Genomic DNA, 135540 nt, shown 5'->3' with positions numbered 1-135540 from the left:
CATGTAATTTCCTGCCGCTAATACCGAGTCTGTGAAATCCGATGGAGTACGCCACTCTTCTGCAGTGAAACCACCTACCTGGCGGAAACCGTTCCTGTTGGTCCCACAGTCCTGGACCACAGTGGGGAAGGATGACAGCTCCAGTGATTTACCTTAGAAAGAGGGAAAGTGGGTTCTCTGTCGGGACTGGCGAGTGTGTGCATCGCCGAAGGCCGGCAACAGAGGCACTGTGAGCCAGACCTTCAAAGTATGTGATGGCTGCAACTGCTGCCACACAGCTGCTATAAATGCCGGTAACCCTCCTGCACTCACCTTAGTTTTCTTTACATTTAATTATTCATTTAGCTTACCTTTTTGACCTCATGACATCCACATTGCACATACAGACAGCAAAGAAACATTAAAGATTACACATTCCTTTTGGTTTCATACCACACATACATATTTATTTAGCATAAGTTGACAGTACAGTGGTTTCTATTTGTAGCGCGCACATTTAGTTAGCTTCTTACAGTCACATTGCACTTTGTCTATTTAGTTTGTCTTAAGTTCTAGTGGTTTATTCTTTTGAGTTACCAGTGTTGAGGGTCTCGCTGCTGCCGGAGGGACATCGGGCCAGACCTGAGCAAAAGGCACGACTGCGAGCAGACCTGTTAAATGCAGGAAGTGGCCAATTGGGCTACACCAAGTGCCTGCGGTATCCGGGTGTGATTTTTGAATGTTTAGTGTCGGATTTTCTTTGTTTCTTCAAATCATAGTAGAGCCTTTGGTGTTTTTGTTTAGATTCATTATCAAAATAGCCTTACTGACAGACAAGTTGTCCTGTTGTGTTTTATTTGTAGTCTAGATGGTAATGTTTGTTTCTTGTTATCCCCTTCGTTTCACAATGGTCTGACCAGCCACTATATATATGTTCCCCTTTGTGTGCAGTTCGGGAGGTCTATTGTGTGTGTTAGGTCTGTTCTTGTGTTGGTTAGGTCAGTTAGGTCTATTTTGTCTTTATTATGTTAGGTCTGTTCAGTTATATTCAGTTATGTTCAGTTGACCTCTTTTATGGGCCCAGAACTTCATATATTGACTTAATTTTCTTGTAAATAAATCAATTTTTCTTGGAAATCCACCTATGTCTCCTCATGCTTGCCTGCTTGTTCCCTCACAGCGGACCAATCAACATCAAGGGATCACTTAGTTATCAGCTGAAGACTGAGATCAGCTGATTAATTGATTCCAGCCTGGTGTGCTCCTCCTTGGTTGGAACGAAAACCTGCAGCCACACGGCCCTTTATGGAATCAGTCTGACATGCCTGGGCTAGTGTTTTTGAGTGACAGTTCAGTGACCCGGATGTTGTGAGTTTTGCTTGTCCCGGACTCACTGAAGTTTCCTTCCTTCCTTTACCATGAAAGTTAGCTTCTAACTAAGTAACATTAGCTAAATTGCGATCCATAATGATTGCTAGACACATGCAGATGTTTTATTTTAATGGAATATTCATCATTACAACGAGCAGGAGCCATCATAGGGATCTTGGATGCAGAAAAGGCATCTGCACTTATTTAAATTGTGTATAGCTACATCTCATTTTGCAAGGGCTCTGTGTGTCTTGGCAAAGAAGAAAGTATTTTTTTATTTTTTTTACTCTTTCTTGAACTATTTAAACAACATCGGGAGATCCATTCACAACACAAAGGTACTCCCAGTAGAAAGACTGGAGATCCCCAAGGAAATAAGGGGAAGGAAGAGGGGATGCAGAGCTGGAGCGAAATGCTGTGAATGGTAAACCATCCATACCGTCTCTTATTATGGGCAATGTGAGATCTCTCCCTAATAAAATGGGAGAGTTTACGGTGGTAACCAAAATGCAGAGGCAGGCAATGTAGCATGATGTGCTTCAGAGACGTGGCTGGGTTAACTAATTCTAGAAGGTCATGTTCCCCTCCCTGAACCGCCAGCTTATTGTGGTGGAGGGGTTTGCGTTCTCAAATGATCCTCGGAGCTATGTTGTCCGGGGCTTATTGCCCCTGGTAGGGTCTCCCAAGGCAAACAGGTTCTAGGTGATCGGTCAGACTAAGAGAGGTTCCACAGCTCCCAATGAAAGACACAACAACAAGAACACCCAGACTGGCGTTACCACCCTGACTTCTTCCAAAGTGCCCTTCCATTGGTCACCGCCAGCTGCAGCAGCCTTTCAGACCCTCAAGGATCGGTTCACCTCATCACCCATCCTCCTGGTACCTGACACTGAACGACAGTTTGTGGTGGAGGTGGATGCCTCTGATGTTGGGGTGGGGGCTGTCTTGTCTCAGCACTCTGGCACGGACCAAAAGCTCCATCCTCGTGCCTTCTTCTCCCGACGCCTGTCCTCTGCTGAGAAGAACTATGACATTGGCTATAAAGAACTGTTGGCGGTTAAGATGGCCCTAGAGGAATGGCGTCATTGGTTGGAGGGCACCAAGGAGCCATTTCTGGTATGGACCAATCACAAGAATTTGGAGTATATACGCTCTGCTAAAAGACTGAACTCCCGCCAGGCCCGCTGGTCTCTATTCTTTGCCCGCTTCAACTTCATCCTCTCTTACCGTCCAGGGTCCCGCAATGCCAAGCCCGACGCCCTTTCCCGTCAGTTCCTGAGGACCGAGGAGGCTGTTGATAGTCCTGAGCCCATCCTCCCTACATCCTGCCTGGTTGCCACACTGACCTGGGACATTGAGGAGAGGGTGAGGGCAGCCACAGAAGGACAGCCGGGTCCCAGCTCCTGCCCACCAAACTGCCTTTTTGTCCCCCCAGTCTTGAGGTCGGATGTGCTACTATGGGCCCACTCAGGGGCGTCACTAGGTTTTAAGAACAAGGGGGGCTTAGCCCCCAAGAGATGTACAGGATGTGAGTGAATGTAGTGCACAAGTACAAAACTTCACAAACAACCAACAAAGACTGAGAAATTATTCATTATTATTGTTTCAGTCTGTGTTTAATACAGTACAACAACAAACAGAGGTTTGCACAGTAACAGTGTGTTTACATCACTGACGAAAAAATGGCTACACTTGCGAGTTACTTGGTGGATGGAAGCATCAAAGAAGGCCGTCTGTTTTTAAGGGTGGCAAATCGGTCTATTACTCTGTTGTGACTCAGATGCTGAAGCTCGTCTTTTTCATTAGACATGACTGCAAGACTGTGAAGTCTTTTCTGACCCATTGTTTGACGCAGCTAGGAATGAGGCCGACGCAGTGCACTAAAGGACCTTTCACACAAGCAGCTGCTTACAGGCACTGTTAGGGCAACTTGGATGGTTGCCTTCAGAGAGGGAAACATGTCTGAGTCAAGGAGGTTGTACACAGACAATATATCTTCTGGTGGACATCCAGCCTCTGTTTTCCGGGCAAGAAAGTTTCTGGCCTCCAGAACCTCCTCTGTTTTCAAGTCAATGCTGTAGTGCTTTGCAAGTTAATTCAAGTGTGATTCACTCAAGAAGTTCTCACATTTAGGACTGCATGCCTGGATGCCTTTTAGTAGCCCTGCATCTACACTGCAAAATCTTTGCTCAAGCTCGCCAACCATCCTATCCAAATAAGGGAAAAGTAACTCTCTTTTCAATGTGTCTGAGTGGTTCAATTCAGTGTCTGAGTTGTTCAATTCTAATAATTTCTCTCCTACTCACCTTTCCAGTAGAGGTCTCTCCCCTCTCACTCCCTGTGCTCCTCTGCCCTGACTCCTACACGTCAATAGAGGTGGTGGAGTGATTATTGTTAGTGTATTTATTATCAACTGATGGTAATCATATGTGAATAAGCCCAGCTCCATGCGTGAAGTGTGAAACACGGCTGATGGCTGATGCTCCAGAAGGAGGTCACCCCAACGATAGTGGTAAAAAAAGAGTGCATACTTAACTCTATAAACAACCAGGACCTTCACAATGCATTTCAGACTAACTAGCTAGCAGCAGCTAAGTAGCAGGGTTCAGAGCTGGGATGTAACTTTTTACCGCAAAACAACAAAGATAAGACGTGCGCAGATTGTCTGTAGTGTGTGCGCAAGCCAGGTTTTTGTTTGTCAAACACGGAGCATTTGGTTTATTAACTACACGGGACTTTCTGCTGTCAGCTGGGGGCTTGAGCTAACTAACTGTTGCTACCATCCTTCACCCATCCGTTCACGCTCTGCTCCTGCCGCTGTGCACTTCAGAGGGACACACACAGGCTGCAGTTACCACTGCGAGCAAGGTCACAGGGAAAACGTGGACTGGATTTTTAGTGATGGGGGCGTTCTCTATATGAAAAAGTGGAATGGATTGGATAACGACGCACTGAAGGGGCTCTCTCTACCTTACGCTATGAAATGAGATTTATGATCATATTTAAGTGAATAATGACAGGTTATATGATTATTGATTTAAACTCATATTCTAGCCACTTTGTATTGAATACGTGGGCATTTTTGGTTAAAATTATTTATTATTATTACTATTTTTAATAAAACAACCCAAAATTATTTAGGGGGGCTTAAGAATATTTTAGGGGGGCTGAAGCCCCCCTAAAATAGGCCTAACGACGCCACTGGGCCCACTCCTCTAAGCTCTCCTGCCACCCTGGTGTTCAACGGACTAAAGTGGACCGTTTTAGCAAGACGGTCCACTTTGTGCCCCTGCCCAAGCTCCCCACTGCAAAAGAGACTGCTCAGTTGGTGCTGCACCATGTTTTGCGCCTACACGGTCTTCCTGTGGATGTTGTTTCGGACCGTGGTCCCCAATTCTCTTCGGTGTTCTGGAGGGAGTTCTGCAGTTTGCTGGGTGCTACTGCAAGCCATTCCTCTGGATTCCACCCCCAGACGAATGGACAAACAGAGCGCATAAACCAGGAACTGGAAACAGCCCTGCGGTGCATGGCCTCACAAAATCCCTCCTCCTGGTCTTCACAACTATTATGGTGGAATATGCTTTAGGGCATTCAATCGTTCGCAACTGGACCTCGTCAGTTTGACGTTTCGCCTCTCATCCGAGCAGGCTTCATCAGTTCGTACGCAACCAGACTAGATAGGACAGCTCTAGTCCAATGCAATGGTGTTAGGTTCAAGTATTTATCCCCTGAGTGAGACCAACCCACAAAAAACAAGGATGGTATCACTTTATTGTGAGGCAAACGATCCCCCCATTAAGGTGGGGTGGGGTGCAACCCTTTGGTGTCAACGACAGTCGTTAGCCTCGTTAGTGTCCCATTGTTGTCATTGGGAGGCTCCTGGAGCCATGTGTGAATGGCTTTGTTGTTTGTTTTCAGAGGCTAAATCTTTGAATCTCTTAGGGAGAGATGAAAGGACAGCATTGTATGTGGGAGATAGGTGGTGTCTTAGACCTCCCCCTCTGTTCAGAGATGGTTTTTCAACCTTGACATAGATAGCTTCTCTTACTCCTCTTTCAAACCATCTGTCTTCTCTGTCCAGAATATGCACATTTTATCCTCAAAGGAGTGTGCTTCCTCCTTGAGATGCAGGTAAACAGCTGAGTCCAGCCCTGAAGAGTTAGCCCTTCTGTGTTGTGCCATGCGTCTGCTCAGTGGCTGTTTGGTTTCCCCAATACACAAGTCTGTGCATTCCTCACTGCACTGGACTGCATACACCAGATTGTTTTTCTGAGTGTGAGGTGTCCGGTCTTTGGGGTGCACCAGCCTTTGTCTGAGAGTGTTCCCAGGTTTGAAATGTACCTGAAATCTCAGGCGTATCTTTAACAAACACAACATCCCGGTACATTTCAAACCTGGGAACACTGTCAGACAAAGGCTGGTGCACCCCAAAGACCGGACACCTCACACTCAGAAAAACAATCTGAGCTGCAGGAGCCAGTGACTCGGAGCGTGCCCCGTGTCCCTAATAACTAGAAAATTCCCTCTGGGAAATTTTGAAAGGGACACGGGGGGCTACTGCCGGGGGAAACCATCTCTGTCAATATACAAATGATCATCTTTCACTGAGCAATGATTGAGGAGCTGTAATCACATTAAGTCTTCTGTGTGTGTGTGTATGTCTGTTATCAAGTTACCTGTATGTGCGTGCATGTGTGTGTGTAATCACATAAAATTGCCTTTGTTATGTGTGGGGGAAGGAATGTGCACACTGGTGTGTGTGTGTGTGTGTATCTGTAACTGTATGTGTGTATCTATAACACACACTAAGTGTGTGTGGACATGGAATAATAACACCATTTCTGCCCCATCACCCTCAGATGTTTCAAGTCCAAAAAATAAAAATAAAAATGGAACAAAACTTTGAAGGAGCAACAGAATAATAATAACTAGAAAATTCCCTCTGGGAAATTTTGAAAGGGACACAGGGTGTGTTCGAGCCGACAAAATTATCTACGTTTTAAAGTTTGAATGAAGTCTCTAGGAGAAACTATGGCGAAGCAGCGGACAATTGAAAAAGGCTAAAATTTGAGGAAAGAGCAGATCTCAGAGGCAGTCAGTCCCTGATTAATGAATTGCTCTCAGCTGTGCCTGTGGGTTCAGCTCAGACAACTTGGGGGCGGTTAGAAGCAGGCAGTATGCAGAGATCAGGCAGTATGCAGTGAGATTTGGGTTCTGCGCACCTCCTAAACAACCCCCCCTCGGGAGAGAACCGTACCTCCTATCAGAGTGTACTATAGATCATCGGACTCCCGAGACCTTCCTGAGTCCGACCATCATTTTATTCCTGAGACAACAACTTTACTTTTTATGGCGATGTAAAGACAGGAGGCATTTCAGCTTTTTTCCCAAAACAGCTCTGAATTTTTACATTGGAGTCAATGGAGAGATGGAGGGAGCTGGCTGCACAAAAAGCCTCACTATTTAAATTCAGTAAGTCTCTCGGCTTTTTTGAGGACATCACAAGAAAGAGGACAAGTTTGTCTACAAAATGATCCCAAAATTATGCGTGTAGAGTGTAATTTGTGGCCGTAGCGACGAGAAAAAGAGAGGATTTTCAGATCATTTTTAGACTCTGTGCCACTCTAGCACGCACTCTAGCGCGAACATTCCGCGCAATACACACCCATTATAATCTCAAAATTTCCCTCAAAACGATCACTGTCATTGAACAGTGACTGATCAAAAACTATACGACCAATCAAAATGTGGATGAACACACCAATAGACCAGACTTGAGTCTACATTTTAAAGTTTAAATGAAGTCTCTCGGTGAACGTATGCCTGAGCTACAGACGTTTGAAAAACTCCAATTTCAATCTTTATTTTTTCGCCCGTCCCATTCATTCTTATGGGAAATTTATCGCTTCATGTCTCTGTTAACATGAATTAATGAACTGAACCAATAAGCATGAATGGAGCTAATGCTAACAGAGCTAACAGAGCTAACACTAACGGAGCTAACAGCTAATGGTGCTAATAAAGCAAACGGCGCTAACGCTAACAGAGCTAACGGTGTTAACAGAGCTAGCGGTGCAAAAAGAGCTAACTGTGCTAACAGAGCTAATAGAGCTAACGGCGTTAACAAGGGGGCAGGGGGATGGGGTTTTCATTATGCATTTGTCTGTGTGTGTGTGTGTTTATGTATCTGTCGTTGTGTGTGACTGCGCATGTGTGTGTCTTCGTCTGTTTGTGTGTGTGTGTCTGCTTGAACTACACAAGCAGCCCAACCAGCTCCTCCATGGAGATGTGTCTGGTATATGTGTGTCTGAATGTGTATGTGTGTGTGCGTGTGTAACTTCTGCCCCACCTGCTGATAATTACCTCTCTACCTCTCCCACTTTTTACCTGTTCCTTTTCAGTTTTGACGTGCTTGTTTTTAATCACTTTTTAGCTGTTGGTTAGCCCTGCTTGTGTGTGCGTTTGTGTGACTACTGTCTCAACCTTTTTGGTAAAACGCTTTGTGAAGCTGAGTTTAACTGTTTGTTGGACGGAGATTGTTTTCAAACAATGCCCTTGAGTTCACTGAGCTCGTTAAGATAATCATTCTCAGGCTGGTTGTCCTGCAGATGTGTGTGCGTGGGTTATTGACCGGTATGTGTGTAAATGACAGTTGCACCTGTTAAACTCTTCAGTTGAAAAGCAGTTTTTTTGCTGTCGGTTTCTTCCGAACAACTTGCCATTGTGTCAAAACCGTAGCTGCTATCAAAAAACCGATTACACTGTGAGATGCGGACAAGTCTGGGCCAGATGTACGTGTGTTTTATGTCCAGATATTCTTTAGAAAAATGACAAAATGGTCGACTTAAAAAGACTCTGCGACTCAGAGAACAGGAGTTTGTATTGTATGCAGTGAGATTTGGGTTTGGCGAACCTCCTGAACTAAATCCTCTGGTGAGAGAACCGTACCTCCTATCAGAGTGTACTATAGATCACTGGACTCCCGAGACCTTCCTGAGTCCGAATATCATCTCGTTTTATTCCTGAGACAACAACTTTTGTTTTTATGGCGATCTAAAGACAAGAGGCATTTCTGCTTTTCTCACAAAACAGCTCTGAATTTTTACATTGGAGTCAATGGGAGAGCAGGAGGGAGTTGGCTGCACACAGAGTCTCACTATTTAAATTCAGTACATCTCTCGGCTTTTTCGAGGACATCACATGAAAGAGGACAAGTTTGTCTACAAAAGATCCCAAAATTATGTGTCTCCTATTCACCGTTTGGATTTTACGGCAATTTTAGAAACACATTTCAGGCGATTTCTCACCGGCTGTCTCACTCTAACTTATGACATCACCCACTGTAGAGGGAGAAATTCTGAGCATTTTTGTGAGAAACTTGATGGTCTTCAGATGGTCATAGCTCGAAAACCGTAAGAGATATCAAAAAATGTGGCGGTGTTCATTTTGAGCTGACAAATTTATCTACGTTTTAAACTTTGAATGAAGTCTCTAGGAGAAAGTATGGCCGAGCTGCGGACAATTGAAAAAGGCTGAAATTTGAGGAAATTTCCCCATTCATTTCTTATGGGAAATTTATCGCAGTTGTTCACGTCTTACGTCGGCCTTCGATGGTCATAGCTCGAAAACCGTAAGAGATATCAAAATGTGCCAAAGGACATTTCGAGCCGACAAAATTATCTACGTTTTAAAGTTTGAACGAAGTCTCTAGGAGAAAGTATGGCGAAGCAGCGGACAATTGAAAAAGGCTGAAATTTGAGGACGTCCCCATTCATTTCTTATGGGAAATTTATCCCAGTTTTTCACGTCGTAATTTGAGAAAAGTAATAGCACACCGATCCCGATCAAACCGCACGTTTTGATATATAATTTGCGAGGGTTTTCTCAAAGCTGCGGGGCGAGTTAAGGGACGAAAACTTGGAGGAGGATGAAAAATAACTAGAAAATTCCCCCTGGGAAATTTTGAAAGGGACACGGGGTGTGTTCGAGCCGACAAAATTATCTACGTTTTAAAGTTTGAATGAAGTCTCTAGGAGAAACTATGGCGAAGCAGCGGACAATTGAAAAAGGCTGCAATTTGAGAAAACAGCAGATATCAGAGGTAGTCAGTCCCTGATTAATGAACTGGTCCCAGCTGTGTTTCTGTGGCTTTCTCCTTGTCTGTCTCTGTTGATCACCTCAGCTGTCTGTGTCTGCTTCTCTCCTCTGCTTCATGTCTCTGTTAACATGAATTAATGAACTGAATCAATAAACATGAATGGAGCTAATGCTAACGGAGCTAACAGAGCTAACACTAACGGAGCGAACAGCTAACGGTGCGAATAGAGCTAACAGCGCTAACGCTAACAGAGCTAACTGTGCTAACAGAGCTAATAGAGCTAACGGCGTTAACAAGGGGGCGGGGGGATGGGGTTTTCATTATGCATTTGTCTGTGTGTGTGTGTTTATGTATCTGTCATTGTGTGTGACTGCGTATGTGTGTGTCTTCGTCTGTTTGTGTGTGTGTGTCTGCTTGAACTACACAAGCAGCCCAACCAGCTCCTACATGGAGATGTGTATAGTATATATGTGTCTGAATGTGTGTGTGTGTGTGTGTGCGTGTGTAACTTCTGCCCCACCTGCTGATAATTACCTCTCTACCTCTCCCACTTTTTACCTGTTCCTGTTCAGTTTTGACGTGCTGTTTTTAATCACTTTTTAGCTGTTGGTTAGCCCTTTTTGTGTGTGCATTTGTGTGACTACTGTCTCAACCTCTTTGGCAAAGAGCTTTCCGAAGCTGAGTTTAACTGCTTGTTGGACGGAGATTGTTTTCAAACAATGCCCTTGTTTTGACTGAGCTCGTTAAGATAATCATTCTCAGGCTGGTTGTCCTGCAGATGTGTGTGCGTGGGTTATTGACCGGTGTGTGTGTAAATGACAGTTGCACCTGTTAAACTCTTCCCTTGAAAAGCGGCTTTTTCGCTGTCGGTTTCTTCCGAACAACTTGCGATTGTGACAAAACCGTAGCTGCTATCAAAAAACCGATTACACTGTGAGATGCAGACAAGTCTGGGCCAGATGTACGTGTGTTTTATGTCCAGATATTCTTTAAAAAAATGACAAAATGGTCGATTTAAAAAGACACTGTCCGGCAGGCTGCGACTCAGAGAACAGGAGTTTGTATTGTATGCAGTGAGATTTGGGTTTGGCGAACCTCCTGAACTAAATCCTCTGGTGAGAGAACCGTACCTCCTATCAGAGTGTACTATAGATCATCGGACTCCCGAGAACTTCCTGAGTCCATCATTTTATTCCTGAGACAACAACTTTTCTTTTTATGGCGATGTAAAGACAGGAGGCATTTCAGCTTTTCTTCCAAAACAGCTCTGAATTTTTACATTGGAGTCAATGGGAGAGCAGGAGGGAGTTGGCTGCACACAAAGTCTCACTATTTAAATTCAGTACGTCTCTCTGCTTTTTCGAGGACATCACATGAAAGAGGACAAGTTTGTCTACAAAAGATCCCAAAATTATGTGTCTCCTATTCACCGTTTGGATTTTACGGCAATTTTAGAAACACATTTCAGGCGATTTCTCACCGGCTGTCTCACTCTAACTTTTGAAATTACCCACTCCAGGGGGAGAAATTCTGAGCATTTTTGTGAGAAACTTGATGGTCTTCAGATGGTCATAGCTCGAAAACCGTAAGAGATATCAAAAAATGTGGCGGTGTTCATTTTGAGCTGACAAATTTATCTACGTTTTAAACTTTGAATGAAGTCTCTAGGAGAAAGTATGGCCGAGCTGCGGACAATTGAAAAAGGCTGAAATTTGAGGAAATTTCCCCATTCATTTCTTATGGAAAATTTATCGCAGTTTTTCGCGTCTTACGTCGGACTTCGATGGTCATAGCTCGAAAACCGTAAGATTTATCAAAATGTGCCAAGGGACATTTGGAGCCAACAAAATTATCTACGTTTTAAAGTTTGAATGAAGTCTCTAGGAGAAAGTATGGCCGAGCAGTGGACAATTGAAAAAGGCTGAAATTTGAGGACGTCCCCATTCATTTCTTATGGGAAATTTATTGCAGTTTTTCGCGTCTTACGATGCAAAAAACTGCGATAAATTTGAGAAAAAGTAATAGCACACCAATCCCGAACTCGGGGCGTGCCCCGTGTCCCTATTAAGAAGAAACGCGCGGGATAGTAATAAGTGACTCGGAGCGTGCCCCGTGTCCCTAATAAGAAGAGGAAGAAGAAACGCGCGGGATGGTTATAAGTGACTCGGAGCGTGCCCCGTGTCCCTAATAATAAGAAGAAGAAACGCGCAGGATAGTAATAAGTGCCTCGGAGCGTGCCCCGTGTCCCTAATAATAATCATCATCATAAGTACAATAATGATATTAAGAAGAACTGCAAGAGAACATGCTTTAACATTATAACGTTACTGTAAGAACAATGAGGGTAATAAAACATTAAGTTTATGCATTGTTCTTTGAGGAAAACCAGCATAAAGTCTAAATTTAACTTGACTGAAATTGCACGCTAAAAAGAGGGTTATAATTACGCGTCGCTCTCTGTGATTTTATCTGAATCTACACAGACAGGGACAGTAATTAACGGCGACATACAAGACAGTAACGTTATGCAATGACGTCAAAATCAAATAAGCAAGGTGTCACCTTGTAAGCTTGTGTGTGTGTGTGTGTGTGTAGATGTGGGGCTTTCTCAAACTGGCAGGCCACAAGCCAAATCGATAGGGAGCCGTGGCAATCTTCCAAACATGAGTTCATAAGGCGTGAACCCAGTCACCTCATTGCGTGTGCGGTTGTAGGCGTCCGAACCACCACAATAGGCGAAGAAAAAGGATTCCCTAATTACACCTGGTTCCAAAAGGTCACGAAGATGGTTGCAGAGTCTGCAACAATAACAGCAGTTCTGCGAAAGACGGGGGATTAACCTTCTTTTGTTTCAGTTGCAGTTCTGAAACAAGGGTATTATCCCAGCAGCCGCAACAAAAATGGTTGAGCAAATGTCTATTCATCTCTGCTTCCAAGACACCTCCTCTTTTAACAGCCAAATTGAGTGCACATTGAAGACGTTGTAATTAATCTGATGGCCGTTCCCCTAAGTCTTGAAAAGTGTCCATGAATTTTGCGAACAACTCTTCACCATCCTGCACTGTCCCATATGCGTATATGAGTCTAAGATTTGCAAATAAACCGATGGTAATGTATCTGGACTCAGATGTCTGACCAGATCCACAGCTGGTGGTAGTAGGCTGTCCACAATTCGCCTTGAGCGGTGTAGATCTGATATAGATGGATCTGTGAGCAATAAATCGACCCCAGTCCGCCAAGTGTCATAGTCAGCTTCATGTGTGGGTCTGGGAGCCCGTCCAGAAAAAGGCCTGAGCCGCTGCGTGGAGAGATGGTGACTGGGAATGTCGTCACTCTTAACGATATGCTCCACAACCAGCCGCTGGACCTCAGGAGGGTTGTAATCCTGAGGCCGTAAGTGAGCAGTGCATCAGCCATTACGTTCTCTGACCCTTTCTTGTACCGGATCTCAATATCAAAGTCCTGAAGCAGCAGGGACCAACGCATCAGATGCTGGTTGTTGTTCTGCATCTGAGACAAAAAGGTGAGAGGGTTATGATCAGTATGTACAACTATTGGCACAGAACTGGCTCCCACATACACCATACATCAGTGTTGCAGCGCTAGTAGCAGTGCTAAAGCCTCCTTTTCAATTGTGCTGTAGTGCAGCTGGTGCTTCCTGAACTTACGAGAGAAATAACAAATCGGATGGTCGATGCCCCATTTATCCTCCTGTAGCAACACTGCCCCTGTGCCAAGAGCGCTGGCATCCACATCCAACTTAAACGGACGCTCGAATCGCAGCGAGGACAGGGGCACTACAGAGGAGAGCTTTGGCAGCCTCAAATGCAGCCTGACATTCCTCTGACCAGTAAAAGGAGGTTTTTGGACTCATCAGAGATGTCAATGGAGCAACGATATCGGAGAAGTTCTTACAGAACGCACAATAATATCCGGTCATCCCCAAAAAGTGGCAGAGGTCACGGCGCATTTGAGGAGCTGGAAAATCTACAATGGCCTGCACCTTGGCATCCACGGGGAGGACACTTCCCTGCCCCACTTGTTTGCCTAAATAGGTTACCATAGCCTTCCCAAACTCGCATTTGGCCAAGTGCACAGGAAACAGGGCTGTGCCGGTCATTCAGCCCGTCAGCACTGGGATTATACGAGGGCTGGATGGAGAACACAGAGGCAACAGGAGAAACTAAAAAAGGCTTATCACCATTCTCACGATCAACATACCTTTTCATCATGTTAATGTGACACACACAAGTTTGTCTTTCTTCGATCAGGTGTCAGGATTACCTAATCCGTTTCACTGAGTTTTCTGTCCACTATATATGGGCCCGAAACCTTTGCCGGCAGACCAGAACCAACAACAGACAATAGAATCAGGACTTTGTCACCCGACTGGAAGGTGCGCACAACAGACTTCTTGTCATAGTGATGCTTCATTTTGGATTGGGCGTCTGCGAGTGACTCAGATCACAGGCCCAATGCAGGCGATCTCTAAAGGAATTTACATGATCCAAAATGTTTACCTTCACAGTGGCCTTCTCGGACAGCCACTTTTCTTTCAGCAGCCTCAATGGACCGCGCACAGTGTGACCAAAAACTAACTCAGCTGGACTGAACCCTAAGGACTCCTGAACTGTTTCCCTCACCGCAAACAACAACAGTGGCAACCCTTCATCCCACTCACGATTAGACTCAGCGCAGAACTTTCGCAGCATACTTTTTAGCGTTTGATGGAACCTTTCCAGTGCACCTTGGCTCTGGAGGTGCGCTGGAGGTCCGATGCAGGACACCGAGCTGTGACGTGACCTGGGAAAAGATTTTGGACATAAAGTTAGATCCCTGGTCACTTTGGACATATCTGGGGAGGCCAAATGTGGAGAAAAACTTAACGAGGGCTTTCACAATAGCACAGGTCCCTGTGCGCAGGGGGACTGCCTCAGGATAGTGAGTTGCAGTAGACATGACAGTGAGGATGTACTGGCTACCAGTTTTGGATTTTGGCAACGGGCCAACACAGTCAACTATCACATGCTCAAATGGTTCACCAGCAACAGGAATCGGTTTTAGGGGAGCAGAAGGGATCACCTGATTGGGTTTACCAGATACTTGACATGTATGGCAAGAACGGCAGAATGCAACCACATCTGACTTAAGTCCAGGCCAAAAAAATACTGGAGTATACGGTTATATGTTTTTGTGACTCTTAAATGACCAGAAAAGATGTGATCATGGGCCAAACTAAGGACCTGAAGACGGAATGGCTGTGGCACTACAACTTGGATTACAGCATCAGGTTTTAAACCAGATCTTGGAGACCAGCGGCGCATCAACACACCATCATCAACCAGGTAAGACACAGCATTTTCACCTGCCGAGTTTTTCACAAGAGACCAGCAAGATGATAATGTTGCATCAGTTTTCTGAGCTGTAATCAGCTGTTCCTTATCCACAGACAGGGGGAGACTTTTATCATCAGAACAAAGTTCTATTGGCCACAGATGCACTTTCTTTAGTCTCTGAAGATGGACTTGTTGGATCAAAGTTATTCATAAAAGAGTCACTAAGATCCACCACATCTCTGAGTTTGCGTGCCTGAGCACGGGTTACTGCACACACAGGGAACAGAGACTAACACGTCATGATTTTCTACTACCTCGGGAGACGGGAAAACTTTTTCACCAGCCAAATCATTCCCGAAAATAAGGTCAATGCCAGGAATGGGCAACTGAGGGCGCACAGCGATCTGGATTCTACCTGACACAAATATAGACGATAACTGTACAACATGCAAGGGCGTGCGGATGGCACTCATTTTTACTCCCCACACCAAAACATCTGCACCACAGTACGACCGATCAGAAAACTGTAGAACATCACCACGCATCAAAGACTGCTTTGCACCAGTATCCCGTAAGGTAGTAATGGGAACGGGTTTGTCCTCACCAACCAGAGAGACAGAACCCTGCGAAACAAAAGGTCTGAAATCTGAATCAATTTGGATTTGTTCAGTTTTTGTGGTAAGTACCTTTTTTGGAGTGGGTGATTTGGTTTGAATGCAACCAATTGGGGATGGTGTTTCACCATTTTTGTCAAAGTCAAAGTCAAAGTCAAAGTCAGCTTTATTGTCAATTCTGCAGTATGTACAGGACAAACAGAGAATCGAAATTGCGTTACTCTTCAACCCTTTGTGACAGGACATATATTAGAAAAGGGATAAATAAAAAACTGTACAATCTAAATAAAAACTGTACAAACTAAGTAAGTAAAAACTGTACAATCTAAATAAGAACTGTACAAATTAAGTAAGTAAAAACTGTACAATCTAGATAAAAACTGTACAAACTAAGTAAAAATTGTACAAACTAAACAATGAAACATTGAGAATGTAATAACATTGAGAATGTAATATAATTGGACTGCTCTTTTAAGAGTAGGACAGTTGGCGATGAAGTGTCCCAGCTCATGGCAGTAAAAACACTCTTGTGTACTGGCGGCAGCAGTGGGGTTGCGACGGAAGCTTTTTGGGGATCAGTTCTTTCTCTCACTGGAAACTGGCTGTCGGCTGGGCCAATCCGGTAGCTGCAATTTCCTCCCGATCCACCAATCCACGGACTCCACCTCTTTCGGATCATCTCCTGCTCCTCACACACATAGGCCGAGGTGGAGAGAGACACACCTGACATCTTTACACATTTATCTACAAATGACCTAAGGTCATAACAAGTGGAAGACCTCACTCTGGACTGAGATGCAGCTTGTTGTTGGAGTGGCTCAGGGTTCGATGGGTGTATGGCCGTTGAAAATTGGGTGGCCGCAGCACTGGACAGGGCGGTTTGATCTGCTGGTGGGGCTGCAGAAGTCACTTGAGGATCAGCTGGCTCCTCTCCTTGGATGTAAATAGGTTTCAGTTTTACTCTGACTAATGTGCTTGGAATACATGGCAGATAATTCAGATATGAAGTACCAGTATTTTTACTTGATACATGAGTGTAAGGTAGAGTTGGCTTTAAAGTAGTGACTGTGGCAGCAGATTCATATTCTACAACTACTGTTTGATCAAATTCAGAATCAGAGTCATTTATTGTTTTAATACGATTAATTTTTCCATACCGCTTGAGAAAGTCAACCACTTCCTCATCATCCGATGACTGAGTTGTGCCCTCAACCAGTACTGCATTTGGTAAGTTTATGTTCAGGTCTTCAAACACATCCATTTTTATTGTTAGCACCACACACTTTAATTAAGCACAACTAAAACTTCCTCTCCTGGCTAGCTCGCCACTTAATTGTAACACTTGTTATTGTTATTGAGCAATATATTAATTGCTATGCCAAATTACTAATTGTCAGAAGACTAATAATTCGTCTCTCAGGAGAGGAAGTTTGCTTAATCAAGGACAACAGAAGTATGCGGTGCTACCAAATAAAGTTTAGTGAAATTAGTTGATATACAGTATATACACAATAAGTACAACTTTACACAGAAGTGCCCTAAGAAACAAGAGGGTTGACACATGTGGCCGCTATGAGCGGGAGTTCATTGGGTTGTAAATTTCAGTCCACTCGTCCAGTCCATACCAGTCTTACAGCCCAATTTAGGATTTTCCCAAACACACAATGGGATTCACGTGTCCCACAGAGTCCACAAGAGTGTTTATGTTGAAGAAAGGGGAGAACGTGTGTGTAATGGGATGCAAGTGGCTGCAAAGCCTCCTACCGCACACCACAGAAGTGCCTGGGAGTCAACCGAAGGATGTTCATGACGTGGAGGAATCACGAACAATTCACAGGCTTTTCAACCTTGCAGGTTGCCCTAGCAAATCTGGCCTGTTTAAGAACATGCATGCATAAGGATTTCATGTGTACACAATAAATTAATGCCTAATAAGCAATAGTAGGTAAATAGATCATGATGATACTAATCACATTAGTGTGATTACACTAAATCACTTCACTCTCCTAATAAAGTGCTGACGAGATATCAGTACATTCACGGATACATATTAATTACAAAATACAACAGCAAAATGAAAATTCATTGTTTAAATAGACAATGTGTAGCCCAGGTTACCATATGGACCCAGGTTACCATATGGACTTACTTAACAGTCCAGTCCACCAGTTAATTAATTAGAATAATAAATTCATATTATTTTCATGTGACAGATAAATTACAGATAAAACAATCTTTCATAAAATGAATTAATAGGATTTATGGTTAAAAATCATAAATATGTTAATAAATAGATTTAAAAAATCAACACACACAGGTTAATTTATCTATTTTAAAAGGGTGTTTTATTTCATTTCCAATGTGGTGAAATGCCTTTCTCAAGTGTAAAAGATTCGGGTGACATGAGGAGTTCCTGTGAGGTGTAACCAATCAGACGCCACCAGGGCGTGCGTGCCTGGATGCGTTCGTTTTTTTCTCTCTCTCTCTGCCGTAATCGTCTCTGAGGCAGCTGCGTGCTAACCGACTGCTGCAGACTATGCTGTTTTTTTTTTGTTTTTTTTTTGTCTGAGAGAGCAGATTATTCAAAGTTAAAGGATAACTTTGGTTTTTTACAACCTGGACTTTATTTGTAGCATTAAATACGACCATTTAGACACCCAGACAACTTTGGTGGCATTTGGAGTCGTTTTGAAGAAATTAGCCCCAGAGGAGCGGTGCGTATATCCGTATAATGCGAGTAATCGGGGCACCCGTGCGTAGCCTCTATAAACGCATAATCTGCGGTGAAACTCGTTCATATTCCAATATTTTGTGATGATATGCTGGTGCTATTCCCCTCTGAGCCCGTGGTGGCATGTTATCAACATCCAGCGTCTCTAGAGAAACTACCTCTGACGTGGATGACGTCATTTTCGAGTGCTGCGCGCTGCAACCAGCCACAGCACGGCTAACTCTGCGGCAGTCGGCTAGTTTAGCTGTAGTTTGCGACTGTTATTTTTTACAAAATGGATGAATATTTTTCCGACTCTGAGGTGGTGGACGATGACTTTGTTTACGATGGACGTCCTTACCGTTTTGAGCCAGAGTACACGGACGAGAAGCTCGTTGAAAGGAGGACGCAGAGAGTAGACGGTAACTGGTGGTGTTCTTGTGGACAATGTTCATCGATGACAACAGATGAGGATATGTTCATCGATGACAACAGAGGAGGATGTGTCAATAAACGTCTGTATCACAACACTGGAGGATTTCCGCGCAATGATAAACCGGGCTGTGGTGGAGACGTTTTTTCTTGTCCCTACTGGGTGAACTGGAAGACCCAGCCAAAGCCTGCAGGACCAAATGGGCAACTTTCGATTGAGTAAGTAGCTTACACACATGTATAGATTGTTTATTTGCCTTGGTTTTGTTTGCCAGAAGTTTATCATTGTGCGGAAATCCTCCAGTGTTGTGATACAGACATTTATTGACACATCCAGACGCGTATTTCCTGGCCGCAAGTCCCACTCTGAGCAACAGAGGCATTCCTCCTCTGTTGTCATCGATGAACATTGTCCACAAGAACACCACCAGTTGCCGTCTACTCGTGGACGCGCAGCCGTTGTATAAAAGCATTGTATAAAAGTTCTTAGACAATGCTGCAGACTTTGCAGCTGAATCTGCTCTGGTATAAATGGTCACAGACTTGTCTTTCGCAGTGTTGCATGCTTCAGTTAAGGCTATCAATTCAGCTACTTGTGCAGAGTAGTTACTCAGAAGTTTGCCTAAACAGACAACACTATGTGTATCAACCACAGCAAATCCGACATTGTTTTTTCCCGGTGCATCTCTGGACGCCGAACCATCTACAAAAAGAATCAAATCAGGGTTAGTCAGAGGTGTGTCTTTCAGGTCAGGTCTCAGGCTGCACACTTGTGACAACACTATGTTGCAGTCATGGTCCTCCTCCTCGTCGTTTTCTCCTGGAACAGGTAGGATTGTTGCAGGGTTAAGGATAGTACATCGTTTTACTGTGACATTAGGCATTTCTAACAGAACAACATTACACCGTAGCCATCTTGCTGTGGACAAGTGTAATGTTTTCTGCTCTAGGAGAATCATAGAGACAGAATGTGGTACAAGAAGTGTGAGATCTGAATACCCCACTATGTCACGTGATGCAACCACCGCTTTCTCTGTAGCTGCAACTGCATGTAAACATTTAGGGAGACCTGCTGCTACAGGATCAAGTTTGGCTGAAAAATTAGCAACAGGTCTTAGTTTATCTCCATGATGCTGCAAGAGAACAGATGTCGTACAACTTCCCTTTTCGTCCACAGTTTGGATGAACGGTTTGTTTGGATCAGGTATGCCTAAAGTAGGTGGTGACATTAAGGCTTTTTTTAAGTCATTAAATGCTTGTACTGCTTCTGATGTCCAAGTAACCTCACTGTGTGGATGAAGGCCTTTTTGGTGTGTAATGTTCAATAATGGTGCTGCGATAACAGAGTAGTGAGGAATGAATGCACGGCAATAGGAACACAATCCTAAAAATGACATAATTTCTTTTTTAGTTTTAGGCTTAGGGATCTTCTGCATGGCTTGAATGCGTTTTGGCATCAGTTGCTTACCCTCTGGTGTGATAAGATGACCTAAGAAGGTGGCCTTTTGTTGCACCAATTGTAACTTTACGGTGCTCTGGGTTGCACAGCATTATTTACAGCCTGCAGGTCCTGTACAAATCTCCGGTAGGATTAGTGTACTTTGACTCAGTACTATAACGCCTGCTTCTCTTAAGGCCTCAAACACTGGTGTGATGCCATCTATGGCATCTTGTGGTGAAGTGGGTAGTGTTTATGGCATGGTCTGTAGTCAGACTTAGGGACTATGACCACTGGTTCTGCAGTTCTCACCAGACCTACACCATACTTTCCTTTGGCCCATAATTTATCCGATACTTTGCCTAATAGGGGGTGCACTTGTGCATCTGCAATAGAAAAACATGGAAACATGCTGGTTAAGTTCTTTTCCTCATTTGACAAAAGTGTTACACTGTGCGTGCTGTGTACATCAGCAGAAAAATGTTTTTTATAGGAGTTCAAGCGTACACAGTATTGGACTCCCTCAGTAGAAGTGTCTGTCCAGTCAGTCGCTTGGGAGCAGTTAGGAACAAATGGTCCCATGTCGTCCCACTCACAATTTGTTTTTGCTAATGCTACATGTGGGACTGAATTGGGAACATCAAAGAACGTCGTCAAGTCTTTTGGCAAGCTTATAGTTGCTGCACACTTATCTGATCCCAGCAGATTTTATCAACAGTCAGTATGTCAAAGTCATCAGGTGATTTACACTGGTACCAGTGTAAATAGGTCAGTTTCATATGTCATGTCATTACCCTCAGATATATGTGAAATACAGTGCAGGTCATGCATACGTGTAACATTAGGAGCTGTCATGATTGTCTCTGCCTCTTCAATTAGAGCGCTGCTTGTCTCTGCGTGGTTCAAACGCCACTGATATGCAAACATCAATGGAGAATAATTATATTCACCATTTGATTGACCATTGCTTCAGTTTTTATTATTTTCAGTCCCTCTATGGTTGACAAAATTAACATTCCCAGTCCTATCATTAAGTCTCTTCCCAGAAGATTAATTGGGCAGTGGTCAGACAATAGAAATGTTAATCTAAACACAAGATACTTGTGCTCAAAAAGAGGATTCATTCTCAGTGAAGAACCTTGGACACCTAATCTGCCTCTATACATGCCAAAGAGCAGTGATACCTAACACGTCTCTGGGGGTCATCAGGTGGATACCTCCCTTCAACAGTGTTTCGCCTACTTAGTCCCACGACAGGAGGCATCCCAGAGTCACCCCCCTTGTGCCAATTCACACTGCTCCTACACAATCCAAACAGCACTGCCACATTCAACTGACCCAGGCCTGTTTAGGAGATGCTCCAGGTAGTGACCAGTACCGATGCTACCATTTAGCTAATGCTAATGCTAACTGCTAAGAAGAACAGAAGAAGACAATACAGTTCCGAAGCTACCATTTAGCTAATGCTAATGCTAATGCTAACCGCTACCTGCTAAGAAGAACAGAAGAAGACAATACAGCTAGATTCACCTATACTGTTAATGTTAGCTGCTAGATGCCAATACTTTCTGCTAAGATACTATCATACTACCACAGCTTTAGCTATTGTTAGCTGCTACAATGCTACCACAGGCCTAGATGACACATGTAACTGCGAATTGCCACACTACCATCATCTACCCCTGCCTCTCACCAACCAATAAAGGCGGGGTGTGTGGATTAGGGCTGCAACTAATGATTATTTTGTTGTAGACTAATCTATTGATTATTTTTTCGATTAGTCACGATTAGTCACATTTATCTTCTTTGTTTACAAACACCTATTTTGGGCTTCTGTTTAACCTAACTTGCTTAATAAACCTTCACACCTATGAAATTACCCTGTTATACTCTAACAGCATACGTTTTTAAACACATATATTAAAATAATGACACATAAAACATGTATCTGTAACAGCTGATATATTTTTGAACATATAATATCACTGTGACCACAACAAAAAAATAATTAATTAAATAATACAAACTTGCAAGTGGTAGTAAACAAAAAATCTTTGTAAACAACTAACTCAAAAAAGCTGCAGTTAACCAGCCTTGCAGGTTGAAGAGACAATAATGTTTAAACCAACTAAGGAGTTGCTTTTACTTAAAGCAATTAAGTCCATAAAAGTAAAAAAAATAAAATAAAACAACATCCATTTTGACAGTTGGCAGTTAAAATACCTGAAACAAATTATCACTGATTTTTTACATCTTAAATATGGAATTAATATGCTCCACATCACAGTTGATAAGTGAAAGATGTTTACAATTCAGTATAAACGCTAGTATCGACAGGGGCTGAAATTAAGTATGTCAAAGCAGCTTTGCCTGTGATTTATTGATTTGTGCCGTAAAATACGCATTAACGTAAGTGAACTGGCGTTCCCTCAGCAAGCTTCTTCAATGATTTTCCGACTGATAGACGTACGACACAAACCTATTATGTACGTGCATCATAGGCGGACGGTTAATTAACCAGTTAGCATTGTCTAGTTGCTTTATGATTTAAATAAATTTGCTAACCTCTACTACAAACCTGTCTCACCATTTTTTTGTCATGGCCTACGAGCCAGGTCGTGATAATGTAATTTAATAATAAAAAACATGTACTCGGCATCACCGCTATTTGTGAACTCTGATCCAGTGGCTCCGGGGTGTCGGTGTTTAAGGTGTTCGTGCATCGCCGTTCTGCTGCTATGAAATGATAATTGAGCTTCACAGAATTTACATTTCACGTGTTTGGCTGGATTATTTTCTGTGAAATGCTCAAACTTTGGAAAGTTTAGGTCGGAGTTTTCGAGCCTCTCCTGTTTGTTCCGCCATAATTCATTCATTCATTCTTCTTCTCTGTTTCCTTGCGCAATGTAAACGGCGAGCAATACTGGTCCCAGCACTTCCTGTAGTGCACTGCAGTTACAGATGAGCACGAAGCGGACTGTCTGTTTTTATCATACATGACTAGTCGATGCTTAGATTTTCGCGTCGACAAATTTTTATTGTCGACGTAATCGATTATGTCGACTACTCGTTGCAGCCCTAGTGTGGATACAAACCCTTGTTCGGGTAGGGGTAGAAAGCTTAGAGGGTGCTGAAGGTGGAGGCCTAATCCACAGACAAGATTTAACTTCTAACATTTCCTTCAAGAAGCAAACAAAACAGGAAGACAACCAAAAAAGAAAAAAAAAACAAGCCAACTCTGTATCTTACAACACAAACTCACCTAAACAGGCCACATGGTCCCAAAGAGTGACTCTAGCTGGCCACACCCCCACCTTATCTACACTTCCTCTTCCTGGATCTCTTCCTACTGGGAGAGAGAGGATGGGGTGGGGAAAGCAGAGCAGAGGAGAGATTCGGGGAAACTAGAGCAGATGCATGTTTAGTTGTAACATTATCAGTGTCTTTACAGGGAAGAGGAACAGTAAAATGTTCTTTTACTTACTTTTGGAGAGGGAGAGAGATCACACACTTTTATAACGGAGTTTGTTGCCCCCGAATCAACAAGAAATGTCAATTTCTTTTCCCTTACACTTAACGTATATTCTGGCAATCGCTGATACGCCCCTGTGTGTTAATGAACATATGTGCCTCTGTTTATATCTGCTCTTCTGTTATCAGTGTTATCACCGGTGTTTGTAGTATGTGTGTGTGCAGTACCTCCTTTATACAACACAGTGGGTTGCGGCTGGGGCCCATCCCTCTCCTCCTCCTGCTCTCCCCGTCAGTCCGACCTGTGTTTGTAACAGTCCCGTGCCCAGTGTCCTTTCTTCCCACATGTGTAACACACATCATCTGCAATGAATGCTCTGGTTGGCCCTCTTTCTCTTCTGTGCCCTCGTCCTCTTTCACGCCCTCTTCTCCAGTCGCTTAGCTGTCTGTCACCTGGGGTGTTAATCTGGACAGTTTTCAGCATGGTGAGGGCCGCGTTGTGCAGATCTGCTGTTTTCCTGCCCTCGCTATGCTTCTTCTTCTGTTGCATGCGCTCATGGATGTGCACCGCATGTCTGCGGAGCTCTGCAAGACGAGCATCCTGAAAACCCACACAGGACGCTTTCACCACAGTTGCTAGTTCTGGTGTTAGTCCATTTAAGAAACAGTTAATGAGGTGAATATCCCATATGTTCGCAACATTGCCCAGATCAGCTGGTTGATCAAGGCTGCTGTGGACGTTAAACACTTCAGTAAGGCGACACATATACTCATCTGGTGATTCATTGTCTCTTTGTTTACGTGCGTTGATTTTACTCATATCAATCGTGTGGGGGAAGGCTGTAGTGAACGCTGTGGCCAGTGTCTGCACAGCGTTTCTGTTGTCATTGTTTTCGTTGATCCCAGTCAATATTGTTGCACCGGACATCAGCAGCAGGAAACTTTCCTGTTATCTTTTGCCAGTCCAGAGGTTTCATTTTAGTGATTAACAGTCTTTTCAGTTCGGACATCGTTGGTCTGAATTCACGGCAGAAGACCACAAACTGTTCTGCAAACTTAGTACCTGATGCTGCTGGCTGGATGCCTGGCTGCTTCCATGACATCAGTGGTGGTCCAGGAGTGGAATACAAGCATCGGCCCCTGTGGCCCTGCTACTTCCACCATGGGCATCATCAGGGCAGGCGGGTACAGGATCGGTGGTTCTGCTAGGCAGCGGGTCCCCTGCTGCGGGCTGTTGCTTAGGGACCAACACCTGCGCTGGTGGCAGCTGCGCGGCTGCTGCTGCTGGTGGTGGTGCTGCTGCTGCTGCTGTGGCTTGTGGCTGTTGAGCTTGTGGAGGTGGGACATATGGCAGTGGAAGGGGAGCAGCTGGGTAGGAGTCGAGGTCCAGGCCAACCTTCACCAACTGTGAGAGAGGTGGATACAGGGCAGAGCACTGAGAGGCATTGTCTGTTCTTTCTGTGGCAGATTCCTCTATACACACATTAGGCAGCATTTTACTTGTCTGTTTTCTGTCTCTACGTTCGGCTTCCCTTTTCAATGCATTAAATGCCGCTCTTTGCTGCTCCATCTCTTTTAAATCTTTAACCAACACCTTCTTCCCTTTCCTAAGTTTTTTTTCTTTTTTTATTTAATTGTTCTTCCAGTGAGGCTATTGCTTTTAACCCAAAAGAACCCCCCTTTGGAAACTCCATTTCTTCACACCACTGTCGCATAAACTTCATTTTTTCTTCCCCATATTTATCATGCATGCACTTCTCGTTTGGCGACCTAGAGGCATATTCTTGGCTGCTGTTAGACCCCATCTCTACGTGAGCGTCCTCACAGATTACTACGTGTCACTATTATGCAAAGTTCGGTACTTTACACTGTCTCCCGGAGACAATAGGCCTCTAACTTATGCGTGGCCCCCAGCAGCGGCGCTGTCCACGAATATGACTGGAATCCTTGGACACTAACTGAAAGAGAAGGCATGCAATGATAACCCAACCTTTTTTTTTTTTTTTTTTCTTCTTGTGACAGAAAGTAAGTGTCAGATGTTGCCGGTAGTGAACCCACAGGGGAACGCACAGAACAGGCACAGGCAGATCAGAGTTTAAGTGAGTTTATTGGAAAACTTAACTCTCCGTGTGGCAGGCGGAATGCTGGAGAGGAATGAGCGTTCAGTTCACTGAGGAATCCGCCGGGCAGCTGTAAGTCCACAGCGGCTGCTTGTGGAGCAGCGGAGAGACGGAGCTGTCCAAGGTCCAAGGCTGGATGCGCCGGAGCGCACAGACAGATGGGGAAGGTATCGGCAAGTGGCCGAGCAGAGGGAAGGACTGCAGACAGAGAGGAAAAAACAACGTTAAACAATGTTCAGAAAAACTTGACACTAAAACGTGCAAGCGGCTCAATCACTAACAGTCGGAAACTGAGTTTACGATCTCGCAGGGAGTGGAGTGTTGAGCCCGGTTATATGGAGGTGGTGATAATCAGTGAGATGACGCGCAGCCGTCGGGAACCCTATGGCGCTGATTGCAGATGGGAACCGCTGCTTGAGAGCTGCAATGACAGGAGCTGAGACAGGTGAGTGAGAGAATGTGGAAGGAATGACACAGGATCAGAGAGGGCCTAAGCAGACACAGGGTGAGCCCTGACAGTAAGAGTTGTTTGTTGGCTCACCCGACAACGTGGTCGTTGTTTGCTTTGATTTCAGCGCTGATGGTCCTCCTGCCTTAAGCCCAGTCAGTTCTCACTTTCTCTTAATGCGACAAGGTTTGAGACTGAACCCTTTTTCTGGTTCAGGTTGATCAGCCCCTGGCTGTCTTCAGGCGGTCGGACGAATCACTCGCGAGATCCCACTTCTGACATCAACTTGTTGTGGAAAATTTTCCCGGTCTGCCGATAGAAAGCCAAACAAACAACTCTGGAAAGCAAGTAACGTGCACAGTGTTTAATCTCTATAGAGAGGAGACACAGACACAGAACCACACGGCAGTAAGCAGTTCAGAGTTGTGCTCACTGATCAGATGTTTTCACCCCATTCTTATACTCTGACATGCCTCTGGCCTTTGGTTGAACTTAGCAGAACTTGTTTAAAAGATGGCAACAGAAAAACAGTTGTGTGCAATAAAACTTGATGGTATCCTGATCTCAGGAATTTACAGTCAGGTATAATTTCCTCATGCCATTTGCTCTGTACCCAGGGGTTAATTGCAGTGGTTACAACAACTAATCCACCAGGACATCCTCTGGTCAATACAACAGTAAAACAGCTAAGACTACAGATCAACTACATAAAATATGAAAACAAAATAGAAAAGTATAGAAACATGTAAAAATTCCATCACACAAGTCAATCTACGTTCCTACCCTCACCTATGGTCATGAACTTTGGGTCATGATCTCTCACTGCACTTTGTCCACCTTCACCTCCACCTGCACCTTCTGTGTACTTAGCATTTAAGTACACACACGCTTATAAATAATAAATAAATGGACAGCCATTTGCATTCAGTATATACACTTTAGTATATTGGTACACTTCATTGGTATATTTTATTGTTTATTGTTTATATACGTTTTAGTATATTTTAGCTGCTGTTGGTACATTTCACTGGTACATTTTATTCTGTTGGTACATTTCACTGGTATATATTTTATTGTTCATTGTTTAGTACATTTTTATTGTCTCAGTTTATTTACATTTTTGGTATATTTTTAATTGCATTTACGAATATTTTTACTGCATGTTGGTTTATTTTATTCTAGTTTCTTAATTTTTTAATCTTTCTTATCTTATTATCTTGTTTCTAACATGGGGGTTGCAATGCAAATTTCATTGACATGTCATGCTCAATGACAATAAAAGTATCTTGAATCTTGAATCTTGAAATTGTCTTGTGTACCCTGTCAAGCGTCCAGGTCAAGTCTAGCTCTGTTGAGAAAACTTTGTCTACTGATCAAGTGCCTTGTTCAGTCTAGCCTCCTTAGTTTTGTACATTTTTGGAAACCTTGCGCTTTTGTTCTTTGCCTTTTGTCAAGCAAGTTTTTTTGTTGTTAATTTGGATAACCGAGCGTCTTTTGTTTGTACTTTGTTAACTACAGCCTTGTTTTGCCTGATCATTGAACTTTGAGTTTTGTTAATAAATACCACCTTGAGCGTGAACATTTCCTTGGTGATTCAGTGACTGCATTTGAGTCCTAAAACCCCTCGAGCCCAACAGGCTCTGATACAATACTGTAAACCACAGGCAGAGTACCTGGGGAGAATGATTTCTCATGGAGCAATTGCAATGTCAGGTGTTGGTAAAGGTCCACGCCCACGAACTGTTGGACCCATGATGACATTCCTGAAAATGACAGGATTTATTCCTGACTGGATTGAAGATTATGGTGAAAAAGCTGCTCCACTCAGAGATCTTGTGAAGGAGGCTGAAGGTCAATCTTTGAAAGCTCCTCTGAACTGAGGTATCCTGAGTATTAATGTCATGAAAAGTGTGTCAGGCTGACACTGAACTGAGGACAGATGCAGAGTTTCAGCAATACACAGAGATTTATTAATCAGTGAACGAAGATCTCTTCGTAGAGTAAAACCAAACAGGCTATGAAATTACCCTAGGTAATCCTAACAAGACTTGTCTCGAACAAAACAGGAGGAGGATAAGTAAAGACTTACTATGAATGAACAAAATGAACAGAAAACAAACTACTATAAATGACAAAAATAATTAACAGAAAACGCTCCTGAAGGAGGCAGAAACAAACAGCTATGAATGCTCAAAAAGTAACAAAACAACAGAACAAAAGATCTCTCCTAACACACGGAGGCAAAAGAAAATCAAACAAAACTAGACTATGGAAATTACAACGAAAAACACTCACGAAGAGAATCAAACAAAACTTAAGCAATAACTCTGAGACTGTGGCTGTGATCAAGCCATTCGCACATGGCTCAAGGAGCCTCCCAATGAGAAGAATAGGACACTAACGAGGCAGGCGACTGTCGTTGACACCCAAGGGTTCCTTAATGGGGAATTGTTGCACCCTACCCCGCCTTAATGGGGGATTGTTTGCCTCACAATAGAGTGATACCATCCTTGGTTTTGGGGGTTGGCCTCACTCAGAGGATAAATACTTGAACCTAACACCATTGCATTGGACTAGAGCTGTCCTATCTAGTCTGGTGCGCATGAACTGATGAAGCCTGCTCGGATGAGAGGCGAAACGTCTTCTAAGACAAACTGACGAGGTCCAGTTGTGAACCGCATGTGGCGCCAGCTTCTTAGATGTGAAGATGTAGGTACTTGGCTGAAAGCCACACCTTCTGGCCCATTTGGTACTGAGGTGCCGGTCGCTTCTTTCGGTCTGCCGTCTTCTTAACCCGATCCCCCTGGCGGATGAGAACTTGGCGAGCCGCGGCCCAGATGCGCTGGCAGCGGAAACCGGAGACTTCCGGTTCGAGATCTGCGAATACTGGAGGGTCATAACCATAAACACACTTAAATGGGGAGAAACCAGAAACCAACATGTAGGAAGTCAATTATGTGCGTACTCAACCCAGACCAGGTGTTTGCTCCATGTAGAGGGGTTCTGTGACACCAGGCACCGGAGGCCGGTTTCCAACTGCTGGTTAAGGCGGCCATTAGCCTCCGGGTGGTAACCCGAAGTGAGGCTTGTTGTAGCCCCGATGAGCCGGCAGAACTCCCTCCAGAACCGTGACACGAACTGGGGCCCCCGGTGATAGATATTTGGGTCATATTCCTGTACTTTGATAAGTTTGATTACACACATATATTCTGCTAATAGTTAGATTGCATGCATATGCTTACATTAATGATAGTTGGATCCTGATATGTTGATCTTATTCATATTTTCTGCTGATGGATTGTGTGACTGAATAATCAACAGAAATTCTACTTCTCCCGGTTAAGTTTTTCCTTTATTTTTAATAGAAGTGATTTAGACGAGGAGTGATTCTTTGTGTGCAAAATATATCTAAGGCCAGTGTGACCAAGAACAGGAGGTTTTGAGATAGAGGCCTGGCATGGGAGACATCTTGGGGCCTTCGACTTAAGATAGAACAGGTTGGCGTCAGGGATAAGGGTGTCTCTAGATTTGTCCTTGCAAACAGATTGCTGGTGACGTTGGATTCTCGAAGATGACCAAGCAGAGGAGAGAGCACCCGACGGCAACGAGGAGGAGCCAACAACTATTTCAGCATTTCCTCATGTTCTGTCTATAAAATACTGGGTCAGGGAGAGATAGGATGTCAGACTTCGTGAACTGACCCAACTCTGTTGTGGATAAGGGAAAGGTTAAGTCAAGACCCAGAGCTCTGTAACCTTGCACATTCTATTGATGTTAGAATAAAACTGATTTTTTGGACTCAACATCTTCTCCTATTGCTTCATTAAAAGAACCCAGAGGACCAGAGAGATTTTTGAGACACGTCCTCGACACCGGTCTGAAACAATGTCTTTGGGGAATCCATGAATCTTAAAAACATGGTCTATTATGATTTCAGCAGTTTCCTTGGCTGAGGGTAATTTGGGCAAAGCGATGAATCAGGTCATTTTAGAGAATCTATCCACTACAGTAAGAACCGTGGTGTTACCTTGAGAGACCGGGAGTCCCATGACGAAGTCCATGGAGATGTTGGACCACTGTCTGGAGAGAATGGGTAGAGGTTGCAACAACCCACTGCGTGAGCCCGAGGACGGTTTATTTCTGGTGCAGACTGAACATGCCTCAATGTATTCCCGGACCTCCGGCTTCATGGATGGCCACCAGAACCTCCAGGAGATGGTGAACATAGTTTGCCGAACCCCCGAATGACAGGAAAGCAGCGAGGAATGAGCCCAGTGGATCACCTGTGGGCGCAGATTGACAGGTACAAACAAACGATTTTCTGGGCACCCACTAGGTGGCGGGGTCTCCCCATTAGCCTGGTTAACCTCATTTTCTATCTGCCAATCACCGATCCTACCACACAGGTCCGTGGAAGGATAGGCTCTGGTTCCTTGGCAACAGGCTCTGGGTCGTAGAGATGTGACAGCGCATCTGGCTTGACGATTTGGGACCCCAGCCTGTAAGAGATAGTAAATGAAAAGTGATTAAAAAACAGCGCCCACCTGGCCTGTCGAGAGTTCAGTCTTTTAGCTTTGCGAATATACTCTAGGTTCTTGTGATCAGTTAATACTACGAACGGATGCTCAGCCCCCTCCAGCCAATGCCTCCATTCCTCTAAGGCCACTTTTACCGCCAGTAACTCTCGATTGCCCACATCGTAACTTCTTTCTGCCTTGGACAACCGCCTCAATGTAGCCTCTTGGCTACAAAGAAACCTGGCCCTGGCCGGAGATGAGGATGGTCAGATAAGCCACGCTTTGAGCGAGGTCTGGATGTACTCAGTCATGGCTTTCTTTTCAGGACCGGAGACTGAGTACAGGCAACCCTTCGGGATAGTGGACTCAGGAATCAGGTCGATGGACCTGATTCCTAGAGTGGACTCAGGAATCAGGTCGATGGCGAAGTCGTAGGATCGGTGTGGAGGTAATGACGGGGCTTTGGCTTTACTAAATACTTCGCAAAGGTGGTGGTAGCAGGAGGGCACGGAACTCAGGTCCTCCTCTATGTCTGTGGTGACATGAAGAGACACATGGTTAAATACAGGTTCAACATTCTCTTGAGTCGGCTTGGACTTCTTGATAGGGCACGAGGCAATAAGATGATCAGACTCCCCGCAGCCAAAGCACCTGTCCTCCCGCAGTCAGCGCAGACGCTCATTCAGAGTCAGTCGTGCTCGGCCGAGCTGCATAGGCTCGGACCCTCCGCTCGAAGGAGCGGATGGAAGTGGATCCGGGGGCACGGGTAACCCGCCGAATGGTGGAGTGCGCAGGAGTCTCTCCTCGGTGGTACGGGTTCTGTGAAGTTGCTTGAGTTTGTTCAGCCGGTTGTTCATTCGGGTGGCCAGGGTGTGAATCCAGGTCTGGAGGCAGGTCCAACGGGATCAGCATTTCCTGGATGGCGGTTGCAAGACCCTTCAGGAACACATCATAGAGCGCCGTGGAATTCCACCCACTCTCTGCCACCAGAGTGCAGAAGTGAATGGCGTAGTCGCAGACGGATTGGCTTCCCTGTTTCCCTGCTCTCAAGCCTTCTCTCTGCTGGTCGTCACTGGATCGAAAGTTCTTACCAGAGTCTCTTTAAAGTCTTTTAGAGAGTGGCACAGAAGAAAGTCCCGTTCCCACTCTGCCCTTGCCCATGCCCTCGCCCGCCCGGTCAGATGGGAGATCATGAAAGCGATCTTAGAGCAATCTGTTGGAAAGGCATTAGGAGCATGTTCAAAATGAATTGAGCAGTCAATTATAAATGCCTTACACAGTCCTGGTTCCCCAGAATATCTCTCCGGTGGTGCGAGCCTGGAGCCTGCTCTGAGGAGTGGAATACTCTGAACTGGGGAGGTTGCAACGATGGGCGGCTGTGGCGCAGGGACAGGTCTGGTGGTTAGGCTGAGATGTCCGACCAGATCCCGCACTTGAGATGAGAGCTGGCACAGTTGAGAAGCCATGGCGGTTTGGAACTCCTCCTGGCGAGAGAGTCGGGCTTCCTGAGCGTGTACTGTGGCTGAGAGCTGACCGGTCTCATTGAGTCCATTCTGGCCAGTGTGTACTGTCAGGCCGACACTGAATTGAGGACTCAGATGCAACAAGATCCTAACAAGACTTGTCTAGAAAAAAACAATAAAGTAACAAAAAACGCTCCGCAAGGAGGATAAGTAAAGACTAACTATGAATGAACAAAATGAACATAAAACGCTCCCGAAGGAGGAAGAACAAACTACTATAAATGACAAAAATAATGAACAGAAAACACTCCCGAAGGAGGCAGAAACAAACGGCTATGAATGCTCAAAAGACTGAATAACAAAACAACAGAACAAAAAATCTCTCCTAACACACAGAGGCAAAAGAACACTTCTATGAACTATAAATGAAACAAAAGCTCAATCTAATAAAGAACAGAAATTCGGCTAAACTAGCGAGAAAATCAAACAAACCTAGACTATGGAAATTACAACGAAAAACACCCACGAAGAGAATCAAACGACACTTAAGCAATAACTCAGAGACTGTGGCTGTGATCAAGGGAAGCACGGGTGAAGTCGGCCAAGGGACAAAGACACACTGGCACAAGACAAGGGAGACACCGACTATTTAACAGGGAGGGTAATCAGGAACAGGTTGAGACAACAGATGATCGGGGCGGCCACACTGGACACATGAGGAAGGGCAAGTGCTCTGAAATGAGAGGAGAGTTAGACCTTCAAAATAAAACAGGAAATGACAAGACAACAAACCCAAAACGAGACAACCTCACCACAGTGTGACAAAGTGTGCAGAATTTAGGATTTTTACATCACAAAATGAGCCATAGACAAATTACAAAGTAGATCACCTGGCAGATCATGTGTGTTTTGCTAGTGGAGGTTTTTCAACAGATCAGAAAGGAGTTTCTGGAGGTAACACTACTGCTAACTGCAAAACAACTTGGGTAATTTCTTGGTTTCCCCATGCCAATTTGACTCCTATATTTATAAAGTGGCATTAAATCAAAGTTGTGAAAATACAACTATGACCATTCCCACTCTGAATCCACTTTGTTTACTGCCACTGTCCACATCAGGAAGAAATGAAACAGAATTGAAGTTACAAAGGTATCTATGGTTCTGTGAATTCTTGGATGACTGCCAGTCATGTCAGCCACTAGGAAAATTTTCAGGGCAAAATTACCATACTATTGTCCTTTTAAATTATCTCCACTTCATCCTTCAACATCTTGTTAATGTCCAAGATGCAATAAAAATAATGCAGATTTGTTTCATATGGTTAGAAGTTGTGAGTGGTTGGAGGGCCATCATTACATCTGCAGCTGGCTGGATCCAAGTGTGGTGCTTGTGGGGGGATTGTAATGCACTGTCCCACTGAGATGTCTTGGAGTAAATTAGTCTTACTTGCCATGAGACCAGCTATTAAATGTGTTCTTTGAGAATGGATGAAGGCCCTACGCAACTGTTGATGAAATCATAATTCATACTTATTATGGTGTTGTAAAATAGCCAATAAGCTGCTATGTGAGCGGGTGTAGGCGGGGCGCGGGTGGTGAGTGAGAGAGAGAGTTAGCGGAAGATGGGGGGTCTGTGACAGACAGGGCGTGCGACCGGAGCCGGTGATGTCGTTCCTGCAAATAAATAGTACAAACAAAGTTTATTGAAGCTGCTCCTTGTTTCCCAGTATAACGGGAGGGAAGTTAACCCCGAGGTAGAAGTATTACTTCGGCCCTGGAAATTTCTGCAAGGAGGAAAAAGACGATTTCCCCTGATCTCCTGACCACGGTCAGGATAACATCAGGAAAGGTTAACACTGGCGACCACAAAGGGACTGTTACTACACACGCAACACGGGTGAGCATAATACAATTTAGCTCAGGAAGCCGGAGGTGTTTGCATAGTATTAACTTTACCTGGTGCTTAATTAACATCAAAGACAAGATGGCGACCTCCGGTCAGCTACACCTGTGGGAAAGGAAACATAAACGCAGCGACGTAACCAGTCATTCCAATCCAGCTATGTCGATGAGTACAGCAAATGAAGGTGGAATAATAATAAATGTAAGCAAAGAATATGTCCCCAAGACACAGAGTAACCCTTTCTTATGTGATGGCGAAATGGCACATGCAAGTGCAACAAGTTACATGCCCATCCAGTCACTGAAATTATCAGATACTAATCCGTTTAAGACTGATGTGGAGAGAGAGGAAAAGGCGGATGTGCGATGTAAACAAACCTGCACTCATGTACATAATACGGATGGTTTCGGGCAGGTAGACATGTCATTGGCAACCACTATTGCAGCCCCCAGCACAAACCCCTTCGCCACTGCTTATCCAGGGAGTTTCATCCATAGTACTCCTATTTCCAGTCATGTCCCACAGTCAAAGCCATTGCCCCACTCTGTATATGTTAATACATCTAAAGACACTGACCATGCACATTTATCACGAGATGACAATCCAGCCATAGAACTGTCACCTTCCCCAAAATGTGAACGCCAACCCAGCAAGCATAACCGCCGCACTCGCTCTGTGCGCTACCAATCTTCATCAGAGAGTGAGAATGATAATGATGCTAGGGAAAGAATCCCCACCCTCCGTCCTGGCCAGTATGATGGCACCACGCCATGGAAAGAGTTCCTGCACAGATTTGAGAGCTGTGCCAAAGCAAATCACTGGACTGAAAAGACTAAAGCCATCCAGTTAAAGTTTTGCCTGGTTGGAGTAGCAGGGGCAATTGTGCATAAGAACCCCAGGTCCACTCAATGGAACTATAGCCGCCTAGTGGAGGAAGTTGAAAATGCGTATGGCCCTTCGTCAGAGCATGCCGCTGCAGTCGCTATTGAATTGAGGCAACGCGTTCGCATGTTGGGTGAAGCTCTCCACTCTCTGAGGGATGATATATATGGCAAAGTGTCGGTGGCATATAGTGATAGGACTGAGAAAGAGCAAGACGCGATAGGCGTTGAAGTTTTCACTCATGCCATAGGAGATGCTGAGATTGTACAAAGGCTGTTAGAAAAGCGGCCCCAGACCCTAGCTCAGGCCTATGACATTGCTCATCAATATGAAACCACTAAGCGAGCCGCATCACATGTCACCACCCTTGTGCACTCAGGGGCACGGGGTCCTCCTGACCGAAAACCCCGCACTGCAGCTATGGTTAGGGAAAGCGGGGAAACTGATATCCTCACGGCCACCCCAGGGGCCAACAATAAACCTGTCAGCCACGAATCCCACCAAACAACCCCCCGGAGCACATTTAAAAACACTAAGTGGGAGGACATTCGCTGCCACAACTGCTCAGGTATTGGGCATATTAAGAGAAATTGCCCCTCTCCTAGGAAAATGGCCAGGGCAACTAATCAGTACACCAACACCTTTCGCCAGAGCTCTGAACCCACCGTCCTCCATTTCAAAACCCATGGCCAAGAAATGAGCATCCATCTGAGGGCTTATGAGTTGGACATTTGCGCTGTCCTGGACAGTGGGGCACGGAGGAGTGTGCTTCCCCTGCGTTGTTGCAATGCCATTCACCCGGATGTTAGGCCCGCGCTCCAGCCATCCACTGTTAAGACGCTGTTGGGGGTCGGCCAGGTGATGCTCCAGTGATCGGAGAGGCCCAACTCCTTGTCCAGATTAACAACCGGCAGGTGGGCGTGAATTTCTTGGTGGCCGACATTGCAGGTGAAGAGGCCCTCCTTGGCCATCCATTCCTCACTCAAGCCCAGGCGTGCCTTGATTTTGGCACCAACCGCATCGTACTGTGAGGAAGTGCCGTATTCTAACACCATGAGCCAGCCAAAGATGCAGGCCGTAAGAGTTTCCCGGACGGTGGTGGTGGAGGCCGGGGTCGAGTATGTCATAAGGGGCAAAATCCCTGCCAAAAGGTATGTGGAAGGTGAGGTAATGCTCACTCCTACCAGGGGTTTCATTGGAAGACACAAAGTGCTAGTTGCCCATGTGCTGCTTGAAGCCCAGCGTGCTAAGGGTGTGCCGCTCCGTATCTTTAATCCCGGTAATACTTCTGTCACCATCAAGAAGGGCGCTGTCATTGGCGTCCTCCAGGCTGCACAAGCTCTGCCGCTCAATAGCACCACAGCCATGGCCGAACTGCCAGAGCACTGCGAAATCCTGCAGCACTTGCAGGAGCTGTACAAACAGAGTGCCGCTGAGCTTGAAGTGGAGCAACGACCCCAGCTTGCCCAGCTTCTATGCAAGTACAGCACAGTGTTTTCAACAGGGCCTAATGATCTCGGCCGCACAAGCCTTGTGCAACATGACATCATGGTCCAACCAGGCGCTGCTGTGAAGCAGCAGCCACGTCGCATGGCATTGGAGAAGCAACGAGATGCTGATCAGCAGATAGAACAGGGCCTGGAGTCTGGCGTGGCCCGTCGCAGCAACAGCAGCTGGGCTTCACCCCTCATAATGGTACGTAAGAAAGATGGAACTTACCGTCTCTGCGTTGACTATCGGGCGCTGAATGACTACACTATTAAGGACGCTTACCCACTTCCATGCATCCAGGACACATTGGACACCCTCTCTACTGCCAGGTGGTTTAGCACGCTAGACCTTGCATCTGGATACTGGCAGGTGGAGTTGACACCACGAGCCCGTCGAGCAGCCGCTTTCAGCACCAGGAACGGACTGTTTGAATGGAATGTCATGCCGTTCGGGTTATGTAACGCCCCGGCGACATTTCAACGTTTAATGGACCGGGTATTAGCTGGCATGCAGTGGGAGACGTGCCTTGTCTATTTAGATGATATAATAGTTCTAGGCCGTGACGCGCCTGAGATGTTGCACCGCCTCAGTCAAGTTTTCGACAGGCTACTACAAGCCAACTTGAAGCTGAAGCCAGTGAAATGTTGCCTCTTCCGGCGGCAGGTAGCTTACCTGGGACATGTTGTCTCCGAAGAAGGGGTGGCTTCGGACCCCTCGAAGATACAGCAGGTACAGGACTGGCCTACGCCCACTTCGGTTCAAGAGGTTCGTCAGTTCATTGGGTTGGCGTCGTACTACTGAAGATTTGTCAAGGATTTCGCCACAGTGGCTGGACCCTTTCATGCATTGACCAAGAAGTATGCTCGGTTCCAGTGGACCGTGGAATGTCAACGAGCATTTGACCAACTCAAACGCCTGCTAACCACTGCGCCCATCTTGGGCTATCCATTAGACCAAGGGAACATGGTACTGGACACTGACGCGAGTGATGTCGGCATTGGTGCTGTACTTTCTCAAGTGCAACTTGGCCGAGAACGTGTGCTGGCCTATGGGAGTCGCCGACTGTCCAAGACTGAACAGAATTATTGCACCACCCGTCGAGAGTTGCTAGCAGTGGTTGAATTCACGTCACACTTTCGCCAGTACCTCCTGGGACGGTCATTTACCGTCCATACTGACCACAGCAGTCTCCGTTGGCTGACAAAGATGAGAGAGCCTGAGGGTCAACTGGCCAGGTGGCTGGAGAGACTCGGCGAGTATAACTTTAATATCGTCCATCGTCCAGGCCGACTACACGCTAATGCAGACAGCCTTTCCCGACAGCCATGTAGGCAGTCGTGCCCATGTCAACTGCCAGTGCCAACTCCTTATCCAAGGAATGTCTGCCATCAGGCTGTGCAGTGCGACATGGTTCCCCTCCAAAACCTGGTACTGCCAACTTCAGTGGGGGTGGACGGGCCTTTGACCATGATAAGAGCAAGTTCAGTGGGGGTAGACACCCCATTCCACGACCCCCCACCATTCTGTGGTTGGTCCGCCCAAGAGTTACAACAGGCGCAGCAGGCCGACCCAGACATTTCACCCATCAAAGCATGGCTAGAAGTTGGCGGCCTCCATGGACCACTATCTCACCACATGGGCCAGCCACAAAGGCCTACTGGAGCCAGTGGAAGCGCCTCTTCGTCCGAGATGGCATTCTGTTCAGGCGGTTTTACTGCCTGGATGGTGCCCAGTTTTACCCTCAAGTGATATTACCACGAGTTTTCCGTACAAACGTCATGGGACAGATGCATGAAGGGCCTGTGGGCGGGCACTTTGGAACAGAACGCATGGTGTCAAGACTCCAGACACGATACTACTGGTATCGGATGCGGGAAGATGTTAGCCTCTGGTGTCAGACCTGCACCCGCTGTGCATCCAAAGCGAGGCCCCGAAAAACACCCCAGGCTCCAATGGGAACTGTCAGAGTTGGAGCCCCGATGGAGCGGGTGGCTTTGGACATTATGGGACCGCTGAACCAGACTGAGTGCCGAAACTGCTATGTGCTCGTGATCCAAGACAATTTCACGAAATGGGTGGAGGCTTTTCCTCTGCCCAATGAAAAAGCTGAAACAGTGGCTGAAGTACTTGCCTCCGAGTGGGTGTGCCGTTTTGGTGCCCCACATACCATTCACAGTGACCAAGGCAGAAATTTTGAATCGGAAGTGTTCCAGAAGATGTGCACTCTGCTTGGTGTAGAGAAGACACGTACCACCCCATTCCGACCACAGTCGGATGGCCAGGTGGAATGCCTCAACTCCACCCTGCAAAAGATTCTGGCCACGACTGCGGAGCGTTGCCACTGGGATTGGGACCTTATGATTCCTTACGCAGTCATGGCCTACAGAGCCACCAGGCACAGTGCAACCGGACTTACCCCTCATTTCATGATGTTTGGCCGGGAGGTGTGCGAGCCGGTAGACTTGGTTACCGGCCTCCCTCCCGACTCAGGAGATGCTCCTACTGCTCCCGAGTATGTCCAGCACCTCCGAGAACGTCTGGAGGTGGCACACCAGATTGCAAGGGATGTGCTTGGAGAGTCCGTGGAGCGTGCAAAGAGACAATATGACAAAAACTGCTGCCGCACCCAATACTGCGTTGGGGATGCCGTGTGGTACCTCGTCAAGGGTACACGGAGAGTCAAGAACAAGGTCAAAAAGTTTCTTCCATCTTATGAGGGACCGTTCTTTGTCTTGGGGCAGCTTGATGACCTGGTGTATCGCATTCAGAAAAGTCCAAAGACCAAAGTGAAGGTGGTTCATCACGACCAGTTAAAGCCCTATTGGAGTCGTGACCCACTGGATAACGGCTGGGTCCTGGAGCAGGCCCAGGCATGGACACCAACGGAGGTGCCCCCTCCAGCCTTGGCCACAGACTGTGTGGTACCGGACCTCGCCAGCCTATTCTCCAGGGCAGACCAGGAGTCAACCCTGGATACAGCTGGAGACAGTTCTGCGATAGCCGGTTCACTCCCCTCTACCGGCCCAGCAGAGGACGACTCTGATAATAGTGGGGGTGAGCCAATGGCGCCGCTGTCTGATCAGTGCTCTCAAAGGCCGGGGCGCCAACGAAGATCTCCAGTCAGGTTTGGGTAGACTAGATAGGAAGCTGTGGTTTCCCAGGGCAGAATAAACCCTGCACGGCTTGGGGACCCGGGTAGTCCACCCCGACCCCTAGATTAGAAAAATTATAAGAAGAAAAGAAAAGAGACTTGAGAAAACTACTGTTCACAATCTTCATTGTTCATTTTATATTAAGTTTAAATGTTCTGTGCTCCGGTCGCCAAGGTAGTATGAGGACTGTACATTTTTGCTTTAAGCTAACACTCATGCACTTGAATACCTTAATGTAAAGTAACCGCAATGCCCTGTTCAGTTATATATGCCTGCCATCTCTTTGCCCCTATTGTGGAATTTGCCAGGAATTGTTGTGCTACATTTGTAGATATTTTTATTTAATGAAAAGCAATGTTAATGAAGTAAGAAAATGTTATGTTACTGTACTGGATTAGAATTAGATGTAATTGCTATCCAGAGTGGGGATAGTGTTGTAAAATAGACTAGAGTAATAAACTGCTATGTGAGCGGGTGTAGGCGGGGCGCGGGTGGTGAGTGAGAGAGAGAGTTAGCGGAAGATGGGGGGTCTGTGACAGACAGGGCGTGCGACTGGAGCCGGTGATGTCGTTCCTGCAAATAAATAGTACAAGCAAACTTTATTGAAGCTGCTCCTTGTTTCCCAGTATAACGGGAGGGAAGTTAACCCCGAGATAGAAGTATTACTTCGGCCCTGGAAATTTCTGCAAGGAGGAAAAAGACGATTTCCCCTGATCTCCTGACCACGGTCAGGATAACATCAGGAAAGGTTAACAATGGGAAGGTGAATATGTTCTGGAAACAAGAGCAACACTAAAAAAAGTACATACAGAAAAGTATGGCATTAATCCTAACCAAGTGTAAGCTTTGCCTGTGGTGGGGATCACAGTAGGCTACTGTATGTAGAGACAAATACTGAAATTACAATAATTATATTCTTCATTAAATTGGGTGAAATTGATAGATATGTTTAAATACCTAAACAGTCTAAAATAAACTCAACAACCCATTTACATATCTTAGCACTGTGGGGAGGACCAAACCTGGTTGGTGAGTGGTGAAAAAAACACAAAAAATCTTCTTCTTTCAGGAAAGCCACGTTTTTTTATTAACCAAAAGTGAACAAAAAAAATCCTAAAAGAGATACAGAGTCTAATAAAGTCTAATAAATAGTATATATAATAGAATAATAGAATGATAAGTACTCAATAAAAATCAAAAAAGCAAAGTTACAACATGCAGACAAGGCTAAGTAAAGTAAGTAAAGTACAGAGTTGCCTGAGACACCCAAAGCAGTGACCCCAAAAAGAGCCTCGCTTCTGATCTGTCTGTCCTTTATATACTCTTTACAGGTCATCTGTACATGACATCCTGCTGAACTGTTCTGGAAAGGACCTGACCCACACATGAACATATTCATGCCCCCCCCTTCTTACACAGTGGAAAGTGCAAAAAAACATTACATAGAGCATGACTTAACTTAAGTACATATAACCCTAAGGAAAAATGTAACTTGACGATGTAAGAATAAGACAATTATAAACATGAATCATGAATGAAAGAATATGTAGGACAGAAAAATATTAAAAGTGAAAAGTAAAATATGAGTTTAAACTCAACCAATTGTGAAAAGGTGACTTTGGAGATTAGCTGAGATGATGAGGAGAGCTGAAAGCTAAACATCCCATTCTAACTATCAATAAAATTGTGTACAAGGCGTTTTGGATGTGACCGTGGGCAAACACACTTTGAAACACATTTTCTTTTTATTGCACACATTTGATTCCAAAAATACATACATACATTTAGATGGATAGATATTTAAAGGCACGCAAATAGAGATTTGCACTTTTCTGTTAATTACACACACACATCTGACTAAAAGTACATTGTCAAAAGCGTAAATTAAGAAAGAAAAACATGGGTACATGAGCAACACCTATAATAGTCACAACACAAACCAAAAACAAATTCCTTCTTTTCTTACAGAGTTTATTTTTTCTTTGGAGGCCTGAGATTCAGAAATGCTTGTGCATGTTCACCACCTATAGCAGGTGTTTATTTCATTCAGGTAAACACCAGTTAAACAGTTTGTCATCACATAACAGTCATTGTAGAATTTCTTTGGTGATTCATGCTTGCATATGGTACACCTACAAGAGAAAAACAGATGGATATTAGAGCTGCACAAATATTCACCATCTGGGATAATTGTACAGTTATCAGCTATGATGCCGATATACACAAGTGGAAACTAAAGGTGACTTTCAAGGAAATTACTCTCAAACTAAATAACTGATTACAAATTTTAAAAAAGTAATTAAAGTCAAGCTGTGTCTGAACTGAACTTTGTATTTTCTCTAAGTTCTTACCCGGAAACTTTCAAGGAATTAGGAATAAGGAGATTAACAGATTCTTAAAATTTTTTTTAATTGTATCTAGTTTTAAGTCACTAATTTCATGGGTATTTTTAAATAAAGTTTTAATTAATGTTTAACTACATACAAGGAAAACAAATACTGATAGTTCACTCTGCCAAACTTGGTCAAATCCTGTATGATGACAACGTAGCTGTGGAAAAGAGGTAACAGTGACTAAATGCGCACTGTTGTAGACATTTTGTTATCTATTTTCAAATTTAGCCTTGTTTCTGAGATGTGAGTTGTAGTCATGTTTAGTCAGGTAAACGTATTTCTCCGTATTTACAATAATGACAGTGCTTACTTGCTGATTTCATGCTGAGTTTGTTCTCTTCACTCTTCTTTTTACTGCAAAAGGAAAAAGAAGAAAGGTGAGAAACTTGAACATGGACATGATTAACAACACATTTCTGCCTGCAGGTTTAGTTGTTTTTACAAGAAAGGGAGAGTGAAGGGATTCAGTGAATCAGACCCTTCCCTTCCCAGTGCTGATACAGTATGCTCCTCGAAATAGTTGTGGTTTGTATTTCCGGTGCACTTATTTTGCAAGGTCCACTTCCTTTGTTGTTGTGTTTGTTGCTAACTTTATTTGTTTCCGGAGGCACCCTTCTCCCCGCTGCGTCGAGGATGGATTGGATACACCTGATATCACTTCTGCAATCAAGACGCCTATTTCTAGGCTGCTGAGACGCTCCTCGACGCCAGAGTATACACCGTCATATCGTATTACCAGTCGGCTCTAACCTGCTTGTGGTAATTTCTTGTAATATCAGTGTTGTGAATTTCATTTGGAGTAATTTTGTTCTCCTCTTTTTATTTTCCAGTGCCTCTTGTGCCCACACAGCCCAGCACTCTCTGGACCGCCTTCTTGAGTTTTTTTTTGGTTTGTGGATCTCGTGCCTCGTGTCTCACTATTGACTGTTTGTTGTGAAAATAAACACTGCTAACCTTCTCCGTTTCCGCTCCTGGGTCTCTCTGCACCCTACACGCCACAGAATACTCTGGCCACAATGGACCCAGCGGAACCGGACCCCATTCGAGCTGCCCTCGCCCACCAAGGACAACGACTCGGTCAGCATGAGGACATGCTCCGAGGAGTCATGGAGGCGATTCAAAATCGGCTCAGCTCAGGCGCTCAGACACTCCCGGCTCTCCCTCCCCCGTGATTCCTGCACCGCCCACACCCCCACCAGCGCCTACCTCAGCCCTGCCATCCCCTCCGTCTGTTTCTCACAAAGAGCCCCATGTGCCGGCCCCCGAACCATTTTCAGGTGAGATTGGAAGCGCCGGGGGGTTTGTGTTACGTTGTTCTCTAGTTTTCGACCAACAGCCCTTTAGCTACCCTTCAGATCCAGCAAAGATAGCCTATACGGTAAATTTGTTACGGGGAAGAGCAGTGCAGTGGGCTACTGCCCTTTGGGAACAGCATTCTCCCATTCTTTCGTCATTTGATAACTTCTCTAGAGAACTATGTAGGATCTTTGATCATTCTCGACAGGGACAGGAGGTAGCTAAACGTTTGTTTTCCCTCACTCAGGGCTCTAGATCGGTGGCAGATTTCTCCATCGACTTTAGGATTGCAGCGTCACAGAGCGGGTCGGGGGAGCTAGAACTACGGGGAGTGTTTTTACGAAGCCTCTCTAGTGAACTAAAAGATGAACTAGCTTCCAGGGATGAACCAGATTCACTAGAGTCATTAATTTCTCTCGCTATACGTATAGATAACCGCCTGAGGGAGAAACAGAGAGAGAAATCACATACTCGCTCCTTTCGAGTTCACAAGCCAACCTTCCCCGCACTCCCTTCCGCCAGCCTCGGACCCTCCTGCCACCCTGCGGCCCCGACCGCTTCCCCCTCGTCCCCAGCGGAGCCCATGCAACTGGGTCGGACCCGCCTACACCCCAGCGAAAGGCAGCGGCGTTTCAGCCAAAGGCTCTGCATTTACTGTGGCCAGGGAGGGCATTATCTGGCAAACTGCCCTCAGACGCCAAAAGGGCAGGCTCACCCGTGACGGAGAGCGCACTGGTGAGTCAGACATCCCCCACTCCGAGCTCTCCTTCCCGCATAACTGTTTCCTCCTGCCTACTTTGGGGCCGAGATTCCATCCCCCTAAAGGTCCTGATAGACTCCGGTGCAGACGAGAGTTTCATTCATGACGAGTTAGCTTACCAGCTTAATCTGCCTCTTGAACCCCTTCCAGCCCCTAGGAATGTCACCGCTTTAGATGGCCGACGTATAGCTCAAGTTAAGCAGCGTACAGTCCCAGTTACTCTCCTAATTTCTGGTAATCATCATGAAGATATACAGTTTGTAGTCATCCCTTCCCCTCAGATCCCCCTTGTTTTGGGCCTCCCCTGGCTGCTCAAACATAACCCCCAAATAGACTGGAAAACTGCCAGCATTACCACCTGGAGCCCCTTCTGTCACGCTCATTGTCTCCGCTCGGCCAACCCTCTCGCCCCTCGCGCCCAGTCTTCTCCTCCCACTACTCCTGTGCTCACTAACGTGCCCCCTGAGTATCATGACCTCGCCCCAGTGTTTAGCAAAGAATTAGCCCTGACTCTGCCTCCCCATCGCCCCTATGACTGCTCCATTGACCTCCTCCCCGGCGCTCCACTGCCCTCTAGTCGTCTATATAACCTGTCACGCCCTGAGAAGGAGGCCATGGAGACTTACATTCAGGATTCGCTTGCCTCTGGTCTCATCTGCCCTTCCTCCTCACCTGTGGGGGCAGGCTTCTTTTTTGTTAAGAAGAAAGACGCCTCCCTTCGTCCCTGCATCGACTTTCGAGTTCTCAACGAAATCACGGTAAAGAACAAGTATTCTCTCCCTCTCATCGATCCTTCCTTCGAACCCTTCTGCTCAGCCACCGTCTTGTCCAAGCTGAATCTTCGCAACGCATATCACCTTGTTCGGTTTGTTGTGGTTTGTATTTCCGGTGCACTTATTTTGCAAGGTCCACTTCCTTTGTTGTTGTGTTTGTTGCTAGCTTTATTTGTTTCTGGAGGCACCCTTCTCCCCGCGGCATCGAGGAGTGATTTGATACACCTGGAATCACTTCCGCAATCAAGACGGCTATTTCTAGGCTGCTGAGACGCTCCTCGACGCCAGAGTATACACCGTCATATCGTGGTACCAGTCGGCTCTAACCTGCTTGTGGTAATTTCTGTAATCAGTGTTGTGAATTTCATGTGGAGTAATTTTGTTCTCCTCTTTTTATTTTCCAGTGCCTCTCGTGCCCGCACAGCCCAGCACTCTCTGGACCGCCTTCTTGAGTTTTTTTTGGTTTGTGGATCTCGTGCCTCGTGCCTCACTATTGACTGTTTGTTGTGAAAATAAACACTGCTAACCATCTCCGTTTCCGCTCCTGGGTCTCTCTGCACCCTACACGCCACAGAAATTCCCAATAACATTTTCCATCTGTACATTTTTTTAATGAGATGACTATTGCTTCTGAATTACATAAATTTGTGACCTTGAATGAAAAGGAAGCTTGTCTCTTATCTGGCCACCTCCCTGTTTTCCTGTTATTTATTTGTGCCATGTATAAAATATATGGACATTGATAAAAGTGTTTTTGTCTGTGTTTAGTAGAGGACAGCAGCAGCAGCAGTGTCCTCAGCCAGATTCTTCAAATGTCATTCAGCAGGTGTGACATATACATCTTTCTATACAAATGCTTTGATATTAGTTCAGAGACTCACTTGGCTTTGCGTGTGAAAACACAAACAACGGTGGTCACAATTATGACAACAGTGACTGAGACCAGGACCACGATCAGGATAATCCACTTGGTTTCTGTAACAAACAACAAATAAAATGAAAAAAACAAAAGTGACTCTTAATTAATTTTAAAAGTATTGCACTATTAGGTTAACAACAACATGTCGTGGGTGACAGACATGTGGACTCGAATCATTTAGCCTGTTGACTCGAAAATACTTGACACCTTGCCCAAGTCCTCGTACTGCTGCACACCTGATGCACCAGATTATACCCTCTGGGCATCAATAAAAGCTTACCTTATCACAATTTTATCTTGTCTTATATTTTACTTTGTAACTTCCATCAGTAGAGGAAATGTGCAAGCTTCTTGCTCCCTAAAGAGTGAAACAGATGTCTGACCAGGCCGTACCCAATACTTGATGCTCACAGTTCGTGCCCTCGAAGCCTTCTGCACACTGACAGGTGTATTTGTTGTTGCTGGCCTGCTTACATGTTCCTCCATTTTGACATGGGCTACTGAGGCAGGGCTTTTCTGCAACACAAAATTAAACATTATTGACATATACTTTCTTTCTCTCTCATTTTACGACACGGGACTTCACTTGTGATGTGTTACTTAAAGGATAACTTTCTTTAAGTTATAAGTAGTAGTTTAAGAGGGGAATAACACCAGCATATCATAACAAAATATTGGAATATGAACGAATTTCGCCGCAGATTATGCCTTATATAGAGGCTGGGCATGGATGCCCTGAGTACTCGCATTATACGGATATACGCGCCGCTCCTCTGGGGCTAATTTCTTCAAAACGACTCCAAATGCCACCAAAGTTGTCTGGGTGTTTAAATGGTCGTATTTAATGCTACAACTAAGGTCCAGGTTGTAAAAAATGAAAGTTATCCTTTAAGCGTGACTTGCAAAACACTGACTTGGTCCCACCTCTGGTGGATACTGTACTTCTATACATATGTGTATATATATGTATATATGCATATAAATATATACTGCTTGCCTGTTATCTCTTCACAGTTTGTGCCCTCGAAGCCTTCTGCACACTGACAGGTGTAATTGTTGTTGCCGGCCTGCTTACATGTTCCTCCATTTTGACATGGGCTACTGAGGCAGGGATTTTCTGCAACACAAAATTAAACATTATTGACATATACTTTCTTTCTCTCACAATCTCACATCATTGTGTCACTTTGCTTGAGACATTATTTCACTATTTAAAACTACTCAAAACTAACATTTTACGACACGGGACTTCACTTGTGATGTGTTACTTAAAGGATAACTTTCTTTAAGTTATAAGTAGTAGTTTAAGAGGGGAATAACACCAGCATATCATAACAAAATATTGGAATATGAACGAATTTCGCCGCAGATTATGCCTTATATAGAGGCTGGGCATGGATGCCCTGAGTACTCGCATTATACGGATATACGCGCCGCTCCTCTGGGGCTAATTTCTTCAAAACGACTCCAAATGCCACCAAAGTTGTCTGGGTGTCTAAATGGTCGTATTTAATGCTACAACTAAGGTCCAGGTTGTAAAAAATGAAAGTTATCCTTTAAGCGTGACTTGCAAAACACTGACTTGGTCCCACCTCTGGTGGATACTGTACTTCTATACATATGTGTATATATATGTATATATGCATATAAATATATACTGCTTGCCTGTTTTCTCTTCACAGTTTGTGCCCTCGAAGCCTTCTGCACACTGACAGGTGTAATTGTTGTTGCCGGCCTGCTTACATGTTCCTCCATTTTGACATGGGCTACTGAGGCAGGGATTTTCTGCAACACAAAATTAAACATTATTGACATATACTTTCTTTCTCTCACAATCTCACATCATTGTGTCACTTTGCTTGAGACATTATTTCACTATTTAAAACTACTCAAAACTAACATTTTACGACACGGGACTTCACTTGTGATGTGTTACTTAAAGGATAACTTTCTTTAAGTTATAAGTAGTAGTTTAAGAGGGGAATAACACCAGCATATCATAACAAAATATTGGAATATGAACGAATTTCGCCGCAGATTATGCCTTATATAGAGGCTGGGCATGGATGCCCTGAGTACTCGCATTATACGGATATACGCGCCGCTCCTCTGGGGCTAATTTCTTCAAAACGACTCCAAATGCCACCAAAGTTGTCTGGGTGTCTAAATGGTCGTATTTAATGCTACAACTAAGGTCCAGGTTGTAAAAAATGAAAGTTATCCTTTAAGCGTGACTTGCAAAACACTGACTTGGTCCCACCTCTGGTGGATACTGTACTTCTATACATATGTGTATATATATGTATATATGCATATAAATATATACTGCTTGCCTGTTATCTCTTCACAGTTTGTGCCCTCGAAGCCTTCTGCACACTGACAGGTGTAATTGTTGTTGCCGGCCTGCTTACATGTTCCTCCATTTTGACATGGGCTACTGAGGCAGGGATTTTCTGCAACACAAAATTAAACATTATTGACATATACTTTCTTTCTCTCACAATCTCACATCATTGTGTCACTTTGCTTGAGACATTATTTCACTATTTAAAACTACTCAAAACTAACATTTTACGACACGGGACTTCACTTGTGATGTGTTACTTAAAGGATAACTTTCTTTAAGTTATAAGTAGTAGTTTAAGAGGGGAATAACACCAGCATATCATAACAAAATATTGGAATATGAACGAATTTCGCCGCAGATTATGCCTTATATAGAGGCTGGGCATGGATGCCCTGAGTACTCGCATTATACGGATATACGCGCCGCTCCTCTGGGGCTAATTTCTTCAAAACGACTCCAAATGCCACCAAAGTTGTCTGGGTGTTTAAATGGTCGTATTTAATGCTACAACTAAGGTCCAGGTTGTAAAAAATGAAAGTTATCCTTTAAGCGTGACTTGCAAAACACTGACTTGGTCCCACCTCTGGTGGATACTGTACTTCTATACATATGTGTATATATATGTATATATGCATATAAATATATACTGCTTGCCTGTTATCTCTTCACAGTTTGTGCCCTCGAAGCCTTCTGCACACTGACAGGTGTAATTGTTGTTGCCGGCCTGCTTACATGTTCCTCCATTTTGACATGGGCTACTGAGGCAGGGATTTTCTGCAACACAAAATTGAACATTATTGACATATACTTTCTTTCTCTCACAATCTCACATCATTGTGTCACTTTGCTTGAGACATTATTTCACTATTTAAAACTACTCAAAACTAACATTTTAGGACACGGGACTTCACTTGTGATGTGAGACTTAAGCATGACTTGCAAAACACTGACTTGGTCCCACCTCTGGTGGATACTGTACTTCTATACATATGTGTATATATGCATATAAATATATACTGCTTGCCTGTTATCTCCTCACAGTTTGTGCCCTCGAAGCCTTCTGCACACTGACAGGTGTATTTGTTGTTGCTGGCCTGTGTACATGTCCCTCCATTTCGACAGGGGTAACTGAGGCAAGGACTCTCTGTAACACAAAAATAGACATACTGAGCATTTTGACAGTTTGATATACTTTTCTTTCTATTAGACTTTAAGTATTAAGGTTGTAAACAGAGGTGAAAGAATGCAGCACACAAACATTTGTGATATCACCTTCTTCACTGACTGCCTTTTCACAGCACGTGACAAGCTACAATGCTACAGAAAAGTTGCTTCCTTTTAAGGAAGAGGTTCAGATAGTATCTTTGTAAATTAGGTAATTACACAGGAATTAAATTTCCTGCAGGAATGCACATTTCCTGTGTATTCCTGCACACATTTGCCCTGTCCTCCCATATTAATAAGCATGCAGATTATCTTATAAATATGACCATTCCATTTCAAATCGTAAATATTTGGGAAATAAGGCACATATTTTGCCATTTGATATTGAACAGGTGATTCTGTAGAGCTCCTCCCATAAAAAAAGAGAAACACACACCTTCGTGGCAGTCACGTGTGAAGTTGTAGATGGTGCATACAAAACTGTCCAGGCAGGTCTTGGGTTGACACACAACACCAGTGCTGGTGCATTCACAGGATTGAGAACAGTCCTCAGTTACAAATTTCTCCTTAAGCTGCAGGATGGAGAGAGAGAGATGAGAAGGAGGATGAAATGAAGGTACATCATCACACAATAGTGCACACAGTTGGGGCGACTCAGGGGTTAGAGCGATTATCCACTTATCAGAAGGTCGGGTGTTTGATCCCTGAAGCCTACATGTTGAAGTATCCTTGGGCAACATACTGAACTCAGTGCTCACGATGATGTTGATGCTCATAATGAGCAGGTGGCCTAGCTACCACTGCATGAATACGGGCTTGTGTTGTAAAAGCACTTTGGTCAGCAGACTAATAACACAGTCCATTTGCCATTTACAATTATTCCTGTAACTATTCCATAAGGTCTCTTACAGGGTAGTATCTGTTGAAGTAGGTGCAGCCACACTGTGGGTATGGCACACAGATTCCCTCACTCATGACAAAGCCTGGGGCACACTGGCACCCCTCCACACAAAAAGTGGTGTAACACTCAGAAGGTGCTGCCAGGTCAGCGCAGGAGGCAGGGCAAGGTGTCATACAGGAGGAATAGGTGCTACTGGCATCACAGGAGAGACCTGAGGAAGAGAGAATTCACAAAACTGAAGTAATGACTTTTCAAGAGGTTATAAGATCAAAGGTACTGGTCGTGGTTTTGCTTGTTTTTGACAACTGACTTTGACTTGACAAATTTTCTATATATCACACATATTACAGTAAACCACTTTGCAAATTACAGTACTGTGCTTTAGACATCTGAATATGTTTTGTCTCCAGGTTCCATTGGTTTTCATAAATTTCATACAATATGAAAACCTATAAGCATACTCTTGAAACTTGCTTTAGTTGTCCCTGCATCCATTTTGTCACATTATCATTATAAGCTAATGCAATGCAAACTTTTTAAATGTATCTACACTTGACTGCATTACTACACAAAAGTGTTTTCATTGATTTTCATGTAGTACAGCAACAAATGGCTTTCCGGAACAGTAGGAAAAATACATCAAAAGAATAAATGAACAATCGACCCAAATGGAACGTAAACATATTTGAGGTAAATGGGCTACAATAAGTCCACTGGTCTGGTCCTCATTCTACTATGTTTTTTGCTCTGAGAATGTCACTACTGTCATTACATCCCACATGATATGTATGTAGCGTGGCTTTTTGTGTGTGTTCAGAATCGTACCACAGTCCAGCTTCTGCCTCCAGGCTCCCAGTTTGACTCCAGCCTCCTGACAGGCTACAGCATAAGCTTCATAACTGGCACAACGCAGTGCTGCACTTCCCCGCTCAGCACACAAGTCAAACACACAGTCACTGTGGGACAAACACACGCACACACACTGAGCATCAACAAAGGATGCCAACTCACACAACATTTCATGGAGGGACGATTTGGAAGAATGGTGTGAAGTACAACTCGTGTTACATTATACGTATATACACAAATTAAAACTGCCTTGTAACTTTCTCACACACTCCCAGACTACTCACTCCTGGTAGGTTTTAGGTGGCAAGGCTATGTGGCAGGCTGCAAATGGTCCCGTGGAGTCAGACAGCGCTCCACACTGAGTCACACTGTTGTAGTCATTGAGCTGATCCTGAGAGCAGTCAAATGTCTCAAATCCTGAATCTGGCTCAGTGTCCTCCTCTCGCCTGTAGACAGGGGGCAGAAAGGCACCAGGTAAACCCCTAAATAAATGTAATGGGACCACCGTGAATCAGGACCTCAGTACAATATCTCATCTGAAGGATGGGATCTCCTACAGCACAGCTTCCCCATCACTGAACTGGAGCATTGGGAATTTTTATTTGGACCTGAAGGAAGACTGTCCCCTACTGGCCCACCAGTACAACTTTTTTCCCAAAGTCTCCCATCCAAGTACTCGCTAGGCTCACACTGCTTGGCTGCAGTCATTCAGAAACAGGGTCTATAACATATCTGTGGCCCTAATAGCAGTGTTTCATAAAAGTTCATGTGGATTTTCATGTCGCGTCTCCAATATTAGAGACCCTTACTAAATTATTTTTTTCAAGGTCATGGCTGGACATGATTGAAAGGGGCAAAAAAAAAAAAGGTAGTAAGTAAACCTTGAGTTTAGAATGTTACAATTCAAGTGTTTTCCAAGGTCAAGAATAAATCTCCACACTTGTGCTACGTAATGTATCTAATCAGCCCCAGCTTTCAACCAATATAAATATGTATAGAATCTGTACTTAACAGTAAGCGCAGTAGCCCTGGTTGTGGTCGTACCTGTGGACTGTGTGAGGACGGTGGAAGATCCTCATTCCATCAGCCTGTCGGGCACTGACCCTCCAGCTTTCTCCAAACGTGTTCAGGTCCCTGACCACTGTCCCATCTGGCTTCATATACTCATTATTGGTGATGCTGTCGTAGTTTCCACACAGCCCTCCGACAGAATTCTCATAGTTGCTGGGCAGTATAATCTCTGACACACCAATGGAAAAACAGAAGAGGGCAATGAATGGATTCACAAACAAGGCAGAAAAGGGCTCAGCTAGTGAGGGCAGAGGTTTTTTTTCTTCTTTTACCTCCGCGACTGTTGCCATCAAAGCGAACAGTAAGTCCAAAGTCAGTGGAAAGCTGGACCTGCCTGGAGGTCATTGTGATGTTCAAACCATCAACCGGACTGAGAGGAGGTGCAACACGCTCCCCATTCACCTAGAAGGGATACAATATGATTGCAGTGTGTTTTTTACTACAAAAAACAGCAAACAAACAAACAAACAAAAACAACAATAAAAATGGTGCTTTCATCAGACGACCTACTGACCAGGACAATCTTCTTCTGCAGGAAGAGAATGTTGACACCATAAACATTAATGTACATCTCATCCAAGAATGACACCCTCCGGTTCCCCCCACGTCTGATATTCTTCCCTGTCACCATCAGGGATACTCTGGAGTTTTGGAGGTTGGTGGTCAAGACATAGGTGTAGGGACCCTGAAAGTGATGGGTGAAACCATCAAATGTTCGGTAGTGAGGATCGCCAGCGATGCTGCATTTGGCAAACTCTAGAGAGGATGATAAAAAAAAAAAGTTATGACCAAAATGATACAAAAATGTACTCTGTACCAGGATTGTCACTCTCCTTTTCCATAAAAGGAGAGTGACATTCTCTACATTGTACACTGCCTAGCAGTTACAACATGTTGACATATTACAGATGAAGCTGGTCAGCATGGCGGACTCACTAGTGGGTTTGCAGTAGAGGTCTCCATATTTGTCCAGGACACACAATGAGTTGGAATCACAGCTGTGGTCCTCACACGTGATTTTGCCAGCGATGGTACAGGTACATAACTCAGCACATTTATCTGTCAACCATGAGTCTCCCATCTGCACACAGACACAGACACACACACAAACACACACACACACACACACACACACACACACCAAACTTGTTGATTTATAAACAGTACTCAGTGTCACTTTCAGTTGCACTTCAAGTTCAATGACTTTGAATACAATGATATTTTTGCTTTGTTTAACAAACTTTCCTTTCATTCCGACAAAGGTGGAGTCATGTTGCCTGTTGCTTAGACCTGATAGTGAGGAACTTCAAATGGTGGTACTGAGACATCTAACTCAAGATAAGTGCGAGCACACTGTGAGTGGGGGACAAAATATTACTTCCTGGGGTTTAAATGAAGCTTTTCTTTCCAGGAAATTCTTATTGTCCTTGTAATCAGCACCAGATTTCATTATTTTTGCCGGTAAAAGCCTAAGAATTTATGTAGAGATTATTATCCTTAATTCTATTATTATTATTATTTATTATTATTATTATTATTATTATTATTATTATTATTATTATTATTATTATTATTATTATTATTTATTATTATTATTATTGCTCTTTCTTATTCCTGTAATTATTTTGTGAACTCTCAGAATTATCTTTTGACACTTCAGTGGATCCTGACCCCAAGTGCTAAGAAAAATTCATCTGCACCTTTAATGCTTATAACCTGCATGCAGTTTAGGCTCATCAGCCAGCAGTAGTATGGACTCTGCTTCACTCACATCATGGTACTTTCCATCTGAGTCCAGACAGCCACATTTGTCCAGGGGAACACACTTGTTGTCACTGAGAACGTAGCCGGCGTCACACTGGCAGCCTTCGACACAAGTGGTTGGAGGGAGGTGGCAGAACATGGGGAAGAGGTCGGAACAGGTGGGGGGGCAGGGGGGGGTGCAGTCTGAGTAGTGGCTGTTAGGAGGGCATGGCAGGGCTACAGAGAGGGAAAGGAAATAGGTGTAAGAACACAAAAACTACAATCTTAATTTAAACTGTCCATCAGTGTTACTGTAACTTACGACAGAAGGTGTTGTTTCTCCAACTGATGGTGACTCCGACGCTCTGACAGGCCTGAGCATATGCCTCCACGTTGTTACAGAGTGTCATCTGCATGCCATTATACTCGCACATGTCGTAAATGCAGTTATCCAGGAAAGGCTCGGGCGGCACGACAGAATGACATGGCTTGAAGCGGTCAGAGAGGATGACCTCTGCACACTGAGCCTCGTACAGCTTCTCTTCTTCGGTGGTGCAGTTGGGGTGGATGTCTGGACGAGTGTCTGGCTGACAGCTGGAGGGGATAGATAAATGGTTACATTTTCAGTGCCATTCCTGTTAACTTCAATGACATATAAACTCATGCCATTTATATGACAATTTGTAAGACACTCCATATACCCTGATCACATAGGATATTTCACTGATGTTCTGTTGTTATTGCAAATATATATTGCAAATACAGAACAACATCTTTAGACTTGGAAATGTAATGATTAATTTGATAGTTTTGCGGAACATTTGTCCTCCCAAAAGAACGACGGCAATAGATCCCACTAAATGTGATTTGTGAATTCTATATAATACTTGTTGGATGTCATAAAATTTTTAACATTTGGGGGCTGCTAGTAGCACTTTCAATTGTTAAGGATCTAGGTTGAGAGGGGCACTGCTAAAATCGATTGGTGACACACAGCTGTGTCATTGCTAAAGATGGTGTTAAGAGTCAAAATATAGAGTTGGTTCACATAAGGAGCGTATGTGAAACAACAATGACGTAACATAAGGCTTAATTATTATTGTTATTAATCATGTTATTTTAGGTTTCAGTTCAACTCAGTTGAAAACAAATCAAATTCATCTGAGCACACAGTTTATTTTGATGACTCACTTCTCCTGAAAGATTTGCTATGTGTCAAAGCCAGGGGTGCAAATTAGGGGTCATAATGGGTGGCTGAGGAAAATTGCAGGATTTTTTTTATGTCTGTTGCACCCACTTCTCCCATGTTTTGTAACCCTCAAAATCTTTTTGTGAATTATTATTATTGTGAGCAGCACACACTGTCCTTAAGTTTTCCCTGAATAGTTATGTAGTGACGTATATTATTTTGAATGTGTTGTTCTGCATGAACAAAACATGCTAAACATGATATATATCACAATAATATCACAAGTTAGTAATTGATGTAAGTGTGTGTAAATTGCTGTCACTGTGGAGGGATGGTGTATAAATAAACACACTTGAGTATGGCGTAGGGCCACTTTTGGATTTAACTGCTGACTGACATGCTAAAAGCTGATGCATCAATTAGGCAAGTACTGGTATAGAAGCCCCTCAGTGGCTGTAGGTTTTTTGTTTTTGTAAAGTCACAACACATAGTGAACCATGTGTAATGGCTGATGGTACCACTGACCCGGGATCACTGTTTTCATCTGATAACCAGCTATTGCCCAGTTCAATCACATCCTTGGCTGGCTTCTTGTTGGGCATCAGGTTGTCATCAGAGGAGTTGTGGTTGTAGTTCCCACACATGCCACACAGCTGGAAAGGAGGGAGGAACAGAGTTATTACAGTATTTCACACATGAGGGACGCCAACAAGGTTTCACCTTGTAGCATCCTTGTCTAGTAAAAAACAAACAAATTTGAATTTCTAACTACCTTTATAATGATATGAATGATTGAATGAACCTTTTGTCTTTGACTGCTTGACATGCCACTGAAATTTGATGGAGAGACAATAAGACTGGTTTCTAAAAGGTAAAAAGACTCGTTATACCTTGTTGAAATATTCTCCAGGAACAGTGATCTCCAGGTGATGGACTCCATCAAATTTCACCTGCAGGCCAAAGTTTGTGTCAAGCAGGCTGTAGGATCCACTGGTTATCACCTTGGCTCCGGCCAATTCAATGGAAACTGGGGTTCGCACTCGCCTTCCATTCAGCTAAGACAAGACAGAGAGATCACAGACATCAGTCAGGCATTGAATATTTCACTATGCTGCAACCATTACTGCTTTCTGCAGTTGTGACCCAATATCCATTCAGTCTGTAAAAGCTGAAAAATGTTCCTCACCATAACTCTGCGGCTCTTTTGCAGTTCCACCACAATGCCCTGAGGCAGGTAGACTTTGACAGAGTGAACATAAGAGGCCTCTGGATTACCACGCTCCTCGTTTTTAGCCACTATCTTGAAGTAAGTTACCTTGGCAGTGTTACACACCTACAGAATTCAGAAAAACAATTTGAAACAATGTGGTTTCATTTTTTATGTTTCCTATAGTTTAAAAATCATTTATGACAGACACACTGCACAGCAGGCAAAGCAGCCAGTGGCACAAACCAGTGAAATGTGTAATGCAGTTCAAATCCATCTCATACCTCCACCAGAGTGTAAGTGCAGGTACCCATGAATGTGTGCATCACACCATCAAAGGTATAGTAGTGAGGATCTCCAGCCACGTGACAAACTCCTTTGCCTGAGGAGGGAAAGGATTATTTTTGTGATTTATAATTATTAAAGAGAAATTATGAACAAAACCACTCCCTTTGTTAAGTTTACCTGTAGAGTGGCAGTCCAGTACTCCTTCTACAACTTTACACTCCTGGGCAGGGCTGCACTGCCAGGACTCACAGGTGATGTTGTGGTTGCCGTTACACTTGCAGCGCTGCGAGCAGTCCTTCTCAGTGAACCAAATGTCTCCCACCTACACACACATACACACACGGAGACCCACAAATAGCGCATATAAAGTATATATAGAGAAATTCAATGTACGTTCAAACATATTTTCTTGAAAAAAAAAATAGGTTAGGGTTAGGGGTTGACCCTTGAACATTCCACCTGAACACACTTACCGGCCTGTACTTTTTGTCTCCATCAGTACATCCACATTCACTTAACGGGACACATTTGTCTCCACTGAGGATGAGGCCAGGGTCACAGATGCATCCCTCCACACAGGGCTGGTTGCAGGGGCCTCCGTTGCCCACAGGATCCTGACAGCTGGGCTGTGGGCAAGCAGAGCTGCACACGTTGTAATGACTGCCAGAGGGGCACTTCAGAGCTGGAGGGAGGAGGACATTAGGAAAACATATGTTTGTAAGATGTTTTCTAATCTCGAAACATAAAGGATTTCTATTTTTTTTTTTCTTCAAATGTAATGCTGCAATAGATTCTCACACTGGTAAGTCTAAGTGATGGCAAAGATTTCATTACTAATAAATCCTGTGTCAGTGTGTCCAAATAGCAAATATAATTAGCAAAATATCTATATATGTAGCATATGCCATACTAAAATGTTGCTGTTCAGTAGGAAGTGTCTGAAATGCAGTTGTCTATTTCTTGAGCTCGTGGATCAGGAAGACATCCTCTCCCTCATAAAGCAGGATCCTTAGCAGGAGTTGTGTTTCCGTAGATTAAGGAGAAAATTTATTTTCTTAAATCAAGCCTATATAGCGTTTGTTGAACAGCGGCCACTGTGACAACAAGTGGCAAATAAAGGAACAAACAATATAGCATCAATTGACAGAGTCCAAGAACAATACATGGTTTTAGAGAGGAAGAGAGCTTGAAACCTTTGAAGACTAAGCAAGGACTTGATCACCCTGGGACTTGAACCCAGGACCTTCATATCCTCAGGTGAAGGACTGTGAGCCACTGAGGATATGGCTTGCCAAATTCAACAACAATTCAAAGATTTCAAAAGACATTTTTTTATGTACTGCTTGTGTTTGTGAGATAAAAGCAGTTCTGCATTGTGACTGAAGCCTGAAGGTTTGAGGTGGGTGGGCACACAGCAAGCCTTAGTGCTCAATTTGATTTATTATTCAGGCTGTTGTCATTATTTATAAAGGGGCTGATATCAGAGTCCAGTGTGAACTGGTCACGGTTTTGAACTGACTCATATGCACAAAAAAACAATAACAAGTCATTCAACATCATGATGACAGCTTAACTATTCAAAAATCACAATAGTGGCTCCTTTAGGGGTTAGCGTAGATGCTGTTATAGCATCGGTTATATCAGAGAGGGATATTATTTCTTAATTCAAATAAGAGCAAAGAACGGCATGGTCATGATCCGTGCTTGGCATGCCTGTTTTTTGTTGATTCTCCTTTTGTGTCGTCATAGTCTGTTTTGTCATGTCCTGTTTTATTTTGAAGGTTCATGTCATGTTTCTTTTTTTGCTTTACTTCCTGTGTTTTCCTGCCTTTGTAATTGTCTGATTTGTTTCACCTGTGTGTCATTAGTTGTCCTCCCTTATGTATTTAAGTCCATGTCTTCCCCTCAGTCCTTGTCAGGTTGTTGTCTGAGAATCCTTGCCATAACCTCATGCCACTAGTGAGTGGTTTTTCCTTGTGTTGCCTTTGTTCATGTCCATGCCTTGATTCATGTAAGTGTTGTCCAGCGTCATCTAAGTGTTGTCTATGTTCCCTAGCCATGCCATGCTCATGTAAGTGCTTTCCAGTTTTGTCTTTGTTCCCAGGCCAAGTTTGATGTGAGTGTTTCTCTAGTGTTGTCTGAGTCTTTAGCCGAGCCACGTTCCTTATGTGTTCTAGTGTTTTTGCCCAAGAGTGATACCACGTTCCTTGTAAATGTTTGTTCAGTTTTCCCTGTGTTCTTCGTTCCCTGTCTCATGCCCATCTACCCTTGTGAGTGTTTTTTTCATAGTTCCCTGAGTTTTGGATTTTTGTTTCCTTTAGTTAAATACATTTGCTAAAATTGAACCAGTGGCCCCTTGTGTTTTTGGCTCATGTAATTTTGTTCACTCAAACTGTGAGAAGGCAAATGATGAGGCATGTCCTCAGTGGCTCACAGTGTAAGTCACCTCACTTGAAGATATAAAGGTCCTGGGTTCAAATCTCAGGGTGATCCAATCCTTGTCTGCTCTTCTCTATCCATTGTGCTTGGATTCTGCCTATATTCAATATAGCTTTTTATTTGTAACAAGGACATTTCAAGGTTATTTCTTTCAGAAGTTACATAACTGGCTTTAAAATGTAAAGAACTCCACCACACCTTATCATGGCTGTCAGTAACAGTAATTTCCAGGTCAACTCTTTAAAGTTAGTGATCAACATACACCCTCCTTCTTTCGACCCTTAGTGATAGTTTTGTTTTGTCAGGAAAACAAATACTCTTATTGTGGTTTTAATAATAAACTTGGTAGTAGGCACATTGTTAAAGGTCCCCTTTGTTTTCTACACACATGCTCACACTCACACACACTTACGACAGAAGCTATTTTGTCTCCATGCGATGGGGACTCCTGCAGCAGCACACATGTCAGCATAGCTCTCTATGGCCTGGCAAAGAGCCACAATCTGACCTCCATTGGCACACATGTCGTACACACAGTTTCCAAAGTATGGCTCGGGCGGAACAACAGAGTGGCAAGGCTTAAAGATATCTGAGGTCAAAAGCAAAGATACAGGGATTTAGTGGAGGTGAATGCCAGACCTGGGTAAAAACAATGATAAATACATGACAGCAATTTCTAAAACCTAAAATCATACTTAAAGAGGTTATAGTGCTTTTTTCATAACCTATGATGTGTAATAATAATAATTTTGTCTACCATTTTCTAAGCCCTACCTCCATCCCACCTTACACATCTTAGACTACATTCCCCTACAGCCTGCTGCTTCCTGGTCAGGAGTGACATGGTCAGACCCTCAATGCCAAACACCAACACTATAAATAGTTAATCAACATGAATGCTGATTAACATTTGGTGTCTTTTATTGATAAACGAATGAACCCTAGCTGAGATTGTTGTCCACATGGCCTCTGGGTAAAGGAACAGCCTGCAAGATTCACATTGGATGAACACAGGAATGCTGATGTGATCATTTTGCTTCAATATGCTAACTTTGGAACCAGGAACAGCAAACCCCTGAACTAACAGGAACTGTTTCCTAATATAAATTAATGGTCTTATTTTTTTCTTTGGAAAGAGACATGTCACACTGCAGTCACCTAATAATCCATTCCATGAGAGTTGGCTGATTGACGCAGGCCTTACAAACCTAACAATCATCAAGCCTGTAAGTACTTTATGTTTGCTAGCTACATTAACCCATGAAGAACATTAGGTAAGGATGGAGGTGGGTGCTGTCAGTGCTTGTTTTATTGATTGATCCTGCTAGAACATCTTTCAGCACATGGCAAACTGGGACAAGATGTGTGTGTGTGTGTGTGTGTGTGTGTATCATACCATTGGGATTAGTGATCATGCCACAGCTGGTCGGCTTCTCAGCCTCCTCCTCCACCTCTTTATCACAGTCTTCCTGGCCTCCACCATTGGTACATCTGGAAAAAAGGTGGACACTTCAATAGAATGAAATAAAGTGATGATTTTTGTTATGAGCTTGAGTGTGTGCATGATTGTGTATGCCCTCTGCCATCCCAACACTTCATCAGCATCATATCTCAAAACATGTTGGTCAGATTACTGTGAAATTTGATGTAGATATTCTAGGTTACCTGGGGATAAACCATGTTTGGTGACCTTGGTGAAGGTGTAGCCAGCATAAACAAATACAAGTCAGCTGAAAAACATTGAGGGGTGGGTGACAGTATCTCTATCTAATTCCTCACATGGTAAATTTTGCATCACCAACATTTCTCTCAATTGCTCTCAGAGGATTACTGTTTTCATTTACTCATAATTCAATTTCACTTTCTTGTTTTGTCAATCACTGTTAAGATACTGTTAATGAAACTCTGTACCTGTTGTGGCAATTTCCATTAAAAGCCTGCTCCTCTGATTTTCTATTCTCTAACAGAAATAACAGTTTTTGTTGTTTTATTGTATCAAGAGCTAAACAGTGGTCCAACAACTGCAAAGTAAAGGCAATTGAAAATTATGAGTAAATTCATTAAATTAAATTAAATTAAATTTATATTGCACCAAATCACAACAGAAGTTTTCTCATGACACTTTCCACATAGAGCAGGTACAGACTAAACTCTGCATCTACAGAGACCCAACAATTCCCTAATTAGCAAGCACTTGGCGAACAAAGAATATAGTTTTTCTGTTGAAGAAGATTAAGTGAGAGCAGAGTGGTGAGTAAGGGTAAATCCCAAATCTCTTAAATTGCATCCACGCTTCCCTCACTTGTGTCTTTTTCTTGCTTTTTAATCCCTCCCACCAAGGATGCATGGGGAGACACAAAAAAAAACCCATGTAGGAAGAGAAGACACATTCTTTCCTCTGATGTGTCACATGAAGCCACGTCCATTTCTGATGATGAATCAGCTGTCAGTCAGCTTTAACAGCAGTAGAGACTTTTGATAAATTTGTTTCTGCACAAATGTGCACTGTGCAAATACTAGCAAAGGCACACAGTCATCAGTGAACAGAGAAGCAGTGCTTTCTTTCCGTTGCCTGCTACCTGTTTAACAAATGCCTGCACATGAATAGCAACTCTGTTGTATTCTGTATTTACAGTATACTGTGTACTGTGTCCTGCTCAGAGGCATGGAACCATTTTCTGCTTGCATTTGTATTTATCAATATCCTGATTGTGAAATCAGTATGTAATAACCCAAAATGTGATTATAGTGTGTTTTGAATACTGAAAATACTTTATTAGACTAAATGTTTCAGGGAAGTTGAATTTATGCACCCCATATCTATTTGAGATGGGCTGAAAGATGGGGGATCTGAGAAACTTCCGGTTCAAATGAGGAGCGAGGAAATATCATAACTATGCTGTACTGATGGAATTAGTGCTGTAGAAATTGACATCATTCTAAATTTAGCAAGAGGTAAACACTAAAGAAGTGTTAAGTTTATCTCTAATATAAGGCTATTATGTGTGAATGGGTGAATGTAGGCTCATATTGTCAAGCACTTTGAGTGGTTGAAGACTAGAAAAGCGCTGTATAAATACAGTCCATTTACCATTTACCATATTATAAACAAAGTCCTGGTTCTTTTTACTGTTGCAGTAAATAAAGCAACTATTTACCAATAAGTGAAGTGTCTATGTTTGACTGACACAAGAGAGTGCACTTCAGTACTTATATGCTGTGAGGTGACTCACTCAGGGCGTGGGTCATGAACATGCCAGCTGTCTCCCAGTTCATTGGTGTTAGCAGCCGGTTCATTGTCTGGCTTCAAGTTGTCATCTTTGGGATTTCCATTGAAATTTCCTGCCAGGGCAACAAACAATCAGACTCATCACAGAGTGATCAGTAAACATGCTGAAAAAGACACTCAGATTGCCTTTGTGTGAGCATTTTGGTTTTGAGTTGGACAACTACTGAACACTGAGGTAAAAAAAAAGTCTGAGTCATGCTTCAAAATTTCAGTTTCAGAGGTATGATGTTTACAGATTGTAGTATGAAGAACCTGGAACATAACTAAAAATCATACTGGTTCTTACCACACATGCCACAGAGTGAGCCATTGTAGGAGATTGGCACAGTCACGTCAGCATGGTGGTTACCATTGAAACGCACCCTCAGTCCAAAGGATGTCTCCAGGACAACAAACTTGCCACTCAAGTAGATCTTAATCCCACTAATGGAGGTGACAGGTGGGACAACCAGTGTCCCATTGACCTGAATAACAGACATATTTATTCTGATGGTGGATAGAGAGTGCAAAGAAAAAAGGACAGACACTGTCTATATGTGGAGGCATTCATTTAAAGCAGTGGTTACCAAATTTTTACTGTTATGTTAATTCCCAAATGTTCCCAAATGTATCAGATTCGTGGACCTTTCTTGCAGATATTTTGACTTGTCACAGCAGAAAAAAAGTTCTGGTGGAACTAGTAACATTAATGATGATTTAGCTCCAGGAATCATTACAATGTAATGTAGTAATGAATAATATTATTAGTCACACCAGCATTTGTCAAGTAAAAATGGTCTCACTGCACCATTTTCCCCACAGTTTAACAACTATTATACTCATCACATTCTCCCTGGCTCCAAGAAGACTTCCTCAAATATCTTGTTTTGTCTGATCAACATTGCAAAACACAGGGATATTCAATTTACTACTATACAAGAGTAAGAATAGCATTAATTTTCACAGCCAGGACCAGTCATTTTTTGGACATAATTGCACACAAGTGATGACAAATGATTCATTCATCAGAAGTGTTGTTTTCTGTCAATTGACTAATTAAAAATGAAAAAAAATTATTAACTAATTGATTCAACACTAAATATTGCAAGCACAGCAAGCTGGAGGGAGATCTTACTGTATCTCTCCCTCCACATCTGACCTGATAGTACACAGATGCAGCTTACCAATCTGCCATGCAAAACCAAAGCTTTAGTAAATCAATTGCTGAAATAAACAACCATCTCTGTCAGGTAACATACCTGGACTGTGCGGCCCTTTCCGAGGGTGACGGTCACTCCGTTCACATTGATCATCACGGCCCTGACATAGGAAACCTTCTTATTACTTCCTCTGTGTTCATTCTGGGTGTTCACAGTGAAGTATGGCAAGCCAGAGGAGCTGCTGCAAGGTTTGACCAGGGTGTAGGTACAGGCTCCCATGTAATGGTGGGTGTGTTTGTCAAAGGTGGTATAGTGGGGATCACCAGATACCGAACACATTCCTGAACAAAAGAAGTAGCAATTTAGCAGAACTGTGGGGAGTGTGAACCATTGGGGTATAATGACATATCTCACTGATTTCTCATTGTTGTCCTATACTCTGCATGCAGTACATGGAATATATTATGAAACACATAAAACATTCTTTTCTCCCATATTTTCAATTATCATTGCACTATTTAACTCAAAGATTTTGTAAATCAGTGCTGGATTAACCTGACAGAGGGCGACATTCATATTCTCCATCTTGTAGCTGGCAGCTCTCTGGTTTACAGATGGTATTGTGACACTGGATCAGACCTCCACTGTGACACATACACTTTTGCTCACAACCCTCCAAGTACCAGTCATCACCCACCTGCCAAACACAGACACACAAAATTCAAGTTATGCAACGCACAGGCAACTGCATCAGGCCTCCACCAAAACGGTGTTGTCCAGGTCAGATACATTCACAGCCCATTTGTCTGTTCAGTATGTACAGTAACTGTGAGTCCTCTCAGTTAAAACCTCTCTTAATGGATGTTAAGTGCTTGCTGGTCTGCTCAAAGCTCTGACCAGCATGCACTTTTAGTATGACAATTCAAAGGCCAAAACTGACATTCCACCTGCTTATATTGTGTAATATTATTCGATACATCATGTGACACTGATTTCAAAAAGTTGGGAAACTGTTTTAAGTCCATATAATAATAATAAAAAAAATGAACCTCGCCCCATCTTAGCTTGTGAATGGTGGAGCCTTTCAAGGATGCACCTTTCCTCCTCAATCATGATATTCTCATCTGTTACCAATTAATCAGTTTAATCAGTCAGTTGTGGAACGCTCAGCTTTCCTCTTTTGTTGCCCTTGTCCCTACTTGTTTGAAACATGTTACTGGCATCAAATTCAGAAAAAAATATTTACAAAAATCAATGAAGGTGATGAGGTAAAACATTAAATATACCCCTTTTTGTACTGTTTTCAATTGAGTATAATTCTAAAAGGATTATCAAGTTATCACATCCTGTTTTATTTATTTTTACACAGTGTCCCACCTGAGCCAGAGTGGTAGGAATTATCATAATTATCTCTGCCCATAATTATTTGTTGTCTTTAAAGTGCCTACGTCAGGACACCCATAAACAAATTATAAAGGTGCACAGCATATAACCTCGATTCATTCGTTCATTTCCAGCCAAGGACCTTTGTTGCATGTAATACCTCTCTTTCTCCCCCACATATCCTGTCTTTGGGTCAGTAGGTAAGTACAGTATTTCAACTAAATCAAATAAAGGCAAAATGCCAAATGTTCCCAATTTGAGATTGCATTTTGTTTGGCCTGCATACATTGAGACACATGGGCATTTGAAGGTATAAATGCCACGTGTGAGGGAAACATACCTAAAACATGCATTCATGTTTGTACCTAAAGGAGTCAAAGCAATAACACGGACTTACTGCTATATTTTGGTAAAAGAACGAAGGTAAACTTTTCAGTGTTTCTTAAATAAACACCATTTATTGTAATGGAGTTTGTTAGATGACTTGCATTATTCTAACTTTACACCATTGTAACAAATTTTCTCTGCTGATAGGTCTATGCCAGGCAAGTCCAAACTATTCCATAAAGGGCTGTGTGGCTGCAGGTTTTCATTCCAACCAAGATTCCAACCAAGGAGGAGCACACCAGGCTGGACTCTATTCTTGTTGTGTTCATGCTATCTAATACCTCCAAAACTCACTTAAACCATAGAGCAAAGTCAGCAGGAGGTCGGTAAGTTTTTGCCCAGGATAAATGGAAGATGATTAAAATCACTTGGAGGTTGTTCCCACTTACAGGGTGATAGGATCCACTGATGTCCACACAGCCACAGTCTTTCAGTGCCACACACTCGTCGTTACTGAGGATGAAGCCTGGGTTACACTCACAACCCTCCACACATCTATCGTTACAGCTGACCACACCCGAGCATGTCTCTGGACACGAACTCACACACAGAGAGTAGGAGCTGTTGGGAGGACAGACCAGGGCTGCATGGAGAAACAGAGGGATGACAGACGATGAACACATTAAGCAGAGGCAGTAGGATAAAGAAAAGGATGAAAAGATGAATGTTCTGGTTCAATAACACCCCGGTGCAGTAACCTACTGGCTTAAGGCCAGCATATATGTATGTCTCTTCTCAGGTGTTGCAGTGGTTAAGCTGATTCTACATAGAGAGGAAGTGATATGCAGGTCAGTGAGTATGGTCAACAATATCAGTCTGCAGACTTGAAGAGAACACTTATTTTGTGTGTGTGTGTGTGTGTATACACACATGTTATATATGCAAAAGTTTTAGGCAGGTGTGAAAAAATGCTGTAAACTAAGAATGCTTTCAAAAATATAGATATAATTGGTTGTTTTTACCAAATCAATATTTGGTGTTACTACCCTTTGCCTTCAAACCAGCATCAATACTTATAGCTATACTTGCATACTGTCAGAAATTTTGTAGGATTATAGTCAGTTGTATGAGCAACCAGTTATACCACACACATGCTAATGATCATCAATTTCACATTTAGGTTGAAACATAGTCAGTAAATGAAACAGAAACAGCTGTGTAGAAGGCTTAAAACTGGGTGAGGAACAGCCAAACTCTGCTACCAAGGTGAGGTTGTGGAAGACAGGTAGAGAGCAGTACAATAATGAGTGTCTGCAGGCATCAGTGAAGCATGGTGGAGGTTCCTTGCAAGCTTGGGGCTGCATTTCTGCAAATGGAGTTGGAGATTTGGTCGGGATTAATAGTGTCCTCAGTGCTGAGAAATAGTGGCAGATACCTATCCATCATGCAATACCATCAGGGCGGTGTATGATTGGCCCAAATTTATTCTGCAGCAGGACAACGACCCCAAACATACAGCCAATGTCATTAAGAACTATCTTCAGCCTAAAGGAGAACAAGAAGTCCTGGAAATGATGGTATGGCCCCCACAGAGCCCTGATCTCAACATCATTGAGTCTGTCTGGGGTTACATGAAGAGACAGAAGGATTCGGGGAAGCCTACAACTGCCAACTGACTGTGCCTCAGGAGGTAGTGTGGTCGATGTTTCGATCCCTGGCCTTGGCAGTCTACATGTCTACACAGTCTACTTTGGGCAAGATACTGAACCCCAAGTTGCTCCTAATGCTGTGCATCGCTGTGTGCTGCTGTGCATCGGTGTGTGAGTGTGTTCTGGCTAGCTACCTAGCTTGTGAATGGCTTGTGTTGTAAACCTATTTACCAACCATAAGGTAAGTGGCTGAGGAGACCATTACTGGGGGATTGTCTTGACACCACTGACTGCATCACTTACTACATTAACTTTGTTTATTTCAAGTAAGGTACTTCCCCGGAAGAAAGGTCTGACTGAATGAGAAGAGGAGGGTTTTTAGATCTGGGGAAGCTGGAAGGAGGTTGAGTAGACTGCCACCTGTCTGCATGGACCATCAGCTACCTCATCAACAGACCACAGTATCTGAGTCTTCACAGTGGTGGCAGTCTTATGTGGTAGATTGCAGCACAGGGGCTCAGTAAGGTACAGTGCGCTTTCCTTTCTTCTTTACCCTGTACAGATCAGACTTCAGACACAACACTTGACAGCTGTCACCTCCAGATGCTGTATCAGATGTTCATGATACACTTGTTGGACAAGTATCACAGGGGAACAGTCTGGAATACAGGGGGGTCATCACCAACTTTGTTAAATGGTGTGAACAGAACCTCCTGCACATAAACGCCAGCAAACAAAGGAGCTGGTGACAGACTTCTGTAGGAAGGCACCACAGACTATACCAGTGAACATTCAGGGTTTGGACATTTGAGGTCCTTTGGAGTGTGCAGGACACTGTTAAAAACATTTTCTGACACTTCAATTTTCTAATCAGTGGTCTGCTGGGGATGTGGGAGCTGTGAGAGGGACAGAAAAAGACCGAGCAAACTGGCTAGAAGAGCTGGCTCTGTCCTGGACTGCCCTCTGGACACCATCAAGCAGGTGGGTGAGAGGAGGCTGTTAACCAAGCTAACATCAATTATGGACAACCCCTCTCACCCCCTGCATGAGATGGTGGGGGCCTTAAGTGCCTTCAGCAACAGACTGCAGCATCCACTGTGTAAGAAGGACTGCTACCTCAGGTCCTTCATTCCAAGGGTTGTCCGGCTGTCATTTATTGTAGCTGTACTGTGTTGATGTTGTTTTCACATCACAAACCTTGTTTTTGCACTACTGCTTTATTTATGTTGACATTTGCTAAGGGACAGGGTTGCAAGAAGATAATAATTCCTCATGAACAGTTTATAATATTAAAATACTAAAGACTTACGGCAGAGGTCTGCAGTCCTCCATGGGTAAACCTTGGCTCCGGCACTGAGGCAGGCATCAGTATAGGCCTGCAGGTGGTCACACAGTACATGCTGCTGGCCATTGAACTGGCACATGTCATACACACAGCTCTTGAAGAATGGAGTGGGATTCACCACATTGATGCACTCCCTGGAACAGTAAAACACCCACTCAGTGTGTGGAGAAGAATGCTGATGGTCCAACACAGTGCAAAGGTCAGTGAAGCAGAAAGAAGCAGTGGTATGGGAATTAGCATTATTAGAATTTAAAAAATAAAATTACAATGTTAATTACTATGTTACACATTCCTGATATTCCTGATATTCCTGATGTGTGTGTGTGTGTATATATATATATATATATATATATATATATATATATATATATATAGCACAAATCAATTGTTGAAACAGAGAAATTTCATTGCTTTTAAAAACTATACCAAAACCAATTAAATGAGTCACAATTTGTTAAGTCATCACGTTATTTACATTTTCCGACAGGTTTTTGGAAACAGGGTTATACAGTATATACTCTATTGCCAGCAACATTTCTACACTTTTACTAAGGAGAACAGTACAGACAGATCAAAGAAAATGGAAGAAGATGGAAGAGGAATGACATGCAGCAAAGGTCCCAAGGTTGGATTGAAATTGAGATCATTGTGGTTCATGAAATGAGGTGCCTTAATCCCCGAACCAGAAGGGTTTCCAAAACACATTGTTGATTTGGGTATTTTTTTAGGATTCATTGATACTTAGAAAGAGAGAATCATTTCAGCCTGCAGTTAAAATTGTGTGTGTGTTACACTTGTTCTGGGGACATAAATCCATTTACACAGTCAATCAACTACATCAAGGCACCTGAAAAGGCACCTGGATAGGTCAGTCACTTGGTAATCTGAAAGTTAACATTGAGCATGTTTAGCTGCCTAACGTTTGCTTGTAATAATAATACAGTACATGCTTTGAATTCCTGGGAATACTACTATGCAGACCAGATGGCATACAGTGATGATAGAACGCTCATTGCAACCACAAGTGAGTTGAGACTTGACTTGAATCCATGTGACCGCAGAGTCAGTCAGTTGTTTTACATTGTGAACAGAGACTATGGCGAACAGCTTCAATTCATGCTAGTTACAATGAATTCCACTACTGACTTTTCAGTTCTATAAAGTTTATAAAGGTACACGTCTATAAAGACTTCTTGATAGTTAACTTCTCTTCATTCTTATATTCATTATGTTCAGTTTGTTTCAAGTCCTCTTTCTATGTGGCTAAAAAAACTGTCTCCAAAACAGAAGCAATTGTTGTTACATTACCAAAGCAGAAACAAATCTTTGGCTCGCCAATAAAAACCTTTTAGTAATTAATAATTAATATATATATATATATATATATATATATATATATATATATATATATATATATATATATATATATATATATATATATATATTGTTTTAACTGCTATTGGGGCACTCCATTGATTTTTAAAGACAACATCTTTGATTATGTCATGGTGCGTAGTTTCATATTTTAGTCATATTTCAACTTTTTTTTTTTATTTGACATGACTGTTCAGATTCTGAACCTGCATGTCAGTAAGACGATGGTTTGAGCTAAGCACCTAAACTGAAGAACACCTTGTAGTCTAAAAGTTAGAGTCAATAATTCAATCAATTGTAATTAGTTAATTAGGAGAAAGGGCTGTTTTATCACCTGAAGGGTCCAACAAGGTCTTTGATTTTGCCACATTTTTCTGGTTTTTCCACCTCTGTTTGAAGTTTGGGGTCACAGCCTGGGTCAGGCTCGGTGCCTGGGGTACACCTGATCAATGCAAACACAACAACAGGGCCATTTCTTACATCAACAATACATTCATTTTTTAATTTATCCTCAAGAATTATGTATGGACGAATTTAGATAGTTAGTATGTCATTGAAGACATCTATGGCACTATATTTGTGTATCAGTTCTGAGTACAGTCAGTGATCGCTGACATTTATTTTCTCAAAATTTCTCAAAATTACTCTTTGCATATTATTTAGAATTTCACTCCAAAATATAATAAATGTCCCGGGCAAAAAAAAAAAAAAAAACAAACTTCGAAATGTTCGATTGTGAACTCAGAATTGAGACACAAGTATAAAAATGTATGGTTTACTGTCATCTCCATACTATTAGGATGCATGTAGAGACAATCCATGAGTCCAACCATGAGCCCAGTCACGTGAATCTTAGTCACATGCTTGAATTTCCAAGGAAGTTTCAAGTAAATCCGCACATTCTCAGATTACAGCACAAAGATTAATGTGTGTAAACTCACAATTCATCCTCATCCTCTCCTGCCCACCAGCTGTTCCCAAAATCATTCCCATTTTCTGCTAGAGTACCATCTGGTTTGGTGAAGTCATTGTCTAAGTGCCCATCGTAGTTGCCACAGAGACCACACATCTGGCCGTAGTAGGAGCTGGAGGGCCAAAGACAAAGAGAATACAGGGTTAAGAGATGAAGAGGAATGTCTTAAGAAGACTTAAAAATACAATAGTTTGGCTCTTCAATGTACAAAGTGACTGAATGTGAAAAAAATCTCTTCATCTAACTTACAATTTAGTCAGGGCATCATCAATAGAAAATAACCAAAGTATTAAGAACGTTGGGAGGATTTATTAAAAATAGCAGATCTGAAAGACTACAGATACTAACTACAGCCTACACAGATTGCCAGATGATTTCTTCAGAAGCTTTCACAAAATATACCTCTTTACTTCTGTCAACACACACAGAGATTAAACTATGACCTTCAACAGTTGGATTCAGCTTTTCTATAGACTGTTTTATCTTGTCATCTTGTCATATCTTATTGTTTAGAAGATTTGCTGGGCACCAAGACCATCAAGGATGTGTTTCGACTGAGTGAAGAGTGGGTTTTAGAGGCAGCACGACTGCATATAGGGTCATTTTGAGGTCATAAATGGATATGTATTTATTCTGGGTGGCATTAACTAAGGTGCAGACATGTCCACAAGATGAAAATATTTCAATTTGAGTGAAACATTTAATTAATGACCCAAACTGATGAATACATGGAGATCAGAAGAACAGGAGAGGGGTCTGGAGGAAAATAACAGATTGCATTTGCTCTTTGGGGAAAATAACAGTGGACTACATGACATCTCTTATGGTCATATTCAAATGAGTAATAGGAAGTTAAACTTGTTTCTCCAGTCTAACTACACCTTTAGTGTTCATCGTATCAGTAAAAAAAATTAGACTGGCAAAGGCTCCAGAGCTCCATAAAATGTAAAATCATGTGTCTAATCAGAAGCACAATTGTTTTCATATGTTTCCACATTTTGTGTGTTTCCAAAGAAATTATCAATTCCATTTAAGTGTCCCAGATATATCTGTTTTAGAGGCTTTCTTGCCCAAATTCCACACTCAGAAAGCTACTGGGAGGCTCTGATCTAGATTAGGACACCTTGTCAGATCGATTCAAACTAAATTTCTCCATGGTTCCTGAGTTCCTACTTTGGTCTATACTTTTTAAAATGTTTTCCTTAATTATCAATGAATAGATGGAAACATTTACCTGCAGTATTATATGTGAATGTGTAACAGTTTTCTAAATAACCAAAGGAATTAGTAAGCAAGGAGACCTTCAAAGGCCTATCAAAACAACAAAGGGTTATTTATATTCAGACACTGCCATATTTGATAAACATTGAGTGTTATCACCTGATTGTGAAATTCAAACAAATCTCTATACCAACCTGGGAACTGAGATCTGGGCATAATGGTTTCCATCCCAGCGCACCTTGAGACCGAAGGTTGTCTGCAAGGTGATGTACTGACCAGCAAGACTGAGAGAAATAAGAGGAGAGGGGGAGTGAGGGAGGGCCACCCGCAGTCCATTCACCTGCCAGAGGGAAGGACAGAAAGACAGCATAAAGACAATGTTAAACAGAAGTTAAATATAGAGTTAATATTTGTTTATAGTCTCCTTTCAACTTTTCAAATTTGATGCATCACGGATCATAAGATTAATTTCTAAAAACCCTGCACACAAGGATTTAGATCTCTGGTTGTCCAGCTTTGGGGGATAAGATGACAGAGCATTGAAACTGAGCAAACCAGTTTAATCTGTGGATGATGTAAAGGAAACAATGAGGACAGATTTCTGGGATTAATGCATTACAAAGAGATCAAAGTCAAGTAATGAGGATGAGATGAAAAAAAAGTGAATAAGAGGCAGGCTTTGAATTGTTTTTCCTCTAGATAAAGAAGATTAAGATTGAAATAACAAGAGTGATACAGCTGGTGTGGGTGTGTGTGCATGTGTCTGTGTTTGTGTGTGTCTGTAACACATGTAAATGCACATGATTTGGCCTGTCATCCTCTTATGATAAGATAGTTTGTAAAAGGTATCTATAAACACAGAATACAATGTGTATTGTGCATTGTAAAGTTGCACATACTGACCAGAGTCTTCCTGGCTTTCATCAGGGTCACAGTGATTCCGTTCACAGTGACATAGAGTTTTCCCAGGTAGGACACTCCTGACACTCCTCTCTCCTCATTCTTTCCCTCCACTGAGAACCAAGGACCTGCATAGGGAGAACACCATACAAAACCAAGGGTCTTACTAAAATTAATACTGTCTTATATAATTGTATTGTTGTCAGATTTGATATTTTTTAGTCAAATATTGATATATTATTATTATTATATAAATATTATCAGCCTTAAAAGTTTAGCATGGCTTGACCAGGCTGTCCCACCTGAGCAGGTGTGGACTAAAGCACATTTCAGTAACAGATCCTATTAGGGGCAAAATACCTGATAGCTACCTGTCATGTGTTGCAATAGTTTGATTAATGTAAACCCCAAATTCACATGCTGTTGGTCAGTAAGCAGGTTTCTCTCCTAGCTACTGCAGTCACAGGTAGTGCATTTACATTCACAAAAACTAGACCATTAACTAATTTTTGCATTATAGGCCTTTTAACATTATGTGAATAAAAACTATAAGTGAATTAATCGTAAAATGTCCAAAAACCAGATGTGCCTACATAAGAAAATTGTGTTTCTCTTTGAAAAAATACTTCATACAAGACAGTGTACAAGACTGTGCAAAGAATTGGATGAGTTAGACTGATGACTACTGTAGTTATTTTAATGTATCACATAGTTGTAGTGCCATCTCCTGGTGTAAGGATATCAGAGATCATAGGATCATTTCAAGTAGATATGTGCACGTGTCATCTGAATACAGTTGTTATTGCACAAGACTTGTTGCATGTTGGGAATGTTGCAATTATTTTACCAGGTTAGGTGAGATGATATTAAAAAACTATTTTCTTTATCCAAGTTGGTGAAGATGAATTTCAAGGAGTGGTGTAATAAAGTGTTTTACAGAAATTCAAATGGTTGAAAATCTGTTCAGGTGCAATGAAAACATAAGACGTATGAATGTATAAACCTGTCCCTACCTGTGTTATTCTTGCAGGTTCTGGCCAGTGTGTAGGTACATGTTCCCATGAAGCTGTAGAACTTCTTGTCAAACGTGTTGTAGTGAGGATCTCCAGACACCACACAGTCCTGAGAGCCTGAGACAGAGGGATAAGCAGAACATGCAGACTATCAGACTACAACACAGGTGAGCTAGCAACCTAATATTTTTGCTAACACTGGCTACGAGCAGCTGAGTGACTGCTTTCCTAAACCTTAAACTATCAATATAACAATGACTGAATAACAGTTCAGTTAACTATTACCCAAATTTTACTCTCCACAGACAACTGAGTAACATGTTTGAGCTTTACAGTAAACAAGAACTTCTGCATTCTGTTACAGAAATAAGAAAACCTCATTTGAAATTACTGACAATTGTAGTATCACAAATAATCTGGACAATACAGCTATCCAGCTGAGTTACCGCTTGGTTTGTTGTGTGGTTGGTGTAAACTTACTTGTGGGATAGCATCCCAGCTCTCCATCCTGGAGTTTACACTCTTCCTTTGGGGGGCATTCAGACTCCTCACAGCGAATGATGGAAACATCACATCTGCACTTCTCCTTACAGTTATCTACATAAAACTCTTCTCCAGGCTGACAAACACAGACAGGCATGTACATGCACAGACACACAGAAACATTTGAACCGTGTAAGCAGCAAACTTGATATGAATATGATAATGACATATACTCAGTTGAAAATAGTACAAAGACACAAACAGACATGCTTGTGTGTGTGTGTCATGCAGTCCCTAGCCCCTAGAATTAATTAATTAATTAATTAGTGTCCCAACAAAATATATATTAATATTTATTTAAGAAATAACCCTAACCCTAACCTAAGCGTTATTCAAACCTTAACCTTAAAGGCAAGTCTGAACCTTCTATCTCACAATGCTTAAATATTCCCATAACAGTTTAAAAACACAAAGATAGAAATACAAGCCTGCCCCCCCACAAAAAAACAAAACAAAACAAACAAAACAAAACAAAAACACACAAACACACATACGTACCTCATAATACTGGCCGTTGGTGGCATTGCAGCCACAAGAACTCTTCATGACACATTTGCCAGCACTGAGGACATAGCCAGGATTACACATACAGCCCTCTGAGCAGGGCCCATCACAGACGGGAGGGTTCCAAGAACATGTCTCTTGACAGGGGTCCATACAGGGCTCATAGTGGCTGTTGGGGGGGCAGATCACAGCTACGGGTGGATGGGAGACTGAAGTCAGTGATAATGCCAAAGAGGTATTGTATATGCTTGGAAAACAGAAGCAAACAATAACAGGGCTAATGGCAAAATACGACTATGCTTAGAGCATGAGATGCTACACAGTATGCTCCTCAGCCATTGTGTGAATGTCCATTGTCCATTTACCATTTTAAAAAGTTATAAATGAAATTATACATATTATAAATGGATTTTCATGATTTTCTGAAACACGAACATTTACCTGACCTAGTTGCATATTGACTGCAAATGTAAGATAAACTGGATCTAGTCCTCCTGGTATTTCTGTTGCTTTGGAAGCATGATGTTATCATTGTTACCCTTGCTTCAATCAAACTTGCTTCATAAAACTGAGGAACATATGAATAATCCTATTTTTGTTCATGTTAATGCCTATGCTGTTTTGGTCATACTCTGAAGATTTTCACCTTGGCAATAGCAGTATAATTTCAGTAAAATACATTAAAAAATGTAATGCAGTGTCAAATCCATGTGTTCACCCAATACTCACGGCAGAAGGTTTCATTCCTCCAGTGGCCAATGTTAACCCCACGGTCCTGGCATTCATTGACATAGGCTTCGATGGCTTCACACAGAATCTGCTTGGCTCCATCAAGCTCACACAGATCGAAGACACAGTCCCTGAAGTAATTCTGAAGAAACATAGTTTGTTGGGTTACATTTTTTAATTCTGCTTTTTCATCTTAAACCACAAATTTTTATTTATGTCTCCCTCATTTTATACTACAACTACTTTTATACTTATTTGATTTTGTCGACAAGCTAGCTAGCCTCTTAATGCTGTTGTTGTTGCGCTATATCACGAGCGCTATATCGGCATTGCTGTCGTTGCGTAATGTTACTGTCTTGGTGCACGTCGGTGCAGAGAGAGTCGCTGTTAATTACTATCACTGTCTGTGTAGATTCAGATAAAATCACATAGAGCGACGTATAATTATAATCCTCTTTTTAGCGTGCAATTTCAGTCAAGTTGAATTTAGACTTTATGCTGGTTTTCCTCAGAGAACAATGCATAAACATAACATTTTATTACCCTCATTGCTCTCACAGTAACGTTGTAATGTTAGAGCATGTTCTCTTGTAGTTCTTCTGAATATCATTATTGTGCTTATGATGATGATGATTATTATCGTTATCATCCTGGAAATAGTGACCAAACACAACAAATTAACCTACAGTTATTGATCACATGGTTACTATCTGAAGGCAACAGCCTGAATCTCCAGCTGTACCCCCGGAGGACCTCCACAGATGAACCAGGGCTGTGAAGCTGCATCCCTGGTAGTGAAGCCTCCCTCACTGCTTTCAGCCACTCAGGGGACCCTTTTCACTGCGTCAGCATCTACAGCGTCAAGGTGCTCGGGAGGAAGCGGGGCCTCTTTTCAGCCGCCTGCTGTTTACTCTGGTGAGTTATCATGATGAGGTTATTTTTCTTATCCAGAAATACAATAATCTGATGCTGTGACAAGTTACACTCTGGCAGGTGTGCTATTTTTCTGTCTGTGATGTTGTGTGTTCTTGAATTTGCTGTACTCTTATATTTACCAGGGTGTGGATGAGCGCAGTGTCCCAGGGATGGACCGAGTGGACAGCCTGGCAGAGTATTTGATGGGGCTGAGGACTCAAACTGGACACTTGCTGCTGGTCCTGTGGCAGGACCAGCAGCGAGTCCAACTTTAGAGTCCATCTTTGTCAGACTCTGTAACATTAAGAGCCCTAAAAAACAGGCAGTTAACCTCTGACAAGATGGACTCAGATTCTCAGACACTACATTAAGATCAGGCAGCTGGTCCTGGGTAATGGTACGGTCATGCACAACACTACTCTGCACTTGTTTGATGTGAATCAGACAGTGGCACAACAAGCGACTGACGAGGCAGAAATGTAGTATTCTGCTGCAAGGAGTCAACCTGTCTGCTGCCTCTATTCCTGCTGCTCCTGTGTCTGTTCCACCTGTACAGCCACTCCCCACAGCCTGCTTCTTCTATCAGCCCATTGCTGTAATAATTTAATTATCATCCCATGTAACAGGTCTGGTATTTCAGGAAAGTCAGCATTACAGAAATAACATACTGTATATACTGACAAATATTGTGTGTTCCTGGCAAAGTGTGTAGTTATTGTGTTTTAGTGTATATATATACATATACATATATATATATATTGTAGAGCAGTGTTTTCTAGCTTTAATTATTATATTTTGTATTCAGTTTATTTATTAAATTTATTTTATATATTTCTTTCATTAATTTCTTTCTGTGTGTGTGTGTCATAGTTACAATTGTGTGCATGAGAGAGAATTAAGGTGTATATTTTCTAATAAATTTGAAATATATTTCTAGAGCAGTACTAATGAATCATTTCTACTAAACATATCTGTAAAAACAGGAGTCAAGTAAAGTTTAGCTTTTTGCAACCTCAAGCAGACAATGAAATAACAAGAAAGGAACCAAAAAGTTGCAAACAGTTCCACATTGTACAGTCAGCTGGACAAGGCAGATGCATTGTTGCAGTGCTGTATTCCATTAGTTGTTAATTAGATTGTGTCCTTGAATTGCATCTATTTCTAAAGAAAACACACAAAGTTACATGTGTGTATGTGTGGTTCTCAAATGTTGCTATTCAAAATAACCCACTTTCCTATTTGTGTTTTCCTTTTTAAGTGATTTTTGAACGATTCATAACACTTTGTAAGAGTTCGGGTTAGTGGAAATATGGTCCATGTTGGGATTGAACCGGCGACCTTTGGAACCAGAGTCCCCCTACTGTACGCCAGCAAAAGTTCACGTTTGGATGTATTTCTCAAACTATTAGCATAAAAACTCAGTCCCATAACTTCCGGCGGGCAACAGAGTCGATAATCACTGTCATTTCACTTTGTTTCCTCCTTTTTTCTCTCTTTTTCTTCCTTTTTCTCCTTCCCCCTTCTTCCCCTTCTTTCCGCTTCTTCCCCCCGCCATACAGTGGCTTGTGATCGGAAGGTCTGGCAGAAAAAATTTGGGTGTGGTGGAGTATCCTCTCCCCCTCCATTATCTGGCTGATGTGCCCTTGAGCAAGGCACTTAACCCCCCAATATGCTCCCCGGGTGCTTGAATGCAGCCCACTGCTCCTGTGTGTTTCACTGCATTTTGCATGTTGCATGATTGTGTTTCAGTAAATCAGTGATGGGTCAAATGCAGAGAGTAATTTCCCAGTTTGGGATCCATCCATCCATTATCTATACACCGCTGAATCCTTTGCAGGGTCACGGGGGGGCTGGAGCCTATCCCAGCCGTCTCTCGGGCGAAGGCAGGGGACACCCTGGGCAGGTCGCCAGCCTACCACAGGGCTACATATACAGACAAACAACCACGCATTCACACCTACGGACAATTTAGAGTTATCAATTAACCTCAGCATGTTTTTGGACTGTGGGAGGAAGCCGGAGAACCCGGTGAAAACCCACGCTGCACAGGGAGAACATGCAAACTCCACACAGAAAGACCCCTGGCGGGATCGAACCCGGGGACCTTCTAGCTGTGAGGCGACGCTGCTAACCACCGAGCCACCGTGCAGCAGTTTGGAATTATTAAAGTAAATAAAAAAAAAGAGCTGGAAAAGTCAGGGAATCTGCATATGTAAATATTTTTCAGAATTGGCAGTTTGTGTGTGTGTGTGTGTGTGTGTGTGCGTGCATGTGCGTGTGTGTGTGAAGCATAGTGACTAACATTGGGGTTGATTTTGGGGTGACACGCAGCAAAGGGAGCATTTTTGTCCAGCAGGATGCCACAGAATCCAGAGCTCTCATACATTTCCTGCTCTTCTTCATTACACTCAGGGATGGTAGTGTTGGGTTTCTTGTTACACCTATCAACACAAACAATCACTTGAATAAGGTCTGAGTGTGTTAGTTAGTTTTTGTAATTACAATGAAGGGGCAACTGATCTGTACCCATTTATTTAGTATGGAGACAAAAGTATTCAACACTACATACATCAAAAAGACATTACAAACTGAACAAAAAAAAAAAAAAGAAAAATCATAATAAATGACAAAAAAATAAATAATAGACAACATGAATTGAGAAATATTCTAATACATTCTACAGCTTGGCTCAGTATTATGAAATGTATTTTCATGTGGATTCTTATCAAAACAACAGGTTATTTCAGCTTTTTCTATTTAATTCATAGCTCTTACTGAAAAACTGTGAAAACTGTTTGTGATTTAGATGACCTGACCAAAGAGCCTAGTACAGTCAGACAAACTCCTTAAAGTGTGCATATGGAGAAATATTAAAGTATGCTACTTACTCTGGGTCAGTACTCCAGCTGTGCCCAAAGTCATTGGCATTGTTGGTCAATGATCCATCTGGTTTACGAAAATCATCTTTGGTATCTCCATTGTAATCTCCACACAGTCCACACAGCTTGTTCTTATAGCTGCCGGTTACAAGAAAATCTAAAAGTTATCAATTTGTGGAAGTGAGCACAACAATTCAGTTAAAGCTCCATCTTACCATGTCTGACAGTTTGTGCCTAATTTTAATTCCAAACAAGTACTAAGATAAGAACAAATGTTCCAGAGTATCCAGTGTCAGCATCTGTCCAGTCTTCACTCACTCTTTGGTCACTTTGATGTCCATGAAGTGGTTTCCATCATAGCGAACAGTTACACCAAATTTCATGGACACAGTGTAGTACTTTCCTGCCTTGAACACAGAAACACTAGGAACCGGAGTCACTGGAAGGTTTACAGATGTCCCATTCACCTGCATGGGGGAAAAATTGTGTGAGACAGTAGCAAGTGAGTGATTACTGAAGAAACAGAAACAGTCCATTATTAAAAACTCTCCATATATAGACACTGATAATTACAATGGCATTAGCATTGTGTGAGACAGTAGCAAGTGAGTGATTACTGAAGAAACAGAAACAGTCCATTATTAAAAACTCTCCATATATAGACACTGATAATTACAATGGCATTAGTAACTGAAAAGGTTCATGTTGTGCGGCAACTGTTGTTCCTCCCCTCCTTTCTTACCTGGACAGTGCCACCTTTGAGGATGGAAATCTTCTCCATATGCACATATACATGTACGGCTTTCACATAGGATATGGTAGGCCTGTTATAGCGATTTTCATTGTCGGCATGGACCTCAAAGTATGGAATTGTCTCATTGCAGGATCGAGACATCAAATAGCTGCAGTTACCCATGAAGTTGTACTTGCGTTTGTCAAAGGTGGTGTAGTGGGGATCACCAGATGCTATGCATGTGGATGTATCTATGGGAATAAAATGACAGTGAGAAATTGTAATGTTAGCAGTTTGTTACAAATATGTTACACTGGGCTGACGAGATGAAGATTAAGGAAGCCCTAGCTTCTAGCTGTTAGCATTGGGCCATAATTCCCTCAGAGGGACTTCTCACACGTTATTGCGATAACTGTGTATATCCCCCCTCGGCCAGTGCTTCAGCAGCATGCAAGCTCCTGCACACTGTAGCTTCACAGCTGCAGACATTGCACCCCCAGTCCCTCCTCCTCATCCCTGGAGACTTCAATCATGCTTCCCTGTCTTCAACTCTCCCCACCTTCGCCCAGTATGTTATGTATGCCACACCAGAGACAACAAAACACTGGACTTACTGTATGCTAACACAAAGGATGCTTACAGTTCTTCACCCCTCCCCCCACTGGGCCGATCTGATCACAACCTGGTTCATCTGCTCCCTGCCTGCATACCCTTGGTGAATAAACAACTGCCAACTATTAGGCATGTGAGAAGATGGTCAGAGGAGTGCAGCATGGCACTGAAAAACTGTTTTGACACCACTGACTGGGAAGTGTTGTGCAGTTCTCACGGGGAGGAAATCGACAGTCTGTGAACCTGCATCACAGACTACACCAATTTCTGTGTGGACAATACTGGGCCTTGCAGGAAGGTGTTTCCCAAACAACAAACCCTGGGAAACAAGAGGCTATTGAATGGAGAGGGTTTTTAGATCTGGGGACAAAACTGAGCTGAAGTGGGTGCAGAGGGAGCTGAAGAAGGAGATTAGGCTGGGACAGCTACAGGAGCGCTATCAATACAGTCCATTTATCATTTACAACTAAGTGCAAACTGTCTTCAACTTCTGTGCAGAGCTCTGCTTCTGAATAATCATCCTATCCTGCCACTCTCTATGAAGACAGACTTTCTAAACAGTTCGAAAATCTATTGCTTTCAGATGTGGTTGGACGATACATTTGAACTGCACTGTATGAGCTGCTAGTACGACTTCCTGTTCTTAATGTGTTACCAAACATAATTACCTTTAGGATAGCAGCCTGCAACACCATTAACCTCACGACACTCTTCAGTGGGGTCACAGGAGTTATCAACACATTCCAAAGTGTAGTTCCCCATGCAGCGACACAGCTTTAAGCAGCCATCACCAAGTACAATCTCACCAGGCTGAAAAAAACATTGAACAAAGGATCAGTACTAGTAGGGTGCATTGTATGTCATCAGAACTGCAAAGTGGAACCTTGTCATTTATTGTCTTGTCATGATATGTTTGTATTAAGCAGGAATTTATGCACATGGGAAAATTAGCTAGGACCTCATAATAGTTATTCTGGTCATCCAGACAGCCACATTTCTCCAGCGGCACGCAGTGCTGTCCCTTAAAGACAAACCCTGGTTTACAGAAGCAGCCACTGATACAGGAGCCAGAACAGTTGGTGGATGGTTCCATACAGGTGGGGATACAAGCTGGACCACAGTCTATATACTCTGCATCCGGAGGACATGGTTCTGTACAGTAGAAAGAAGAGGAATTGTTTAATGAAAAATGAGAATAAAGGAAAGAAAGAAAGATTTAAGTTCAGGCATACTTGGCCCAGGACTTGGTGTAGGTGTTATTGGTCCAGAAGGTGTAGTTGCTTCAGGTGTAGTTGTTTCAGGAGTTGTTGGTTCAGACGTATTCGGGCCGGGAGTTGTTAAGTTGGTTGTAGATGGGTCTGGTTCTGTATAGTAGAAAGAAAAGGAATTGGTTGATTCAAATCTGAGAAAGAAAGAAAGAAAGAAAGAAAGAAAGAAAGAAAGAAAGAAAGAAAGAAAGAAAGAAAGAAAGAGGGATTCAGGTTTAGGCATTCTTGGCCCAGGACCTGTTGGTGTAGGAGTTATTGGTCCAGAAGGTGTAGTTGCTTCAGGAGTTGTTGGTTCAGACGTATTCAGGCCAGGAGTTGTTAAGTTGGTTGTAGATGGGTCTGGTTCTGTACAATAGAAAGAAAAGGAATTGGTTGATTCAAATCTGAGAAAGAAAGAAAGAAAGAAAGAAAGAAAGAAAGAAATACAGAGAGAAAGAAAGAAAGAAAGAAAGAAAGAAAGAAAGAAAGAAAGAAAGAAAGAAAGAAAGAGGGATTTAGATTTAGGCATTCTTGGCCCAGGACCTGTTGGTGTAGGTGTTATTGGTCCAGAAGGTGTAGTTGCTTCAGGTGTAGTGATTTCAGGAGTTGTTGGTTCAGACGTATTCGGGCCAGGAGTTGTTAAGTTGGTTGTAGATGGGTCTGCATCTGTATAGTAGAAAGAAAAGGAATTGGTTGATTCAAATCTGAGAAAGAAAGAAAGAAAGAAAGAAAGAAAGAAAGAAAGAAAGAAAGAAAGAGGGATTCAGGTTTAGGCATTCTTGGCCCAGGACCTGTTGGTGTAGGTGTTATTGGTCCAGAAGGTGTAGTGATTTCAGGAGTTGTTGGTTCAGATGTATTCGGGCCAGGAGTTGTTAAGTTGGTTGTAGATGGGTCTGCATCTGTATAGTAGAAAGAAAATGAACTGGTTGATTCAAATCTGAGAAAGAAAGAAAGAAAGAAAGAAAGAAAGAAAGAAAGAAAGAGAGAAAGAAAGAAAGAAAGAAAGAAAGAAAGAAAGAAAGAAAGAGGGATTCAGGTTTAGGCATTCTTGGCCCAGGACCTGTTGGTGTAGGTGTTATTGGTCCAGAAGGTGTAGTGATTTCAGGAGTTGTTGGTTCAGATGTATTCGGGCCAGGAGTTGTTAAGTTGGTTGTAGATGGGTCTGCATCTGTATAGTAGAAAGAAAAGGAATTGTTTGTTTCAAATCTGAGAAAGAAAGAAAGAAAGAAAGACAGACAGACAGACAGACAGACAGACAGACAGACAGACAGAAAGAAAGAAAGAAAGAAAGAAAGAAAGAAAGAGGGATTTAGGTTTAGACATTCTTGGCCCAGGACCTGTTGGTGTAGGTGTAGTTGCTTCAGGTGTAGTGATTTCAGGAGTTGTTGGTTCAGATGTATTCGGGCCAGGAGTTGTTAAGTTGGTTGTAGATGGGTCTGCATCTGTATAGTAGAAAGAAAAGGAATTGGTTGTTTCAAATCTGAGAAAGAAAGAAAGAAAGAGGGATTTAGGTTTAGGCATTCTTGGCCCAGGACCTGTTGGTGTAGGTGTTATTGGTTCAGAAGGTGTAGTGATTTCAGGAGTTGTTGGCTTAGACGTATTCGGGCCAGGAGTTGTTAAGGTGGTTGTAGATGGGTCTGCATCTGTATAGTAGAAAGAAAAGGAATTGGTTGTTTCAAATCTGAGAAAGAAAGAAAGAAAGAAAGAAAGAAAGAAAGAAAGAAAGAAAGAAAGAGGGATTCAGGTTTAGGCATTCTTGGCCCAGGACCTGTTGGTGTAGGAGTTATTGGTCCAGAAGGTGTAGTTGCTTCAGGAGTTGTTGGTTCAGACGTATTCAGGCCAGGAGTTGTTAAGTTGGTTGTAGATGGGTCTGGTTCTGTACAATAGAAAGAAAAGGAATTGGTTGATTCAAATCTGAGAAAGAAAGAAAGAAAGAAAGAAAGAAAGAAAGAAAGAAATACAGAGAGAAAGAAAGAAAGAAAGAAAGAAAGAAAGAAAGAAAGAAAGAAAGAAAGAAAGAAAGAGGGATTTAGGTTTAGGCATTCTTGGCCCAGGACCTGTTGGTGTAGGTGTTATTGGTCCAGAAGGTGTACTGATTTCAGGAATTGTTGGTTCAGATGTATTTGGGCCAGGAGTTGTTAAGTTGGTTGTAGATGGGTCTGCATCTGTATAGTAGAAAGAAAAGGAACTGGTTGATTCAAATCTGAGAAAGAAAGAAAGAAAGAAAGAAAGAAAGAAAGAAAGAAAGAGAGAGAGAAAGAAAGAAAGAAAGAAAGAAAGAAAGAAAGAAAGAAAGAGAAAGAAAGAGGGATTTAGGTTTAGACATTCTTGACCCAGGACCTGTTGGTGTAGGTGTAGTTGCTTCAGGTGTAGTTGTTTCAGGAGTTGTTGGTTCAGACGTATTCGGGCCAGGAGTTGTTAAGTTGGTTGTAGATGGGTCTGCATCTGTATAGTAGAAAGAAAAGGAATTGGTTGATTCAAATCTGAGAAAGAAAGAAAGAAAGAAAGAGGGATTTAGGTTTAGACATTCTTGGCCCAGGACCTGTTGGTGTAGGTGTAGTTGCTTCAGGTGTAGTTGTTTCAGGGGTTGTTGGTTCAGACGTATTCGGGCCAGGAGTTGTTAAGTTGGTTGTAGATGGGTCTGCATCTATATTGTAGAAAGAAAAGGAATTGGTTGATTCAAATCTGAGAAAGAAAGAAAGAAAGAAAGAAAGAAAGAAAGAAAGAGGGATTTAGGTTTAGACATTCTTGGCCCAGGACCTGTTGGTGTAGGTGTAGTTGCTTCAGGTGTAGTGATTTCAGGAGTTGTTGGTTCAGACGTATTCGGGCCAGGAGTTGTTAAGTTGGTTGTAGGTGGGTCTGCATCTGTATAGTAGAAAGAAAAGGAATTGGTTGATTCAAATCTGAGAAAGAAAGATAGATAGATAGATAGATAGATAGATAGATAGATAGATAGATAGATAGATAGATAGATAGATAGATAGATAGATAGATAGATAGATAGATAGATAGATAGATAGATAGATAGATAGATAGATTGATTGATTGATTGATTGATTTAGGTTTAGGCATTCTTGGCCCAGGACCTGTTGGTGTAGGCGTTATTGGTCCAGAAGGTGTAGTGAATTCAGGAGTTGTTTGAGGAGTTGTTGCTTCAGACGTATTCAGGCCAGGAGTTGTTAATTTAGTTTTAGAACACGGCACAAATACTCAATTCTGATTGGTCAAGTGCCAAAATTCAGCTGTATTGATTTCTCGACAGACCATCTGCTCAGGAAATTCTAACAATCATAGACTAAAGGGGCAATCCAAGCTCAATAACAAATCGCCAGTGGATTTGGGTGGCAAAATATGGAGCATTTTCGGGACATTGCTTTTAATCTGGTTGGAGAGGACCAAACACTTGCTGTGTGGCTGGAGAATGACATGTCCCCAGCAAAAAAGACAAGAAAAGTAAAGAACAACGCTGGACCGACAGGAGAAGCAATAGTAAGGCACAAGCGACTTAAGGACACAGAGATTGACCAGATTGAAGCGGACAGACACGGAAAAAACACCAAGAAAAACACAGCATGAACGATCGACCTGCTAAAAGACTGCTCAGTGGAGACGCTGAACGCCGAAATCAGCTGCTGTGGGACTTTTATCCATCAGTACGAAATAATAGCGGTAAACCAAACTTCTGCCTGCCTGGGCACAGCGAGGGGCGGTTCTTACGAAACGTAACTGTTTACTTTCAGAGCCGCTGCGCAGTCAGAGCGGTGACAAGAGTAGGCTCATTTTAAATCAATAAAATATGTTTTAATCACTATTTTGTATCACATTATTGAATGCTTTAGTAGTAAGCCGTGTTCTAAGTGGGATAATGTATGGTGAGCAGGTTCCTATGGAGAAATAAACCCCAATGGGATGACATAGAAGCCCAACATGAAGCGGAGGAGGAAGAAAGAAAGAAAGATTTAGGTGCAGGCATACTTGGCCCAGGACCTGTTGGTGTAGGTGTTATTCGTTCAGAAGGTGTAGTGATTTCAGGAGTTGTTGGTTCAGAAGTATTCGGGCCAGGAGTTGTTGGTTTAGGTACAGTTGGTGTCAGAGTTGATGGCTTTGGTGTAGTTGGTCCAGGACTAGTTGGTGTAGGTATTGTTTGTCCAGAAGTTGATGGTTCAGGTGTGGTACGAGTGTTTACCGGTGGTAGAGGAGTTGTTGGTTGACCTATAAATTAAAAATAAATAGTTTTTTTTTGAAAACACACAGCATATACTATATGGATTTCTGATGGTACAGAGAGTGTCTTGAATTCCCTTTGGTCAGCTTCTCACCTTTGCAGGCCAAGACACACACAGCATCAACAGCGACATCTGTCTGCTCAGTTTCTCCATAGGTACCCACAATTACAAACTGAAAGGCATATATGTGTGACAAGAAAATTAATGTAAGACAATGCACACACACACAAACACACAAACATTAAGAGACACAGAGTCCTAGTATTACCTGAATGGGAGCAGTTCCCAGGTAGCGGACCTTATCGTGTATCCAGCTTTGAGTTTGGCTACCTCTGACAGTTAAGAGAGCAGGTCCAAGGCTTTCACCTGGTAAAAAGAAAACAAATTCAAGCCAAACAAACGTTTTTATTCTTTCTGTAATAACACGACAATAAATGCAGTCTTCTACCTTTGGTGATGGTGTGGACACTGAGCTCCATTTCTTTGCTGGTGCCGTACAAGTAGTAGTAGAAGGAGAGTTCCAGACACCCAGAGGAGGGGGTTATTACAGGACTTCTGATCTCAGCCTTGGCTCCTCGGACAGCCTCAAAAGAATCCAATAACATGTAGGCGCCCACTATGTATTGAAGGGTCAACAACAACTGCCATTTAGATACAAATAACATAAACCTAATAAAATAACATAAAGACTGTCATTATGATGATTTATTCTCTACCACGATGTGCATTTATTTAACAGCAAAATCTAACAATTGAAGTTCATAATGGTATATGCCATTAGTTATTAAATGCAAGCAGAATTTAGACATAGTGTATTTCTTTAGAGGGTCACATCTTGAATGAAGGTGAACTGTTGAAGGCTAATGAGGCTCTTGCTTTTTACATTATTTGTCTTTTTTTCTAAAACAAAAATTTCAATGTCAAGTATCTGACGTATACATTAGACTTATCAAACAAACATCTGAGGGATCCACTTAAAGCTACCCTAACTGGACTTTTGTGGAAACAACCACAAGATCAAGAAAAAAACATCAACACTGTGGGTGGTGAAGAAAGAAAAATGACAATTGCAACAAATGCAAATTTCAAATCCAACAAGACACTAAGACAGAAACTGTTCCACTTGAAAGATTGCACACCCAAACACAAGAAAAGCAATCTAGTGTATGCAGTCATATCCAATGCGGAATGCAAAGACCTGTATATCAGGAAAACTAAACAGCCATTAACCAAAACATGGCTCAACAGGAGGACAGGGAGGATAGGGAGGACAGATGGTTTGAAAGAGCAGTGAAACCATCCCTCAGCAGAGGAGGTGGTCTGTAACACCAGTTGTCCCTCATCTAAAATGCTGTCCTTTCATTCATTCCCAGGAGATTTAACAGCCATTCATATTTGACCTCATGTGACAAATCCAAGTACACTTGTAGTTTTTCTTGGCCTCAGGTGACTCCAATGACTCTAGCGGCTGATGATTGACCTTGATAATGACCCACAGTGTGACATACCTGGTACTTCTCACCAGTTGGTTAGAACTGAAGAAGCTCCAAAGCAAGAATCTACAATAAAGTCCAGCTGCTCTGCATTTCACCCTCCTTGGATTTTAGAATTATCAGTTTGAATTCACAATTACAAGATTGAACATAGGGATATCAAAAAACGGCAATGTAAAGCTGCACAGGAGGTACATCAGCTATTTATGGTGAACACAGACTACAAAAACAAAAATTAGTTTCACATTTAGCCTGCTTATGTCATCAGAACTCAATTTGCAGCCTTAGGGCAGACTCTGTGACACACAGTAATTTCCATACAGACTCTTGAAAAGTAGAACCACTTACGTCCAGGTTTGGAGAAGTCATCATTAGGTCCGGTGCCTTCAGTGTCTGTTGGTCCAATCCACTGATCAAAGCCAAACACACTGGGATCTTCAGTTTGAGTCTCCCACCCACACAGGTCACCAAGAGTGTCAAAATCACAGCCAGAAACACAAGCTGTGGATGAAATATGTAGACAATCAATGATAGAGCAAGTGTGTGTGTGCGTGTGTGTGTGTGTGTGCGAGTGTGTGTGTGTGTGTGTGTGTGTGTGCATGCATGCGTGCATATGTGTGCACGCGTTTAAACTCACAAGGACATGCTCCCTCAGTAATGACAATGTTGTCCAGAGCTGAATTACAGGAACCAGCCAAATCTGTCTGCGCTTCGAGGACAATCTGCAGACACTGGGAGAAAAGATTTTCACCCCATGACAATATGAAGAAAGCAGTTGGTCCTGTATCACAAACTTTGCATATTTGCATATATATTGTGAATTATAGATTGATTTCATATTTGCATTCTGGTTAGGTTAGATGTATTCTCACAGCCAGTAATTCATCTTAAAGTTGTAGCTCATGCTGCTTTTTTTTCTTTCCACCCACTCACTTGACTGCTGTGTGTTGTCACAGTGACAGAGCCCATCAGCCAGGATGGACTCTGGATGCCTGTTCTCTTCCAGACCTCTTCCTCAACATCAAGCCTCTTGGTCAGAACTCTCAGTGTATTGTGATTGTTTGAGCCGTACATATAGTATCGAAACTGGACACAGATCTGTGAAGCCCACGATGGGAGGACAGGGCTCAGGAGACGAGCTTCCTTTCTGTCAGCCATATTGTCACACTTGTGGTAGATATAGAAGCCCTCTGCAGACAGATTGAGAGAGGAAGAAACATTTTTTTTATGAAATCATGAGTCAGAATTCAGTGTTTCCATTCCATCTTAAATTAACCTCAATCATGACCTGGTTACCAATTAGGTAGTTGTACAGGAATGAAATATTTCAAATAAACCATTAATTCAGGACTGACTTCCATCAGGGTAGTCTCCACTGGGGCCAGTGTGAGCTGTCGGCTTTTGACCTTTTTGCCTAGTCCACGCATTGTTGTCTGCATTGGTCTGACTGAACCCGCAGAATGGGTTACTGTCCTGGTTAAAGTCACAGGAGGGTAGCACTAGTGCAGGGGAAACACAAACACAAAACAGGCAGATTGACAAATGGACATTGTAGAGGTAAATTTGACTAAGAATAGCAATGTAATATAATTTACCACGAAAGCAATTTGTGATAAATAATAACTATAGCTGCTGGCAAGATGTTGTTAGGTGTGTGTGTGATAAGTAGTCAGCTGACTGACCGACAAAATCTAATTATGTTGTTAATCTGATAATTTATTTGGTATTCAATTTGCTATGGATATTAATGGTGGCATAGTTGTTAGTGCTCCCTCACAGCAAGAAGACGATGGGTTTAAAGGTCATTAGTCCCAGACAAATTGGAGACTAAGTAAGTAACCAACGTGTGACAGTGAGCAAGCTAGACTAACAAACTGGCAGCTTTTGGCAAAAATAGTAGGTAGGGACCCCTTTGAGACCAGACAACATAACCACCTTCTATATGTGCTTTTTTATAATCAAACATACATGTTAGTCTCATTAATTGACTTATTTAGGAATATACACCAAGAAACCCAAAAGCATAGCTGTAAATAGTGCAGTAAGTGCAACCTTTTTTTTTTTTTACTGCACTCCAAAATAGTGTTCAGGTAGTATATATATCCTGAAATGTGCACATACACATCTGTCATGGTGTCAGTAACTTTATTGAAAAAACGTAAATAGCAAGTAAAGTATAACAAAATTTCAGGCTTATTCTACATATACCATAAAAACTATGAAGAAACTATTAAAAGAGACAATTAAATTGAATTAATATTTTCTTATTTTCTCTGATATTCATGTCATATACAGATGCAATGTTGATTGCTGGGTAATATGTAGTTGTCCAATCTTAAGTCTCTATTTGATCATATGACAATACACGTGCCTTTATTTTTGCTTTTGTTTTTGTCTGTCTCCTTCTCTATAAACACACTCACATAGAGGGAGAGAACAAGAGGAAGAAAAGACGAGATACAGACTTAATGCCTCTGATGAAGGATTACTTGTTTTGCTGTTGTTCAACAATGAAGATCAAATTTGTAACAATTTGATGTCAGATTTAAACCTTCCCATTACTGTGTATGGGAGAGAAATAGCAGCACAGTCTGACAGTATCTGCTCCAACTGCAGGATCAGGTGACTTGATCAAAGGCTTGTAATGCTAGCATCTACTCTCTACCTCAAATAACATTTTATAACAGCTGCAACAGTATCTCAAGCAAATTGTGTATTAGAACAAGTGGAAGCAACACCCACCTTTTCTTATAATATAGGCTCAGTGACAAACTACAGTGATTTGAATGCTCTGATGGAGAATTGATCTTCCTGTACTTTGCTATGTGTGTGTGTTTGGGCTATGTTAACACTTGGAACACATTTGCACAGTGTGAAAGTCTTTATTGGTAATGAATAGTGAAGATAATGGGCTGTAAAGAGGTAAAAGTCCACATCCATCCAAAGGACAGTGTGGTGGAGGTAGTGGATGACACGCTACACTGTCCCAGCTCTGTGTGAGCTTGCCATCCAAATTATGTTTATATTCAAATCAATATTGGTTTGCCATATAATTTGTGTGTTTAAGTGTATAAATGTGTGCTAATGATACACAGAATTTATTGGATAATTAAAACCAACGTACCAGCGTCAGATTTCTGCAGGCTGTAAAAGAGAGGAAGACTCAGGTTGGCATTGTTATGTAATTACAGATGAAGGAAGTAAGTACAACCATTGAGCTACAATCCAGTGTCAAGGGTCAGTAAACAATAGCAAGGGCCAATTTCATCAAAAACAATTTGCAACATGCAAGCTGCAATTGGAAATGTGAAATAGTAGTTGTTAGTGCTCCCTCAGAGCAAGAAGAAGATGGTTTAAAGGTCATTAGTCCCAGGCAAATTGGAGACAAAGTAAGTAACCAACATGTGTGACAGTGAGCAGGCTAGACTAACAAACTGGCAGCTTCTGGCAAAAATAGTAGGTAGGCACCCCTTAATAAATATATATGTATGTGTACAAATGTGTGCTAATGACACACAGAATTTATTGGATAATTAATTAAGTCAGTCAACAATAGCAAGGGCCAATTTCATCAAAAGAAATTTGCAACATGCAAGCTGCAATTAGAAATGTGAAATAGTGCCCCTTCGCGTTAATTTTAATAGGTTCAACTTATCAAAACAAACAACATAACTGCGACCTATGCATGGGCATGCAAGTGCCCTGTAGGACTCAAGTTTATGTGTACTTTGTGAAACATCAACATCAGTGAGTATGTGAAAGCACAAACAACCATCAATTACTGAATAATCGAGTTATAATTATATTAACTTTTTTTGAACTACCAATTTACCAACACCCAGAAGAAAGTCTGCAAAATTGTCAATATATATTGACAATATATAAATATTTTCCACGTTTTATTTATTCAGTGAACTGTTAATTAAATTATATATTTTTTTTTACCAACATAAAGGTGTAAAATTTTGGTGTAGTCATATTGAATCCTCCATGTTTGCCTACATGAAGTACATGTAAGAAATATTGTGTAAAAAACCTAAATATGCCTTTAATAAACCCCCCAAAATGTCAAAATTCCTTTGGAAAATACAGAGGCGATGCCCTACTCTTCTCCAGTCAAAAAGGCTGGCAACTGCTACCACTGAAAATTAAAGTAATCTTAACATGAACTCTCTAGATACATGTTACTCTGTTATTGATACAGGACATAGCAATAGAACATTATGTAGATGTGGTAATGTTATAGGAATAAAATTTAAGTACATTTTAAATAATCCCCTAAAATCAGTATCATACTGCAGACAATCATCCAAATGAATTTAAAAATTGTAGAAATTTGCTGAAATGTGAATAATTAGCTATTTAATTTTGAAGTTGATCGACAGAAAACTAATCATTGACCCTTTTGATAATTGAATAATCGTACTCGTCACATTTAGAAATTTGTTGGCACGATAAAATCATTATTTTGACTTTTGGCTCAGGTAATCCTAGTTATTATTAACTGATATCTTAGAAAAAGAGGCACAAGAGTGCTCACCTGCACTGTTCCTGTCTTCCCGCTCTACAGCCGCACATCCACAAGAGCAGAATTATAAACTTTAATGTACCCATGGGGCTAACTGTAAATTAGAAGGAGAAGAAGACAGATGAACAGAGCAGCAGACTTATATAGAGGGCTAGGATGGTGGGGGGGGTGTTGCGTGGAGCGTGCTGAGTGGTGTTGTGGATGCTGACCTGCGGCATTACTTGATGTTGCAAAACATGACTGACATAACTGTGACTGATAGGGGCAGGGTGTGTTCTCTTTGATTATGAGTTTGTAGTTGTTTATCTGAGCCTGTGTGTGTGTGTGTGTGTGTGTGTGTGTGTGTGTGTGTGTGTGTGTGTGCGTGCGTGCGTGTGTTTGTGTGTGTGTGTAAATGGGTGTGTATGTGGGTGTGTGAGTACTTGTGCTTTCTGACCTCTCAGCAGTTCACAAGGTGGGTGGGAATGCCCATAAAACACTATAATACAATTGAGAACGTGAACTGTAAGATGTTATAGAGATTACTGTGTAATAACCAGAATACTCTGACCACATGGGCCACACCTTTTCAGCATGACATGTACTTCTCATATAGAAATCAAGTCGTGGTGGCTTTGTAAAATCTAAATAAAAGCAGAATGGGGTTGAATCACCAACTGTTATTGGTTGTAGAAATTTGAATATATTTTACTTCTAATCCTACATAATCTTACATAAAGCAAGATGGCGGCGCGTGCAGACGCAGCGGCTCGTAGCTCCCGTGTTTACCTGCCTACAAGCCTCTGGCCTGCAGAACAAAGCCGACCACCAGGACAGTACAGATATGGACTGAGGAGGCCTCCTCTGCACTTCAGGACTGCTTCGAACTGACAGACTGGACTGTGTTCAGAGAAGAGGCAGACCTAGAGGAGTACACATCATCTGTATTGTCTTATGTTCAGTTCTGCACTGATGCTGTCCTCCCTGTTAAGACCATCACAGTGTTTCCCAACCAGAAACCATGGCTGGACAGCACAGTGCGGTCCCTGCTGAAAGCCCGGGATACTGCCTACAGATCTGGAGACAGGCTGGCTTATAGCAGGGCTCGAGCAGAGCTGAAGAAAGGAATCAAGCAGGCCAAGCTCCAGTACAAAAACAAAATTGAAGATCACTTCAAGAACAACAACCCACAGAGCATGTGGAGAGGCATCAGAACCATAACGGACTACAAGCCGAACACTCAGCTCACCAGCCACGACCCCGCCCTGCCTGACACCTTGAACAGCTTCTTTGCCCGCTTCGACACATCAGGCAGCAGAGAAGTCACACACCTACCCCGGCTGGAGGAGCAGCACCAGCCCCCCCTCGTCCTGCAGCAGCACCAGGTGTCATCCACCCTGAGGAGGATCAACACCCGCAGAGCTGCAGGACCGGATAAGGTGTCAGGCAAGACTTTGAGGACATGCGCTGACCAGCTAGCAGGAGTGTTCCTGGACATTTTCAACCTGTCCCTGCAGCTGTCCACGGTTCCTGAGTGCCTCAAGTCCTCCACCATCATTCCGGTACCGAAGAAGACATCCATCACCTGCCTGAATGACTACCGGCCTGTTGCGCTGACCCCGGTAATCATGAAGTGCTTTGAGCGGATTATTCTCAGGTACATCAGAGACTTCATCCCCTCGGACCTAGACAGCCTTCAGTTTGCTTACAGAGGGAATCGGTCCACAGAGGATGCTGTCTCCATCACCCTGCACACAGCCCTGACCCACCTGCAGCAGCCCAACACCTACGTCAGGATGCTATTTGTAGACTTTAGCTCAGCTTTTAACACCGTCATCCCAGACAAGCTGGCGCTGAAGCTACACACGGTGGGTCTGCCTGCGTCTCTGTGCCACTGGATCAGAGACTTTCTCACCAACAGGCCTCAGGTGGTGAGAATAGGGAACATCACATCATCCCCTCTGGTCCTCAGCACGGGCACGCCACAGGGTTGTGTGCTCAGCCCAGCCCTCTTCACCCTGTTTACTCACGACTGTGCTGCCATCCACCCCACCAACACAGTCGTGAAGTTTGTGGACGACACTACAGTAGTGGGTCTCATCTCAGATAACAACGAGACCCACTACAGAGAGGAGATACACCAGCTCACCCAGTGGTGTTCAGCCAACAACCTGGTGCTGAACACAGGGAAAACCAAGGAGGTCATTGTGGACTTCAGGAGGTCCAGGAAGACGGATCACGCCCCCCTCCTCATGGACGGAGAAGTGGTGGAGCGTGTGGACAACATCAGGTCCCTGGGCCTCCACATCACATCTGACCTCTCCTGGTCCATGAACACCTCCCGCCTGGTGAAGAAGGCACAACAAAGGCTCTTCTTCCTCAGGAAGCTGAAACGGGCTGGACTCTCCTCTCGGTTGCTCGTTAACTTCTACAGGGCCACAATTGAAAGCATCCTCTGCCTCAGTGTGACAGTGTGGTATGGCAGCTGCACGGCACAGGAGAGGAAACAACTGGCACGGGTGGTTAAAACTGCACAGGGCATCGTGGGCTGCCCCCTCCCTGACCTAGACTCTATATATGAAGGTCGGGTCAGAAAGAGGGCGAGATCCATCGCCACGGACCCCAGCCACCCGGGCCACAGACTGTTTGTACCGCTTCCATCAGGAAAGCGGTACAGGAACATCCGCACCACCTCCCTCAGTCTAACAGACTGAGGGACAGCTTCTTCCCCAGAGCTGTTAGAGCTATCACCCCCAGCAGCCCCTCACTGCAGTGAGAGACTGTGTGAACTGTGAACACTGCACACCGCACTTTACACCTACACCTACACCTCTACCTCCACCTGCACCTTCTGTGTACTTGACTTTTATGTACACACATATACTATAATTATATACATTTTAGTATATCAGCACATTTCAGTTTCATTGGCATATTTTATTCTGTCGGTACATTTCACTGTGTATATTTTATATTTTATTCTGCTTGTATATTTTATTCTGTTTGCACATTTCACTTCCATATTTTATTGTTTATTGTTTAGTATATTTTATTGCCTAAGTATATTTTCATTCTGTTATATTTTTAATTGTTTCACAAATATTTTTTTTATTGCATGTTGGTTTATTTTATTTTATTGTAGTTATCTTAATTTTATTCACTCTTTCTAGTCTTCTTATCATTCTTACCATCTGTTCCTAACATGGGGGTTGCAATGAAAATTTCATTGACATGTGCAATGACAATAAAGACTCTTGAATCTTGAATGAATCTTGAATTGAAGAGCTTCTTCAGTTATAAATTTGTAATATAGTCTTGTCCAGCAAATGATGTGGGCTTCATAGACAATTATTAAATTTTTTGGGAAAGACCTGGTCTGATTAGAAGAGACGGCATCCATCTCACTTTGGACGAAGCAGCTCTCATCTGTAGAAATCTGGTCAAATTTATCAGTGAACCAAACCCGTGACAACCCAGAGTTGAGTCTGGGAGGCAGAGCTGTAGTTACCCACCCAAAACTCTACAGAGACTGTATCTGCCACCCAACCATGTAAACTGAATAAATCAAAAGTAAACAGGAGGAGCTATGCATTAAAAACTATAAAATATAGAAGAATTGAAGAATAGAAGAAATGTGGACCTTAGCATCAGATCTGTCTTCTAAAGCTGTATTAGTATCAGATCATAATATTGATTTATTTTGTCTGACTGAACCCTGGCTATGTCATGATGACTATGTTAGCTACTCATCCGGGTCATATTAATACTCAAAACAGCGTCTGAGGAGGTGGAGTTGCAGATTGTTTTGTCTATGAATCAACCCTAAACATAAACTCAATTAGAACTCATTTGAAAGGCTTGTTCTGAGTATTTCACACCAAACCTGGAAAACACTGCAGCCAGTTTGATTTGTTATAGTGTACCGCCCTGCTGGTCTTTATTCTGAATTTAAATATGAATTCTCTAAGTTTTTATAAGGTTTAGTCCTTTAGACTTTAAAAAGTCATTATTGTAGGTGATTTTAATGTTTATGTGGACATTAATAAGGATAATGTTAGTCCAGCATTTATCTCGTTACTAGACTCAGTTGGCTTTCGTCAGTCTGTGTGTACATGGACCACTCAGTGTTTGAACCACACTATCGACCTTGTTCTGACATATGGCATTGAAATTAAACACTTAATCGTCTCTTCACAGAATGCTGTTGTATCTGACCATCATCTGGTAGCGTTGTAGTTAATTTAAAGGATGTGATTTAGCACTGCAGTCCCTCAGTAGCAATGACTTCATGTGCTTCTTTAATGATAAAATTCTTAAGATTAGAGACAGAATTCATCACAGTATGTGCTGATTTATCTTCAAGCAGGTAAATGGACTGTATTTATATAGCACTTTTCTAGTCTGCTGACCACTCAAAACACTACAGACTTAACACAAGCTTGCATTCACCCATTCACACATGGTAGCTAGACCATCTGCTCATGACGAGCATTAACACACTCACACACCGCGCTACCTCCTGAGCCATAGTCACCCCAACCCGAAACCATAGAAATTAAACCATATCATATTTTTAGACAGCTTTTCTCATGTCGACCTTCACCAACTAATTTCAAAAATGTTTTCATCGAAATTATCAACCTGTATTTAGACCACATCCTCACTCAGCAGTTTTAAGGAGCTTTACCCTTAATTGGCTCTTCCTTGTTAGATATGATCAACCTGTCTCAATCAACAGGTCACGTACCACAGTCCGTTAAAGTAGCTGTAATCAAACATCTTCTTTTAAAGACTACTCTTGATCCAGGGGTTTTAGCCAACTATAGACCTATATCTGACCTGCCTTTTCTCTCAAAAAGCCTTGCGAAAGCTGTTGCTAGACAGCTGTGTGACTTTCTACATAACAGTAGTTTATTTGAAGATTTCCAGTCAGGATTTAGAGTGCATCATAGCACATCATAATACAGAGACAGCACTGGTTAAAGTCACAGCTGATACCTGCATCAGACAGATGTCTGTACTCGTCTTGCTAGATCTTCGTGCTGCATTCAACATCATTGACCATGCTATCCTATTACAGAGACCGGAGCACTTCAACGATTTCAATTTGTACACGTTAATGATGATTCCTATGTCACACTAAAGCCAGTCATGGAGTTCTGCAGGGTTCTGTGCTTCTATATATGCCATATATGCTTCCTTTCAGCAACATTATCGGGAAGAACTCCATAAATTTTCATTGCTATGCAGGTGATTTACATTACATTTACCAATGAAGCCAACCATCAGTTGACTAAATTCCAAACATGTCTTTAGGAAATAAAGACCTGGATGATCTGCAACTTTTTGTTGCTAAATTTGAACAGAATTGGTTAAAGTACTTGGCCCTAACACCTTAGAAGCTCACTATCTGATGATATACTATATCCAACTATGGATGGCATTGTGACGGCCTCCAGCACCATTGTAAGGAATTTGGAATTTATCTTTGATCAGCACATGTCCTTTAACGCCCAGTTTAAACAAATTTCAAGGACTACTTTTCACCTCTGTAACATTGTAGAAATTGGGCACATCTTGCAACAATGCAGAAAAACTTTTCCACGCATTTATTACTTCCAGGCTGGATTATCGTAATTCTTTACAATCAGGCTGTCCCAAGACATGATATTAAAACATGTGCAATTTCACAGTAAACAAAAAAGTGTTAAAAAAAACAACCTGATATTATGCCAATGTGTAGAGTGAACCCGATAGCAGCACAACTGAACCAGGTAATAGGATTAACAGTCTTTATTCGGCAGATAAATTTAGGAACACTGTTAACTTCAGGCACTTCAGAGTAGAGCTGGCAGGTGGCAGGATTTGAATCCAGGTCTCCTGTGTAGCAGGTGGGCAAGTTGCCACTGGACCAGCAGTACAGACAGGGAACACACAGAGGCTCGTGAGCAGCTAACTGTTCACAATTCTCAGTTCTCCTCATCCTGGACAGGTGGGGGCAAGATGCGGGTCCCTCGGCGAGCAGACTAATTGGCTGGCTGGTCGGGGTGTTGCTGGTGAAAGTCGGCCAAAAGATTAGGATCTACAATGTGGCAAGCAGGAACCCAGGACCTCTCTTCAGGACCATAGCCCTCCCAGTTCACAAGGTATTGGAGACCCCTATCCCGTTGATGGGAGCAGATCAGGCGACGCACTGCATACACTGGACCGGAACGTCCACCGTACTGCCACTGGGTTGATGACTTTCTGGATAGTGAAAGGCCCAATGAACTTAGGTGCCATCTTTTTGGATTCCACTCGGAGAGGTAAGACCTGGGTGGAGAGCCACACTTGCTGACCTGCTTGAGTACTGGCACTGCTGAGGTGCAGTAGTATGGTGGCAGTTGGTGGTGGAAGCATAGCGACCCACTGAACGAAGAAGGGTGGAGTGAGCTTGGAGCCATGTTCTGCGGCAGCGACGAGGCTTGGACAGACGGACAGGAAATCTCCTTCTCTAGGGCTGGGAACAGTTGTGGTTGATAGCCGTATGCACACTGAAATGGAGAGAGGCTCCTGGAGGATGGGTGATGAGGTGAACTGATCTTTAAGGGTCTGAAAGGCTGCTGCAGCTGGAGGTGACCACTGGAAGGGCACTTTCAAGGAGGTGTGGGTGGTAAGAGGGGCTGGCACAGAGATGTAGTTGCGGATGAAGCAACGGTAAAAGTTGGCAAACCCCAGGAAACGCTGAAGTTGTTTGCGGTTTTCAGGAACAGGCCAGGAGGTGACAGCTGAGACCTTGGCTGGGTCCATCTGGGTGTTGCCTTGTGCCACAAAGTTCCCCAGAAAAGACACAGTTGAGACATGGAACTCACATTTATTTGCTTTCACATACAGGGATTTCTCTCGTAGGTGCTGGAGGATGGACTGGACATGGTGAATGTGTTGCTCTTTGGTCTTGGAGAAGATGAGTATATCATCAAGATACACAAAGACGTAACAGTTGAGCAAGTCTCAAAGTACATTGTTTATTAGTGCCTGGAAACGGCAGGGGCATTAAGAGGTATTCATAATGTCTAGTAGGGGTGTTAAATGCTGTCTTTCACTCATCTCCTTCTCTGATGCAGATGACGTCCTCCTCTCACCCACCTCCTCAATGGTGTCCAGAGGGCAGTCCAGGACACAGCTAGCTCTTAAGACCAGTTTGTTCAGTCTTTTTCTGTCCCTCTCTGAGCTCCCACAGACCCAGCAGATCACTGTGTAGAAAATTGCAGATGCCAAACCAGTGTCATAAAATGTCCTTAACATTGTCTTGCATGCTCGAAAGGACCTCAAAATGTGGCACCTTCCTGCAGAAGTCTATTGCCATAATCACCACTAAAGTCTAATGTGTACAGGGTGAAGAGGAAAGGAGAGAGGACTGTAACCTGCAGAGCCCCTGCACTACAAACTACCACATCAGACACACAGATGGTCCATGCAGCCAGGCAGCCGTCAGCTGCTGCCCCTTCCAGCTTCCCCGTCAATGCGTCTCCAAAATTAAGGCAAGGCTTGTGGAAGAGTAGGCCAGACAGGTGAAGATTGAATCTTTTCTCCAAAGATGTAGACAAACAGGCCATGGATGGAAAACATGTGAGAGCAGGCAACTGAGCACAAAAAACACAACAAGAGTCAGGAAGGCAGGCTATCAGGCAAGGACAAGTGGTCAAAAATATACTTAAGCTCAGTGGAGTTCTGTTTCATTACCATGTGGATAAACTGACGTGACAAGAACAAGAACAAGGCTTCCAAATTAATTGTAGTTTAATTTCGGTTTAGGGTTGATTAGCAAGCATCAAGTCAAAAATGGCTGCGACACCTACTCGGCTGGCGAGTATTACTATGACTGGGAGTAGCTTTATTTAGGCTGTTGAATGATGACATGCGACTAAACATGCCATCACTGATCAAATCTGGCAGGGGTTGACAGAAAACCAGTTTTCTAGTAGTTACAAGTACAGCATTGTCCATTGTCCATTGTATGTAAATCTTCTCTTTGCAGATTAATAAAGTATCTATCTAATCTATCTACCCCCCCACCCCCCAGTGTGAGTGAGATTAATAAAGTCTTAAGTCCAACTTTGTACAGCCAAACACTACATTGCTGATGAGTAGGGACTCAATCGTAAAAGAATAGTGCAGGTACCTTTTGGTTAAAATTAATTTTAAACAATTAACTTTGGAGTTAACACATTATTCCTCCCTTATTCCTTAACTTCACGTCTTTCCTTGTACATACTTGTAGGTACAAAGTAAGTAAAATAAAAATGAAAATACAAAAACCTTGCCTGGCCTTTGTACTGTAAGATTGGAAGTGGTATCAAATCATTGTCCTGGCAGGAGGGAAGGGATAGAAGCCATTGTAATAAAATAATTCCCCCTCTATCTGCAAGACCACACCTAGACACACTAAACTTAGCAAATGCTTTGTCTCAACTTTAACTGCTTAGTCACACATTTCAGTCACAGGTGAGAGGTAGAGGAGGAAAGCATCAGATTTTACAGTACAGACAAAATGTGTCACTCTAAGAATTTCTGGACAGTCAGGAGTCATTTCCTACTCTGCGATGCTTGATAAATATGGGGACTGGTTAATTCTTCCTCACTGCCAAAGACAAAATCCCAAAATCCAATTATTACATAATCGTTCCCCAGAATTTGTAGAATCATAGTTGTTCATGTAACTCTCAGTTGGAGCTGTTGTTTAAAATTAGATCAAAGACCATTCAATTGACTATAGTGGGGCAACAATTTGTTGACCTGTGAGGGGTGTGGAAGGCCGTCAGTATATTTCAAGCATTTGCAGATAATCTAAAATCTCCACACACAGTTTCTTAAAAGTATTCTAATAGTACAATCTATCATGCTGAGACTACAAAGACACACAGAATTCTTGAAGTGAGATCATAGAGGCAGAGGATAGCAGCCAGGAGGGGGATTTGACAGCTGGCTTAACACCTTCAAGTGTTGACATTCAGACCAGCTAGAAATACACTGACTTTAGATGTGGTCAGATGACACATTTTAAGACCTAGTTCGGTTAAAGCAGTTGACACTTTCATACCACAGCAGTGTAATGTTTAAAACTGATATACAAGATGGAAACTTCTTTTTCTGTTCCAATCTTGATTACATCTAGAGTACTGCCCAACTGAAAATGATGATCAAATAATTCCGTGCATCATTTTAAAATTGGTGAAATCTCTTGTATAATGAATAAACAGTCCCGTTTTATTTATATTTTACTTCCATGTAAGCTGCATGTAAAAATAAAACCTGAAAATAAGTTAGAACCTCAGCTGACTGAACTTGAGTCATAAGAAGATATCATAAATACAAGTCAGTTATGTGCGTGTGAGTGTGGAAGTCCTGGTCTCATAAAGATACAGAGACAGGAGGGAACTCTTCCAATGAGACGGCATTTGTACTGCTTCTTGCTGACAGAGTGAATTCTATGTAATATCTGAAGGGTGTGCTTTAGGCCTGTGGTTACAACCTAGCATGGATTTGAAGGGTTGAGATTTTAAAAGTGGGTTTTGAGTATTGAGCTATGGGAAGCAGAAGTTGGCTCCGAAATCTGAATAAAATTGTTGGGCCTAAAGTGTCAAAGAAAACCCATATTATTTTTTATTTATGCTTCCAATTCTTTTCTGTAGGATGCACTTGAATGTAACATTCAGAGAGACTTTTAAGTCAGTTTGCACTCTTGCCACTGACTTGTAACGAGAAGAAATAATGTAAAAAAAAACAAAAAAACACCTTGCCCCAAAACTTTTTTTTTTTGAAACAATAAAACAGAACATGTAAGGAAAGTAATGCAAAACCTCTCATCAAATTAAGTGTAAGTGTAAGAAAGAAGGGGAATACATGCTAAAATATTTTCACAGTTACACAAAACACAATATACTAAATGACCTTGATAAGGTCAGTGTACTCCATTATATCAACACTCTTTCTATAGAGAAAGTATGAGCAGCTTATTGCACTGTAAACATGTAGGGAATACCAACAAGGTGAGAAATCATTGATCTTTGTAGAGACATACAGTACAACACACGACCTCAACATCACCTTAGCAACAGTTGGGTGTGGCTCAGAGGTGTAGATGAGTGCAAAGTGCAAGTATCAGCGCTATGGGGCAAGAACAATTCAGTTCAATTCAGTTTTATTTATATAGCATCAAATCACAACCAAAGTTGTCTCAGGATACTTTACATATAGAGCAGGTATAGACCAGACTCTTTATCTACAGAGACCCAACAATTCCCTCATGAGCAAGCACTTGGCAACAGTGGCGAGGAAAAACGTCCTTCTACGGCAGAAGACACTGTAAAGCAACTGTAAAGGTTATCATCGAAAAAGGAAACATAACAAAAAGTTGTGGTGGCACTGAAATAAGTATTGGCACTGAAGAATATAGCACAAAGTTTTAAAATAATGTCATTTTATTTCAAGATTTTTAATTATGATGTGTTTTTTTAATGACAATCTCCTGATTTTTTTCATCTTGTCTGTTTTCTCTTTTTCAACGATAGTTTTTTTTTTTTTTTTAAATGCTGCCAGGTTTTTTCAGTGTCAGTGATTTTTAGTTACAACTTCATTTTACTGTTTTGCTGTGGATAGGAGTGGTCTGAAGGGAGGGGCAAAGAGTGTGATTTATATGTCTGCATACTGCAAAACATCATTCCTTTGCACCTGCTTCAAAGCCTCTGACATGCCCACATCATCCTCTTGTCAGCAGCACTCGCTGCTGGTCATGTAGCAGAAGGTTCTACCACAGGGCTTTGATGGCGGTGGCCTGCCGATTGCTCAGTGTTTGTCCAGTTTCAGTCGTCAGCCCCACCAAATACTCTGCCAGGCTGTCCACTCGGTCCATCCCTGGGTATTTATTCACGAAATAGGGACACTGCGCTCAACCACACCCTGGTAAATACAAGAGTAATGCAAAATCAAAAACACACAATGTCATAGGCAGGAAAAGAACACATGTGTCAGATTGTAAAATACAACATCAAATTATTGTATTTTTGGATATGAATTAATAACCTTATCATGATTGAAAGTTAAAACTCACAAGCGTACACAGCAGGCAGCTGAAAAAAGGGGCCGAGCTTCCTTCCAAGCACCTTGACGCTGTAGATGTTGACGCAGTGAACAAGGTCCCCTGAGTGGCTGAGCGGTGAGGGAGGCTTGACTGCCAGGGATGCAGCTTCACAATCCTGGTTCCATCTCTGGAGGACTTCCAGGAGGTACAGCTGAAAACTCAGGCTGTTGCCTTCAGATAGCAACCATGTGATCAATAACTGTTGGTTGATTTCTTGTGTTTGGTCATTTGAAAGAGTCAGGAAAGTGGGGACTTAGGGGAACTAAGGGGGAGAACCCAATTGCAGACACACGGGGCAAAGATTCAAAATAAGTAAATTTATTAAACACAACGAGAAAACAGCTTTACATACAACGAAGGCAACACTGGAAAAAACTGAATTACAACACACTAACACAAAACAGCACAAGAAACATACTAACACAGAATGTGACAACTTCAGACACAGACGAGACTTGCAACTTGCGTTTACATAAAACATGGCATGACTAAGACAATACTAGAAACACACATACATGAAACATGGCAAGGCTAAAATACTACGGCTACAAAATTAGAAAACCAAAAACGCTCCCGAAGGAGGAAAACACAAAGGGCTAAGAATAGGAACTGACCAACTGAAAGAACTAGATAAGAAAAAACTAACAACTCAAAATACACTCCGGAGGAACAAAAATCTAAATAACAAAGGTAATCAAACAGAAAATCACTCTTTAATGAGGAGAACAAATCGGCAAAGCTATGAATTAGGAAAAGAAAACAGAAACTCAGTTATTAAAGTTACAAACAAAAACACTCTCAATAGGACTATGGCATGAAGTCACAAACTAACAAGAGAAACGCAGACAACACTAAGGGCGGTGGAACACTGACATAAAACAAGACAAGACAAGAAACAAACTTACTGGGACTGTGGCAAGCAAAGGACAAACCAAGGAGACAATTACCTGAAACACAACATGGACATGAACAAAGAAAACTCAACAAATAACACTCACTATGGGGCTATGGCTATGGCTGTGGCTAAGGCTCTGACGATGACTATGGCTGTGGCTGTGGCTGTGGCTATGGCTATGGCATACGGCAAGGTGACAAGACAACAAGGTAGCACAGACAACAACCCGACAAAGACGGGGGGAAGACACAGACTTAAATACACAAGGAGGGATCACTAATGACACACAGGTGGAAACAATCAGACAATCTCAAGGACCGAAAACACAGGAAGTAAAGTAACCAAAGACACATAACATGAACCTTCAAAATGAAACAGGACGTGACAAAACCCAGACAAAGACAGCACACAATGGGAAACTTAACAAAGAACCGGCGTGCATGGCACGGGTCATGACAGAAAGACATTCATTGTGCAAACAATCATCATCATCTTAATCATCATCAACACAATCATGATAATAAGAACTGCAGGAGAACATACTCTAACATGATAACATTGCTGTAAGTAGAATGAGGTGATAAAACGTTACGATTATGCATTGTTCTTTGAGGAAAACCTGTATCAGTCTAAATTCAACTTGACTGTAATTGCACACTAAAAAGGATTATAATTATGCATTGCTTTATGAGTACAGCCCAATATCTATATTACTGACCTCCTGGCGACTAAATAAACAACAGTGATTTTATCTGAATCAACACAGACCGTGACAGTAATTAATAGCAACACTATCTCCGCCGACATGCACTGTGACAGTAAAGTTATGCATTGACAGTAATGCTAATATAGCGTAATAGCCTAAAGAAGCTAGCTAGCTCGTCGACAAAATGAAATTTGTATAAAATCAAAAAAGCTTGTCAGCAGCAGCTCACTTCTTGATGTCGGTGGATGAAATCTGAGAATAGCAGATGTGGACTCCCGGACTGTGGCCGGCTCTGTTGCAGGGGTTTAATTTAGTACCGGAGCAGAGGCCAGCAGTGATTGGCTGCAGGGAAAAATGGAAATGGTGTGTTTCCATCTGTTGAAAGATGGAAATGGGGATCCGTGATTGGCCGGGGGAAAGATGGAACTGGCAATCCGCGATTGGCCACGGAAAGAAATGGGAGGGGAGGAAATGGGGAGAGGAGCCAGTCTCTCAGTCCCCAGACACCGCTACAGTCACCCCAAGAGTGTCCAATTAATCAACATATTATTCTCAAAGCCACTGTCACTGTATTTTAACTGCAGAAATCTCACCAGCTTCACTTATTTCATGTCACAACACTTGAGATATTGTGCTTCCAACTGTAGCCCGGTATAAAATTACACAGGCATTAAAACCTAAAGTTAGGCAAACCTAAAGTGGACCTACTAAAGTAGGCTGAAAAGAGAATGCAATAAGCCAGTTAAACTGAATGTAATTTAGTTTGATTAATGGTTAACTGAAAAGTAAGATAACTTAATAAACATGGTACAATAAACGTGGTGCATGTGAATGTGTGAAGGTTTGTTTAAAATACATAGCTGTATAGTGTATTTAAGGTAAACAGTGGATGTAAAGTAAATGAAAAACACAAGTTGTACCTTTAGTTTCAGCTTGTATTTCTGATTTGTCAATTTCGCCTGTTGTGGTTGGTGGCAGGTAAGGAAGAGAGCAGTAAGGGTCGGGAAGTGAGAACAAATACGAATGAGGTTGCAGAGAAAATAACAGAGAAAGACAAAAAAACAAAATACAAGAACTGAGTGAAAGCAAGAAGAAATGTTTATTAATGCTGGGTTTGATAACCTGGTTACTGTTCAGGGAAGTAGTGTAGTCTGTTAAAAGTACACCTTTTAGCTTAATCACAGTTGATTGAAGTGTGAAATGTTTGGCACAAATTGTGTCAGCTAAAGTCAGTGAGTTGCTAGCTAGGAAGATGCTGGTACTGACTGAAAAGGACAGTGTTTGCTTGGTGTACAAGGACTTTCATTCGCTTCACAAAGAGGATTTCTATGTGTTTCCTATGGTGAAGACTGCTGCTGTTTCCTGATGAAGATTGCTGTCTCCATTGCAGTGGTTTTATCTTCCAGACAGTCAGGCCGGGACTCAGATCAGGACTCAGACGCTGAGATTAGTTCACACAGATCTTTATTGAACAACCTAAGAACCACTTCGCTGAGTGTTAAACAATGAAATTAGTCTAGTCAAAAGGCTATCAAGGTAATAATTCTATACTTTGAAAAATAACAAAGAAACTGAAAATGCTCCACAAGGAGGAAAAACAAAGAATCACTATGGCTATGAAATTTAAGAAACAAAAGACGCTCCCGAAGGAGGAAAACACAAAGGGCTATGAAAACGGAAATAACTTACTGAGGCTAGAGAAGGAAAACTATAAACTCAAAATACTCTCCTAAATAATGGAGGAACTAAAATCGAAGTAATAAAATAAATCCAACAGAAAATCACTCAACAATGGTGAAAACAAATCGGCTAAGATCTAAACTATGAAAATAAACCAGAAACTAAATTATCAAACTTACAAACCAAAAACACTCACAAAGGGGAAACTAGAGCTTACGATCGATACTGTGGCTGTGGCAAGGACAAGGGAGAAGACTCGGGTAAATCGCCGACGGACTGTCAGGAAGGGGGGAACTTAGGGGGAACTATGAGGGGAACTATGGGTCGAACCCAGATGCAGACACAGTGGGGACGTAGATTCCAATATAAACGAATTTATTAAACACAAAGAACAAAGATAACACCGGATTAACACGCAACACAACTGAGTTAGAGACAAGACTATGGGAACACCGGAAACTCACTAACACACTACACGGCAAGACTAAAGACAAAGACAAGACTATGAGTGAAATATCAATGACTTAAAGTAAACAGAAAACGTAGGAGGAAGAAACAAATGACGGTGAAGGACCTTGAACTTAACTGGCAAAACTACAGAAACAAAATCACGCCTGAAAACTCAGGGGAACATAATCACTATGCAGAGTCACAAAAGAAACAGAGATTACTACAATAATAAACAGAAAATCGGCTATCAAGCGAAAACCTACGAAACAAAACTAGGCTATGGAAAATACAATAAACGGAAACTCACTCAGGACATGACACAGACATAAACTCAGACACATAAAGGGATAACACAGACTTGAACGGAAACACGAACATGAACTAAGAAAACTCTACGATGAACACATACACGAAACACAACTCGGACATAACAAAGGAATCACTACAACAAACACTCACTAGGCTAGGACTATAACTAAAGCTGAAATCTTGGCAGTGGCTGTGGCTATAACTATGATTAAACTAAATACGACAAGGTAACATAAAGGCAAGGTAACGCAGACCACACTAAAGAAACACGCTTACTAAAACTGGTAACAAGAGACGATGACAAAACTAGAAACAAACTTACATGGAACACGACGCAGACATGACAAAGAAATCACACGACAAACACTTACTATGGCAATTACTATTTCTGTGGCTGTGGCTGAGGCAGACGGAAAGGGGACAAGACACTATGGTAGCACTGACGACGACCCGACAAGGACAAAGGGAAGACACGGACTTAAATACATTAGGGAGGAACACTAATGACGCACAGGTGAAACACATCAGACAATCACACAGGAGGGAAAACACAGGAAGTAAAGTAAACCAAAGACACATAACAAGAACCTTCAAAATAAAACAGGATGTAACAAAAACCAGGCAAAGAGAACACACAATGGGAAACTTTACAAAACACAAACACGATGAGGCAAGACAATACAAAAACTCTTACATAAAACATGGCAAGACTGAGACAACACTAACTAAATAAGGCAATGATGAGGATCAAACAAGGAAAACTAAACAAAACCGGCGTGCATAGCACGGGTCATGACACGGACAAAGACACACTGGCACAAGACGAGGGAGACGCAGACTATTTAACACATGGAGGGTAATCAGGAACAGGTGGAGACAACAGGTGATCAAGGGGGAATCACGGGACACATGAGGAAGGGCAAGTGTTCTGAAACGAGAGGAGAGTTAGACCTTCAAAATAAAACAGGAAATAGCGAGACAAAAACCCCATGATGAGACAGACCTCACCGCGGTGTGACATTACCCCCCCCCACACACACACACACACTCTAGGACTGGCTACCAGATGGTCCAGGCTGCTCGGGATGATCCCGATTAAAGTCTCTGATGAGGGACTTATGGATGATGAAGCGTGTGGGAACCCACTGCCTCTCTTCTGGGCCGTACCCCACCCAGTCCACCAGGTACTGCTTGCCCCTGCCCCTGTTGCATACGGCCAAGAAGGGGGGCAGGGACCATGGTGCTTTCTTTGACGAGTTTGACTTGGCTCACATGGAAGGTGGGGTGGACCGGAAGAGAGCGGGGAAAGCGGAGGCGGACAGCAGCAGGACTGACGACCTTGGCGACCGGAAATGGCCCGACAAATCTCGGTGCCAGCTTCTGGGAGGGCACCTGGAGACGGAGATTCCTGGCCGAGAGCCAGACCTTCTGGCCCAGTTGGTAGGCGGGTGCAGGTCGTCGCTTGCGGTCTGCTGCTTTTTTGACCTGGTCCCCTTGGCAGATGAGGAACTGTCGGGCTGCTGCCCGGATGCGTCGGCACCTGCAGATCATGGCGTGGGTGGAGGGGACTGAGATTCCTGATCTGAGCTGCTGGTTGAGGCGCTCAGTCTGGCCATTCGCCTCCGGGTGGTAGCCTGAAGTCAGGCTGGCTTTGGCCCCAATGAGACGGCAGCATTCCGTCCAGAACGTGAGACAAATTGGGGCCCCCGGTCTGAGACTGTATCTTTAGGGAATCCGTGGATTTTAAATACGTGGTCTATCATGATTTCTCCAGTTTCTTTAGCAGAAGGTAACTTTGGCAATAAATCGAGTCATTTTAGAAAATCTGTCTACCACGGTGAGAACTGTGGTGTTACCTTGAGATGCCAGGAGAAATCCATCGAAATGTCCGACCACGGTCTGGAGGGGATGGGCATAGGTTGCAACAACCCCATGCATGACCCGGAGGACGGCTTGTTTCTGGCGCAGACCGAGCAAGCCTCCACGTACTCCAGGACCTCCCACTCCATGGATGGCCACCAGAACCTCCGGGCGATGGCGAACATCGTTCGTCTAACCCCCAGACGACAAGATAACAGCGAGGAGTGAGCCCAGTGGATCACCTGTGGGCGCAGATTAACTGTGACAAATAATCGATTCTCTGGGCACCCACTAGGTGGCGGGGTCACTCCATTAGCTCGCTTGATGTGACATGTAGGGTGCAGAGAGACCCAGGAGCAGAAACTGCGAAAGTTAACAATGATTTATTCACTCAGAAAACAGTCAATATAAGCACACGAGGCAGGAGGTCCACAAACAAAACTCAAAACGGAGGTCCAGAGAGTGCTGGGCTGTGCGGGCAGGGGAGGCACTGAAAAACAAGAGAGAGGAGACCCAAAATTACTCCACATGAAAATGTACAACACAGAGAAGTTAGGTTTACCACAAGCAAGTTTTAGAGCCGACTGGTACCACGATATGACGGTGTATACTCTGGTGTAGAGGAGCGTCTCAGCAGGCTAGAAATAGGCGTCCTGATTACGGAAGTGATTTCAGGTGTGTCCAATCACTCCTCGATGCAGCGGGGGGGAAGGGTGCCTCCAGAGACATGAAGAAAGTTAGCCACACACACAACAATACAGGAAGTGGACCTTAAAAATAAGTGCACCGGAAATACAAACCACAACACTTGACCTCATTTTCAATTTGCCAAGTTACCGCTCCAACCACACAGGTTCGTGGAAGGATGGGTTCTGGTTCCTTGGCCACAGGCTCGGGATCGTAGAGTCGAGATAGGGCATCAGGCTTGCCATTCTGGGACCCCGGCCTGTAGGAGAGAGAGAAAGAGAATCTGTTAAAGAATAACGCCCACCTGGCCTGGTGTGAGTTTAATCTTTTAGCTTGGCGAATGTATTCAAGATTTTTGTGATCTGTCCAAACAATGAATGGGTGCTCAGCCCCCTCCAATCAGTGCCCCCATTCCTCCAACGCCACCATGACCACCAGCAGTTCCCGGTTACCCATGTCGTAGTTTATTTCTGCTTTTGACAGACATCGTGACAGGAAGGCGCATGGGTGCAGCTTGCCATCTCGTTCAGCATGTTGTGAGAGCACAGCCCTAATGCCTTCATTGGAAGCGTCCACCTCCACCACGAATTGCCGCTGGGGATCAGGCATGATGAGGATGAGTGCTGTGGTGAAGCTGGCTTTGAGCTTCTGGAACGCCTTCTCAGCTTCGGGTGACCAAGAGAATCGAACCTTGGAGGAGGTGAGAGCATGCAAGGGAGCAGCTACTGAAGCCTCTTATAAACCGCCTATAAAAGTTAGCAAAACCTAGGAATTGCTGAACCTTTCAGCGGCTATCGGGGGTGGGCCATCAGCCACAGCGCTAACTTTAGCCGGGTCCATTTGCACTCTTCCAGGGGCTACAATAAAGCCCAGGAAGGAGACGGTTTTGGCATGGAACTCACCCTTTTCAGCTTTGACATACAGCTTATTGTCTAGTAGACGTTGTAACACAGCCGCTACGTGTCTCTGGTGAGATTCTAGATCAGGGGAATAGATCAGAATGTCATCCAGGTAAACATATACAAAGTGATCGATGAAATCTCTTAGCACGTCATTGATCATGGTTTGAAAAACAGCGGGAGCATTTGTAAGTCCGAATAGCATGACTAGGTATTCATAATGTCCGCTGGGGGTGTTAAACCCCATCTTCCACTCATCCCCCTCCCTGATTCTAACCAGATGGTAGCGTTTCTGAGATCTAGTTTAGTGAAGATTCTTGCCTGCTGAAGCCGGTCAAAAACTGAGGATATGAGGGGGAGAGGATAACGTTTTTTTTACCGTAATGTCATTTAGAGGGCTATAATCAATACATGGGCGAAGCGACCCGTCATTCTTACCCACAAAGAAGAAACCTGCTCCAGCTGGAAAGGAGGAGGGGCGTATCAGACCTGTCTTGAGAGAGGTTTGGATGTATTCCGTCATAGCCACCCTCTCCGGCCTGGAGACCGAATAGTTCATAATTTCCTTATGACCCTGGATGTGTGTTTCCGTGGTGTGGGTGATGGTGAACAGCTCCTTACCGTCCAGAGCACAAGCTCGCACGGGGGTAGTCAGAGGCTCAGACTTGAGCCCCAACTTAGCTGCCAAGTCCCATGCAATCAGACTTTCATCTGCCCCTGAATCTATGAGTGTGTTCAGGTGAGTGGTGATGGTGTTGTGCTTTACCTGGATCGGCGTGAGTGTTTGTGGAGCAACAACAGCCGGGGGGGCTGGACTCACCGGCTTGGCCCTTTTGGATGGGCATGAAGCAATGAGATGACCCGTCTCCCCACAGTAAAAGCACCGACCCTCTGTCAGCCGGCGTCGTCACTCTTCGGGTGTCAACCGAGTTCGACCCAGTTGCATGGGTTCGTTTCCTCTCTCGGCGCCTGAGTGCTGAGAAGAGTCCGGAGATGAGTGACGGAACTCCAGCCATGTGAGGTTAGTAGCGCGTGAGCCTCTTTCCTCCGACGTCCGGCTGCCTCGGCGTTGCTTGGGTTCGTGGATCCTGTTATCCGTTATCAGAGCGTATCAGAGCGATAAGTGAGTCCAGGTCCGAGGGGAGGTCCAGGGGAACCAACATTTCCTGGATGGAGGTGGAGAGTCCTTTCAGGAACACGTCGTATAATGCTGTGGAGTTCCACCCACTCTCTGCCGCCAGTGTGCGGAAGTGGATGGCGTAGTCGCTGACGGAGCTGTGGCCTTGTTTTATGCCAGTCAGCTCTCGAGCCTTCTCTTGGCTGGTTGTCACCGGGTCAAAAGGTGTCACCAGAGCCTCCTTAAAGTCCTTTAGGGAGGCGCAGAGTGGCGATTCTCGATCCCACTCTGCCGTAGCCCAAGCCCTCGCTCGACCGGTCAGGTGTGAAATCATGAAGGCAATTTTTGATCGTTCTGTGGGAAACGCAAAGGGACAGAGTTCAAAATGAATAGAGCAGTCTATCATGAATGTCTTGCACTGACCCAGTTCTCCGGAATAGCGTTCCGGTGGAGCAAGCTTGGGTCCAACTCCGGCGACGGGGAAACTTGGAGCCGGTGGAGGGCTGTGGTGCTGCGGGGGTTCTGGTGGGTTGACGGGGGTGATCAATCAGGTCCTGTACTTGTGACGACAGCTGACCTAGCTGCAACACCATGGCTGCCTGGAACCCTGGAAAGATGACCTTCCTGGGCATGAACCCCGGCGGTGAGCTGGCCGGTCTTAGATCAGGACTCAGACGCAGAGATTAGTTCACACAGATCTTTATTGAACAACCCAAGAACCACTTCGAAATTAAAAATTAGTCTAGGCAAAAGGCTATCAAGGTAATAATTCTATACGACTTCTATACTTCTTATAACAAAGAAACTGAAAACACTCCACAAGGAAGAAAAACAAAGGATCACTATGGCTATGAAATTTAAGAAACAAAAGACGCTCCCTAAGGAGGAAAACACAAAGAGCTATGAAAACGGAAATGACTTATGAGGCTAGAGAAGGAAAACTATAAACTCAAAATACGGTCCCAAAAAACGGAGGAACTAGAATCTAAGTAACAAAATAAATCCAACAGAAAATCACTCAACAATGGTGAAAACAAATCGGCTAAGATCTAAACTATGAAAATAAACCAGAAACTAAATTATCAAACTTACAAACCAAAAACACTCAAGAAGAGAAAACTAGAGCTTGCGATCGATACTGTGGCTGTGGCAAAGACAAGGGAGAAAACAGGATCGGGTAAATCGCCGACGGACAAAGACATACTGGCACAAGACAAGGGAGACGCAGACTATTTAACACATGGAGGATAATCAGGAACAGGTGGAGACAACAGGTGATCGGGACAAGTGCTCTGAAACAAGAGGAGAGTTAGACCTTCAAAATAAAACAGGAAATGACAAGACAAAAATCCCATGACGAGACAGACCTCACCACGGTGTGACACTGTGGACTATTGCTTCGTGTTTATTCTGGACTGCTCCTGTTCTGTCGCCAACAAGGATGCCGAACTGTGAGTTAGACTTTCCATTACTGTTATCCTTGAAGGATAAAGATTTCGCCGGCTGCACCACACCCGACCCGCACACAGGCCTGCAACTTTTTGTTTTGTGTGCGTGCGTGAGAGAGTGTGTGCGTGGGCCTAGCTGTTGCTAGACAGCTGTGTGACTTTCTACATAACAGTAGTTTATTTGAAGATTTCCAGCCAGGATTTAGAGTGCATCATAGCACATCATAATACCGAGACAGCACTGGTTAAAGTCACAGCTGATACCTGCATCAGACAAAGGACTTGGCCCTGTACTAGCCTTGTTAGATCTTAGTGCTGCATTTGACATCAGAAGCTCACTATCTGATGATATACCAACTATGGATGGCATTGCGATGGCCTCCAGCACCATTGTAAGGAATTTGGAAGTTATCTTTGATCAGCATATGTCCTTTAATACCCAGTTTAAACAAATTTCAAGGACTACCTTTTTTCACCTCTGTAACATTGTCGAAATTGGGCACATCTTGCAGCAATGCAGAAAAACTAGTCCACGCAGTTCAGTTTCAGGCTGGATTATCATAATTCTTTACAATCAGGCTGTTCCAAGAAATGATATTAAAACATGTGCAATTTCACAGTCAACAAAAAAGTGTTCAAAAAAAACAACCTGATATCATGCCAGTTTGTAACAGATTAGAGTGAACGCAATAGCAGCACAACTGAACCAGGTAATAGGATTAACAGTCTTTATTCGGTGGAATGTTCACAGTTCTCAGTTCTCCTCCAACTTCAGACGTCTTTCCCAAAGAACGGTTCTCCTCATCCTGGACAGGTGGGGGCAAGATGTGGGTCCCTCGACGAGCAGACTAATTGGCTGGCTGGTCGGGGTGTTGCTGGTGAAAGTCGGCTAAGAGAACCCAGGACCTCTCTTCAGGAACGTAGCCCTCCCAGTTCACCAGGTATTGGAGACCCCTACACCGTTGACAGGAGCAGATTAGGCGACACACAGCATACACTGGGCTGCCATTGACCACTTGTGGAGGGCTGGAAGGGCACTTTGGAGGGGTTGGTAAGAGGGGCTGGCACAGAGATGCAGTTGCAGATGAAGCGACAGTAAAAGTTGGCAAACCCCAGGAAACGTTGAAGTTGTTTGCGGTTTTCAGGAACAGGCCAGGAGGTGACAGCTGAGACCTTGGCTGGGTCCATCTGGGTGTTGCCTTGTGCCACAATATTCCCCAGAAAAGACACGGATGAGACATGGAACTCACATTTATTTGCTTTCACATACAGGGATTTCTCTCGTAGGTGCTGAAGGATGGACTGGACATGGTGAATGTGCTGCTCTTTGGTCTGGGAGAAGATGAGTATATCGTCAAGATACACAAAGACGTAACAGTTGAGCAAGTCTCAAAGCACATTGTTTATTAGTGCCTGGAAAATGGCAGGGGCATTAAGAGGAATTCATAATGTCCAGTAGGGGTGTTAAATGCTGTCTTCCACTCATCTCCTTCTCTGATGCAGATGGTGTCCTCCTCTCACCCACCTCCTCAATGGTGTCCAGAGGGCAGTCCAGGACACAGCTTACTCTTAAGACCAGTTTGTTCAGTCTTTTTCTGTCCCTCTCTGAGCTCCCACAGACCCAGCAGACCACTGTGTAGAAAATTGCAGATGCCAACCCAGTGTCATAAAATGTCCTTAACATTGTCTTGCACGCTCGAAAGGACCTCAAAATGTGGTACCTTCCTGCAGAAGTCTATTACCATAATCACCACTTAAGTCCAATGTGTACAGGGTGAAGAGGAAAGGAGAGAGGACTGTAACCTGCAGAGCCCCTGCACTACAAACTACCACATCAGACACACAGATGGTCCATGCAGCCAGGCAGCCGTCAGCTGCTGCCCCTTCCAGCTTCCCCGTCAATGCGTCTCCAAAATTAAGGCAAGGCTTGTGGAAGAGTAGGCCAGACAGGTGAAGATTGAATCTTTTCTCCAAAGATGTAGACAGACAGGCCATGGATGGAAAACATGTGAGAGCAGGCAACTGAGCACAAAAAACACAACAAGAGTCAGGAAGGCAGTCTATCAGGCAAGGACAAGTGGTCAAAAATATACTTAAGCTCAGTGGAGTTCTGTTTCATTACCATGTGGATAAACTGACGTGACAAGAACAAGAACAAGGCTTCCAAATTAATTGTAGTTTAATTTCGGTTTAGGGTTGATTAGCAAGCATCAAGTCAAAAATGGCTGCGACACCTACTCGGCTGGTGAGTATTACTATGACTGGGAGTAGCTTTATTTAGGCTGTTGAATGATGACATGCGACTAAACATGCCATCACTGATCAAATCTGGCAGGGGTTGACAGAAAACTAGTTTTCTAGTAGTTACAAGTACAGCATTGTCCATTGTATGTAAATCTTCTCTTTGCAGATTAATAAAGTATCTATCTAATCTATCTACCCCCCCACCCCACCCCCCAGTGTGAGTGAGATTAATAAAGTCTTAAGTCCAACTTTGTACAGCCAAACACTACATTGCTGATGAGTAGGGACCCAATCGTAAAAGAATAGTGCAGGTACCTTTTTGTTAAAATTAATTTTAAACAATTAACTTTGGAGTTAACACATTATTCCTCCCTTATTCCTTAACTGTACATCTTTCCTTGTACATACTTGTAGGTACAAAGTAAGTAAAATAAAAATGAAAATACAAAAACCTTGCCTGGCCTTTGTACTGTAAGATTGGCAGTGGTATCAAATCATTGTCCTGGCAGGAGGGAAGGGATAGAAGCCATTGTAATAAAATAATTCCCCCTCTACCTACAAGACCACACCTAGACACACTAAACTTGCTTGCTAAGCAAATGCTTTGTCTCAACTTTAACTGCTTAGTCACACATTTCAGTCACAGGTGAGAGGTAGAGGAGGAAAGAATCAGATTTCACAGTAGAGACAAAATGTGTCACTCTAAGAATTTCTGGACAGTCAGGAGTCATTTCCTACTCTGCGATGCTTGATAAATATGGGGACTGGTTAATTCTTCCTCACTGCCAAAGACAAAATCCCAAAATCCAATTATTACATAATCGTTCCCCAGAATTTGTAGAATCATAGTAGTTCATGTAACTCTCAGTTGGAGCTGTTGTTTAAAATTAGATCAAAGACCATTCAATTGACTATAGTGGGGCAACAATTTGTTGACCTGTGAGGGGTGTGGAAGGCCGTCAGTATACTTCAAGCATTTGCAGATAATCTAAAATCTCCACACACAGTTTCCTAAAAGTATTCTCATAGTACAATCTATTATGCTGAGACTACAAAGACACACAGAATTCTTGAAGAGAGATCATAGAGGCAGAGGATAGCAGCCAGGAGGGGGATTTGACAGCTGGCTTATCACAACACCTTCAAGTGTTGACATTCAGACCAGCTAGAAATACACTGACTTTAGATGTGGTCAGATGACACATTTTAAGACCTAGTTTGGTTAAAGCAGTTGACACTTTTATACCACAGCAGTGTAATGTTTAAAACTGATATACAAGATGGAAACATGTGGTTTTGAACATCTTTAACATATCAAAGTTATGCAGTGGCACTGAATCAAAATTAGTCAAATTACTGCAAACCAGCCATTAAAACTGGGTCTTGGGCTTTGGGGCAGTCACTTGCCTTTCGAAGTTGGAAATCCAGGCTGGGGACTCAGTAGGGTACTGTAAGTATTTGAACATAGGGTCTGTATAAAAAGCTTCCTCTGCCTGCCCCAATGCAAGAATTTTCCTTCTTTTTCTGTTCCGATCTTGATTACATCTAGAGTACTGCCCAACTAAAAATGATGATCAATTAATTCCGTGCATCATTTTAAAATTGGTGAAATCTCTTGAATAATGAATAAACAGTCCTGTTTTATTTATATTTTACTTCCATGTAAGCTGCATGTAAAAATAAAACCTGAAAATAACTCAACCTCAGCTCAGCTGACTGAACTTGAGTCATAAGAAGATATCATCAATACAAGTCAGTTATGTGCGTGTGAGTGTGGAAGTCCTGGTCTCATAAAGATACAGAGACAGGAGGGAACTCGTCCAATGAGAGGACATTTGTACTGCTTCTCGCTGACAGAGTGAATTCTATGTCATATCTGAAGGGTGTGCCTTAGGCCAGTGGTTTCAACCTAGCATGGATTTGAAGGGCTGAGATTTTAAAAGTGGGTTTTGAGTATTGAGCTATGGGAAGCAGAAGTTGGCTCCGAAATCTGAATAAAATTGTTGGGCCTAAAGTGTCAAAGAAAACCCATATTATTTTTTATTTATGCTTCCAATTCTTTTCTGTAGGATGCACTTGAATGTAACATTCAGAGAGACTTTTAAGTCAGTTTGCACTCTTGCCACTGACTTGTAACGAGAAGAAATAATGTAAAAAAAAAAAACTAAAAAACCCCCACCTTGCCCCAAAACTTTTTTTTTCATGTTTTGAAACAATACAACAGAACATGTAAGGAAAGTAATGCAAAACCTCTCATCATCATTAAGTGTAAGTGTAAGAAAGAAGGGGAATACATGCTAAAATATATTCACAGTTCCACAAAACATAATAAACTAAATGACCTTGATAAGGTCCGTGTACTCCATTATATCAACATTCTTTCTACAGAGAAAGTATGAGCAGCTTATTGCACTGCAAACATGTAGGGAATACCAACAAGGTGAGAAATCATTGATCTTTGTAGAGACATACAGTACAACACACGACCTCAACATCACCTTAGCAACAGTTGGGTGTGGCTCAGAGGTGTAGATGAGGGCAAAGTGCAAGTATCAGCGCTATGGGGCAAGAACAATTCAATTCAATTCAGTTTTATTTATATAGCGTCAAATCACAACCAAAGTTGTTGTTATGTCTCGTCAAGTCTGTTAATGTGTTTTGTTCATGAGCGTCATGTCTTGTCTTGCACTTCCTGTTTTATTGTGAAACCTCACTCTCCTCTCGTTTCAGGCCCTTGACTTCCCGGTGTGTTTCCCGCCTGTCTGATTGTCTACCCCGCCCTAATTGTCTCCACCTGTTCATTGTTACCTCGTGTATATATAGTCCGCATCTCCCTTTGTCCTGTGCCAGATTGTCTCGTGCCATGTCTTGTACTGCCTTGCTGTCTAGCTTTTTTGATCCTTGTCTCCTGATTATCTAGTAAGTCTCGTTTGTAGTATTGTGTTATATCTTTTGTTGTTACTTTTCCCAGAGTTTAGTTTTGCCTTGCGCTTTTGTTTGATACTTTTCACATAGTTCATTGCCTAGTTAGTTTGCTACTTTTCTCCATTTCGATCCTTAGTGCCTTTTGTTTGTACTTTGATTATCTTGCCTCATTTGTTGTATCATCCTGAGCGATTTAAGTTAATAAATTATTCTTATTTTGAAACTTCTCGCTGCTGTGTGGGTCTGCATTACTGAGTCCAGAAACCTCGTGCCTCTGGGCTTGTCAGTACAATCTGGCCAAACATGGACTCAGCAGACCCAAACCAGTTACGCACAGCCTTAACCGCTCAGGGCAGCCTCCTCCATCAACACGAGGATCAGCTGCGTAGCATTCATCAGGGTTAAGGATCTTTCAGATAGACAAAGCGAGTTACAAAGATCAGCAATGGCACAGATAAACTTACTTCCCGAGAAAATCCACCGAATGAACATCCACCTTGCAAACTCCGCTGTGCCCGCTGGGGAGCCCCCCGTCGAGCCAGCCACTCCACCACCGGTCCGCGACCTAACCTGGGGAGCTCCACACCTTGCCGCGCCGGAGCGGTTTTCTGGAGACTCCGGCGGCTGCAGATCTTTCCTGGTCCAATGCGATCTGCATTTCACACAGTACCCCGGTGCGTATCCTAATGAACATTCAAAGGTGGCGTTCATGATCTCCCACCTGACCGGGAGAGCCTCGGCCTGGGCTACGGCTGAATGGTCGAGGGAATCCTTGGTTTGCCAAGATGTTAAGACTTTTTCCAAAACCCTGTCAACCATTTTTGACCACGAGTTGCCAGCCCATGAATCACGAGCGCTTTTGTGACTGAGGCAGGGCCAGAGTCATTGACTATGCCATAGACTTCCGCAGATTGGCAGCCGACAGTGGGTGGAACGGACCCGCACTTAATGATGCCTTCGTCAACGGGCTGTCGATGCCATCCGCATCGATTCCCGTCTGTGCGAGCGGGAGAGGGATCGCCGGAGGGAGAACGCACGCCGCGGGGACAGCTACCGACCATCTGCTAGGGAGGAGGGTCACCGCTTCGGTCCGCCACCAGCACCTCAGCCAACCGTGCCCAGCCTGCCACCTCCTGGAGCGGAGGAGCCCATGCAGATTGGACGCACCAGGCTGACTGCGGAAGAGAGAAACCGCCGCCGCAAGGAGAACGCATGCTTCTACTGCGGTGAGCAGGGACACCTCCTAGCAACGTGTCAGGTAAAAGAGCAGGCTCACCAGCCGAGAGGAGGGCGTTGGTGAGCCGAAAACCTGAACATTATCCTCCTCGCATCCTGACCAAGGTAACCCTGTTTATGAACAATAAACGCTGTGATTTTGAAGCACTAATTGACTCAGGGGCTGATGAGAATTTTTTGGACTGGCAAGTTGCCAGGGACTTTCAGGTGGCGGTTAAAAAACTGTCTCAGCCAATAAGTGCTAGTGCGTTGAATGGACATTTCCTGTTTCAAATAACCCATTGTACCAAACCATGTGAGCTGACTATAGGTGATGAACATCGTGAAACTATCAATTTCCACCTTTTCCACTCAGCTCAGCACTCTCTCATATTGGGTTATCCATGGCTCCGCAAAAATAACCCCCACATTGACTGGGAAACTGGGAAAATCCTGGGATGGGGGGGGGATTGTGTGACAAACTCTCCTTGTGTCTCTATTCACAGTGTGAACACCCAGAGTGCAGCAGGTGCTACGATGCCAGAGGACAAGGATGATCGGTACCCGGAATTGGCTCGGGTGCCACGGTGCTACTTGGACCTCAAGGAGGTCTTCAATAAAGTGAAAGCCACTTCTCTACCGCCTCACAGATCCTCTGACTGCGCCATAGAGCTGCTGTCGGGCGCTCCCATTCCCAAGGGGAGACTTTATTCTCTCTCGGTTCCCGAACACAAACATGGATGAATACATCCAGGCGTCCCTCAAGTCCGGAATCATCAGGCCATCATCCTCCCCCGCGGGGGCGGGATTTTTCTTTGTTGACAAAAAAGATGGCTCTCTCAGACCTTGCATTGACTATAGCGCTCTTAATGATATCACTGTCAAGAATCGTTATCCTCTGCCATTAATGTCATCTGCATTTGAACTGTTACAACAGGCCGCAACGCCTACCACCTGATCCGCATCCGGGAAGGGGACGAGTGGAAAACCGGGTTTAACACCCCTAGCGGCCACTACGAATACCTGGTGATGCCCTTTGGATTAACTAACGCCCCAGCGGTTTTCCAAGGGTACGTAAATGATGTTTTGAGAGACTATTTAAATGACTTTGTCTTTGTATATCTTGACGATACACTGATCTTCTCCCCTGACCTGGATTCTCACCAGCATCATGTCCGACTCATACTCTCACGACTGTTAGAACATCACCTGTATGTTAAGGCCGAAAAGTGTGAATTTCACACCAACCAAGTCTCCTTCTTGGGCTACATCATAACAAAAAAAACAGATTCAGATGGACCCTGAAAAGGTGAGCGCTGTGGCTAAGTGGCCGGTCCCAGCCAACCAAAAGAAATTACAGGAATTTCTAGGGTTTGCCGACTTTTACAGAAAGTTTATCAGGAACTTCAGTACCGATGCTGCCCCCCTTCACGCTCTAACTTCTGCCAAGTCTGTTTTTCAGTGGTCACCAGGCGCTGGAAGGCAGCGTCAGCGCCTGAAGAATGGCGGCATTGGCTGGAGGGAGCAGAACAGCCGTTCTTAGTGTGGACCGATCACAAGAACTTAGAGTATATTAAGACGGCTAAAAGACTAAATGCTAGACAGGCCCGTTGGGCACTGTTTTTCAGCCGGTTCCGGTTCACGCTGTCGTACAGACCCGGCTCTCAGAACACCAAACCGGACGCCTTGTCACGTCTGTACGAACCGGAACCGGCTGCCAAGGAACCCGAGACCATCCTACCACTGAACTGTGTGGTAGGGGGGATTACTTGGCAAATAGAAAAGGATGTGCAACAAGCTAATGAGGGTGAAGAACCCCCTGCAGACTGTCCCAGCGACCGGTTGTTCGTACCGGCTCGTCTGAGGTCGCAGGTGATCCATTGGGCACACACATCCTTGCTAACATGTCATCCAGGGGTTAAACGAACAGAATTCGTAATCAGGCAAAGATTCTGGTGGTCAACCATGAAAAAAGATGTGTTGGAATATGTTCAGACACGTGAAGTCTGTTCCAGGAACAAGATTCCCCAGCAGAACCCGACCGGACTCCTCCAGCCGCTACTCATTCCCCAGAGACCTTGGACACAAACCCTCGATGGCTGCCCCTCTCAAGAGGTAACACCACAGTACCCACTGTAGTGGACAGAATTTCCAAGATGGCTCACTTTATTGCCTTACCCAAATTCCCCTCAGCAAAAGACACGGCCCTAGTCATGATTAAAGATTAAAGACATTGTTTCCGACAGAGGACCACAGTTTGTTTCTAATTTCTGGAAAGAATTCTGTCTTATGCTGGGTGCCACTGTTAGTCTGACCTCAGGATACCACCCTCAATCCAATGGCCAAAGTGAACGTATGAACCAAGACCTTGAAACCTGCCTCCGTTGCCTTGTCTCACAAAACCAAACGTCATGGAGTGACCACCTTACGTGGATAGAGTATGCGCACAACACCCTACCCACTGCAGCTACGGGAATGTCACCTTTTCATGTTGTGTATGGCTATCAACCCCCTCTTTTCGAGGTTAATGACCGGGAGGTGACCGTTCCCTCAGCCCACGCACTGGTGAGACGATGCCGACGCATCTGGGCAGCTGCAAGGAGCATGCTGTGCAGGAATCAGGCGCGGGTGAAGACAGCGGCTGATCGTCACCGCAGAGAAGCACCGCAGTATTCTCAGGGCCAGAAGGTCTGGCTGTCCACGAAGGATCTCCCCCTCCATGTACACTCACGTAAACTGGCACCCAGGTTTGTGGGCCCTTTTACCATATCAAAAATCATTAATCCAGTAGCGGTTCGTCTGAAACTTCCCAGGTCCATGAAAGTCCACCCCACATTTCATGTGTCTAAAATCAAACCTGTCCGAGAGAGCTCTCTGGTACCCCCCACCGACCCACCCCCACCTCCTCGCCTGGTAGACTGAGGACCTGTCTACACAGTCAAAAAGCTCCTTGCCGTGCGCCGCAGGGGACGGGGCTTCCAGTATCTGGTGGACTGGGAGGGGTATGGTCCTGAGGAGAGATCCTGGGTCCCCACGAGCTTCATCATTGATAAGACTCTGATAACGGACTTCTACAGATGTCATCCTGATGTTCCTGGGCCGTCAGGAGCCGGCCCTAGAGGGGGGGGTACTGTTATGTCTCGTCAAGTCTGTTAATGGGTTATGTTCACGAGCGTCATGTCTTGTCTTGCACTTCCTGTTTTATTGTGAAACCTCACTCTCCTCTCGTTTCAGGCCCTTGACTTCCCGGTGTGTTTCCCGCCTGTCTGATTGTCTACCCCGCCCTAATTGTCTCCACCTGTTCATTGTTACCTCGTGTATATATAGTCCGCGTCTCCCTTTGTCCTGTGCTAGATTGTCTCGTGCCATGTCTTGTACTGCCTTGCTGTCTAGCTTTTTTGATCCTTGTCTCCTGATTATCTAGTAAGTCTCGTTTGTAGTATTGTGTTATATCTTTTGTTGTTACTTTTCCCAGAGTTTAGTTTTGCCTTGCGCTTTTGTTTGATACTTTTCACATAGTTCATTGCCTAGTTAGTTTGCTACTTTTCTCCATTTCGATCCTTAGCGCCTTTTGTTTGTACTTATCTTGCCTCATTTGTTGTATCATCCTGAGCGATTTAAGTTAATAAATTATTCTTATTTTGAAACTTCTCGCTGCTGTGTGGGTCTGCATTACTGAGTCCAGAAACCTCGTGCCTCCGGGCTTGTCAGTTGTCTCAGGACACTTTACATATAGAGCAGGTACAGACCAGACTCTTTATCTACAGAGACCCAACAATTCCCTCATGAGCAAGCACTTGGCAACAGTGGCGAGGAAAAACGTCCTTCTACGGCAGAAGACACTGTAAAGCAACTGTAAAGGTCAGTGGCGTGCACAGACTTTTTGAAGGGCAGGGGGCACTTTAGCACGCATTTTGGCGTCCAAGAGGGCACTTTAGCACACGTTTTTCAAAAACGTGTGCTAAAGTGCCCTCTTGGACCCCCCCGTGCACGCCACTGGTAAAGGGGTTATCATCGAAAAAGGAAACACTACAAAAAGTTGTGGTGGCACTGAAGAATATAGCACAAAGTTTAAAAATAATGTGATTTTATTTTAAGATTTTTTAATTATGATGTGTTTTTTTAATGACAATCTCCTGATTTTCATCTTGTCTGTTTTCTCTTTTTTAACGCTGCCAGGTTTTTTCAGTGTCAGTGATTTTAAGTTACAACTTCATTTTACTGTTTTGCTGTGGAGAGGAGTGGTCTGAGGGGAGGGGCAAAGAGTGTGATTTATATGTCTGCATACTGCGGAACATTCCTTTGCACCAGCTTCAAAGCCTCTAACATGCCCACATCATCCTATTGTCAGCAGTACACGCTGGTCGTGGAGCAGAAGGTTCTACCACAGGGCTTTGATGGCGGTGGCCTGCTGATTGCTCAGTGTTTGTCCAGTTTCAGTCATCAGCCCCACCAAATACTCCAGGCTGTCCACTCGGTCCATCCCTGGGTATTTATTCACAAAATAGGGACACTACGCTCAACCACACCCTGGTAAATACAAGAGTATGGCAAAATCAAAAACACACAATATCATAGGCAGGAAAAGAACACTTGTCAGATTGTAAAATACAACATCAAATTATTGTATTTTTGGATAAGAATTAATAACCTTATCATGATTGAAAGTTAAAACTCACAAGCGTACACAGCAGGCAGCTGAAAAAAGGGGCCAAGCTACCTTCCAAGCACCTGGACGCTGTAGATGTTGATGCAGTGAACAAGGTCCCATGAGTGGCTGAGTGGTGAGGGAGGCTTGACTGCCAGGGATGCAGCTTCACAGTCCTGGTTCCATCTCTGGAGGACTTCCAGGAGGTACAGCTGAAAACTCAGGCTGTTGCCTTCAGATAGCAACCATGTGATCAATAACTGTTGGTTGATTTCTTGTGTTTGGTCATTTGAAAGAGTCAGGAAAGTGGGGACTTAGGGGAACTAAGGGGTAGAACCCAAATGCAGACACACGGGGCAAAGATTCAAAATACATAAATTTATTAAACACAACGAGAAAACACAACTACGGGAACTATGATTAACACACACACACTAGGGACAAGAGCTATACATACAACAAAGGCAACACTGGAAAAAACTAAATTACAACACACTAACACAAAACACAACAGGGCATGGATGAGACAAAGACAGCACAAGAAACATACAAACACAGAATGTGACAACTTCAGACACAGACGAGACTAGCAACTTGCGTTTACATAAAACATGGCATGACTAAGACAATACTAGAAACACACATACATGAAACATGGCAAGGCTAAAACACTACGGCTACAAAATTAGAAAACCAAAAACGCTCCCGAAGGAGGAAAACACAAAGGGCTATGAAACGGAACTGACCAACTGAAAGAACTAGATAATAAAAAACTAACAACTCAAAATACACTCCTAAAATCGGAGCAACAAAAATCTAAACAAAGGTAATCAAACAGAAAATCACTCTTTAACGAGGAGAACAAATCGGCAAACCTATGAATTAGGAAAAGAAAACAGAAACTCGGTTATTGAAGTTACAAACAAAAACACTCTCAATAGGACTATGGCATGAAGTCACAAACTAACAAGAGAAACGCAGACAACACTAAGGACGGTGGACACTGACATAAAACAAGACAAGACAAGACAAGAAACAAACTTACTGGGACTGTGGCAAACAAAGGACAAAGACAAACCAAGGAGACAATTACCTGAAACACAACATGGACATGAACAAAGAAAACTCAACAAATAATACTCACCATGGGGCTATGGCTATGGCTGTGGCTAAGGCTTTGACGATGACTATGGCTGTGGCTGTGGCTAAGGTATACGGCAAGGTGACAAGACAACAAGGTAGCGCAGACAACGACCCGACAAAGAGAGGGCGGAAGACACAGACTTAAATACACAAGGAGGGATCACTAATGAAACACAGGTGGAAACAATCAGACAATCACAAGGGCTGAAAACACAGGAAGTAAAGTAACCAAAGACACATAACATGAACCTTCAAAATAAAACAGGACGTGACAAAACCCAGACATAGCAAGCACACAATGGGAAACTTAACAAAAAACCGGCGTGCATGGCACGGGTCATGACAGAAAGACATTCATTGTGCAAACAATTATCATCATCTTAATCATCATCAACACAGTGATAATAAGAACTGCAAGAGAACATACTCTAACATGATAACATTGCTGTAAGTAGAATGAGGTGATAAAACGTTACGATTATGCATTGTTCTTTGAGGAAAACGAGTATAATTGTAAATTCAACTTGACTGTAATTGCACACTTAAAAAGAGGATTATAATTATGCATTGCTTCATTAGTACAGCCCAATATCTATATTATTGACGTCCTGGCGACTAAATAAACAACAGCGATTTTATCTGAATCAACACAGACCGTGACAGTAATTAATAGCGACACTATCCCCGCCAACATGCACTGTGACAGTAAAGTTATGCAATGACAGTAATGCTGATATAGCGTAATATCCTAAAGCAGCTAGCTAGCTCGTCGACAAAATGAAATATGTATAAAATAAAATAAGCTTGTCAGCAGCAGCTCATTTCTTGATGTCGGCGGATGAAATCTGAGAATAGCAGATGTGGACTCCCGGACTTGAAGCAGCTTCAGACGTAAAAACTGTGGCTGGCTCCTGTTGCTGGGTTTAATTTAGTACTGGAGCTGAGGCCAGCAGTGATTGGCTGCAGGCCAAAATGGAAATGGCGAGTTTCCATCTGTTGAAAGATGGAAATGGGGATCCGCAATTGGCCGGGGGAAAAGATGGAAATGGCAATCCGCGATTGGCCACGGAAAGAAATGGGAGGGGAGGAGCCAGTCTCTCAGTCCCCAGGCACCGCTACAATCACCCCAAGAGCATCCAATGAATCAACATATTATTCTCAAAGCCACTGTCACTGTATTTTAACTGCAGAAATCTCACCAGCTTCACTTATTTCATGTCAGAACACTTGAGATATTGTGCTTCCAACTGTAGCCCGGTGTAAAATTACACAGGCATTAAAACCTAAAGTAAGTTAGGCAAACCTAAAGTAGACCTACTAAAGTAGGCTTACAAGAAAATGCAATAAGCCAGTTTAATTAATGGTTAACTGAAAAGTAAGATAAATAAACTTAATAAACATGGTAGGATGTGAATGTGTGAAGGTTTGTTTAAAATAAATAGCTGTATAGTGTATTTAAGGTAAACAGTGGATGTAAAGTAAATGAAAAACACAGGTTGTACCTTTAGTTTCAGCTTTTATTTATGATTGGTCAGTGAAGGTGTCAGTCAGTTTCACCTGTTGTGGTTGGTGGCAGGTAAGGAAGAGAGCAGTAAGGGTCGGGAAGTGAGAACAAATACGAATGAGGTTGCAGAGAAAATAACAGAGAAAGACAAAAAAACAAAATACAAGAACTGAGTGAAAGCAAGAAGAAATGTTTATTAATGCTGGGTTTGATGCCTGCGCTAACAGCTAAGCTAAAGTCAGTGAGTCGCTAGCTAGGAAGATGCTGGTACTGACTGAAAAGGACAGTGTTTGCTTGGTGTACAAGGACTTTCATTCGCTTCACAAAGAGGATTTCTATGTGTTTCCTATGGTGAAGACTGCTGCTGTTTCCTGATGAAGATTGCTGTCTCTATTGCGGTGGTTTTATCTTCCAGACAGTCAGGCCGGGACTCAGATCAGGACTCAGACGCTGAGATTAGTTCACACAGATCTTTATTGAACAACCCAAGAACCACTTCGCTGAGTGTTAAACAATGAAATTAGTCTAGGCAAAAGGCTATCAAGGTAATAATTCTATACTTTGAAAAATAACAAAGAAACTGAAAATGCTCCACAAGGAGGAAAAACAAAGAATCACTATGGCTATGAAATTTAAGAAACAAAAGAAGGAGGAAAACACAAAGGGCTATGAAAACGGAAATGACTTACTGAGGCTAGAGAAGGAAAACTATAAACTCAAAATACTCTCCTAAATAACGGAGGAACTAAAATCGAAGTAACAAAATAAATCCAACAGAAAATCACTCAACAATGGTGAAAACAAATCGGCTAAGATCTAAACTATGAAAATAAACCAGAAACTAAATTATCAAACTTACAAACCAAAAACACTCACAAAGAGGAAACTAGAGCTTGCGATCGATACTGTGGCTGTGGCAAGGACAAGGGAGAAGACAGGCTCGGACACACTGGCACAAGACAAGGGAGACCCAGACTATTTAACACATGGAGGGTAATCAGGAACAGGTGGAGACAACAGGTGATCGTGGCGGGCACACGGGACACATGAGGAAGGGCAAGTGCTCTGAAACGAGAGGAGAGTTAGACCTTCAAAATAAAGCAGGAAATGACAAGACAAAAACCCCATGACGAGACAGACCTCACCGCGGTGTGACACTGTGGACTGTTGCTTCGTGTTTATTCTAGACTGCTCCTGTTGTGTCGCCAACAAGGATGCCGAACTGTGAGTTAGACTTTCCATTACTGTTATCTGTGAAGGATAAAGATTTCGCGGGCTGCACCGCACACAGGCCTGCAACTTTTTGTTTTGTGTACGTGCGTGAGAGAGTGTGTGCGTGGGCCTAGCTGTTGCTAGACAGCTGTGTGACTTTCTACATAACAGTAGTTTATTTGAAGATTTCCAGTCAGGATTTAGAGTAGCACATCATAATACCGAGACAGCACTGGTTAAAGTCACAGCTGATACCTGCATCAGACAAAGGACTTGGCCCTGTACTAGCCTTGTTAGATCTTATTGCTGCATTTGACATCAGAAGCTCACTTTCTGATGATATACCAACTATGGATGGCATTTGGAAGCTATCTTTGATCAGCATATGTCCTTTAACGCCCAGTTTAAACAAATTTCAAGGACTATAGCTCTATAACATTGTTGAAATTGGGCACATCTTGCAGCAATGCAGAAAAACTAGTCCACGCATTTATTACTTCCAGGCTGGATTATCATAATTCTTTACAATTAGGCTGTTCCAAGACATGATATTAAAACATGTGCAATTTCACAGTAAACAAAAAAGTGTTAAAAAAACAACCTGATATCATGCCCATGTGTAACAGTGTAGAGTGAACACAATAGCAGCACAACTGAACCAGGTAATAGGATTAACAGTCTTTCAGTTCTCCTCCGACATCAGACGTCTTTCCCAAAGAACGGTTCTCCTCATCCTGGACAGGTGGGGGCAAGATGTGGGTCCCTCGACGAGCAGACTAATTGGCTGGCTGGTCGGGGTGTTGCTGGTGAAAGTCTGTTAGCAGAGATTGTTTTGCACACGATCCTGGCATGTGTATCCAGTGCTAGACCGAAGAAAGAACGGAGGAATAAAACACAGTGGGGCATCAGTCCTGTACTTGACTGGAACTCATTCTTCGTCTTTCTTTATTGCGCATGCTCATCAACAAGAACATCTTTACATCACATGCCATTCTCAGCTCATCTTATTGGCTGCAACTATTGAGAGCACATTTATTAATACATATGTCAACACCCCCACTTGCCATCACATTGTTGCATTCTTAAACAACGTCACATACATAGACATAATGAGGTTTTCTACCTTCATCATGTACATTCTTCACTTAGATGATTAACCCCCAAACATGAACTTGGCAAACCTAACCAACTTAAACTGTGTTGCAGGTTTTGTCATCACATCTGCAACCATTTGGTCTGTTGGACAATAGTCCAAACTTATTTTCCTTTAATTTACAGTTGACCTCACAAAGTGATATTTTATGTCAACATGCTTACACCTCTGTCTGCTTACAGGGTTTCTTGCTAATGCTATTGTACCTCAGTTATCCTCATAAACCTTAGGTACTGCATACTGATGTCTATCAATGCCCTCTAGTAATTGTACTAGGTACATACACTCTTGTGTAGTTGCGGCTAAAGCCATATACTCTGTCTCACATGCAACTGTGGGCTGCTTTTTGGTTTTCCATGAAATCAAAGGACCTTTCTCATTTAAGCTTACACAATAACCAGTTGTACTGTGTCGGTCAGTTGTGTCAGCTGCCCAGTCTGCATCACTGTAGGCGTGTATCTGTAGATTCTCATGGCATTTTCTGAAGCACAATTCTTTCTCACTCGTGCCTTTCAGATATCTCAGTACATGTTTAACAGTAGTCCATTGCTCTTCTGTTGGCTCAGTGAAGTACTGTGACAGTTTACTCACTACAAAACTCAGATCGGGTCTAGTGCACGTAGTCAGATAGACTAAACTGCCAACAGCCTCTCTGTATTTTTTTGACATCATTCATTGCTTTAGCACCATCAGTGTAGTTTAACCTTTGTTCACAAGGTGTTGCTCTAGGTTTACAATCTTGCATGTTAAACCTCTCCAGTATTTTTTCCACATATCTCTTTTGTGACATTTTTACACATCCATCACTTTGGTCAAAATCAATACCAAGGAAATGTTTCAGTTTCCCCAAGTCTTTCATTTTGAATCTTGCTATGAGCATCTCCTTCACAACATTCAGTTCATTTTCATCACTGGCAGCAATGATCAAGTCATCAACCCATATTATTATGATCACTTTCTCATTTTCTGTTTCCCTTGTGTAAACACAATGATCAGCAGGATTTTGCACAAAGTTGTTTTCACTCAGATACTCATGTAGTGTCATGTTCCAGTTTCGTCCAGATTGTTTCAATCCATACAATGACTTCTCAAGTTTGTATACCAACTTTGCATTTGTGCTAGATTTCACCTCATAACCTTCTGGTTGCTCCACATAAATCTCACAATCTATTGGTGCATGTAGGTAGGCAGTTTTGACATCCATCTGATGTAAAATCAAGTTTTCCTGTGCCACTTTTTGCATTAACACTCTGATACTAGTCAGGTTAGCAGTAGGAGAAAATGTCTCTTCATAGTCTACACCTATCCTTTGACTGTACCCTTTGGCTACATACCGAGCCTTGTATTTCTCTGATCAACATTATTCTTGACAGCATACACCCATCTACCCCCCACTGCTCTCTTACCCTCAGGTAAGTTGGTCAGGGTAAATGTGTCATTTTCTTTCAGTGACTGCATCTCCTCATCCATGGCATCAACCCATTCCTTTGAGTTAAGCGAGGTTACAGCTTCTCTGAATGTTAGAGGTACACTGGACATTAATCTGTAACAATAATCCATGCTGGTGAGGATTTGATCATCACTCTCATCACCTAACACATATTCACTTAAGTAACCTGGTTTTTTCCTCTCTCTAGAAGGGTACAGTTTCTGCTCAAGTGTCTCTATGTGGCAGTCCACTTCAGGCGTGGTTACTGGCATATGATCCTGTGCATCTGTTGGACTCACATCAGTATTTTGCTCAGTTTTGCAAGCTCTGTTCTGCACCTCAAAATCACCATCCTCAGGTGTCATATCAGTCTGTGTTTGCCTCTCAACACTTGTTTTGGACATAAACTTCACCAGTCTATGCTTCTGCACTTTTCCACTGTCAGGATAGTAAACTATGTAGGCAGGGCTGTTCTTGTCATATCCTACAAAAATTCCCTTTTCACACCTCGAGTCCAGTTTTCTCTTGTCTTGTTTATAGGCGTAACACTCTGAACCAAACTTTTGCATCCTGGCAAGGTTAGGTCGTTTCCCTGTCAGCAATGAGCATGGCGTCTGTTTTGTGTGATTGTTAAAGCATCTGTTCCTCACTTCAGCTGCTGTTTGCACTGCATAAGTCCATAGCTCTTTTGGTAGCTTACTCTCTAGTAGCATGCACCTAGCCATGTCAAATAGTGTGCGGCAGTTTCGCTCAGCTGTGCCATTCTGGTGTGGCGAGTATGGAGCTGAGGTTTCATGTCTAATCCCATTTTTTCTGAGTAATGCCTGGTAATCTTTTCCCATGAACTCAGTACCATTGTCAGATCTGATACATTTTATCTTGCCGTATGTGGCTGTGTCAGCAAGAAACTCCTCTGTTGCCTGCAATGTGTCACTCTTGTTCTTTAGGAAATACACAAACACTGCACTGGAAAAATCATCAGTGAATGCATACCTGTACCCATCTCTAGACTCTGGGTCTATAGGTCCTGCTACATCTGTGTGTACCAGCTCTAAGACTGCTTTAGCTCTTACATCAGGGTCCCTGTTCCTAGTTTGGATAAACTTTCCCTGAGTGCACACTTCACAGTGTAGGGCAGACTTGTCTGCTTTACCCTTGATTGTCATGCCTTCAACGACAGTCTGTAATTTCTGAATATCATAATAATTACAGTGCCCTAAGATCTCGTGCCATGTTTGCACATCATAGCATCCCTTACACTGGTCACCATGTCCGTCATTTACTGTGTGTAAATAGTATAGTCTATCATACTCATGAATGTTGAATCTCGCACCATCTCTGTGTATCAGGATGTCTTCCCCTTGCTTGAAGATTACCGTTGCTCCAGTGGCAGTAGCTGCTTTCACAGAAAAGATGTCCTGCGGGTATGAAGGAATGTACAACGCTTTTCTCAGCGTTGTGTTGTGGTACTGTCCCTTGCTGTCGATCAAACAAACTTCCGCTTCTCCTCTGCGTTCAGCAAGTCCATTGCTCCTCTTGCCATCAGCCAGCTCCACACAATGTTTCTGTGGTCGGAACGTGTCGTCAAAGCTCCTGAACTTTGACATATCAGTGACGATGTGTGAAGTTGCCCTGGCGTCCACCATTAGACCTTTCATATCCACATCATGGTCTGGCTGCATCTTTGTGTCCCTGGCGCTTACCCGAAAAGCATACTCCTTGTTGCTCTCCTCTTCGCAAACTTTCTTTGCGTCATCCCGCCGTTGTTTCCGTCTGCAGGTTGCGTCCCGATGTGTAGTGGTTTTACAGTGATTACACCACTGCTTGCGTTGACATACTCTGACTTTGTGTCCTCTTTGGCCGCATCCGTAACACACAATGTCCACACTGTCGGCTCCAGGGGCCTTTGAACTTGCCGCAATGGTTTTCACATTTGACTCCACTCGCGCCTTCATCACATTGTCATCCAAAGCGGTGGCGCGCATTTTTTCGGTGTCCTCGTAGCTCCGTAATTTAGTCTTGAAATCAGCAAAAGATAGTTCCACCTCACTCTGTGTAACATGAATAGCGAAGGGTTTAAAGGATTTGGGGAGCCCCTTCAAAATCATCGCCACCAGCAGTCCGTCGCTTAATGTTTCACCAGCATTTCTCAAGGCTGTGATGGTGGTCTCTGCACGTATGACATATTCAGTCACACTCTCGATGCTTGACTTTTGAAGTGAAGTCAGTTCCGTATACAGGCTTATTACCCTTGGTTTTCCTGTTCCAGCATAATAGTTTCTCAAAATCTTTAGCGCCTCTCGGCCATTGTCCGCTGCATCTCTCATTGCGAGTGACAAACTTTTATCGTCGAGAAACTGAATTAGCTTGGCATACGCCTCAGCATTTTTCTCATCAAACTCTTCCGCCTCATCGTCGGCAGGCTTGTTTAAAATTGTGTCCTTTAGCCCTTGTAATCGAAGATGGGCCAAAAATTTCGTCTCCCACAGTTCGTATTTCTTTTCATCTCCGTCAAAAACTAGCCGTGACCACCTGCCACTTGACTCGGCAACTCGTCGACTCATGGTGCTAGCTTAATATGCTATCTCACCGGACACGCAGTACGTCGCAACTTTTCTCAGTGACTTTTCTCAATAGCTGGAAATTCTCTGGATAACTCTGGGCCCATAACCTGTTAGCAGAGATTGTTTTGCACACGATCCTGGCATGTGTATCCAGTGCTAGACCGAAGAAAGAACGGAGGAATAAAACACAGTGGGGCATCAGTCCTGTACTTGACTGGAACTCATTCTTTGCCTTCTTTATTGCGCATGCTCATCAACAAGAACATCTTTACATCACATGCCATTCTCAGCTCATCTTATTGGCTGCAACTATTGAGAGCACATTTATTAATACATATGTCAACAAAGTTGGCCAAGAGAACCCAGGACCTCTCTTCAGGACCGTAGCCCTCCCAGTTCACCAGGTATTGGAGACCCCTACCCCGTTGACAGGAGCAGATTAGGCGAGGCACTGCATACACTGGACCGCCATCGACCACTTGTGGAGGGGGAGGTGTTAGTGCTGCAGGGACCAAGGGGCTAGAAGGGCTGGAAGGGCACTTTGGAGGAGGTCTGGGTGGTAAGAGGGGCTGGCACAGAGATGTAGTTGCGGATGAAGCGAAGGTAAAAGTTGGCAAACCCCAGGAAACGTAAAAGTTGTTTGCGGTTTTCAGGAACAGGCCAGGAGGTGACAGCTGAGACCTTGGCTGGGTCCATCTGGGTGTTGCCTTGTGCCACAAAGTTCCCCAGAAAAGACACAGTTGAGACATGGAACTCACATTTATTTGCTTTCACATACAGGGATTTCTCTCGTAGGTGCTGGAGGATGGACTGGACATGGTGAATGTGTTGCTCTTTGGTCCGGGAGAAGATGAGTATATTGTCAAGATACACAAAGACGTAACGGTTGAGCAAGTCTCGGAGTACATTGTTTATTAGTGCCTGGAAAATGGCAGGGGCATTGGTGAGGCCGAATGGCAATAAGAGGTATTCATAATGTCCAGTAGGGGGTGTTAAATGCTGTCTTCCACTCATCTCCTTCTCTGATGCAGATGAGGTGGAAGGCGTTGCACAGGTCTAGCTTGGAGAAAATGGTGGCCCCCTGGAGCAGTTCAAAGGCAGTGGAGATGAGGCAGGCAGGAGATATATGGCGCAGTCGTAAGGACAGTGTCGGGGCTGAGACGTGGGTCTGGCTTTGCTGAAGACCTGGCGGAAATCATGGTACACAGGTGACACCCCAGTGAGGTCAGGTGAAACGCTAGAGTCGAGGCTTGCCGCAGGCACCTCTGATGACAGGAGGAGCTCCACTCCAGAACGGCCCCAGTGGCCCAGTCGATGTAAGGGTTGTGAAGACGAAGCCATGGGTACCCCAGGATGAGTGGCAGGCAGGAAGAGCTCAGGATGTGGAACTGGACTGTTTCATGATGATTACCAGAAAGCAGCAGGCGAACAGGAGAGGTCTGATGTGTGAAAGTGCCCAGGATGTGTCCATCTAAGGCTCTGGCAGGAACCAGATGGGACAAAGGAAACTTCTCAAGCCCCAGCTGAAAGACCAGCTCCTTACCAATGATGATAGAATGAAGATAGATAAGGTGTGGGAGCCGTCTGAAAGAAGGAGGCACCCTTGGAACAGAGGTCTACGGCTTTGGGGGGGCGACAGGGCTGTTGAGCTCACCAGGGCCTCCCTGACTACTGGTGAGCTCTGGCTTTGGCTGGACAGCTAGAGATGTAGTGTCCCGCTGCCCCACAATAGAGACAGAGATTGGACTTGTGGCGGCGCTCCTTTTCTTCCAGGGAGAGGGAGGTGGGACCCAACTGGGCTCAGGATCCCCAATATGCTGACCCATTGAGGCGGAGTTGACTGCAGTCTCCACGAGAGCGAGGGGAACGAGAATGTTGGGTTCCCCCTTGACGCTTCGCTCGTCGACGAGCCTGAACCCGAAGGTATATACTGGCTTGATTGGAGATCCAATTGTTACAGCAGCAGAATCAAAACTCAACTATAGAAGGCTATGAATTGTATATACAAAGAGTATAGAAATAAATATTGCAAAAATACAATGTCCTTGGATGGCACAGCAATAAGCATTCAGGACGCATTCCTTCTTACACAGTGGATGTAGCAATCTGTTGCTGAAGAAGTTGCTTAAGTTTCCCACGATTTCAGGCAGGGGTTGAGAGGGTTGTCCATGATTGATGTCAGCTTGGCCAACATCCTCCTCTCACCCACCTCCTCAATGGTGTCCAGAGGGCAGTCGAGACCAGTTTGTTCAGTCTTTTTCTGTCCCTCGCTGAGTTCCCACAGACACAGCAGACCACTGCGTAGAAAATTGCAGATGCCACCACAGTGTCATAAAATGTTCTAAACATTGTCCTGCACACTCGAAAGGACCTTGTAGCAACCAAAAACGTAATAACAGCCAATAATGTAATAACTACCAATAATGTAATAATTTTGGCCATTTTAAATGTAATAAAACCAATAATGTAATAACTTGCCAATAATGTAATAAAACCTTTGAGCCAATAATGTAATAACTTTGAGCCAATAATGTAATAACTTTTTGCCAAGATTAGAAACAGGCACGCA

At 43.2% G+C, this 135540-nt stretch overlaps 1 protein-coding gene across 1 annotated transcript; it reads right to left on the bottom strand.

Moving 5' to 3' along the window:
* Positions 1 to 45255: 45255 nt before the first annotated feature.
* Positions 45256 to 111385, bottom strand: zanl (zonadhesin, like). The gene is given in 65 exon segments (XM_041965652.1): positions 45256 to 45298; positions 45528 to 45621; positions 45959 to 46081; positions 49513 to 49648; positions 49986 to 50188; positions 50803 to 50933; positions 51111 to 51272; positions 51871 to 52066; positions 52170 to 52299; positions 52412 to 52653; positions 52834 to 52978; positions 53669 to 53877; positions 53963 to 54234; positions 55355 to 55482; positions 55720 to 55884; positions 56016 to 56162; positions 56321 to 56418; positions 56502 to 56646; positions 56798 to 57006; positions 59176 to 59352; positions 60160 to 60254; positions 61997 to 62105; positions 62339 to 62516; positions 63291 to 63532; positions 63747 to 63888; positions 65351 to 65544; positions 67860 to 68029; positions 69604 to 69711; positions 70211 to 70354; positions 71658 to 71803; positions 72367 to 72491; positions 73377 to 73493; positions 73857 to 73995; positions 74418 to 74614; positions 75153 to 75294; positions 78370 to 78508; positions 78956 to 79084; positions 79265 to 79413; positions 79689 to 79930; positions 80960 to 81101; positions 81250 to 81443; positions 81524 to 81655; positions 82082 to 82176; positions 82571 to 82675; positions 82848 to 82907; positions 83046 to 83153; positions 83279 to 83414; positions 83879 to 83983; positions 84081 to 84162; positions 85566 to 85750; positions 85858 to 85936; positions 86033 to 86130; positions 86213 to 86380; positions 87606 to 87758; positions 87895 to 87988; positions 88191 to 88447; positions 88613 to 88756; positions 97959 to 98697; positions 108091 to 108572; positions 108780 to 108975; positions 109621 to 109729; positions 109877 to 110160; positions 110691 to 110710; positions 110808 to 111092; positions 111190 to 111385. Coding segments are annotated over 65 exon segments (10710 nt in total).
* Between the last annotated feature and the right edge of the window lie 24155 nt (positions 111386 to 135540).

This window comes from Chelmon rostratus, chromosome 23, assembly GCF_017976325.1.
Source record: "Chelmon rostratus isolate fCheRos1 chromosome 23, fCheRos1.pri, whole genome shotgun sequence".
Lineage (NCBI taxonomy): Eukaryota > Metazoa > Chordata > Actinopteri > Chaetodontiformes > Chaetodontidae > Chelmon > Chelmon rostratus.
The sequence above is the reverse complement of the archived record's forward strand: the minus strand, read 5'-3'. Positions and strand labels throughout refer to the sequence as shown.